Source organism: Callithrix jacchus, chromosome 17 (genome assembly GCF_049354715.1).
Source record: "Callithrix jacchus isolate 240 chromosome 17, calJac240_pri, whole genome shotgun sequence".
In the NCBI taxonomy this organism is placed as follows: Eukaryota; Metazoa; Chordata; class Mammalia; order Primates; family Cebidae; genus Callithrix; species Callithrix jacchus.
Genome location: NC_133518.1, coordinates 17,176,123 through 17,319,689, shown reverse-complemented (window position 1 = coordinate 17,319,689; position 143,567 = coordinate 17,176,123). Strand labels below are relative to the sequence as shown.

At 40.6% G+C, this 143,567-nt stretch overlaps 5 protein-coding genes and 2 non-coding genes across 27 annotated transcripts; 3 read left to right on the top strand and 4 right to left on the bottom strand.

Annotated features, from left to right (window-relative positions):
* Positions 1-32,021: 32,021 nt before the first annotated feature.
* TERC (telomerase RNA component) lies at positions 32,022-32,475 on the bottom strand. Its single transcript, NR_033817.1, is given in 1 exon segment — positions 32,022-32,475.
* Positions 32,476-35,118: 2,643 nt separating this feature from the next.
* On the bottom strand, positions 35,119-36,877 carry ACTRT3 (actin related protein T3). The gene is made up of 2 exons (XM_002759400.7): positions 36,648-36,877; positions 35,119-36,064 (listed from the first exon to the last, which is right to left on the bottom strand). Exons 1-2 carry the CDS (start codon positions 36,845-36,847, stop codon positions 35,146-35,148), a joined length of 1,119 nt encoding a protein of 372 aa, XP_002759446.2. The 5' UTR covers positions 36,848-36,877; the 3' UTR covers positions 35,119-35,145.
* A 1,980-nt stretch (positions 36,878-38,857) lies between these two features.
* On the top strand, positions 38,858-38,930 carry TRNAV-AAC (transfer RNA valine (anticodon AAC)). Its single transcript has one exon. It is a non-coding gene; the product is annotated as a tRNA-Val (tRNA).
* A 513-nt stretch (positions 38,931-39,443) lies between these two features.
* MYNN (myoneurin) lies at positions 39,444-78,962 on the top strand. 10 transcript variants are annotated; one of them, XR_008477506.2, is made up of 9 exons: positions 39,444-40,115; positions 40,954-41,250; positions 45,644-46,437; positions 47,156-47,315; positions 48,949-49,127; positions 49,948-50,031; positions 51,091-51,177; positions 52,865-53,177; positions 78,307-78,962. XR_008477506.2 is itself a non-coding variant. In XM_002759398.8 (8 exons), the coding sequence occupies exons 2-8, from the start codon at positions 40,985-40,987 to the stop codon at positions 53,125-53,127; spliced, it is 1,833 nt and encodes a 610-aa protein (XP_002759444.1). In that variant the 5' UTR covers positions 40,053-40,115; positions 40,954-40,984; the 3' UTR covers positions 53,128-55,431. The 10 variants fall into 10 exon arrangements, 3 of the variants coding, with proteins under 3 accessions (XP_008981740.1, XP_035134452.1, XP_002759444.1); XR_013528428.1 differs by lacking the exon at positions 78,307-78,962 and adding an exon at positions 56,222-60,187; XR_013528432.1 differs by lacking the exon at positions 78,307-78,962 and adding an exon at positions 50,210-50,338 and having other exon boundaries at positions 52,865-53,273.
* LRRC34 (leucine rich repeat containing 34) lies at positions 60,963-81,312 on the bottom strand. 8 transcript variants are annotated; one of them, XM_078353870.1, is made up of 12 exons: positions 80,870-81,312; positions 77,732-78,571; positions 76,960-77,077; positions 75,981-76,102; positions 75,810-75,874; positions 75,248-75,331; positions 72,816-72,944; positions 68,348-68,443; positions 64,226-64,380; positions 63,711-63,866; positions 62,996-63,122; positions 60,963-61,333 (listed from the first exon to the last, which is right to left on the bottom strand). In XM_078353870.1, the coding sequence occupies exons 3-12, from the start codon at positions 77,031-77,033 to the stop codon at positions 61,130-61,132; spliced, it is 1,212 nt and encodes a 403-aa protein (XP_078209996.1). In that variant the 5' UTR covers positions 77,034-77,077; positions 77,732-78,571; positions 80,870-81,312; the 3' UTR covers positions 60,963-61,129. The 8 variants fall into 8 exon arrangements, with proteins under 8 accessions (XP_078209996.1, XP_078209997.1, XP_078209993.1 ...); XM_078353871.1 differs by having other exon boundaries at positions 78,441-78,571; XM_078353867.1 differs by lacking the exons at positions 77,732-78,571; positions 80,870-81,312 and adding exons at positions 80,210-80,310; positions 80,699-80,843.
* Positions 80,892-143,220, top strand: LRRIQ4 (leucine rich repeats and IQ motif containing 4). Of its 4 annotated transcripts, XR_013528435.1 has the most exons (11): positions 80,892-81,324; positions 92,112-93,162; positions 94,917-95,090; positions 96,615-96,753; positions 99,394-99,590; positions 121,248-121,395; positions 122,119-122,265; positions 133,530-133,591; positions 139,559-139,741; positions 140,435-140,848; positions 141,129-143,220. XR_013528435.1 is itself a non-coding variant. In XM_078353865.1 (6 exons), the coding sequence occupies exons 2-6, from the start codon at positions 92,143-92,145 to the stop codon at positions 104,578-104,580; spliced, it is 1,683 nt and encodes a 560-aa protein (XP_078209991.1). In that variant the 5' UTR covers positions 80,892-81,156; positions 92,112-92,142; the 3' UTR covers positions 104,581-105,022. The 4 variants fall into 4 exon arrangements, 3 of the variants coding, with proteins under 3 accessions (XP_078209991.1, XP_017821184.4, XP_035134453.3); XM_078353865.1 differs by lacking the exons at positions 121,248-121,395; positions 122,119-122,265; positions 133,530-133,591; ... (1 more) ...; positions 140,435-140,848; positions 141,129-143,220 and adding an exon at positions 104,428-105,022 and having other exon boundaries at positions 80,892-81,156; XM_017965695.4 differs by lacking the exons at positions 121,248-121,395; positions 122,119-122,265; positions 133,530-133,591; ... (1 more) ...; positions 140,435-140,848; positions 141,129-143,220 and adding an exon at positions 104,428-105,021.
* Positions 106,046-135,608, bottom strand: LRRC31 (leucine rich repeat containing 31). 2 transcript variants are annotated; one of them, XM_054247155.2, is made up of 10 exons: positions 135,462-135,608; positions 133,295-133,525; positions 125,299-125,442; positions 124,661-124,828; positions 119,554-119,721; positions 119,200-119,367; positions 117,154-117,321; positions 114,066-114,233; positions 110,615-110,782; positions 106,046-107,638 (listed from the first exon to the last, which is right to left on the bottom strand). In XM_054247155.2, the coding sequence occupies exons 2-10, from the start codon at positions 133,467-133,469 to the stop codon at positions 107,307-107,309; spliced, it is 1,659 nt and encodes a 552-aa protein (XP_054103130.2). In that variant the 5' UTR covers positions 133,470-133,525; positions 135,462-135,608; the 3' UTR covers positions 106,046-107,306. The 2 variants fall into 2 exon arrangements, with proteins under 2 accessions (XP_054103130.2, XP_035134455.3); XM_035278564.3 differs by lacking the exon at positions 135,462-135,608 and having other exon boundaries at positions 133,295-133,894.
* Positions 143,221-143,567: the final 347 nt, after the last annotated feature.

Sequence of the window (143,567 nt, the reverse complement as noted above, 5' to 3'; positions counted from 1 at the left end):
TATTATTTGGTACTAAAAAGAAATTAGCTATCAAGCCATGAAAAAGAATGGAGAAAACTTAAATGCATATTACTCAGCGATAAAAGACAATGTGAAAAGGGTACACATGTATGATTCCAGATATACAACGTTTAGGAAAAGTCAAAACTATAGAGACAGGAAGAAAATCAGTGGTTGTCAGGGATTAGGGAGGGAGGAAGGGATAGATTGACAGAGCACAGAGAATCTTTAAGGGAATAACACTACTCTGTGTGATATTATAGCTGGTGGGCACATGTCATTATACATTTGGCCAAACCTGTAAAATGTGCAACACCAAGAATCCTAATGTAAACTATGGACTTTGGGTGATAATGATGTGTCAATGTAAGTTCATCAGTTGTAACAAATGTACCACTTTGGTGAAGAACATTCATAATGAGAGAGGCTATACTTATGTGGGGACAGAGAGTATGTGGGAAATCTCTGTACCTTTCTCTGAATTTCAGTGTAAACACAAAACTGCTCTAAAAATAATTAAGTCTATTAATCCACACTTCTATATATAAACATGTTCATTTACTGATAAATATTTATGCTGTCAAAGATGCATAAATAAATATTTATCAGTAAATAAACATGTTTATATATAGCAATGTGGATTAATAGACTTAATTATTTTTAAAGCAGTTTATTTACTGATAAACATGTTTATATACTGATAAACTGGTGAACAGATATTGACAAACACAAGAAATTGCCATATCCAAAGACATTAGATGTTCCCCCAGGTGTGTAGTTATCGTTAATTTGTTTTTTCATTTTTCATTTTTATGTGTACATAGTAGGTGTATATACTTATGAGGTACATAAGATATTTTAATAAAGGCATATAGTGTGTAATAATCATGTGAAGTAAATGGAATATTCATCACCTCAAGCATTTATCATTTCTTGGTGTTATAAACATTCCAAAGATACTCTTTTAGATATTTTTAAACAATAGAATATTATTGACTAAACTATCCTGTTGTGCTAGCAAATATTAGATCCCATTCATTCTATCTAACTATATTTCTGTACCCATTAACCATCACCATTTCTCCCTCCCCACTGTGCTTCCCAGCCTCTGGTAACATTCATTCTACTGTCTATGTCCATGAGTTCCATTGTTTTAATTTTTAGCTCCCACAAATGAGAACATGTGAAGGTTGTGTTACTGTATCTGGCTTATTTCACTTAACATAATGTCTTCCAGTTCCATCTATGTTGTTGCAAATGACAGAATTTCATTCCTTTTATATCTGAATAGTACTCCATTGCTTATATGTACCACATTTTGCTTATCCATTTGTCTGCTGATGGAGCCCTGGATTGCTTCTAAATATTGGCTATTGTGAATAGTGCTGCAATAAACATAGGAGTGCACATATCTCTTTGATATACTGATTTCTTTTCTTGGGGTTTATACCTAAAAGTGAGATTGCTGAATCATATGGTAGTTCTATTTTTAGTTTTTTGAGGAACCTCCATACGATTCTCTATAGTGGCTGTACAAATGCATGTTCCCATTTGAATACATACAGTGTTGAATACATACAGTGTACGAACATTCCCTTTTCTCTCTATCCTACCCAGCATTCGTTATTACTCTCTTTTGGAGAAGAATCATTTTAACTGAGTTGAGATTATATTTCATTGTAGTTTTTATTCACATTTCTCTGGTGATCAATGATATTGAGCATCTTTCCATATATCTGTTTGCCATATGTCTTCTTTTGAGAAATGTCTATTCCAATCTTTGGATTATTAGACTTTTTTTCCTGTTGAGTTGTTTGAGCTCTTTATATATTCTGGTTATTAATCCCTTGTCAAACGAAGAGTTTGCAAATATTTTCTCCCATTCTGTGGGTTGCTTCTTCACTTTGTTTATTGTTTCCTTTGTTATGCAGAGTTTTTAACTTGATGTGATCCCATTTGTCCATTTTTGCTTTGGTTACCTGTGCTTATAGGCTATTGCTCAAGAATTCTTTGCCCAGACCAATCTTTGCCCTGGAGATTTTCTCCAATGTTTTCTATTAGTAGTTTCATAGTTTGAGATTTGAGATTTAAGTCTTTCATGCAGTTTGATTTAATTTTTATATATGGCAAGAGATGGGGTATAGTTTTTTCTTAATACCATTTATTGAAGAGACTATCCTTTCCCCAATGTATGTTCTTGGCACCTTAATTGAAAATTAGTTCACTGTAGTTGTAAAGATTTATTTCTAAGTTCTCTATTTTGCTTTGCTAGTCTGTTTTTATACCAGTACCATGATGTTTTGGTTACTGTAGCTTTGTAGTATAATTTGAAGTCAGGTCATATGATTCCTCTGGTTTTGTTCTTTTTGCTTAGGATAGCTTTAGCTATTCTGGGTCTTTTGTGGTTCCATATAAATTTCAGAATTAGTTTTTCTATTTCTGTGAAGAAAGTCATTGTATTTTGATGGAGTTTACGTTGAATCTGTAGATTGCTTTGGGTAGTATGGACATTTTAACAATACCGATTCTATCAATACATTAACATGAAATATCTTTCCATGCTTTTGTGTCCTCTTTAGTTTCTTGCATAAATATTTTATAGTTTTCATTGCAGAGATCTTTCACTTCTTTGGATAAAGTTATTCCTAGGTATTTTGCTTATACCTATACATGGGATTAATTTTTTAATTTCTTTTGCAGTGTTTGCTTTTGGCATATGAAAATGCTACTGATTTTTGTATGTTGATTTTATCCCTTGCAAATTTGCTCAGTTTATCCATTCTATAGTTTTCTTGTGAAGTCTAGGTTTTTCCAAGTGTAAGCTCATATCATCTGCAAACAAGGATTATTTGATTTTTTTCCTTTCCAATTTGGATGTCCTTTATATCGTTCTCTTGTCTGATTGCTCTAGGTAGGACCTCCAATACTATGTTGAAAAACAGTGGTAAAACTGGGCATCCTTGTGTTGTTCCAGATCTTACAGAAAAGGCTTTCACCTTTCCCCTTTCAATATGACACTACCTATGGTTCTGTCATATATGGTTTTTATTATGCTGAGGTATGTTCCTCCCCAGGTTTTTTTGACACTTTTTATTATGAAGGGATGTTGAACTTTATTAAATGTTTTTTCAGCATCAACTGAAATGATCATATAATTTTTGTCCTTCATTCTGTTGATAGGGTATATCATGTTGAATAATTTATGTATGTCGAACCATCTTTGCGTCCCTGGGATAATCCTACTTGATCATGATAAATAATCTTTCTAATGTATTGTTAAATTCAGTTTGGTAGTATTTTGTTGAAGATTTTTGCATCAATGTTCATCAGGAATATTGGCCTGTAATTTTCTTGTTTTGATGTTTCTGGTTTTCGTATCAAGAAAATACTGGCCTCATAGGATACATTTGGAAGTATTCCCTTTTCCTCTATTTTTCAGAACAGTGTCAGTAGGATCACCATTAGTTCTTAAATAATTGATCAAATTCAGCAGTGAAGCCATTAGGTCCTGGGCTTTTCTTTGCTGGGAGATTGTTTATTATGGCTTTGATCTCATCTTTTGTTATTGGTCTATTGAGGTTTTGGATTTTTTCATAGTTCAATCTTGATAGGTTTTATGTGTCTAGGAATTTGTCTGTTTCTACTAGGGTTTCCAATTTACTGGCATATAGTTTCTCATAGTAGTCTCTAATGATGTTTTGAATTTCTCAATATCAATTGTGATGTCTTTTTTTTTATCTCTAATTGTATTTACTTGGGCCTTTTTATCTCTAACTAAAGGTTTGTTGATTTTGGTTTTTTTGTTTGTTTTGTTTTGTTTTTTTAAACATGGGCTTATCCTGTTGCCCAGACTGGAGTGCAGTGGTGCAATCATAGCTCACTGCAGGCTTGATTTCCAGGTTCGAACAATCCTCCCACCTTAGTCTCCGAAGTAGCTGAGACTACAAGTGTGCACCACTTTGCCTGGGTAATTTTTTTATTTTTAGTAGAAAGGTCTTGCTATGTTGCCCAGGCTGCTCTTAAACTCCTGGGCTCAAGCAATCCTCCCTTCTCAGCATACCAAAGGGCTGGTATTATAAGCATAAGCCACCACCTCTGGCCTTGTTTATGTTTTCAGTAAAACTGCTTTTTCTTTCATTGATCTTTTATATTTTTGTTTTTGCAAAATTTTTATTTCTATTCTGACCTTTATTATTTGCTCTCTTCTATTAATTTTGGGTTTAGTTTGCTCTTCCTTTGCTAGTTCTTTAAGATGCACCAATAGGTTGTTTATTTAAAGTTTTTCTACTTTTTTGATGTAGGCACTTATTGCTATAAATTTTTCTCTTACTACTGCTTTCACTGTATCCTATAGGTTTTGGTATGTTGTGTTTCCATTTTAATTTGCTTCAGTAATTTTTTTAATTTCCTTTTTGATTGTTTCATTGACCCAATAGTCATTTAGGAGCATATTGTTTAATCTCCATGGGCATCGTATTTTCCTAAGTTCCTTTTGTTACTAATTTCTAGTTTTATTCTGTTGTGGTCAGAGAAGATACTTCATATGATTTCAATTTTTTGGAAATTTTTAAGACTTGTTTTGTGACCTAATATAGAATCTATCCTTGAGAATAATCCATTTGCTGAGAAAAATAATGTGTATTCTGCAACCATTAGAAATGTTCTGTAAATATTTATTAGGTCCCTTTGGTCTATACTGAATATTAAGTCTAATATTTCTTTGTTGATTTTCTATCTGGATGATCTGTCCAATGCCGAAAGTGGGGTAGTGAAGTCTCCAATTATTGTTTTGGGGCTCATCTTTTTCTTTAGTTCTAATAATATTCATTTTATATAACTGAGTGCTCCAGTGTTGGCCGCATATATAATTGTTACATTTTCTTCCTGACTTGACCCCTTATCTTTATATAATGACCTTGCCTCTTTTTATGGTTTTTGTCTTGAATTCTATTTTAATTTATATAAGAAGAGGTAGTCTTGCTCTTTTTTGTTTCTATTTGCATGGAATCTTTTTTGTCTATCCCTTTATTTCCAGTCTATGTGTGTCTTTCTAGGTGATGTGTGTTTCTTGTAGGCAATAGATAGTTGAAGCTGTTTTTGTTTTGTTTTGTTTTGTTTTGTTTTCCATTCAGCCAGTCTACATTTTGATTGGAGAGTTTAGTCCATTTACATTAAGTGTTATTATTGATAAATAAGGACTTACTCCTGCCATTTTATAATTTGTTTTCTGGTCTTTTCTTCCTTTCTGTCTTCTTTTTTGTGAAAGTGATTTTCTCTGGTGGTATGTTTTAACGTCTTGCTTTATATTTTTTGGGTAATGTTATAGGTTGTTTTTAACCTGACATCTTATAACCCAATATTTTAAACTAATGACAACTTAACACTGACTGCATAAACAAACTTTCAAAAAAAGCAAAGAAAACTAATATAAAACCCTTTAACTTATACTTTAACTCCCCCTGCCCCCACTTTTTAACTTTTTTTGGTCTCTATACCTTATCATACTGTCTATGCCTTGAAAAGGTGTTGCTGTTATTATTTTTGATAGGTTTATCTTCTGATCTTCCTACTCAAGATATGAGTAAACACCAAAATTAAAGTGTTGTAATATTCTGTATGTGCACATGTACTTATAATTATCAGTGAGTTTTGCACCTTCAGATGATTTCTTCTTGCTCATAAATGTCCTTTTCTTTCACAACTCCCTTTATCATTTGTTGTAGTATGAGTCTGGTTTTAACAAAATCCCTCAGCTTTTGTATGTCTGGAAAAGTATGTATTTCTCCTTCATATTTAAGAGGTATTTTCACTGGATATAGTATTCTAGGATAAAAGTTTGTTTTTTCTTTTCCCCCTCAGAACTTTAAAGTCACTTATTTCCAACCTATAAGCTTTCCACTGAGAAATCTGCAGCCAGATATATTAGAGGCTGGGCACAATGGCTCACGCCCATAATCCCAGCACTTTGGGAGGCAGAGGTGGGTGGATCATGAGATCAGGAGTTTGAGGCCAACTTGGCCAATATAATGAAACTCCATCTCTATTAAAAATGCAAAACTTAGCCAGGCACAGTGGCACATGCCTATAGTCCCAAGACTGAACCACTGCACTCCAGCCTGGGTGACAGAGCAAGACTCTGTCTCAAAATAAAATATAAATAAATATCTCTTCATATTAAAAAAGTCTGAAGATAAAAGAAATATACCTCAACACAATAAAAGCTATATATATCAGACCTACTGATAGTATGATATCATATGGGGAAAATTGAAAGCCTTTCCCCTAAGATCTGGAACAAGACAAGGATGCCCATTGTCACCACTCTTCTTAAACATGTATTGGAAGTCCTAGCTAGAGCCGTCAGACAAGAGAAGGATATAAAGGGCATCAAATTGCAAAGAAAGAAGTCAAATCATCATTGTTTGTAGATGATATCATCTCATATTTGGAAAAACCTAAAGACTCCACAAGAAAACTATCAGAACTAATAACAAGTTCAGTCAGGTTGCATGATACAAATCAGCATACAAAAACCTATATACCAATAGTGAAAAATGTAAAAAGGATATTTTTAAAAGTAATTCCATTTACAGTAGCCACACATAAAATTAAATACTGAGGAATTTACTTAACCAAAAAAGTAAACAATCTCTACAACAGAAACTACAAAACACTGATGAAAGAAATTGAAGAGGACACCAAAAAAATGGAAAATATTCCATATCCATGGATTGGAAGAATCAATATTTTTAAAATGTCCATGCTACCCAAATTGACCTGCAGATTCAATGCAATTCCTATCAAAATACCAATGACATTCTTCACAGAAATAGAAAAAAAATTCAAAAATGTGTATGTAACCACAAAAGACCCACAATAGTCAAAGCTACCCTAAGTAAAAAGAATAAAACTGGAGGAATCACATTACCTGACTTCAAATTATACTACAAAGCTATAGTAACCAAAATAGCATGGTTCTGGCTTAAAACACACACACACACACACACACAGGCCAATGGAACAGAATAGAGAATGCAGAAACAAAGCCATACATCTGCAGTGAACTTATTTTCAACAAAGGTGCAAAGAACATACACTGGTGAAAAGGCAGTCTCTTTAATAAATGGTGCTGGGAAAACTGGATATCTATACACAGAAGAATGAAACTAGACTCCTATCTCTTGCCATATACAAATATCAAATCAAAATGAATTAAAGATTTAAATCTCAAACCTCAAATTATGAAACTATTACAAGGAAATATTGGAGAAAATCTCCAGGATAATGGTCTGGGCAAAAATCTCTTGAGCAATGCCCCATGAGCACAAGCAACCAAAGCAAAAATGGACAAACAGGATCAACTCAGGGTAAAATTCACAGAAAAGGAAACAATCAATAAAGTGAAGAGACAGCCCTCAGAATGGGAGAAAATATTTGCAAACTACCCATCTGATAAGAGATTAATAGAAAATTCTAATAATCTCATCCAAAAAATGGGCAGAAGAGTGGACTAGACATTTCTCAAAAGAAGACATATAAATGGCAAACAGGCATATGAAAAGGTGCTCAGCATCATTGATCTTCAGAGAAATGCAAATCAAAACTACAATGAGATACTGCTTTTCTCCAAAAGACAGCCAAGAACATACGCTGGGGAGAATGTGCAGAAAAGAGAATGCTGTACACTGTTAGTAAGAATGTAAATTAGTACAATTCCTATGGATAACAGTTTGAACATTCCTCAAAAAACTAAAAACTGAGCTACCATATGACCCAGCAATCCCACTGCAAGATATATACCCAAAAGAAAGGAAATCGGCATATGGAAGAGATATCTGCTCTGTCACATTTATTGCAGCACTGTTTCCAATAGCTAAGATTTGAAAGTAACCTAAGTGTCCATCAGCAGATCAATGGATAAAGAAAATGTGGTACATATATACAAAGGAGTACTATTCAGCCATAAAAAATAATGAGATCCAGTCATTTGTAACAACATGGATAGAACCAGAGATCACTATGCTAAGTAAAATAAGCCAGGCACAGAAAGACAAATATCATGTGTTCTCACTTATTTGTGGTATATAAAAATCAAAACAACTGAACTCATGAATATAAGTAGAAGGATGATTACCAGATGCTGAGAATGGTAGTGAGAAGGTGGCAGGGGCAGGGAAAGGTGGGGATAGTTAATGGGTACAAAAAAAATAGAAAGAATGAATAAGACCTACTATTTTGATTCTGCTGAGAGAGTGAAAAGAAAAATCAAAAAAGAAAAAGGGGACTACTATTTCATAGCACAGTAGAGTGACTATAATCAATAATAACTTAACTGTATACTTTAAAATAAAGACTGCAGTTGGATTATTTGTAACTCAAAGGATAAATGCTTGAAGGAATGAATACCCCATTCTCCATGACTTGCTTATTTCACATTGCATCTCTGTATCAGGACATCTCCTGTAACCCCTAAATATATATACCTACTATGTACCCACAAAAAAAAATTTTTTTAAGCTAGAAAAAATTAAAAATCAAAAAATAGGGAAATAGGTTTTATTTCTTATATACATGCTTGATACATATTCATAAAGGAACTGGGGTTACTTTTTTTCTTTTTGAGCCAGGATCTAGCTCTGTCACCCAAGTAGAAATGTAGTGGTATGATCTCAACTCACTGCAACCTCTGCGTCCCCAGCTCAAGCTATCCTTCCACCTCAGCTAGGACTACAGGTGTGCACTACCACTCAACTAATATTTTACACATTTTTTATAGAGATGGGTTTTGCCATGTTGCCCAGGCTAGTCTTGAACTCCTGAGATCAAGCCATCCACTAGCCTCAGCCTCCAAAAGTGCTGGGATTATAATAAGCGTAAGCCAACATGCTCACCCCTGAGATTACTTTTTAGACAATATTGAATTATCTCAATACCTTATCATTGGCTTAACCTTGTCACACAACCAGCATATCCCACAAACAACTGATTCTTGTTCACAATTCAAGAAACGATGTGCATTTAAGCAATGCTGTATTTACTAACTAAAAAAAAGTACATGAAATCAAGAGACTTCTGCCATTGAAGAAATGTAATAAACTGTGCTACAGAGAAAAGTTGGTGGCTGCCACTTTACTCTAGTGGTGAAGGGAACAGGATTTGGGAGTAAATTCACATAGACTGAATCCACTATATATGTGACCTTGGGTGAGCTACTTCACAGGGGACAGTTTCCTATCACACAATAGATTCCTCATGGTGTTGTTTAAATAATGCATATAAATTGTTTAGCACAGACATTTGTTTAAACTCAATGAAAGAGCTACTTTCATTTCGAACCTTCTGTTCTTTAAATGTTTCTCTTTACATTCAGGTAGATGTACATGCTTGCAGAAGAAAAACAATAAGAATACAAAATAGGTAGAAAAATGGAAAAATCAGTGGCCTCTGTGGAGCAATCTGTGGAAGCTGAAAAAGGCTTTTCTAGTAAGACATATCTCACCAAAGGGGCCCATGAACAGTTTAGCAGCTCTAATTAAAAATTCAGTTTATTCCTCAGGCGAACCCCCATAAACATGCAGATATTGTAGAAGGAGATTAACCCATTAACTAGTAATATTTAGCATGGCATATTAAACAAATCCTAGTTTAATAGCTAGTGGCAGAATTCGTCTTAGAGAACAGTCTCTGTTTGGTGACAAATAGAATCCTCATGTGCCAGGACTGATGTGGAAAGAAAGAGTCCCTGGGGTACAGCTAGAATAAGGCAGGAATAAGGCAGAGAGAGCAAAACTGTTCTGCATGAGAAAAGAACAAGGGCCAAGGTGTGTGGATCACCTGAGGTCAGGAGTTCAAGACCAGCCCAGCCAACATGGTGAAACTCCATCTCTACTAAAAATATAAAAATTAGCCAGGCGTGATGGCAGATGTCTGTAATCCCAGCTACTTGGGAGGCTGAGGCAGGAAAATGACTTGAATCAGGGAGGTGGAGGTTGCAGTGAGCTGAGATCGCACCACTACACTCCAGCCTGAGCAACAGAGTGAGACTCCCTCTCAAAAAAAGAAAAGAACAACGATTTTGGGGCTAGGAGCAGGAGCTAATCTGGGAAGAGGAGCAGATTGGAAGCAGAAGAAAGGAGGCTCTAGGCCCTCCTCCCAGGCCGAAGAAGACTGCAGCTTCCCACTGAGAGGACTGGCCAACAAGTTTTGAGAACAAAAATATCTCAAATTTTATTTTAAGTAGGGTTATGAAGCTGTACAAATAAAATAAATAAAATTGCTATAAAATAAATAAAATTATTATCAAATAATTATTAAATATTTACTTGTTAAATAAAATTATTTTTAATTAAATAATTTTATTTATTATATTTGTGCAGCTTTATGACCCCAAACCGCAGGTAAGATCCTACACATAGCCCTAAATTGTCAGGACTTCAGGCAGTGAAGGGATTTGGATAATGACCAGGAAGAAGACACATGCAGAAGTGCCAGAAGAAACAAAGAGTTGGCTAATTGCACAGTGAAGGAGACCTCCAGAAACAGAAAGGTAGAATCCAACTGCCGAAGTCCAGAGCACGAGCTCTTCCAAGAGTTCTAGGGTGAGGGCAAAAGGTGCAGGGAGGCAAAGGGATGCCTCCTTTCCCACCACATTTAGGATAAAGGGTTGAATCTGTCTAATGAAATCTCAAAGGATGAAGTGACCCAGCTACACGTTGGTTCCCCTAGCTCTCTTTCCTCCTTGCTCTCTAACAGCTACAGAAAAGCTAAAAGCAGGACACAGAAGACCTAACACCCAGGGCTGACAAAAGGGTAACACATGGATTAGAGGAGAAAGCCGGGAGGGATGACACAAAAAGGGCATCAAATGGAGACACCTTAACAGAAGACAGTTACTATTAATAGAGCCCGGGTATGGTGGCTCACACTTATAATCCTAGCACTTTAGGAGGTGAGGCAGGTGGATCATATGAGGTCAGGAGTTCAAGACCAGCCTGACCAACATGGTGAAACCCAATCTTTATTAAAAATACAAAAATTAGCCTGGTGTGGTAGCACCTCTCCTGAGGCAGGAGAACCACTTAAACCCAGGAGGGAGATATTGCAGTGAGCCGATATTGTGTCATCGGGCAATGGAGCGAGACTCTGACTCAAAAAATGTGTGTGTGTGTGTGTGTGTGTGTGTATGTGTAATGAAAATATATAATGAATATAGAAGGGCACCTGTGGCTTGAGCATGCCCTAAAGAGATTACGAATTAACATTTTAAATATTATTCACCTAAATTTAAATTTGGATATATGTTATGTGGGTAAGTAATCAAATACCAGATTGCCTGTGATAAATTACTTAGAGGTATTCAATGACAAACAATGAAAAAATATCAGGAATCTTTTTTTATGAAAATGGTACTTTTCCTCCAGCAGTCTGTTTAAAGGAGTTAAATGAAGACATGAAACGACCATATTAGCCTTAATTCTTCTCAGTTATTAATTGAACACCTTCTTGGAAACATGCAGATAAAAGTCCCACCTTTGAGAATTTGAGATAAGAGTCAATGGAAATGAAGAGAAATTAGCAAGATGTACCAGTTCACACTCACAACCATCATGCTCTGTTTATCCAAAAAGGCCTACAGATGCATAATATTAAATTAAACCTTTAATGTATTCTGATGTCAAGGGAACTTACAATCATAAGGCCTGTACTTAGTTTCACACTTGGGTCTTTGTACATAGTAGGGGCCAAAAAACAAGGTAAACAGCAAAAGGCTGTTGTGAAACAAGATAAATGAGAGTTACGTGTGTTATCAAGAAATTCAGGCTGTTTCCTATGATGAAAAATATATAGATATACATAGTCACTATATTCTTAAGAATTATGATTTGCTCTTTGGAGGACTGTTGAGGAGGAATGCTCTTTAAAGAACTACTGTAAGTAGTTCCTTAATGCTTCATTTACAGGCATATTAATATGATAAAAGAAATGATGAAAATTGGTTCTTTGCCTGAAGAAAGACTTGTTATAAATAGGAAAGCTGGCCAGGTGTCCAGCGATCCTAAAAACAGTTAAGCTTCCACTGTGAAATCCATCACCACACACGAAATAATGAGAGAAACACAAGCTCACTCCATGGAAAACATCCACCAAGAAATAGCCAAAATAATTCCCTTGATTTGACCATAAACCCATGAAAACTTCATGGAATGTGGTTACATTATTTATGCAGTACCTGCATTCAGTCAACCTTACATGCTGTAGTGTTCTTAAATAATGAGTCAGGCAGACAAACTTTCATGGGACTTGTTCTCTAATAGAAATTCAAGTATCAATGTAAATCTTCAGAATCCTGAGGAATTTTCTACCAAAATTTTCTACTGAAGCAGCCACCAACACAAACTGACCTAGAAATAGCTTATAGCTCATTCCTCCTTGACTCCTCAAAACATTTTTTTTTTTTTGAGATGGTATCTTGCTCTGTTGCCCAGGCTGGAGTTCAATGGTGCAACCTTGGCTCCCTGCAACCTCCGCCTGCTGGGTTCAAGCAATTCTCCTGCCTCAGCCTCCCGAGGAGCTGGGATTACAGGCATGCACCACCATGCCTGGCTAATGTTTGTATTTTCAGTAGAGATGAAATACATGTTGACCAAGCTGGTCTCCAACTCCTGACCTCAGGTGATCCACCCACCTCAGCCTCCCAAAGTGCTAGGATTACAGGCATGAGCTACCACTCCCAGCCAAAACATTTATTTTAAAAAATCTAACTACTTCAGTGTGCAAGGAGTGTTATAAAAGATTTAAAAAAAATTCTAACTACTTAAAGTGAATCACTTCTATCCTTTAATAAAAAAGGAATTTGGCCAGGCACAGTAGCTCTCACCTGTAATCCCAGCACTTTGGGAAGCTGAGGAGAGTGGATAACCTGAGGCCAGGATTTCAAGACCAGCTTGGACAACGTGGTGAAACGCCGTCTCTACTAAAATTACAAAAATTAGCCAGGTGTGGTGGCCCCCGGCTACTCAGGGGTGCTGAGACAGGAGAATTGTTTGAACCTGGGAGGGAAAGGTGACAGTGAGCCAAGATGGCACCACCGCACTCCCGCCTGGGCAACAAAGTGAGACTCTGTCTCAAAACAAAAAGGAATTCAAAAGGATTATAACCAGATTCTGAGATTCAGATTCTGAGAGGCTGATCATCAACTATAGGAACAAGAAAACAGTCATTTTTTAATAAAAAGTAGCCCAATATTAATGTATGTCATAAAAACCTTTGAAGTCTTAATTGGCGTGATGTCATGGAAAGTAAACCTAACTGATATAACCAGCAGATGTGATCCACTTTTTCTCTTCCATTGCATTTTGTTTCCAGTTTGATGTTTGGAAATGCAGTGGTAGCCTCTTGTCCTGCCTCCTAGCAGTTTTGTCTGCAAAGAGCTGTTTTCCCATCCACAGTCCTCCAAAGAGCAAACTGTCAATGGAACAATTCTGACAAATAAACGACCTGTTTCGAAATACAAAACCAAAAGCTACAGCCAATAAACAATCAACTTAGTACCAAATGTTATATATTAAAGGTATATGTCAATGAAGGATAACACTTGTCATACAAAAATAAAAGCTAGAGAGTTATAGATGATATGCCAATGTTCTCTCATCACAGTGCACAATATTATAATAATTAGGCTTTCAAAGGAATAGATGATGTTAGATGTGGAGGATAAGACTACATATTATCCCTTTTTAAATAAAAAAACTCGTTTATTGCTATATCACAAAAGTAAAGCTGTTTAACCGGTAGAGGAGCTATTTTGTTTACGCCTTCACCTGCAATGTTGGAAAATTTGGAAGCTGTGAAGCCATTACTTACCCAGCTTGAGTAATGCACTTCCTAAAGTGCATTTGAGGAGATCAACAGGAGGATCTGATCGAACAGAAACTTCTCCCAAAACCTAGTCTTCAGCCTTCCTCCACTCCTCCTTCGAGAAGGAAAGAACAAATATGAGCCTTGGGTACAAAACTGGCATTGTTTTATTTATTTCTTACTTTATTTCTTGATTTAGAAAATGTAAAAAGCTTACAAATTTCTAGGCAAAAAGCATACTTCAAAAAATCTAAGCAAAAAACCTTGATGGGTGTGTAACAACATCTGAGCATAAACTTTAACAGGACAAACTAAAACCTGTTAGCTTAACCTCTCTTGCTCCTGCCCCAGACTATCTACCCACAGGTTCTCTTTGTTCACCAGATCCAGCAGCCTTCTCTGGAACTGCTCGCCTGTCTACCCTGGAGTGAAAGGAGGCATAGTTTTCATCTGCTCACATACTTTTGTACTCCTTCAACCAAGATTTTAAAAGTAATATTGTACAAATATGCAAACTGTTTCTGACTTCAATTTACAATTTTAAATAGGCTGATTTCGCTTTACAGAGTGAGAGAAAAAAAAATCTAAGTCTGTAGTTATTCATGAGTGGGTTTTGTGCTACAGGTGAACAGATATTGCCATCTACTGTCGAGAAAAAATAAAATGGTTAAGCCAAAAGTTTTCAGCATTCTTGAGGTTTTGACAGATCATAAATTTAAAATGGAAAAAACAATGACTTTCTGAAAGTAGTCAGTTTCTTTTTAGTTATACCAGTTATCTGCATTCATAAAGTAATTTGAGAACTAAAGAGAATAAAAAGCATAATAAACCAGAAAACTTTCTTCCCTAAAATCAGAAAATTTGCTATAATTATTCTTAGTTTTGATTAAAGTTGAAAGCAAATTATGTTTTATTGGGTTCCATTTGGCCCACAATATTAGCTACTGCAATCGAGAAGAAATGTAAGTAATGTCTCTTTTTAATTACCTTAACATCATTTCAAAATTTACCTTACAAATCAGTAATTTTGTTTTATCATAAAAATCACTGGAAACACTCATGGCAGTCAGGTTTTGTTGTTGTTTTGCATTTTTTTTTTTTTTTTTTTGTATTTTGGGGGTTTTCTTGAGACCGAGTTTTGCTCTTGTTGCCCAGGCTGGAGTGCAATAGCACCATCTTGGCTCACTACAACCTCCGCCTCCTGGGTTCAAGTGATTCTTCTGCCTCAGCCTCCCAAATAGCTGGACTTACAGGTGCCTGCCACCACATCCGGCTAATTTTTTGTATTTTAGTAGAGACAGGGTTTCACCATGTTGGCTAGGCTGGTCTCGAACTCTTGACCTCAGGTGATCTACTCGCCCTGGCCTCCCAAAGTGCTGGGATTATAGGCATATGCTACTGGGCCCGGTCCAGTTTTTAACTTTATATTTAGCTATTAATATTCTTTTTAAAAATAGAGTAGCTACCATTTAACCTTATTTAGGCCTCTAGTAGTACATACTTAAGCTCAAATTTACAGAAAGCCCCTTTAGGGCAAAAAGCTACCATAGAAGCAATGCATCTGAGTCAGAGAACCCAGCCATGTTCAAACTCTCCTACTAGGAAAGGGAGACAGAGCTCTGAGCCTCAGATCAATCAATGTGAGGAATGACCTGTCTTTGTTCTGGTGGCTGGTGTTGAGCTGGAGAAAATGATTTGGTGGCCGAAATTCAGTTGTTTTTGCACATAAAAAAGTATTTTCCCCTCTAAAGAATATTTATTTAACTCTGTCAACAGCCAAGCACCACACCACGTCCTCTAACAGTTATCTCGTAGTCAAGAGACGCGGATGTGAAGCATAATGTGTGGATTGTGCAGAACAAGCTCCCAATGTGAATGTCTGTGAAAAAAAGGGAAAAAGACCTTTAATCTTTGCAGTGTGTTAGGCCAAGTATGAAAGCTGACTACACGCTACACACTTTGCAGAATGTGTCTGTGTGTGTATCTGTGTCTGTGTCAAGGAATTAATGTTTTTAAAATTGGTAACTGATTTTGCTATATTGACAGTTCTGGTTCCAACCATTATGACTTATTCTGCTGGCTTCATTAAGATATTGTCATCATAACTAAGACTGGTATAGCATTTACTGTTTACAAAATGCTCTCATGCATGTCACAATTTCCTTGTTTAACAAACATGTACTAAACACCAACCCTGTGCATGGTTCTTGCAAGCTTCAAGAATACTAAGCTAAAAGACAAAGTATTCCATCTTTCAAAAAGCTTCACAGTCTAGCGGAGGTGAGAGAGAAGCAAACCTCACAACTGGATTTTAAACCCAATGTTAAGGCCAGGCGAGATAGCTCACACCTGTAATTTCAGCACTTTGGGAGACTGAGGTGGGTGGTTCACAAGGTCAGGAGTTCGAGACCAGCCTGACCAACATGGTGAAACCCCGTCTCTACTAAAAATACAAAAATTAGCCAGGTGTGGTGGTGCTCCCCTGTAATCCCAGCTACTCAGGAGGCTGAGGCAAGAGAATCGCTTGAACCCGGGAGGCAGAGGTTGAAGTAAGCTGAGATGGTGCCACTGCGCTCCAGCCCGGACAACAGCAAGACTTCATCTCAAAAAAAAAAAAAAAAAAAAAAAAGGCCAGGTGCGGTGGCTCACACCTGTAATCCCAACACTTTGGGAGGCTGAGGTAGGTGGATCACGAGGTCAGGAGTTCAAGACCAGCCTGGCCAACATGGTGAAACCCATCTCTACTAAAAAATACAAAAAGTATCCAGGCGTGGTGGCAAGCACCTGTAATCCCAGCAACTTGGGAGGCTGAGGCAGGGAATTGCTTGAACCCGGGAGACAGAGGTTGCAGTGAGCCAAGATCGTGCCACTGCACTGCAGCCTGGATGACAGAGGGAAACCCTGTCTAAAAAAAAAAAAGAACATTAGTAGAGGCTAATGTACTGGTTAGGATGCTTTTGGCTGCAATAATAGTTAAACACAACTGAAAGAGCCTTACACAATAAAGAAATGGGTAATGTGGCCCAGTGAGATCATGCCTATAATCCCAGCACTTTGGGAGGCTGAGGCTGAAGGATTGTTTGAGCCCAGGAGTTCAAGAACAACCTAGGCAATATAGTGAGAACCCATCTCTACTAATAAAAAAATAACGATAGCCCCGCATGGTGGTGCCTGTAGTCCCAGCTACTGGGAAGGCAGAAGATCTTACGAGCCCAGGAATTTGACACTGTAGCGAGTTGTGACTGTGCCACTTTACTCCAGCCTGGGCAAGAGCGAGACCCTGTCTCAAACAAACAAAAAGAAATTTATAGGCCAGGTGTGGTCGCTCACACCTGTAATCCTAGCACTTTGGGAGGCCAAGGCGGGAGGATCGCCCGACCTCAGGAGTTCAAGATCAGCCTGGGAAACATGGTAAGACCTCACCTCTACTAAAAATACAAAATAGTAGCTGGGCGTGGTGGTCCATGCCTAGTCGCAGCTACTTGGGAGGCTGAGACAGGAGAATCGCTTGAACCTAGGAGGCAGAGGTTGCAGTGAGATCACACCACTGCACTCAAGTCTGGGTGACAGAACAAGATTCTGTCTGCAAGAAAGAAAGAAAAGAAATTTGTAATGTGACATAATAAAGTCTAAAGACAGGGAATTCCAGAGCAAGTCAAAACAATAGCATCAGAGCAAGTCAAGGACACCATCCATTCCATCTCCCTCTGTCATCCTCATACTTATCCCTGATGGCCACAATGTATTCTCAGAATATATCCAAGACATTTATTTGGGGAGGTTTAAGGATCAGAACATTTAAAAATTTATCTGGGTTAGTTAAGTGTTTTGGTTAGTTGAATTCTAACTGACTGAAATTCTTCTTTAGGTCATTCTTTGGTTTTGGTTGTTTTTTCTTTGAGACAGAGTCTCGCTCTGTTGCCCAGGTTGAAGTGCAGTGGCACTATCTCCATTGCAATCTGCCTCTCAGGTTCAAGCAATTCTCATGCCTCAGCCTCCCAAGTAGCTGGAATTACAGGCCTGTGCCACCACACCCAGTTAATTTTTGTATTTTTAATAGAGACAGGATTTTGCCATGTTGGCCAGGATAGTCTCGAACTCCTCCTCAACTCAGGTGATCTGCCCACCTCGGTCTCCCAAAGTGCTGGGAGCCACAGAGTCCAGCCTAGATCATTCTTTGTATTTCATATCTTGTCCAAGATTTCAACATCAGGATCAGCTCGCTTTCATGATTTTAGATGAATTTCCTTTATTCCCATTCTCAGAACATGAAGAGATGACTCTAAATATTTCTTTTGAGGAAGTAAGTGGTACACCTTAAATTTGCATAGCAGTATACTTTTACATAGTTTGCCTAATCTTATCTTTACAAATATTTCTGAGTTAGAGAGAGCAGACATTAATAGCCTAGTTTTAGAGATGAGGAAATAAAGGCTGAAGTTTAAGTGAATTGCCCAAGGTCACTGAGAAACTACATGGCAAAACTGGGATTTAAGCCCAGATATTCTCTCAATTCAGTGCACTTTCTACTTGTGGGGACAATAAATCAGATTTCTCTGGGCCCGTGCAAATTTTGCATATCAAATCACAGTCTCCCCATTACTTCACTCAAATATGTTGAAACAAGAGTTGGTTTTTAAATTAGAAAACACAAGCATTATAATTAAAACTGTGGGAGGGCTCCCAAAGGAGGAATCAGGTCAGATACTCAAGCTAATACTCTAATTTCAGTGCAATGGAAGAATGGCTGTGTCTTATCCCTTTCCACTCTATAACTGAAGAGTGAAAAGAGAGAAGTTTAATAAATAATATGGAGCTGGGGAGGTTGCAAGGGCAGAAGTAGCATTGCTTCAGGGAGTGCTAGATCTTGCTCACCCTCAATTTATCCTATATAAAATTCAGTAATACTAGCTAGAATACAGTGTTTTGTAGTAATAAGACAATCACTTAAAACAATCAATAAACTTAGTTTCAGTATTAGAAGAAAAAAGAAATCCTTGCACATGACCCAGGCTCTAACTTCAGAGAAAAAAGAAGCCATAAAATATAAACCCCCTTAACTTCCCACCATCAAATCCTTTTGCTCTTTTCTTTTCTATGGAAAATCCCTCTTCTGCTGACTGCCTTCCTAGAAACATTTCTCGAGTTCCAGTCATCAACCTTTTTTGCTCTTCAGACCCCTTCCTATTGTGCATAAACAGTGATATCCAAAACACCCTCCAACTCAGCTAACTCTCCTATTTCTCTCCACTCCTTCATAAACTAAAGAACTGTCTCTATCTGCCATCTCTCCATCAATTCCTACAACTCAGTTCTCAATCTACTGCATTCTGGCTTTTTGCCTCCTCAGTCCACCAAAACTACTCTTAGAAATAGACAGGATGACTATATCAAGTATTGTCCAAATCAGCATTTTTGAAAATACTAAATCCTCCTCCCCTACCCATTGTGCTATAGCATAACACCCTATTCATTTCCTGCACACCCTGGAATTCTGTACTTACTAGTTTACTTCTGTCTGTCTTCTAGTTTACTGCCAAACTTCGGGGATACTGAAGTTTAGTTGCGCTGGTACCTGGAAGACATTCCCGGCATGTGGCATAATGCTGACATGTAGCAAGAGCTCAATATACTTTTTTGGATGAATGACACATGAATAAGTAGATGAAAAAATAAATACCATGCAGAACACTTTTGGAAAATAGTGGTATAAATAGTATAAAATTGAGAATATTATGCTGGTACATCTTTGTGCTCTATTTAAAAAATCAGCAACTGAATCTCTGAGGTAAAGGTTGAACAACCCAAAAGGATCAGAGTTGCCACCAGGAAAAAAGGTAGTAAGAATGAGTGGAGAAAAGTCGAGAGAACTGGTAAGTTCAAACCATTTCCTCTCTTCTTCCCCTTTGATACTTGCTCTCTATATAACCCTATTTTAATTCCACACCTTGGACCAGCAAAGAAAATTACACTAATGAATAGGTCAAACGATCTTTCTTTTCTTTTTTTTTTTTGAGATGGAGTTTTACTCTCATTACCCAAGCTGGAGTACAGTGGCGCAATCTCGGCTCACTGCAACCTCTGCCTCCTGTGTTCAAGCGATTCTCCTGCATCAGCCTCCCGAGTAGCTGAGATTACAAGTATGTGCCACCACACCCGCTAATTTTGTGTCTGTGTGTTTTTAGTAGAGACAGGGTTTCATCAGTTATTCAGGCTGGTCTTGAACTCCCGACCTCAGGTGATCCACCTACCTCAGCCTCCCAAAGTGCTGTGATTACAGATGTGAGCCACTGCACCCAGCTCAATCTTTTTGGTTAAGGAACACTATTCTGTCTGACAGAGGGGTGAACTATGGATATGGAAGTCAAACACTCAGAAGGATCATCGACAGCAGTGCTATCTTTGCTATAGTCAGGTTGTTGCAATGAATACCAAAAAAATATTTATTCCATAACAGGAACGACACTTTGGACAGCTATCAAATCACATTTACTTATCTTTTTAACAGTCACTTTTTAAAGATTAACTTTAAGACAAATATTTAACTAGATAGATATTCTATCAGTTATACATCAGTCACATGAATCTCTCTGTAATAAGCAATCAAATAAGGCGAGAGCTACTACTAAGAAAAGGAAAAGTGGGAGTGGGAGATGGCGAAAGGTGAGAGACCTATTCGTTTTTATTATTGTTTATCTCATTATTGAAAAGCTACACATTGGACACATACACAAAAAAGAAAAAGTCTTTCACCTCTGAGAATAAATATTCCAAGCACACTCTGTGGTCCCAGTTTCCTTTTTTTTTTTTTTTTTTTTTGAGACAGAGTTTCTCTCTGTCACTCAAGCTAGCATGTAGTGGTGCAATCTTGCCTCACTGCAACCTCTACCTCTTGGGTTCCCAGCCTCCCAAGTAGCTGGGACTACATGCGTGCATCACCATACCTGGTTAATTTTTTTTGTATTTTTAGCAGAGACACGGTTTCACCATATTAGCCAGGCTGGTCTTGAACTCCTGACCTCAAGTAATCTACCCACCGCAGCATCCCGAAGTCCTGGGATTACAGTGTGAGTCACCACACCAGGCCCCCAGCTTTCTATTTTGGGGCCTACATCCCAGAATAGCACAGGGCTGTCAACAAGATTGGTTCTGCCCCAGAATGACAACCCCTATGCCTTTCCTATTTAATATTACAAATAATCACAAACCATGTCGATGGTATTTGTTAGTTACAAAATGTCTCTAATAGGAGAAAATTTACTTGCAAACATAGCATCTGAAAGCCGCATGTCCTGTCTTTACAATGCCATCTATCACAGTATGCAGGGAAGAGGGGTACAAAATGGGAGAAGAGCCGGTCCCAGAAGTCTCTGAGACATGTCTCCTGTGTTATAGAGAACATTTCCTTCTAGGACAGAAGCCACCCTAACCTCTATTCTAGGACAATGCCACAATACAATTATTTTGTAAGATAGCAATCATATCGCAGTCATGCCAATTTTTCTCCATCAGTTAAGGTAATTTTGAGTGAAGCAACAAAACCCCTGACTCTAACTGGCTAAAACAATCAAGGTGATTCATCAGCTCACGTATTTGAAAAATCCAAAGGCAGGGCAAGCTCGTGCATTTGAAAAGTCCAAAGGCAGAGCTCCGCCTCTCTTTCTCTGTTTCCCTTCTTTATGAGCTGACTCTGTGCTCAAACTGGCCTCCTTCTTAGTTGCAAGTGACTAATAGGGGCAACACTAGTTACTTTTTTCTTCTTTCCCATTAAAGGGGAGGAGACCCTTACTTCATTCAACCATGAAACTGAAGTTCAGCACTTTGTTCTGATGAAGCCATCCCTGAACCAATCATGTTGGCAAGAGAGAGGGGATTAGAATCACCCCTGGATACAAGCAAGAGTCAATCCATCCCACCTATAATGCATGGCTGCAACTGAATGCAGGAGGAGGGTGTGATGCAGGAGAGGCACGATCACATATGTATCCTGCCTCTGCATTGAAACCCTTGGCTCCCGTGACTTAATACTACACACACACACACACACACACACATGTCCCTCTGAGAAACAGACTCTGTGTTTTTAGCCACTATCTCTCTCCCTGCCATCTTTACCTCCTGCTTTGTCAAAATGTTTGGCAGGGAAAGTAAAGCAGGAAAGAAGATAAGGAAAAATAAGAGAAAATATTATGTGTCCTTCATTTTAGCAGTGGAAGGACTCTGGAAAGGACTGAACGATTCAATCTGCTTAGCTACTCAAGGTTTGCAGCTGCAGCCAGATTTACTCCTGTTGACAATCAGATATACATGGTGATCAAGATAAATTCTATTTGGGGAAATTCTAGAAGAGAAAGTAAAATAGGTAGATTGCCCAGAGGTACTACACAAGTCTGGACAATTCTCCTTCAAACCAAATACTACCCTTTGTGTTAGTCATGCACTTAGTGATTAAGGAACAATCTAAAAACATAAAAAATTTTGTGCATAATTATTCACAATACCAGTAAAGAAACTGAAAACAAGTTAAATATTCATCAGTAGGTGACGTGTTACATAGATTATAATACATCCATTAAATGGAACAGTAGGCAACAACAGTAAATAATGGTTCTAAAGTCCCTGTAATAACATGGAATAATATTTATTATTACTAAATTAAAAAGTAGAATTTGACATATAATTATCTGAAATGTATACATCAGGTATGATTATATAAAACATATATATAGAGATTGGAAAGAATGCATCAAATACTGACCTGAATTTTACTGAAATGTTTTCTATTCCTCACCTTTTTATGATATTGTCAAATTAATTTTGTAACTGAAAAACATTAGAAAGTACAATTTTTTTTTTTTTTTTGAGATAGAGTCTTTCTCTATTGCCCAGGCTGGAGTGCAGTGGCACAATCTCAGCTCACTGCAGCTTCCACCTCCCAAGCTCAAGTGATTCTCCTCAGCCTCCCTGAGTATCTGGGATTACAGATGTGCACCATCATGCCCAGCTAATTTTTTTGTATTTTTAGTAGAGATGGGGTTTTGCCATGTTGGCCAAGCTGGTCTTGAACTCCTGACCTCAGGTAATCCACCTGCCTCAGCCTCCCAAAGTGCTGGGATTACAGGCATGAGCCATTGCACCCAGCCTAGAAAGTACTATTAATAACAGATAACCACTTAGCATTTGCCTCTGTGCTGGTGAAATCAGTTAACAATTAGCTGGTTTGTTCTTTGCCCCAGCAGCACTCCATCATGCATTCAAGAAACAATTATTGAGCATCTGTTATGTACTAGGCACCTGGGAACCTATCAATGAGCTAAATGACCTGGGTTTTGCCCCTATCCTTATAGCCCAGTGAACAACACAGATAAGCAAATAATTTATTGCAAATTAGGAAAACATGTTATGAAGGTAATCAACAGAAGATCCTAAGAGGAGGGTAACCTGCTTTGAAAGGGGGTCAGAGAGGATTCTGAGGAGGTGGTATCTAAGTTGAGACTTGAAGAGGAGAAGGTGCCAGAAGCCACAAGTGCAATTTAAGCAGAGAACCTAGAGTGAGAAAGAGCTTGGGACAAAGGAGGCTGGTGTGGCTGAAGCACAGTGCAAGAGAATAGGGTGTATTCGTTTGTTTTCACACTGCTGGTAAAGACATACCTGAGACTGGGAAGAAAAAAAGTTTTAATTGGACTTACAGTTCCCCATGGCTGGGAAGACCTCAGAATCATGGTGGGAGGCGAAAGGCACTTCTTACATGACAGCGGCAGGAGAAAATGAGAGAACCAAAAGTGGAAAACCCTGATAAACACATCAGATCTCGTGAGACTTATTCACTATCAGAGAATAGCATGTGAAAGACTGCCATCAAGGTAACTGAATGATTCCGTTACCTCATGAGAATTCTGGGAGATACAATTCAAGTTGAGATCTGAATGGGGACATAGCCAAACTGTATCAGAGGGGTAAGCAGGGGGCCAGATTATGCAAAGCCTTCATAAGAATTTTGGATTTTATTCCAAGTGCAACATGAAGTCACTAAAGGGTTGTGTAGAGAAAAAACATGGGTCAGTTAGTCTTTTAATAAGATCACTCTAGTATGATTGTGAAGAATTAATTGGTAATGGGTGGGAGGCAAGATAAGAAGTAGAAAGACCTGTCAGGTCTTTGTAGATGATGATGAACTGGGCCAGGGCAGTGGCTCATGCCTATAATTCCAGCACTTTGGGAGGCCAAGGTGGGTGGAACACTTCAGGTCAGGAGTTCAACACCAGCCTGGCCAACATGATGAAACCCCATCTCTACTAAAAATACAAAAATTAGCTGGGCACGTGCTTGTAATCCCATCTCCTCGGGAGGCTGAGGCAGGAGAATCGCTTTAACCCAGGAGGCGGAGGTTGCAGTGAGCAGAGATCACACCATTGCACTCGAGCCTGAGCAACAGAGCAAGACTCTATCTCAAGGAAAAAAAGAAATGGTGAACTGGATTAAGGTAGTGGCAATGAATTATACTGGAAGATTTCAGTGTATGTTTTCAAAATAGACCAGAGAAGACCAGGTATGATGGCTCATGGCTGTAATACCAATATTTTGGGAAGGTAAAGTGGGAAGATCACTTGAGGCCAAGAGTTCAAGACCAGCCTGAGCAATATAGCAAGATCCCAACTCTCAAAAAAATTGTTTTAAAAATTGGTCTGGTGGTGCACATCTGCAGTCCCTGTACTTCTCACCTTTTTTGTGATACTGTCACATTAATTTTGTAACTGAAAAAATTAGCATTATTAATTACAGATTACTTAGCATTTGCCTCTGTGCTAACTCCTGGGCTCAAGTGACCCTCCCACATCAGCCTGAAGGCTGCAGTGAGCTATGTCACACTACTGCACTCCAGCCTGCGCAACAGACCAAGACCCAATCTCAAAAAAAAAAAAAAAAAGAAACAGGACATGTTGCAGTGCGGGGAGAATGAGACATCAACAATAGTGTCCAGATGACTGGTTTGAGCTACTGGGCATAGCAGTGGCATTGACAGAAATGGAGAAAGTGAGGAATGGCAGTAACCTTTACAGAAATGGGGAAAGTGAGGAAAAATAGATTCTGGGGGTAAAATGAAGAATTTAGTAAATTTAAATAACACAAGACTGCACCATATAATTTTCTTATATAATCTCTCTGTCCAGGAAGACCTTTAAGGATGAAGAATATATTTTTCACCTTTGAAGTCTCAACACCCTGAACAACAAAACAGGTTGCAGACTAGGCATTTAGTCTTCCTTAAATTAACATCACAACTTTGTAAGTATTTCATTCATTCCAGTGTAACAAGATTCTACTTATTGTGAAAAGCCATTTAAACAGTTTTCCTTACCAAGGAAAAGTTGATTGATGGTTAATTATTCTTTAACTTAAAGAGAATAAAAAAGTATGTAATTTCTTAAAATTATTTTTTGTTTAGTTTTCTGTAAAGTAAAATAGTTAAAAGCTTAAATATGTGTGTTTACATTCTTAGACCTGCTACTGACCTTCTTCAAGTGATTTTACCTCCCAGTGTTTCAGTTTCTCCATTTGCAAAAGGGAGATCATGGTGGTTGCCTTATCTCACAAGGATGTCATGAAAATAAGTCAGATAAATTGCTTTGCCCTCCTTGGAGAGGGCCTCTAGAAAGTAAGCATTATTAGATATGATGATGAATACCCACAACTTCAAAGATATTTTTAAATTGCGTCCCCCACCCCCCGCAAGTCTTTGAACATGTTAGGCCTATGAATAGCACTGGCTTAGGTGTTTATACATTTCTGGCAAGCTTTCACCTCTTGTTAAAGCAGTAAATGGTCTTTGAACAAATGTATTTCTCATTCTTCAATAACTATGCTTCTTTGTTTGTATACTTGAAAGATGATTATCATCTGGCATATGAGGTCAAGCTGAACTCCTCCGTGCCATTACAGTTCTAATGTAGCTTTGAGTTTTTCTTCCAAGGTTGAAAATAAGTCATATATTTTAGCAAACCACTAACATTTTTTAAAAAGACTGTGGAGGAATATAACTGTTTTCGCAACTGATATGTATAATGTTTTCCATTTTAGTTATAAAATACTCACTGACCATACAAAAAATTCAGTATTTGTATTTCTTCATTTTTGTATTTCTGTTTTCTTTAAATTGCCTTTACTTACCTATAATTATGCCTTTTAACACTTATAGAGACAGCCATATACACCCTTAAATATCACTAAAGTGAAAACCTAGAGCCCTAAAACAAAAAAAAAAAAGACAAACAAACATCATCTAGAGCAAGATTCTTACTGCAGGTGTGCATTAAGTTCACAACTGATGTTATTTTAAAAATTCACAAATCATTAGCACTTCCACTCTTCTCCACATATCTCTCAACTATATACCCAAGTCAAAACCACTTCCTTCTGAAGTAACTACAACATACTCATTAGAGCACCATAAAATAATTACTTGCAAAGTAAAGAGTAAGACATACTTCTCCTCTCATTAATAATACTAGTTGCTGTCATATGCGTTATTCATATATTCCCCCCACAACCACCCTTCAAGGTAAGTCTGAGTACATCCGCTTGACACGTGGAATCTAAAGGTGGGTGAATTATGCTAGACTCCCTCAGCTCGTTTAGAACAGGGTAAAAGTACAGGATCACAATAATACCCTTATTTTCATGTCTTCCTGTTTCCTTTTTATATCAAGGAAGAAATCAGAATTTGAGGCAATACAAATAACCCTATATACTTCAATACCTACCTAGGATGGGAGATTTAAACCAGAGTAAAGAAAAAATAATGGAGAAAATGGCCTCATTTCCACCAAGGGATGGTGGAACCCTCTTCACATCCCATAAGGACTGACAGAATGGACACTGAAAGACAGGCCCACCCCTCAGGCAGAACTACTGGAAGAAATGTCCTAAGCCCTAGACATGAAGGAGTAGCAATACTATTTTCAGAGTATCATTAAAATTTAATTTTGAAACTTCTCTTTAGTGATATTCCCAGAATCCTATAAAAGACACCAACAGTGTCAACTCCTCTCAAATACATTTATTTTGGGTAGGTCTTAAACTAGTAGGGTGGTCCAAACACTCACCCTTGCAGGGAAAGCATTCAGGAATGCTTAAATTTGCCTAGGCCAAAGGTCACAAATTAATAGCCTATAAAGGACCAGATTTTATTTCAAAAGGTTTTTTGATATGCCCAAATGCAATGACTTCAGCTAACAACCACCTAGGTTAGGAGGTCCCCAGGCCATCCTTACATCTGAGAGGCTGGCTACAAATCTGGGGGTTCCCACTACCCCTTCAAGTTTCATAATTAACTGAATGACTTACAGAACCCAAGAAAATGTTATTTTGGTTTTATTATAGCAAAAGGATTTTTATATTTATTATAATTATTATTAATTATAGCAAAATGATTCAGGTCAGAACTAGCCAAAGGGAGAGACCACATAAAGTGAGGTGTGGGAGGGTCCCAAAAAGAAGGTTCCATTGTCCCTCTCCTCATGTCCTCAGGGACACATTTTCCTCCCAGCACACTGAGTATTGCCAACCAGGGAAGTTCATCTGAACTTCGGTGTGTCCAGAGCTTTTATTGGGGCTTCATTACAGGCATGACTGGATGAATCACTAGTCATGTGGCTCAGTCTCTAGCCCTTCTCCCCTCTCAGGAGGTTGGGCTAATATCATGGGGCCCAAAGCCCTAACACTCTTATCACATGGCTGACCAACCCCCAATCAAGAGTCATAACATTAGCATCATCTATTAGGTCTAGTCCAAGGGGCCTACCATGAAAAGACACTCTTAACATTCTTGGTGAATTCCAAAGGCTTAGAGGCTACTTCCCAGGGTTCAGACAAATTCTTTATTGTACACTTATATAATATTTATTTCAATTCAGCTACCAACATTTTATAATGAGTGATATTGACGTAAAAATCTGAGTTTTTGTCTTTTCTGCAATATTGACAATTTTAGGCTCCATTTCCAAGCGATTGCTGCCTCCTTAAAAAGGGACATGCATTCTCCCCACTATCTCTGTAGTCTCTACTTTCTTATTCCTGGTGTGATTCACTTCCTTGTTTCCTTTCTGCCCACTGCAGACATTTAGATTCGCAAATCCTGGCCTAATTCTTGTGTATTTTTGCTGTTTTCACTTCCATCACACATTATTAAATGAACATCTTAAAAGAATGAACATCTAAGGAATGACAGTTGCCTTTTGTCATTTCACTCTTATCTTAAAACCACTCCTCCATTATAGTCTGAGAGGGGGGTGCATGTGTACACATGCTTGTGCCTATGCCGTCTATTTGTCTCGTAAGTCTTGAGCCAGACTGACATGGAACGTTTGACTGCAGAACCAGGACAAGAGCTGAATTAAATTAAAACTCAATGTCATCCTCAGAGTCAAAACCCATAACCAACCCTGGACCTTACAAAGGAAGTCCCTCATTCTGAAGGACAAAACTAAAAGCATGTTTCTCAATATTTTTAAAGCTCTATCTTCCTTCATAAGCATAAAATTCTCACATCCTTCTTTACGTGAAATGCAACCTAAGTAACCGAAAATAAAGCAAACAGGCCAGGTGCAGTGGCTTACACCTGTAATCCCAGCACTTTGGGAGGTCGAGGCAGGTGGATCACAAGGTCAGGAGTTCAAGACCAGCCTGGCCAAAGTAGTAAAACCCTGTCTCTACTAATACAGAAATTAGTCAGGCATAGTGACAGGCACCTGTAGTCCCAGCTACAAGGGAGGCTGAGGCAGGAGATTCCCTTGAACCTGAGAGGTGGAGATTGCCGTGAGCCCAGATAGTGCCACTGTACTTTAGCCTGGGCAACAAAGACTCCATCTTAAAATATATATATATCATTCACACATTTCATACACCCTTCCTCTCACTGCACCCGCACTTTGAGAATCACTGGTTTAAATATAAGAGGCATGAAACAAGCCCTAAGTACATCAGGAGCCATGTGGACACCTGCAGTCTCTCTCAGATACAGGTGTCAGACTGTGAAGTAAAATCAACCCTCAATAGTCATAACTTCTGTATTTGTAGACTCACCTATTCACTAAAATTGTTTATAATCTTAAAACCAATACTTGCAGTGCTTTCACAGTCATTTCATGGACATGTGCAGAGCCCTGAAAAGTTTTATTTCCCCAACACATAGGTGCCCAGTTCTGCCTTTGTAGTCAAAAAGGATACTATAAGCAAGTGTCCTATTTCTGGTCTCCTTATTGGAAAGTTTTCCTATTTTTGTGCTTTTAGTTGGTGATTTTGCTATTTAAAATGACCCCAATCATAGTGCTTAAGTGCTGTCTAGCATTCCTAAGCACCAGAAAGCTGTGATGTGCCTTACAGAAAAAAATACTTGTGTTAGATAAGCTTCATTCAGACTTAAGTGGTAGTGTTGCTGAATATGAGTTCAATGCTAATGAATCGATAACATATCTTAGGATGTCTTTAACAGAAACACACACGAAACAAGATTATGTATTGATTGGTTGACAAAGATGTTGTGACTTAACGTTCCCAGAAACCTAATCCTGTATTTCCTCTGGGAGCAATGGTTCAGTATTCACTAATTCAGTGTTCACAGAGACTTCACAGACTGTAACTACTGCAAATAACTAGAATCAGCTGTGCTTGTAAAATAGTGAAACACACACAGCACAAAATCACATCAAAGAATGTTGGGGTGGGAGGTGGACGTGGGGTGGAAACCAAGGTTACAACCTTGGTTGTTTTATTTTAAACCAGAAAGTGATGATGGAGTTAATGCTAGCCATCTGTCCCAGGCTAACCAACAAAACCTGAAGGTGCAACACAGTGAACAGAACACTGCACTAGAAGTTGCGAAGCCTAGCTTCTGGTCTCAACTCCACAAAAAATTAACTTAGGCACGTAAATAAAATCCCTCAGCAGCAGTTTCTTCATCTGCTAGAGTTACTCAAATCTGTGGCAATAAGAAGTCACTTTTGCCATAATTATTATGTACAAAAAGTTTTCACATAAATTATCTCACTGGATGACCTGTATGGCCTCTCTTTACTCCAGAATTATATAACTTAATCATTTTACCAAAAAGAAATAATATATCGAATGTTTATAATACTAAGAATTGTCCTTTGGACTGTTTATAATAGACATGTCAGAGGGAAGACGTCAAACATCAGCTAGAAACAACTACAGACTTATTTTTAAATTGAGCGTATTAAATCACTGTTTTCTTTTTAAAAATGAAAGAAAAACATTCCCAGTCTGTGGCCATTCTTGCCTCAAGGCCCTGCACCACCACGAATGTTGTAAATGTGGAGAAGCAAAAGTACCACTAGATGGAGTAAGAACAAAAGACATACATATCTCTGTAGTTCAAGGAATCCCTGCCCTCTTGAAAAAGGGATTTTAGGCCTGGCGCGGTGGTTAACGCCCCTAATTCCAGCCCTTTGGGAGGCGGAAGCAGGCGGATTAACTGAGGTCAGGAGTTTGAGACCAGCCTTGCCAACATGGTGAAACTCCATCTCTACTAAAAGTACAAACAAATTAACCGGGTATGGTGGTGTGTGCCTGCAATCCCAGCTACTAGGGAGGCTGAAAGAGAATCGCTTGAACCCGGGAGGAGGAGGCTGCAGTGAGCCAAGATGGAGCCACTGCACTCGACCTCTGGGCAAGAGAGAAGGACTCCGTCTCAAAAAAAAAGAAAGGTGGAAATTTTAGATCACCTTGAGCAAAATGAGGCTTAGTGAAGCTGAGCTACTTCCTCAAGACTCTAGTCAAAGTTCTTGGCAAAATCGTAACTAGAATTTCATTCCTTACTTTCCACAAAACCATGCTGACGCGAAAATACTTTTTCCTTAGAGAACATTACCAGCAACATTGGACTCTAGAATTTTTTGCACATTTCTTATTTCTAATAGTGATAAGAACAGTTATCTGCTAGACAACTCTGGAGCACCTACTTTAGGTAATAGGTTAAAGAGCTACAAACATACATGTTCATAAATTTACTGACATGATCTTGACTGACCCTTCCAATTATCAGGATACCAGCAGCTATCACACTAAAGGGTGTGCCTTTATATACACACCCCTGGCTGCTGTCTCTCTTAGCAACTATCCCCAGAAGAGGGGTCCTAAGGAATTGAAGGTATGGATTTGGGATGGAGTTACCTTGTCCTTGAGTGGGCAGAATGGCCCGTTTGTTTCTTCCAAACTAGTGGGCCATCAGTCTATTTTCTTAAAGAAAATCAGAGCCAAGAATCTTGTGGGAGACGGGGGCTGGGAGGTGGAACATATTCCTCTGTACATTTCTTTCCCATCTTTAATTATGCCTAGTGTTCCGTTAGTGGAACGCTAAGCTTGTGAGGGTTATTTATAACCTACTGCTCAAGGTCATTGCCAAGGTCTGATTTTTCAAAAAAAAAATTATTTTTTAACTTCAGGCATAAAGTGACGACCATTTCTTTTTCTCTGAGACAGTTTCGCTCTTGTTGCCCAGGCTGGAGTGCAATGGCGAGATCGTGGCTCACCGCAACCTCTGCGTCGCGGGTTCAAGCGATTCTCCTGCCTCTGCCTCCCGAGTAGCTGGGATTACAGGCATGCGTCACCACTCCCGGCTAATTATTGTATTTTTAGTAGAGACGGGGTTTCTCCATGTTAGGCTGGTCTCGAACTACCAACCTCGAGTGATCCGCCCGACTAGGCCTCCTAAAGTGCTGGGATTACAGACGTCAGCCACCGCGCCCGGACAGGAACACAACTTTCAATTTTCGTTTAGATTTTCTAATTAAATATTCACTGAATGTTTAACGAGCTCTCAAAAAAAAATCACTGCTCTCCCACACTCGATTGAGGAGACTGGTCCAGATCTCCTTTGGGAGAAGCAAAAACCTCAACAAAATGTGCAGAGCAGGAACTAAATTGTAATACAACCATAAAAGGCAACAAAAAGCAGAAGACAGGAGAAACTACGCAGGAACCGCTCCAGGTAACGCCGGCTCACTGCCCATTAATTTTGGTCAACTTTGGAGGTGCCTTCACGTCTCCTGCCAATTTGCAGCACACTGGCCCAGATTTCGGGGGTTTACTGCCGGAGAGGGGTGACAGATACGCACGATGGGCGTCCCCCAAGAGCGGGAAAGCGAACTGCATGTGTGAGCCGAGTTCTGGGTGCACGTCCCACAGCTCAGGGAAACGCGCCGTGCGTGGGAACTCGCTCCGTTCCTCTTCCTGCGGCCTGAAAGGCCTGAGCCTCACCCTCGCCCCCGAGACACCCGCGGCTGACAGAGCCCAACTCTTCGCGGCGGCAATGGGCGCCTCCGGAGAAGCCCCGGGCCGACCGCGGCCTCCAGGCGGGGTTCGGGGGCTAGGCAGGCTACCCGCCGCAGGTCCCCGGGAGGGGCGAACTGGCCAGCGGCTGACATTTTTTGTTTGCTCCAGAATGAACGGTGGAAGGCGGTAGGCCGAGGCTTTTCCGAACGCTGAAAGTCAGCGAGAAAAACAGCGCGCGGGGAGCAAAAGCACGGCGCCTACGCCCGTCTCAGTTAGGGTTAGAAAAAAAATGGCCACCACCCCTCCCAGGCCCACCCTCCGCAACCCGGCGCGCTGCCCGACGAGTCGGCTTATAAAGAGAGTGGTCGCCGACCGCGCGGATTGGCCAAGCTAACTCTCGCGGGAGGGGGGCGCGGGAAATTAAAGTTCCATTTCCGGCCATGAGGAAGGACGCCGCCCCTCCCCCACGTCGGAGAAAGGCTTTGAGTCTACTTCCTACCTTCCTTAAAGGCAAAAATAGGTAGAGGCTTCAGAGGGCCGTTTTTCTATTCTCTGCAGAGCAGACGTGGTTCACCTCGACTACGTCGAATTCATAGGAAGATTTTTTAGGGCCCAGACCACAGAACACCGATTCCCAGTTCTGATCATGATATTTTTTTGGACAACTTTGTGAAAATAGATTGTCAGGCAGCACTGACTAAAGCAGAACCTTGTCTCGGCTCAGTGGAATGGGTCCGAGTTCCTATCCTGTCCCTTCTCCTTAGAATGCCTTCTTCAGCCTCTCCTTGCGCAGAGGATGGCGTTTATCAAGTGTAACTACTACATTATTCATCTTAAGCACCGAATCTCCCTTTTATTAGGAAAGAAAGGCTTTTCAATTATTGACTTTGCTTTGCTTTAAGGTAGTGCTGTGTTGCGATGAGACAAAAAGGGGAATAGTCCACCATAAATTGTAGCAATTTTTTTTTTTTTTTTGAGACGTTGTCTCGCTCTGTCACCCAAGCCGGTATCTCGACTCACTGCAACCTCCGCCTCCCCGGTTCAAGCGATTATCCTGCCTCTGCCTTCTAAGTAGCTGGGATTACAAACGCCCGCCACCACGCCCGGCTAGGTTTTGTGTTTTCAGTAAAGACGGGGTTTCACCATGTTGCCCGGGCTGGTCTCGAACTCTAGGGCCCGCTTCGACCTCCCAAAGTGCTAGGATAACAGGCGTGAGCCACTGCGCCCCGCCGCGAATTTTTACAATGGCAGGTATAGTGCAGTTTTACATATTACTGACAGGATAATCTTAAAAGTTGTACTCGTGTTCAGTTGGGTAAACTCCGTGGAGTTGTCGCTATAGGTCCTCTATCTGAAAGAAAAGTAAAATCTCTCTCTCCCCTCCCCTCTTTCTTTCATAGCATCTGCCAGGTTGTAAAATTTTGCTTTTTTTTTTAGACGATGTCTTGCTCTTGTCACCCGGGCTGGAGTACCATAGCATGATTTCGGCTCACTGCAACCTCTGCCTCTTGGGTTCAAGCGATTCTCCTGCCTCAGCCTCCAGCTGGCTGGGATTACAGGCATGCACCACCACGCCCAGCTAATTTTTGTAGAGCCAAGGTTTCACCATGTTGGCCAGGCTGGTCTCGAACTGCTCACCTGCCTCGGCCTCCCAAAGTGCTGGGATTACAGGCGTGAGCCCCTGTGCCCGGCTAATTTTGTTTGTATTTTTAGTACAGATGGGGTTTCACCATCTTGACCAGGCTGGTCTTGAACTCCTGACCTCATGATCCACCCACCTCAGTGTCGGGATTACAGGCGTGAGCCACGATGCCCGGCCTTGGTTGTAAAGTTTTTTAAGGACAGAATCTGACTTCTGTAATCCCATCCACACTGATATTCTCCTTTCTGGAGGAGCTGTAACTTGCACAGGGGTGCTGGCAGGAGCCACCTTTGCTATATCCTTAACTAACTGCTTCTCTAAACCAGGGAAAGAGGTTGATCCCCCGGCAAGGACTGCACTTAGCACAGTACCTTACATAGAGCAGATGCTAAGTGCTTTGAGTTATGTGTCAACACTACCACCATTCTCTTAGCTTCCCACATTATTTCAGACCCCTTTTTTTCCCCTTCATATCTAATTAGCCACCAAATCTTGTCAGTTTTTGTAATTTCTTTTTTTTTAATTCCTATTGTTAATAATCTTGAGTACTAGATTTGCCACTTTATATCTGGACTAGTGACTTTCTAATTGATCACCGAATCTCCAGGGCCTTCCCCATTCAATTTATTCTCCAAACTATCACCACATTCATCATAACATAGTTTCCTTATGGCTCCTGCTTTTAATTTCTCCCCTTTAAGTATTGGATATTTAGCACTTAAAGCCTTTTAGTCCCTGGCCTTCGCTTGACCTGCTCTTGCTCTGCTCTTCACTTAACAAAATCAGTCTAAGCTGGGTGTGGGAGTGCACACCTGTGGATTCAGCTACTTTGGAAGCTAAGGGTGGAGCCCAGAGTTGGAGGCTGCATAAGCTATGATTGCAGGACTATACTCCAGCCTCATCTTTAGCAACTTGTTCATTTTAGTATGCTCGCCTGGATATCTGCTTTCCATCCCAATGCCACCCCTTCCATGATGGCATACCTCTGCTATGGAGTCTCTTTCCTCACCACAGCAACCTTCTTTCCCTAAACTTCAATAGCTTAAATCTTATCACTCATTTGGCACATAGCATATTGTACCACAAATTGCCCTCTTCCAAAGGAAATATAAGCTCACCAACGTCAACTTATAGAAGAAGCACCATAGAAAACATTATTTTAACTTGGTTCTACTCAATAGACATCTGTTCTTGAGCTTTACCATTATTATCCCCCCCACCCATTATAGAAATACAACAGAAATATTGGCATCCCAATAATTGAGGTATTTTCTATTCTCCAAGAAACATATAATATCCAAAGTTTTCTGTCACATATACTCAAAACATTTTCTTCTAACCAATTTATTTGTATTTCAGAAGCATCTCTGGTGTACTATGTTGGGTCCAACTTCTTTAAATTCTGCAGCAGTGATCCACATGTCCTGAAAGGCAGACAAGGATGCAAGAATAGAACCTCCCATCCACACTGATATTCTCCTTTCTGGAGGAGCTGTAACTTGCACAGGGGTGTTGGCAGGAGCCACCTTTGCTATATCGTTAACTAACCGCTTCTCTAAACCAGGGAAAGAGGTTGATCCCCCGGCAAGGATAATATTGGAAAAGAAGGAATTCCTCAGGCCTATGTCACATTTCATTATGCTGCTGAAACACATCTTATCAATGCCAGGGGCCTCAAGATTCATATGATACGGAGAGAAGAGGGCCTCTGGACAAGAAAAGAGTTGGTCATGGAGCCGGAAGACCTTCCCATCAGGTAGCTGGTAAACTTTTTCTAGACAATCAGGTTTCTTGGCCATTTCTTCTTCATAGTTCGTTGCCACATAACAAAAGGTCTCCTTGATGTCTTCAACAATCTTTCTGTCTGAAGCACTAAGCAACAAGATACCATGGTTCTTCATTAGCACCGTGAGGTAGTTAGTGAGGTCAAGGCCAGCCAGATCCAGCTGCTGCACACCATGAGGCAGACAGTAACCCTCAAAGATGGGCACACTCTGGGTAATCCCAGCTCCTGAATTCAGCACAAGGCCAGTGGTGAAGCCAGCAGCAAAGAGAGCTAGCACAGCCTGGATGGACATATAGAAGGCAGGAACACCCAGATGCTCAAAAAACACCTCTGTGATCTGTTGCCGGTTGGCCAGTGGGTTCCGGGCTGGCTCAGTAATCAAGACTGGACCATCACATGGCTTCAGCTTCAGGTTATCATCATAGATATGCTTCCACATGATCTCCATGTCCTCCCATGAAGTAATGAGACCTCGCTCCACTGGGTAACTGTAGGGAGAGCAATAAGATCAATTATTTTTCTAGTTTCTATTGTCTTCGACCCTCAGTTAATCACCACGTTTATTACCAATATCCCTTTATGGGCAATAACTTCTACAGCCTCTCACAGAAGGTAAATGTCAGCAAAAATTAGCACAGCTACCTACCTCTGCAATTTTTGTTGCTTTCCATTTTCTCTCTCCTTTGGAAGTTTGTGACTCTTAAGAAATTGGGGGTAGGGAGCGGGAGGGAAAAGAAAAAAAGAAATTGGGAAATTTCCACATTATAGTATAGTTTATGTCAATTGACGAGAATAACCCAAGTGACAAAAGGAGCCACGAGTTAAGTAATATTCTTCAATGAACTAGTTCGATAACTTTGTAGTTTGAATACATTTGTATGGCCACAGAGAGCAAAATGTTCCATTTTTCAGTGTGTGGTAGCCTCAGAGATTTGTGGCCTGCGCGTCTGTAGTAACTCCAGCGGGCTGGGACTGACCTGCTCCCGGCTTCCTTATCCTTTCTGTCCCCATAGCGCACATCCTTTGGGCTCCTTCCCAGCCCCCCGCCAGCCTGCTGGGAGGAGGAGGTACCTGATGGACAGCGAACTTCTCCAGGCCTGGGCTTGGTCGCCCACGCAGAGTTCTAGCCCGCCCTGAGACGCTGGGCTCTGGCCCTTGGCGCTGCCGATAATGTTCGGGTAGATAAACTGGGGCTCCCGGGACCCAGCCAGGCCCGCCTTGATCACTCCTGAGCCGTTGTCGATCACCACCGGTAGCTGGTAGCAGTTCATGCCGCCGCTGTCGCCGCCGGCTCCTGTCTCAGGGCGGCTCTGGCTACCGGCTCTGCAGGGACTGGAACGCCGCGTCACAAAGGCTCCCGGCACCGCCCGGAGAGGCCTGAGTCGGGGGGGCGCAGCCGGAGGGTCGGAAAGGCTCCAGGCGCTTGGGATAGTTGGACGCACTGTGCGCCTCACGGCACCGCCCGGTATTGCTTCTCGCAAGAACCGGGCCACCCCAACCCCGGGAATCCCGGAATCCCAGTAGCAGGAAAACCAGATTTTCTCATCAAAAGATTCAACTCCGACACTCACAAATGCATTTCTCAAATACTCAGAAGAGCTGGACGGACGCGGTGGCTCATGCCTGTAATCCCAGCACTTTGGGAGACTGAGGCGGGCAGATCACGAGGTCAGGAGATCGAGACCATCTTGGTCTCGGTGAAACCACGTCTCTACTAAAATATAAAATATTAGCCAGCGCGCGCGCCTCTAGTTCCAGCAACTCGGGAGGCTGAGGCAGGAAAATTGCTTGAACCGGGAAGGCAGAGGTTGCAGTGAGCGGAGATCGCGCCACTGCTGAGACAGAGAGAGAGAATGTCTCAAAAAAAAAAAAAAAAAAAAAAAACCAGAAGAGCTATAAAAGCAGTTTTATTTTCCAAAGCCACTGAATTCTGGTTAACAGGTGGCGGTTCTGGGGAGTTCTACATCAAAAACGATGAGTTCGTGTCCCTTGTAGGGCCATGAATGAACCTGGAGACCATCATTCTCAGCAAACTGACACAAGAACAGAAAATGAAATACCGCATGTTCCCACTCATAGGCGGGTGTTGAACAATGAGAACACATGGACACAGGGAGGGGAGCACTACACACTGGGGTCTGTTGGGAGGAATAGGGGAGGGACAGCGGGGGGTGGGGAGTTGGGGAGAGACAGCGTGGGGAGAAATGCCAGATATAGGTGAAGGGGAGGAAGGCAGCAAATCACACTGACAAGTGTGGATCTATGCGACTATCTTGCGTGTTCTTCACATGTACCCCAAAACCTAAAATGCAATTAAAAAAAAACTAGGGGAGAATGAGACTTAAGCGGGGAAAATTGTCGCAGGAAGGGCGGCAGTGTTGTGGCTTCTGAAACATTAAGCTTCTAAAATGGGCTGGGGGGACATGTTGGAATTTAAATTATTTTTAAGTACTTTTATTATTGTTTCTGTACCCTGGGCAATGCTTTGTTGTGTTTCTAGTGGTTTCCAAGCAAAATATACTCAATTAAAATAGTAGTTCCTCTCTTTAAAAAATAATATTTTCGGACTATATACTTCTGGTGTAATCTGCAAGCCTCATTCCCTAGTCTTGATTTTTAGCCTGAAGGACGTGCCTGCCTTTTTGCAGGAAAAGTGAAGTTTCTCAGGTCATATTAAATTCAAGTTTGGAAAAATTTAAAAGTAGATTGCATGTCAGGAAACGCATCGTGGTGTCTGATTCTGCATACTCTGTAAAGCATTTAGAAGCATGCAGTCAACTTAGTACCTCAGCTTGGTCTTCGAAAGCAAAAGTTGGAAATTCAAAACTAATTTTACACGTCCTTCCACCAGAAGCTGAAGGATGGCTTTTTCGCGGCCAAGAGCAGCACCGGGGCGGGAACTTGCGGCTCCGCGCGTGGCTGGCCCTCCTCGGTCTCCGAGAGCCCCCTGCTTCGCCCTGAACTCTGAGCAGCTCGACGTGCGAAAAGGATGTGTAATAAAACGCTTCTTTCCCGGGAGAAAAAAAAAAAAATGCACCCAAAAGAAGGGAAACTCGGTAGTGCCTGGTTTCTACCTTGGTACCCAGGCGCTTTGAAAGAAAGTGCATGCAAATTCAAACTTCTGAAATAATTTCAGCACTGTTAAATTGGGTTTAGGTTATTTCACTTTCTGGTTTTTTTCTTTAAATAAATTACTCCCCCTCAATTTGGTCTTAATAGCTTGACAATTGGGATATGACACATACATATCAAGGTCTTTACAAAACCTTTTTCACAGCGAGGTTTCCGTAGTGTAGTGGTTATCACGTTCGCCTAACACGCGAAAGGTCCCCGGTTCGAAACCGGGCGGAAACACAGCTGTGCTTTTTTTTTTTTTTTTTCCTCCCCCCTTTAAGTAAAGTGTGACCTTAATATACGCGGGTTTTTAAAAAAACATGCTCTTGACAGCAATTTGAGAGTTTGAACTGTACATACTTATTTTATTCGTTCACCACGTTTTTATGGAAGACTTGCCACGTGGAAGGCGTGCCATTGATAGCAATTTGAGAGTTTCAACTGTACATTTTTATGTTACTTTATTCGTTCACCAAATGTTTTCATGGAAGACTTGCCACGTGGAAGACGTGCCCTGGGTTTTAAAAAATGAATTCGACTCACCAGCTAATACTGAAAAAATAATGTACAGCCTAGGAGAGACGAACGTGTAAAAGTGGCCAGTCCCGTCGCCTCCGGAGCACTTTTGTATTGTCACTTGGTTTTTCATCTTAAGTCGATGTAAATAATCGAATTAAAAGTATTCTAGTCCAGACGCAGGAAAACCTTTTCCGGTATAAAGCCCACCTTCCTCTAATGTTGCGCATGCCCACTGTGCTCAGCTGCTCCGTTTTCGAGCATCCTAGACTTCTGTCACCAGGTAAGGACACCCTAGAAGCTGAGCTACAGTTGGCTGGGGCACCCAAAAACCTGGGGGTGTCAAGAGTTTACAGGTACGTAAGCGGGAAAGGGGTACCGAGTCTCAGCTAAAAAATCCCCATGGCTGAGATCCGAGTACACATGCAGCAGTTTCCACCGGTGCGGCCCGAGGAAGGGGAGGATGATGGGAGAAGACGAGCAACTACAAGCCCCCGCACGCAGTGCGCAGCTGGCTTCTGGAAAGAGGCCCGCGATGCAGTGCTGCCCGGCCTCGGCGCAGAGCCCCGGCCAAGCGCCAGACGCTGACTGCTCGCACCAGAATGCTCGCGATGAGAAGACAGGCGGAGTGCTGCGAGCTAGCGAGCCTTCAGCTCTCGTATCCATGACGCCTGCTGCTTCGGGGGCCCCCTGGCCTGCTGGGGAGTGGGTCTCCGTGGGCCATCCTATCCCGCCCTGGCCGGCGCCAGACCCCCACGGCCCCGGAGCCTCCCGCGCTGCCACGGCATGACAGAGCCGGACGTGACGCTACCGTGGAAGGAAGGGAGGGGCGGAGCGTGGCGCGGTGACGTCCTCCCAAGATGGCGGAGAGAGAGTGAAGAAATTGTGTTCCCCCTTGGGTTGCTATCGGTGAGTTCCTACTTCACCCCCAGGCCCCTAGCCCCGCTCTCTCCAGAACACTGGCCATTGGAGGGCACGCTCCTTGGAGTTCCGGCATGGGTCGGGGCGAAAGTGGGAGGCTTGAGCTCGGCAGCCGTGGCGGTGGCCTGGGCCAACCTCTGTTGTGGGAATTCGCGGGAGTGGGAGCTGGGCAGAGGGCAGGGCGGCAGAAGCCGAGGAGGGACTGGCTTTGGTTGTCGCTCTCGGAAGCCGCCTCGCGTGGAGAGAGAGAGAGAGGAGAGGAGGTATGGCCTCCTCCGCGCGAATGATAGAACCTTTGACAGCAAGCCTTGGCCGGGTGCATTCCCCGCTCCCTGGGCAGCCTCCTCGCGTTTTGGAGAAACTGCACTGGGGAAGCTACAGGTTTCGATGATTTGAGAGCAATTTTTTTAAAACTCGAACTGTTCTCCCCCTGTCAGCCCCAAGAGATCATGTCTTAGTGGTTTTAAAAATTTTTTTGTAATACAAGTATGTCTACTGAGCTTGAAAATCTGAGGGTTCAACTGATGTAAAAGCGTCAGGTCTTGCGGTGCTTTTTTCAGGTGATAGACGTGTTTCCATTCACCGTCATTTACTGATATGTCTAAACGATTGTGTTAGTTGGTCGAGGTAAACAAAGATATGCAGCAGTAAACAAAAAACTGCTGCATTCATCCCTTCATTCTTAACCATATATGTTTGATAAAGGTTTTCAAGGGGGGCTAGAATTGTTAAAGTTACGTCTTCTGTCCCTTCCCTCACCAATTGCTTGGGTGAATGTTGACGAAAACCTACGGTTACTGATTTACTATTTCTGTTTGTCTTTTAGATCAAGGGTAAAATTCCATTCTGATATCAAAATGCAGTATTCGCACCACTGTGAGCACCTTTTAGAGAGACTGAACAAACAGCGGGAAGCAGGTTTTCTTTGCGACTGCACCATAGTGATTGGAGAATTCCAGTTTAAAGCTCATAGGAATGTGCTGGCCTCCTTTAGTGAGTATTTTGGTGCGATCTACAGAAGCACTTCTGAGAACAATGTCTTTCTTGATCAAAGTCAGGTGAAGGCTGATGGATTTCAGAAACTGTTGGAATTTATATACACAGGAACTTTAAATCTTGACAGGTAAAGTACACATTTTATTTTAAGTTATAAAAGCTAGTCAGTACTCTTCACAGCTAAAGTAGATTTGTATTTTTTCCATTCATTCTCTGAACTCAAATTCTTCAACTATTTATGCACACAATGTTTGTTTTTATAAAGAAATCAGTATCACTGATTTGGGATAAGCAAGCAATGTTTCATAAGCACAGAAAGCACAGATATTAAACAGTATGATTTCTACTGAAACAAAGCCTATGATTTCACTTATATAAACTTGAACATCAAACACAATGAATTTTTTTTTCTTTTTTCCTTTGATACATGCTCACTCTCACCCAGGCTGGAGTGCAGTGGCGCCGTCTTGGCTCGCAGCAACCTCCTCCTCCCAGATTCAAGCGATTCTCCCACCTTAGCCTCCCGAGTACCTGGGACTACAGGCGTAGACCACTGCACCTGCAAATTTTTTTATTTTTAGTAGAGGCAGGGTTTCCCCATGTTGGCCAGGCAGCAAACACAGTAAACTCTAAGTAACTTCCAGTTTCCCATTGCTTTTTGGTCCTTAAATTCCTCTGGTCTTCTCTCTCTCTCATTCTCCATCCCTTATGTCTTAAGGTACTTGAGTGGGGTGTAGATGGGGAAGGAAGAACCTCTGTGCTCATATAACAGTGCTGCCATTACCAACCATAAATATCTTCCTGATCTTGATTCTGGAAAATAACTTATTTGGAAAATGAATGGCAGTGACTCCTGTTATCTCTATTAACCTACCAGTACTAATACTGAAGTAAGGTCAGAGATGCTAGAATGCTTCTCTAAGATGCTTACAGCTGTCACTGCATTAACAAGTAGGTTTTGAGGAATCGATAATGCATGCACTGTGTCTCCCCTGTATAATGAGCCATACAATTAGATTAATATCAATACATTTACTGATTGTAGGGGAAGAGTTGGAGGAGATAAAAGCAGAGAAACTGATTAATCTTCTGCCATAGGAAGATTATAGGCTTTGGAATTAGTTCTTGCCTGTCAGTCACTATGTCTCCTTGAGCATGATGCAGTCTCTCTGGGCTCTAGTTTCTCTATATGTAAAAATGAGATGGTAATAAACTACTTTGAGGCTAAACAAGGTTTTACTTGATCCTTATTCACTTCTGGTGAACATTAATTTCTTTCTTTTTCTCTTCTTTACCCTCCCCTCCCCGTTTAATTCCACATTTCTCAGAGAAAAATTAGAAAAATAAATAAATAAAAAACAAAATAAGAAACACCTGAAAGTCTGCTACCCACTGATGACCCCTGTTAACCTTTTGATATATATTAATTCATTCTTTTCCAGATCTCTGTAGAGATGTGCATGTATGCATTAAGCAAAATTCTTCCCTCCCTTTTATATTGCAACTTGTCATGGAAATATACTTACTTAAAAATCTAGAATCAGGATGCTCATTAATCCTTTTGACAAGGAAACATTCTTGTGTAAGAAGTATCCAGTATGGGGAGGGGGGAGAGAGAAAAGTAAACTTTCATGCTATTTTGGAATTATTTTTAAATTTTGGTATAATGAAATCTTCAAGTGAGTTCTGTATAAGTTGATTAAAGGAAAAGAACAGTGTGAATTTTGGCTGGTCTTCAATTTAGTGGCTTCCCTGTCTCGATTAGGCCAAAAAAAAAATCTTAAATTGATTTGAATACATGGTAGAGTGCTTTTCTTTGAGACTTCATGGAAAGAACCAATGTGAAGAACAGCCAGGTGTTTTGTTCAGTCTCTTTTGGAACATATCTTTCCTGGGGAGCTGGGGAGCTAATTCTTTGAGTTCAGCTAGAAATGTAAGAGAGGATTTATACCAAAATAGAAAGGCTTATAACTTAGTGATTAAGAAAACAGGTAGAATAATAGAATTAAGTTGTCTCAGGGGCCAGATTACCTTGGTCAAATCTTGGTTCTAACATTCTGTGCTTTTGGACAAGTTAATTTATTTCTTTGGACCTCTAATTATTCATTTGTTTGTAAAATGAGGATTTATAATAGATTTCATAGGCACGTTCTGAAGATTAAATGAACTAATCTTATAAAACATTTAGGCATATACCTGGCAATATGTAATTAAACGACCTTCAGTGACTCTTCACAAGATGAAAGATAAAAGCAAGTTCGGAAGCACTGTTATCTATAATACTTGTAAATGAAAACAAATCTGTTACTCAGGTAAACAAGTGGTGATCGGACTCTTAACTGTGACTTAGATTGCAGCCATCTCCGAAATAGTTTGTATGAATTACTATTTCAGTATTGAACAGTTTTAAGTAGCGCCTTGCTATAATTCTTTTTTTTGAGACAGAGTCTCGAGCTGTCACCCAGGCTGGAATGCAATAGCATCTTGGCTTACTGCAACCTCTACCTCCCCGGTTTAAGCGATTCTCCTGCCTCAGCCTCCTGAGTAGCTGGGATTACAGGCAGTCGCCATTATGCCCAGCTAATTTTTGATAGAGACAGATGGGATTTTCACCATGTTGGCCAGGCTGGTCTTGAACTCCTGACTTCAGGTGATCCTCCAGCCTCAGCCTCCCAAGTGCTGGATTGCAGGCATGAGCCACCACACCCGGCCTTGAACAATTAATGTATGACTTCCTGCTGTCTTATACTGGTCTTCAAGGCTACTTGACCTTGTTACCTGTTTGGTGGTTCATTTTATGGAGCACCAAACGTAATTAGAGACCAAAAGATCTTTGTTAGTGGCCCAGCCCAAAAGACAATTTTTAAAAAGCCACTGTGATGCTAAGTTAAATAAGGTAAAACATACATGTGTCACTTGAGGCAAAGCAAGTTTAATTAGAAGATGATGAGAACATAGGTAGAGATTTGTACATACTGTAGGATACTTCTAGAGATCTTAGAGGTCCATGACACTAGTTATTTTTAATTTTATTTCAAATGTTAGTCCTTTTTAAACAAATAGTATCACCAACACTGTATTTATATTGTTAGCTATGATTAAAACCCTTTTCTGGCTTATACTTAAAACAAAGAGGTAAAGAGATCATCTTCCTAAAGAAACCATGTTTAGGGAAAAAACTCAAGTAGGAAGATTATTTGAGGGTAAGGGGTGTGTGTGTGTGTGTGTGTGTGTATGTTTGTGTATATGTTTGTGTGTTTCCATCTAACATAGTCATATTTTTAGTGTTAATACCAACTCAGCTCTAATTTTACAGCTGAGAAAGTTGAACCCCCCAAAATACTGACTTACCTTAATTAAGTCAGCTAGTAATGCCAGAGCCAGTGCTAGATTAATCAAACAACCTTTTACCACATTGTGAACTTCTGAAGGGCAGAGACTATTTATTTCTTAATATCTTGGTACCATACATGGTAAATGCTGAGTAAACATTTGACTAGAATATTGAAAAAGGTGACTTAAGTCTTTGTAACTCTCCTCTCACAAACACTCCAGCAAATTTGGGTTGAGTATCACCAAAAAATGTGGGAGGGTTGCTAGAGAGTTTAACATTCTAAAACCTTATTCCTCTTAGTGGCTTCCTCTGGGCAACACTGGCATCACCAGGGAGTGTATTAAAAAATGCAGGCTGGGCCAGTGGCTCACACTTGTAATCCTAGCACTTTGGTAGCCCAAGATGGGAGGATCACATGAGGCCAGGAATTCGAGTCCAGCCTGGGCAGCATGGTGAAACCTTGCCTCTACAAAAAAATTTAAATAGCCAGGAGTGGTGGCACATGCCTATAGTCCTACCTACTTGGGAAGCTGAAGCAGGACAATCACTTGAGCCCAGGAGTTTAAGGCTGCAGTGAGCTGTCATTATGCCAGTGTACTCCCACTTGCGCAACAGAGGAATACCCCATCTCAAAACAAAACAAAAAAAGAATTGCAGAATCTCAGGCCCCATCACAAACCTGCTAAATTTGAATCTACATTTAACAAGATTCCTGGGTGATTCACATCCACAATGAAGTTTGGGAAACATAATTAAGGTCCCTCACAGGGAAGCAGGAGAAAATAGTAGGAAGCAACTGTCATTAGACTTTTCCTCTTGCCAATCCAAAAAAGTTGGTTGCTATCTGAAGAGGCCTCCGGATGAATGGGAGGAGGTAGTGAGGTGCCAACAGCTATTTTTGTGTTCTAGGTTTTTTAAAAACCAGAAAATTTAACATTTAATTTTTCTGCAGTTCATTGACAGCTGTGAATAGCCATTATCTATCTCTTGAAGTTCTGTAAAATTGGAGATTTTTACCTAAACATTATTCTGAATGAATTTATAAATATATTTTTCTCCTAATTATACGTCTTTTTCAGCATTCTTCTTCATTGGGTCTTTAAAATACATTGAAGTATATATGCAGCTCTGTTTCAAAAGTTTTTCTTTGATCAGAATATTGTCATGTAGCCTTGTTTCCTTACAGTTGGAATGTTAAAGAAATTCATCAGGCTGCTGACTATCTCAAAGTGGAAGAGGTGGTCACTAAATGCAAAATAAAGATGGAAGATTTTGCTTTTATTGCTAATCCTTCTTCTACAGAGATATCTAGTATTACTGGAAACATTGAATTGAATCAACAGACTTGTCTTCTTACTCTGCGAGATTATAATAATCGAGAGAAATCAGAAGTATCTACAGATTTGGTTCAGGCAAATCCTAAACAAGGGGCATTAGCAAAAAAGTCATCTCAAACAAAAAAGAAGAAGAAGCCTTTCAACTCCCCAAAAACAGGGCAGAATAAAACAGTGCAATATCCCAGTGATATTTTAGAGAATGCATCTGTTGAACTATTCCTAGATGCAAATAAACTGTCCACACCTGTAGGAGAACAAGTTGCACAAATAAATGATAATTCAGAACTTGAGTTGACATCAGTTGTGGAAAATACTTTTCCAGCACAAGATATTGTGCAAACTGTTACAGTGAAACGGAAACGTGGAAAATCACAGCCGAACTGTGCTCTGAAAGAACACTCTATGTCTAATATAGCCAGTGTCAGGAGTCCTTATGAGGTGGAGAACTCCGGGGAAGAGCTGGATCAGAGGTATTCCAAGACCAAACCAATGTGTAACACTTGTGGGAAAGTGTTTTCAGAAGCCAGCAGCTTGAGAAGGCACATGAGAATACATAAAGGAGTCAAACCTTATGTCTGCCACTTATGTGGAAAGGCATTTACCCAGTGTAACCAGCTGAAAACCCATGTAAGAACTCATACAGGTGAGACGGGTGTGTGGGGAGATATAACTATTTTTATACTGTGACTAAAATAGTATATTTTTCTAAAGAGTACTTAGCACACACGACTTGTGACCAAAATTTGGTATATTTTTCTATTCATCAAAGTATTTAACAGTGTTAAACTATTGAAAATTTATCTGTAATTGTAACCAAGTGTTTAATGGCTGTTTAAGTCCTAATGCATCAGCTGTTCATACCATTTTCCCTCAAAATAAGCATGTTCATTCTAGCTTAGCAAATATTTAACAGAGACAAAGACATTAAAACTGATAAAGAGAAAATGTAATTACAAATCAGGCCAATTTTCAGATATTGCTAACTTCTCATTACACACTTAGACTTTGTTGACCTTTGAACATGTTCATTAGAATTACACATACAGTGTTTCCTCAGCTTCTACAGGTACCTTTATTTTGCATGTCCTCTGGTGGCAAAGTATGAGCACACATTGGCACTTTTAGATTCGTACTTTTTAAAATGCTGTATGTACTTCTCTCATGGTGATTTCAGAAACACTAATTTCTTCTAATTCTACTGGTGTTTTCAGTGGTCTATAAAGATATTTTATTTGTTTTCAGTTCTAGCAGTAACATTTTCTGAATACCAAAGCTAGTATTGTTGATGAAATCTTGTATGTCTTATGAAACTGAAACACTATTTTCTTCTAAATATAAATTTTATTTACTTATTGCTTTAGGTGAGAAGCCATACAAATGTGAATTGTGTGATAAAGGATTTGCTCAGAAATGTCAGCTAGTCTTCCATAGTCGCATGCATCATGGTGAAGAAAAACCCTATAAATGTGATGTATGCAACTTACAGTTTGCAACTTCTAGCAACCTCAAGATTCATGCAAGGTAAAAAACCAGATGAGTTCTTTGATCTTTTAGTCTTTTAATCACCATAGGCTTTTGAATAGACTATTATATTAGAATTCAGGACAGTAGAATTCTAATTGTAGTTCCACCAAATGGTGTTAACACCTTCAAGGAATCACAAGGAAGCCATGGTAGCTGATAGGAAATAAGCAGGCTGGGGGAAGCTACTAGGAAATAAGGTCAGTCTGGTCCAGAAATAAGATCAGAATTGTCCTCAGTGCAATTTAAGAAGATCATTCAGGCTGCTGTTGGATTATAAGAGTGGAATCAGGGTAAACAGGAATCTATAGATAAAACTCAAGCAAGGGTGATGGTAGTTCAGACCAGGGTGGTAGCAGTGAAGGAAATAAGTAGTAGTAGATTCTGGATATATTTTAAAGTTAGAAATAACAGAATTTGCAGACAGATTGTATATGAGGTCTGAAAGAGAGTCAAAGATTATTCTGGTAACCCCTGTAAAGATGGAGTTGCCATTAACTGAGATGGAGAAGGTTTGTGGGTAGAACAGCTTAAGTGGAAGTGTGGAATTTAGGAGTACAGTTCTGAGCATGTTAAATTTGAGATGACTTACACTTCTGAATAGAGATGTGCCATAGATAATTGGTTATCTAAGCCTGCAGTTCAGGGGACTGGTTTGAGCTGAAGTTACCAGCATCAGCATATGACAGTATTTAAAGCTACAATCCTGGATAAGGTCACTAAGAGAGTGAATGTGGACAGAAGAAATCAGAAGATGGTCCTGAGGCATTCAGATTTTACTAGTTCTGGGAGATGGTGTGAGAACCAGCAGAGGTAACTAGGAAGGAGCAGCCAATAGAGGGAAGCCATGAAAGTGGGCTGCCCTGGAATCCCAGGTGAAGGAAGTTATTCCAGGTGGGCGTGATCAAATGATCAACTGTAAAATTCTGTGATAGGGAGATGAAGACTGAAAATTGACGTGGATTTAGTGAAGTGGGAAGTCAGCTGTGCTCTTAACAAAAGCATCATTAATAGAGTCTAGTAGAGAAGAAATGGTAGAATACTTGGAGTCTCAAGGTTTTGGCAAAGGGGAGCAGAGAATGAAGAAGCAAGTAAGGTCAAAGGTCTTTGTTTTTATTAATATGGGAGACAGCAGTATATTTGTATACCATAATCCAATGGAGTGAGAAACATGGATGATGTAGGATTGGAGAAATTGCAGAAGTCATATTATTAAGTAGGTTCTTAGGTATACAAATTGGAATTGATGAATTCAGATGAACTGTCATCCTCATGTTATATGAATTTTTCTCAGTGAAAGCAGGGATGTCAGCTGAGAGTGACAATGGGCGAAGAGAGGCTGATGGTTTGAGGAGAGTTTTGATGAGTCAAAGAGTGACCAGACTCATGAAAATAATTGCCTGCAGTATTAGGATCCCACTGACAACCTTATAAAGACCATGGAAAAACTTTTTGAATTGATCTCAAAACTAATGTTTTGATATTTACACTGAAACAACTACTGATTTTAAATACATCATCTTGGCTTGTTAAGGTGACATGAAATAAAATGTGTAAAAAACTTTATGGAATCTTGCTATATAGATTGACCTCCAAATTGTTTTACTTAAACTTTATATTTATTTACTAATAGGAAGCATAGTGGAGAGAAGCCATATGTCTGTGATAGGTGTGGACAGAGATTTGCCCAAGCCAGCACACTGACCTATCATGTCCGTAGGCATACTGGAGAAAAGCCTTACGTGTGTGATACCTGTGGGAAGGCATTTGCTGTCTCTAGTTCTCTTATCACTCATTCTCGGAAACATACAGGTAAGTTTGACAGGGAGAGACTGCCTAAAATAAAGTTACAAATAAAAGAATTTGGGCCTTTACCAAAAGTAGATTGGAAACTTTATAGTTAGATATCTCTCTATACTTCTGTAAGCTATGTTTATGATTTTCACATATCTGTTAAATATAAAGGCTGACTTACTTTCTAGAGTAATGCAAGGTGGGTGAAATAAATTATGTAACTTACACATTAAAATCAGTGAGATAATTTTGATAATATATAAACTTGCAATGAGATGCATTTTGTGACTTTAAAAAATCTTTTCAGCTTCCTAAAGGGTCATCTCCTATAGTTAGGGTTGGGGAGTGGGCTTGGGTTGAACATTGATTTTTTTTAAACTTCTTAGGACCTTTCCTACACAGATATTCTGAGATTTGCAAATTAAATAATTCAGACGCAAAATAGCAGTTTGGAAGCAAACTGTGTTTTTAGGGGACACTTTTTAAAAGACTTCCCTACTTGCTTTTATTCTCCTTTATTAATATAGTTGATGGCAAGAATAGAAATGTGGGTTTATGAATTTACATGTTCTTAATCACATAAGAATCAAATTCCTTGCCCAGATCATCTCTACTAGAAGGGATATTTGCAGGAATAAAGTTTTAATATATGAAAACTTATGAACAGTATAAAGTAATTACTAATATTCATTTACTTGGATCACTGAAAATACCTCTAAAGTATAATATGGAGAGGTTTTAAATAATATTTCAGAAAAGCTTACTTTAGGTTATTTGTAATTGATAAATATTATATTGGTATAGTACACCACTTCGCTATCTTTTATTTTCCATCTAGGTGAAAAACCATACATATGTGGTATTTGTGGGAAAAGTTTTATTTCCTCAGGAGAGCTCAACAAACACTTTCGATCCCATACAGGTCTGTGTTTAGGGAGAATGTATTACTTTTTGTTCTCTCTTAATTTCTTTTTATGTAAATCTTTACTTTTAAGCCATTATGGACTATATGGTATCTAGTCATACTATACCTATAGCAATATTTTATATTTATCTCTGTATAAATATCAACTTATTTGCTTATCTTGTTTTTTTTTTAGTTGTTTGGAGTATGAATTAAATTTGTTAAAGAATTGTGTTGATTTTCCAAGAAATATGCCAGATAATCAATAGTTTTTAAATGATTTGGATTAAATTGCACAGATATACCAAGAAATGAAAAGGAATAGGTAATACCAATATAACATCAGATTTTCTTATTAAACAGTGTTTAGTATGCAAGTTTTAGAAACAAATTTTAATTTTGACATGTTTATTGTAAAACTAGTTTGTAAATTGTATGAAGAAAATATTGAATGTAAAAAATTTTAAAACAAAGGAAAATGCCACTTTGAAAGAGTTCTGACATTTTGTTTTTAAAAAATTCCTCCTCATAATTCCTGCCTAGAATAGTATGAGTACTTAATTGAGGTTTAGTTAAGTTTTTGGTGACTTTATATTCTCATGCGCTTTAGTTTACACCATGAAGAACTGAACAGTTCTTATTTCCAAAGAAGTATAATATTGTAGCATGTTGTCAGTACGTTTAAGTACTTTCTAATAAGTACCTGAGAGCAGAAACAATGATTATTACACATACTTTCCCACAACTATATCTCTTAGCCAGTGTCTGGCATATAATCGACACTCACTAAATATTTCATAGAAGTGCAAAAATAGGTTTTTGTTTATTTGTTTTAGTTTGAGAGTAAATTTCTTTTCATGAAAATGTTCCCTTTCTCTGAGATACAGATGTTTTGTATAAAGGAGCGACTAGGTTGTGTAGAATCTTTTGTTTCACTATATTATAACCAGGTGATTGATAATTTGAAACCAAATTTAAACACTATAATTTTGCCTTGTGTTCATAAACATTGATATTTTTGTCTTAGCTAGCAGCTTTTAAAATATTGACGTTTAAACTTTTTAATTTGTTTTTCAGGAGAAAGACCATTTATCTGCGAATTATGTGGAAATTCTTACACTGATATTAAAAATTTAAAGAAGCACAAAACAAAAGTCCATTCTGGTAAATGCTTTTGTGTGTGTGTGTGTATGTGTTTTAATATAATTTGGTGCTCATATTGGTGCTCTTCCTTAAAATGTTGAGATGTACGCAGTTTAAATTAGATGTCTATTTTGAAAAGTAGACATCTACATGGAGGAGAGTAGCTTTTTTTGCAGAAACATTCAACTGTAGGTTTCTTTTCATATTGAGCCTCTTATTAAAAAAATACTTGAAACATTTCCTCCTTTTAAAACCTGACTTATTAACAGTCCAAAGCATGAAGGAACATATAAGTAAGCTATCTGTCACTGTTCCTTATACTGGAGTCTGGATAACTCAGGGTTTACTATGGTTATTATGGAAAAAAGGGGGTGTTATCAACACTGATCCAGAAATGTTTAAGAGGAAACAGGGAAACAGGTAGCCCTACACTGTTATAATATATCAAAATGGAAAGCCAGACCCCAAGGTTTGAGTCTGTTGGTTAAAATGAATCCTTGAAAAAGTTTCCCTGTGCTTACCGTTTTATTCTGTCATTATTAGAAATGACACTAGGTCCCTCTCATTGGTAAAGATGATAGTAAGTCTCTTAAATATAAACATCATAACTATTAAGTTAAAAACATCTGAAAACTGTAGTAAGTCATTAATTTAACCACTTGTTAAATTTCTACAAAGTATATATAACTGTTTAGGGAATATGAACTTGAACAAGGCATAGTTCTGGTACTCAAAAAGCTTACAGCCTTGTGTTTGAGACCAGAAACCTAAATAAATAATTACAAGGGAAAATGTAGGACATAATCAACACAAAAGTACTAAAGGAGATACTAAGTTTTTCTGAGGTAAGTACTAGAAAAAGCTTAATTTTAGGGAACTTGAAGGTTGGAGAAGAGTTCAAAGATGGAGATGGGAAGAGAGAATTCATTCCAAGCAGAGAACATTGTAAAGAGTCACTGGGACAAGAAGGAAACCTTGGCTGGTTGAAAATGAAGATTAGCTTGGGAAGAATACAAGATAATTACAGTTTTAGGAAAGCAAATATGCAGTTTTGTCTACCTAACAAGGACAGTGAAACTGAAATTATGTTGATACTTTAGAGTAACAGGAGCATGTTAAAGCCATTTGAAAATTTGAAGGCAAAAGTACATCTTTTGTCAATGTGCTATTTGCTCCCTTGAGTAGAGCAGAATTTCTCACCTGAAAATATATGAAAGTACCAGACACATTCTGAACTCGCAGAATAATATAAACTACTCATTAAAAGCATTCAGTGAACAAATAGAGTATTTCTTATCACTATTCAGTACTTTCAGGGAGTTAAACGGTATAACTTGATGTTTACTCTCAAAGAATTTCCAGTCTAGTTGAGGATTCAAGGTATACCTGAGTAGAATGGCAATAAGAGACGCCACAAGGCAGCATGTGAAAATTGACAAATGTGTGGTAAAATAGATAAAACAGCTCACCCTGTTTCACTCTTAATCAAGTCCATTTTTTTTAATGGAGTTAGTGCTTGAACTTAACCTTGAGGCCCAGATTGAATTTACATAGATGATGAGGAGGGCATATCTACAAAAAAGAAACTGCTTGAGTAAACGTATGGAGGTTGGAATGTAATTTCTAGGAATGGTAAGTACATTAGTCTACCTCGGGGGTTTAGTTTTGTTTTTGAAGATAATGTAAATTTTTTTCCCTTCCATTATAGGTGCAGATAAAACTCTAGACTCCAGTGTAGAGGATCATACTTTGAGTGAACAAGATTCCATACAAAAGAGTCCTTTATCAGAAACTATGGATGTGAAACCTTCTGACATGACTTTACCATTAGCTCTTCCACTTGGGACTGAGGACCATCACATGCTTCTGCCTGTCACAGATACTCAGTCTCCTACATCAGATACATTGTTGAGGTCAACTGTGAATGGATATTCAGAACCACAGTTGATTTTTTTACAACAGTTATACTGAATGAGAGGAATATGGAATTGCTAAGATGTCATTGATAGCAAACATCTCTGGTAAGGTGCATATATTCATATTAAATTCCCATTCATTTGAGTTGTGACCATTATTTTTCATTCCCTGAAGTAAAAGCACCTGATGCTGCATCACAACTGCAGTGTTTGTTTTTATTTTTGGCTTTTATGTCTATACATACAGCTTTTTAAGGAATGAATTATGTAGCACTATTTTGGGTGGATGAGTTATTTTTCGTTTAAAGCTGTCTTAATTCCATTTTTATTTTGCATTTTAGAATTGCCTTTCATTTACTACATCAGCTAGTTAATGTGATTCAGTTTTGACATGTGGGATTTAAAAATTTTGCCGCCCTCAGAATTTAAGCAAAATCCATGATAGTATCAGCCCAAGAATGTGTTGTTATTTGTAAGCCCCACAGAACAATACATAAACTATAGAGAAAAAATAAAATTTCATATTTCTGCTCATGAAAATTTAGTTACTAAGAATTATGCTATTTCTCTATTAATATATTCTGTTAGAGATAACTTTTCTAATTAAACAAAAACATGTTTCTCAAAATCTAGAAAATTGCATATAAATTTTTGTTCATTTAGGACTCAGTATTTGGAGAAAACCAATGGTCAGTACTTTTGGTTTGAGTTATTTAAGATTATATTTTCAAAATGAACTTTAAATAGATAATTGGTGTTTTTATCTCAGCAAAGACAGTTTCAAAATTTGATTGAGTTTGTTTTATTCAGTTTCTAGAATATTGGAGATGAAAATATACTGAGTTTTCAAATATTTTGGCAAGCCTCTCTTATGCCTGTTAGGCACTTTTTAAAAGAAATACTAAATTCCAAAAAGAATTTTCTAGATATAAACTTAATGCATACTAGAAATCACTTGACTTCTAAATTTGGTACATTTTATTGGGTAAAGAGTTAACAAATTAACTTCAATTATAAGTAAACATTTTGAGTTAACAGAATTAAATATTTTATATTTGAGTTTTCTATAAGTTTTGGGTTTGTTAATTTTATAAATTAAACCACAACTTTTGGTAGTTGTTGTAGTTTCACAATGGTCCATTTCCTTCAAAATGAATATAAAAAATTCCTTATTATCCCGATATTTGCACCACTCATCCCTGTACCACTTTTCTCACATATTAATTTATTTCACTGCTTGATCTTTGGACATGAAATTATCAGTTTCACAAAGTCAGTTTTTATAGTGCTGATCAAATACTATGGTGACATTCTTCCTTTTTTTTTCCCCCCTATAAGGCTGTTTCTCTATGTGAGATGACATCATTTCTTATTTCTGCTATGGTGTGGCTTATTTGTTTTCTGCTTTTAAACCACACCTGTTGTACAGTTAGTATGTTTTTTATTGGTATTGGGTTTTTTGGTTTTTTTTTTTTGAGAGGGAGTTTTGCTCTTATTACCCAGGCTGGAGTGCAATGGCGCAATCTTGGCTCATGGCAACCTCCGCCTCCTGGGTTCAGGCAGTTCTCCTGCCTCAGCCTCCTGAGTAGCTGGGATTACAGGCATGTGCCACCATGCCCAGCTAATTTATTGGTATTTTTAGTAGAGACGGGGTTTCACCATGTTGAGCAGGATGGTCTCGGTCTCTTGACCTTGTGATCCACCTGCCTCGGCCTCCCAGAGTGCTGGGATTACAGGCGTGAGCCACTGCACCCATCCTGGTATTGATTTCTTTAATTCATTAATTTTCTTTATTTGGGACCCAAGTCATAGGAACCAATTAGAGGACATAATAAAAGCATTTAATGCTTGTCGTCTGTTGCGATCTTCACTATTTCAGAGCACACACCCCATTTTTTTTTTTTTTTTTTTTGAGATGGAGTCTTGCTCTTTCGCCAGGCTGGAGTACAGTGGTGCAATCTCAGCTCACTGCAACCTCTGCCTCCTGGGTTCAAGCGATTCTCCTGCCTAAGCCTCCTGGATAGCTGGGATTACAGGTACACACCACCACATCCAGCTAATTTTTGTATTTTTAGTAGAGATGGGGTTTCACCATGTTGAGCAGGATGGTCTCTATCTCCTGACCTCGTGATCCACCTGCCTCAGCCTCCCAAAGTGCTGGGATTACAGGTGTGAACCACCACATCCAGCCCACACACCATATTTTCATAATAAATTGCCACCGGTGGGACTGACCTAATTGAATAGAGTTTGACTGACCTAATTGAATAGTAGATTATTCATCTAAGAAATCTAACTATCCATGTGTATTAAGTTAAAATACTGGATTTAAATAAAATTTATAAAGCATTAGAATGTTCATCTGATGTCTTCTGGATTACATTTGATAGGAATTTATTGGAATGTGAAGAAATTAAAGAAAATTAAAAGACTCAGCCTCTTTAGGAAGTTTGCTAAAATGGAGAGGTTGTGTTTAATTCATATCTTCATTAATCCAAGCATCTAATGAACAGAAAACTGCTGCAGTAATGTCATGATTCTCTAAGGGCAATAGTTGCCAAATTTCCTCTAGTATAATTAGCATTTTGCCTTTGCATAGATTGGCCTTCAAATTTATTATTTTTAGTATTATTTGATATAATTGAAAGGCTAACATTGAGCTTTTCTTGATCACATCTGCTTCTTAGCTAAAGTAATTTTATTTAAATTGACATGGCTTGAGTTGTCATCATCTTCTGCTCTTCCAGAATGACGTGTAAAGAAAATTCGAAGACAGTATCCCTTCTTTGCCATTCTTCTCGTAATGCTGTGCTATTATTTATCATAATATGCATATATTTAGTTGTATCTGGTATCATTCTAACACTCATAATTACCATTTTAGTTAAGTCCAACTTTATTATATTTGTTACAGTGCAGTGTTTTGGGAAAGGTCTATTAGTAATTATTTCAATATTACAGATGTTTTTGAAAGTCTTTAGAAGCTGAAGATCTTATTGAGAAACTATTTTCTAAATGAATTTTGTTTTATATTTGTATCAGACATGCCTATTGTATTGTTAGATTTTAGACTATTTTAAAGGAAACCGTAGATTATATAAATTTTTTTGCTGTTTTTAAATGGTATTGTTTTATGTTTAATTTCACAGGATGATTTTGATAGACAAATTTTAGAAGATCTTTTTTCAAAGGTAATGGTTCTATTAGTTCCATTGCAATGGTAGCTTATCATTTCTGTGTTTCAGTCCTACAGAAATTGTGCAAGTGAGTAGTTGAAATAATGTACATGTACTAGTTTTTTCTTAAGTATCCTAAATAGTTCTAACATTTAATGCATATCAGAAACATGTTTAAGAAATAGCAATATCCAGGCCCATTCCACCTTTTATATCTACTGAACCAGACAGATCTTAGGGCATATATATGCTGGAAAAGCCCCACAGGTGATTTTAATGTATACCAAACATGTGAACTATCGTTTTTTTCTTTTTTCTTTTTCAAGACAGAGTCTCACTCTGTTGCCCAGGCTGGAGTGCACTGACATGATTTCAGCTCACCACAACCTCTACCTCTTGGGTTCAAGAAATTCTCCTGTCTTAGCCTCCCAAGTAGCTGGGACTACAGGCATGCACCACCACACCTGACTAATTTTTTGTATTTTTGGTAGTGATGGGGTTCACTATATTGACCAGGCTGGTTCTCAACCTCCTGACCTCAGGTGATCTCTCCGCCTCGGCCTCCCAGAGCGCTGGGATTACAGGCATGAGCCACCATGTCCAGCCTTAAACATTTCTTGGTGTTTTACCTTTGGGAAGCAGTTTAAAATTATGTTCTTGAATATAATTTTCAGTATTTTACCTGGAAATGTTGAGTACCTAGAACTTGATTAGAAATACCATCAGGTAACATTATTTAAATTCTACATTTTTACTCATTTATGGACAATATTGATATGTAGTTAACTAGAGCATTAATTTTTTGCGATAGTAATATAGTCTTCTCTTCTGTCCTCTGCAACCCCTGCCTCTATTCATTCAAAAGAGGTTTGCTGTACAGAGGCTTCTTGGCTTAACAAGTTTATCGTAAGTCAAGGAGTATACTGAATATAAATTAGTTTTGCACATTGTAAAGTCAAGAAATCATAAGTCGGGGACCATCTGTATTTAAGAAATTAGATCATTACCATGTTAAAGACAGTATTTAATTTCAAGAAAAATTTACTAAAACACCAGGATGTGAACATCCACATATTTGGATAACAATATCTGGCCAGTGTTTCAAGTGCTGGGAAAAAATTCAAATCAGAATACATAAAGCTGCAAAGATAAAAAAGAGAAACTACCCTTAAGTTTACAGTCAAATGGAAATCCCAAGCATGAATATAACTAACAATAAGAAGAGCCAGAATGTTGAGTGTTTTAGTAGGGAAAGGCAAGAAAGGAAATGCTGAGCAGTCAATAGGAGTAGAATGGACAGAGAAATGGTCATTGCTTACCTGGATAGGCAAACAAGAGGAGATGGCTGATGGGACGAATTTGCACATAGCTGATGAAGAGTGAACTAGGCAGAATGGAGAGAAAGCATTAAGTACAGAAGAGATGGAAGTCAGAGGCGTGTCCAGTACTATACATATGCCATGCCATCTTGAAATAGTTTCTCTACCCATACTCTGCTGAAGGAGTGAGATTAGATAGCCAGGTTTGTAACCCATGTTCTCACATGCCAACCACAGTTGTGTGCTGGAGGGCAGGGATTAGACAGCCACATTTCTAACACATGATTCCATACTTGTGACCACAGCAACAAGACATTTTACCAGGGAAAAACAATTCATAGGCCAGACTGAGCTGGTCAGATTCTTTCTCAAAAATTTGAGCAATGACGTTCTGAGACAATCAGGTAATGATATACCTGAAATGAAAAGATCATTTAGAACTGGCCTAGAAGTCAGTGAAGCAACCTGAAGTCTAAAGGAAATGATGAATAAGCAGAGAAAGCTGATCTATAGAATAAAGCTAGGGAATGAAACAGGTTTGCAGAGCCAAGAGACTGCCCTAAAGAGATTCAAAGAGGCCTTAGTTTCTGTCTTTGCAATCCCACTGATGTGACAGAGCCATGATCATTTTCTGCACCTGGATGCCAGTGATTGTGGTTGTTGTATCCTTATGTTAAATCTCCTTTTTTTTTAAACAGGCTGAGTCACTTTATTTTCCTTGTAAGCAGGCAGCACCAAATTGAACACCTAAGCTTCCATCTTGGTGACTGAGAAGATGGTGATGCCATTGACATCAAGATAAGTCTTGAGCACATTTAGAGAAGGGAAGCAATTTTCATGTACCGAATTTGATTGGTGGTGAGATATGTATGAAAAGTCTGGTAGTGGTTGGAAATGGGGCCTGAACTAGGAGAATTTAAAGCTAGAGATACAGACCTTGCAGCTAATAATTTATAGAAATGATAAGGCATCTCCTATACCTGGGAGATGGTATAGGAGAAAAAAAGATGAGGACAGAATTTCGGGGAAAATTCATTTAAAGGATGAGCAAAGATGGAAAAGGAGATGGGAAGTTGCAGAAAGGAAGAAAACCAAGGTGGCACAAATTTTGGGAGACAAAAGTGCCTTTGTAGCAGTCACACGGTACAGAGAATTAGGATGTATATCTGAGACAACATTGGGTTGGATAATTAGAGTACAGTGATCCTTTGGAAGGCAGATGTAGTATAACAGTGGGAGCAGAACCAGACAGATATGGTTGAAGTAGATATTAAGACATGATGAATGAATAATACTATAGAAAAGTTTGAAAAGGAGAACTTAAGGCAGATGATCATTATTTTCTCAAATATCTGAAAAGCATAAACTACTTTTATTTTTGCTTTCAAATTTGAAACATTGTAAAATGATGAGCATAAAATGATCTGCAGCAGTGTAAGGTGAAGTAGTCTTTGAGCTAGGTCTTAAAGGATGATTGCTAAGAGGAAAATGAAATGTATAACACATACAATATGGTTGCAGATTTGCTCTTTATAATTTAGATGTGCAGAGGAAATGAGAGTTTTCCTATGGAACTTATATGTCCTTCCTCTTGAGCCCATACACAGTGGTAAGTCTGGAAAAAATTAACATTTGGTCTTAGCCAGTTTAAAATCTAGTCTGATTTAAAGGGAATAGAATTCATAATATCTTAAGGGATTTTAAGGTAATGCTTAATCTTTTGGAGAAATGCTGTTTTATTCCTGTCCTTTGTCTCTAAAATAGTGTCCAGACTTATCTTACAAGACAGTGGCATCAGGATAGATGGAATCTTTATTGAGCTCTTCCATTCTCTGGACATTATACTGACCTCTGTTATAGCAGGAAGCAGCTTATAAAATAAGTAACCAAGTCTCTCCTAGTCTGATGAGAGCCCAGTTGTACTTGGTTGAACTGACTTCATCTCAGTTCTCTTGGATTTGAAAAACTGTCTGAGGCTCTATCACCTGCAACTCTGCCTCAAGCAGCAGTGTAGGTCAGGTGACAGGTTTACCACATGCACCCCACTGTGGGCTCAAGGTAAGCCTACTTGCTTCCCCTTCAGCCATCTTCTGAATCTCTCTTTAGGGGAATATGGGAACTTGTGGGTCCCTTCCATAGCACACAGGAAGAGATAGTAGCCTGGGAAAGCAAACTCTTTCCAGAATCTGGTAGACTCCTTACTACCCAGCATGTGAAGAATACTACAAAGCAATAAAAAATGAACAATCTATTGCTACATTAAACAACATAAATGAATCATACTAATATAATGTTGAACAAAAGAAGCCAGACAGAAAAAAAGTGTATACTGTATGCTTCCATTTATATAAAGGTCAAGAACAGGCAAAACTACTCTGTGGTGTTAGAAGTCAGGATAGTGATTGTCTATGAAAGGAGGGTGGGAGGAGCTGACAGCACTGACTTGTTGGGAAAGAGGTATGTATATGTTTGTATATATTAGCCTGTATTTATGAAATTGTTATTAACATCTGTCTGTAACACCTAAATAGGTAGAATACTTTTTCAACTTCTGAACTTTAAAACCTTTGAAAGCCACTGGTAATTTGCTACTACCAATAAAACCTTTTTATTAATACTACTTAATAACTTTCAGTTAGATACCTATAACGAACTTCACTTGTATGCTACTTCACTGCTTGTTTATATTTTCAGTGTAAAAATAATTTTAGTCTAGTTCCTTGGCCTATTTCTCCAGGGTTAGAACTTTAGTCTCTATTATAAAGTGTCTTTTTAAAAAAATTACTGCCGGGCACAGTGGATCACAAGGTCAAGAGATCGAGACCATCCTGGTCAACATGGTGAAACCCCGTCTCTACTAAAAAAAAACAAAAAATTAGCTGGGCATGGTGGCGCATGCCTGTAATCCCAGCTACTCAGGAGGCTGAGGCAGGAGAACTGCCTGGAGGAGAACCCAAGCAGGAGAATTGCCTGGAGGAGAGCCCAGGAGGCGGAGGTTGCGGTGAGCCAAGATCGCGCCATTGCACTCCAGCCTGGGTAACGAGCGAAACTCTGTCTCAAAAAAAAAAAAAAATTACTGTACTCTGGCCAGGTGTGGTAGCTCACACCTGTAGTCCCAGCACTTTGGGAGGCTGAGGCAGGTGGATCATGAGAGCAGGAGATCAAGACCATCCTGGCCAACATGGTGAAATCCCATACCTACTAAGAATGCAAAAATTAGCTGGGCATGGTGGTATATACCTGCAGTCCCAGCTACTTGAGAGGCTGAGGCAGAATTGCTTGAACCAGGGAAGCAGGTTGCACTGAGCTGAGATTGTGCCACTGCACTCCAGCCTGGGCGATATAGCAAGACTCTGTCTTAAAAAAAAAAAAAAAAAAAAATTAACCATACTCAGTTTTTCACAGTGGACAGCTATACAAAATTTAATACAGCCATTATGTTTTACACATTTGAGAAAAGTAACTTGTTTTAATTTATGAAAGAAAACCAATAGGGTCTAGAATATTAATCTCTGTGGAAGTACTAAGACAAAAGTATGAAAATTATTTTAGAGCTTCTTTATCATGGCTGTTGACCTACTGGAACAAGAGCAAAACCTGAATTAGATGAGTGGTCATAACATTCTCCATAAGTTGATGTCCAATAATAATGCTTTTTAAGGCCATTGGAGACTTCTGCAAGATATACGTGTCCATCTACCACAAATGGCTCCACGTCTGTATTGTCTGGTTTTAGACGACCCATTTGAATTAAATGCAAATACGCCTAGGATTTTTAAGAAAAGAAAAACTATATCATTAAGAAAACATGAATTCAATTTACAGTCCTAAAAGAAACTTAAATATTTAAATTAGCCATGCTAATTTGTAGTTTAAAACAAAATATTCTCAATTACATTGCTGAATTTTAATATTTTCCAGGTATTGTAGGAAGATTTTTATTCATTTAATTACACACAATGAAATTATAATGTTGCAAAACTTACATCTAAGTTTTAATGTATTACACATGTTTTTGTCATTTTGTATTCCTAGAGTTAATTTTCTATACTACCAGTTTTGTGGACCAAAGTTCCTATAGTCAAAATTTTCAAGTCCCTCTATGTTCTTAAATTGTAATAGGTAGAGGGGCTGGGTAGGAGAGCTATTGTATACATTCCCAAAAATCTGCTGATAGCTAGTTACCCATTCCTTAGAAAAATAAAGGGAATCCCAGATTTGGACATAGAATTATATAGAGTTCATGATCCCCCTGAATCTAATCTGCAGATTTAGGCTAAGAGAGACAATTCTATAGTATTAGATGCTGGCCTATTAATTATTTCTCCATTGTAGAATTTCCTCTATACATTTTTTTGTTTTGTTTTTTGTTTTTTTCTTTTTTGAGACAGAGTCTCACTCTTGTCACCCGGGCTGGAGTTCAATGGCACTGTCTCAGCTCACTGCAACCTCTGCCTCCCGGGTTCAAGCAATTCTCCTGCCTCAGCCTCCCAAGTAGCTGGAACTACAGGTGCATACCACCACATCCAGCTAATTTTTGTATTTTTAGTAGATGAGATTTCATCATGTTGGCCAAGATAGTCTCGATCTCTTGACCTCGTGATCTGCCCACCTCAGCCTCCCAAAGTGCTAGGATTAGAGGCATGAGCCATAATCCTTAGTATCTATTAACAGAGTCATACAAACATGTTGAACTGTCAGTAAGGCTGCCATTATAGAGAAAGGTGGAAATTTAGACATTAAAATATTTAAAAGTCAAATTTCCTTTCTGCTTTAGCTTGTCATTCATCATTAGTTCCAGTTCCAAACTCAATTTATTCAGCTCTGGTGTGTAGAATCTAAAGGATTATGGATGTTTTTCTAAAATTAAGGGTTGGTTTTTTTTTGGGGGGGGGTGTGACAATACTGTATGTTTTATTACTCTTTTTAGTGGTGGAATTTTGGTTAGTCCTTTTGCAAATTTTGAGAATTGTAACATCTGCTTTTCCCCATATTCTTTCCAAATGAAAACTGTTACCGTGATTTCTGTTTTGGAAGTATTATCAAAGGCTGTCTGTATTTATGTGAGCAATATGCCAAATATTTTGATAGCTTGTACTATATCTCTCCAGTTCCATATTTTGGTAAAATTGTTAGGAAGCAGATCAGAAATTTTGCTACATCAAATCAATAATTATGATTTTTTTTAACCTTTGAGGAATTAGAACTGTGTCATTCAGTGATGTGTAATACTAATATATGGTATTTAATATCTTTTGTTATTTCAGCCACCAAACTCTCTAGTATCTAATTTTTAGGACTTAGGTTAATTATCAAAACTGCAGTGTCTCACTGTGTAACCATTTCTCAGGCACCTGTAAATACTATCTGATGTTAGAGAGATGATCCCAGAAAAAGCCTTCAGTGAAGGAAAAAACTTAAAACTTACTACACACGTAGCCTCATCAAATTTGTTTCCCCAAATGTAGATATGAGAGAATGTGAGATTTGTTTTCATTGATTGTGAAAGTGCAACAAGTCCTTCTCCCTCTATGTTGTTGCTGACTACTGACAACCTGAAACCAATAGTTCCACAAAGAAAGAATGCAAAAATTAGCAACAGCATTTATTACAAACATTTTCTTGTGTAGTCTTAGCATTATTCTTCAGCATATTTTAATGTAGTGGTAAAAATATTGACCATTTAATTCCTAAAATCCAAGAAACTTAGTTTTCTAATTAGATCCTTCAGGTACCTGGTAGAGGTACTACATTTTGAAAGTCTTTTGTTTTATATTATTAAGTAAATGTTTGGGTGGATAGCAGATATATTTTTCTGGATAAATCCATCCAAGTATTTTATTCTTTAGTTCATTCTTATTTTTAAAAGTCTGATCATATTGTATTCTTCTGATTTTTCTATAAGAATTGAGGATAAATAACAAGCAATACAAATTTTCTCATTAATTTGAAGGAACTGTTAATAGAATCAGTCTAATTGTAAAAAACATTACGTTTGAAAAATTGAAATGTTTACTGTAATTTAATACTATGTCAGTTTAGAAGCTCAGTTTTCATATTTCATGATAATCTTAAAGGATTTGAGGTTAGAATTTAAGAATTTGCTCTTCTGTTATTTTGATTAAATATAAAACCATACTAACGCTTTAAGACTCCTGTTGTGTGAAGTAAGAGCTTCACTGAGATAGTTTGCACCTGCATTTTCTATTCTGTTAAAGGAAAGATCTATTACTTCCAGGGTAGTGTTGCTTTTCAGTACATCAGCCACATACACCATTCCATCATGAGTTATTTTATTGCTGGGAAAGAAAAAATAGTTATATTTGAAAATATGAAATAGTGTTTTTATTCATAGTGATAAGATGCTTGAAAACTTTCTGTTTTAGTAAAGGTTTATTTTAGTCACTTGATTTCCAAGAAAGTTAACAAAAATTCACCTTTCATTCTTGTTTACACAACTAAATTGCTCATTCATGTTACAAAAAATAACAGTATAACGTAAATAAATATTAAGGCTTAGGACAAAAGGTTGACAAATGATTGCAGTTTCTAATCACTGGAAATAATGTCTTATAGAGTATCCCAAGTATCATGAATATTTATATAAATTAGTCCCAGGATTTAACTTTGAATTATTAATGTGTAAATTATCACTTACCAGCTGACATCAAGGTAGCGCAGGCTACTGTTCAGATACAGTGCATCACATAACTGTTGTATACCACTGTTTTTCATATCATGCTTACACATGTGTAGTGCAACAAGACAGTGATTTTCTTTTAACATGCGGCCTACATGGACTGTGGACTCTTCCTAAAAATGGATAAAGTCTTATTTCTAAAAAATAATTTTGAAGTAGTACATGCTTATTTCAAACATATGCTGTTATTTAAATTAGCTTTTAAAAAAGGTTATATAGGTTAAAACTGCATTTGTTTGGTCTATTTTAAAAATATCTTTGCCACAAATGATATCTTCTATCTTCTCAGAAATAGGTAGCAGGCACTTGTAAAATATAGTGACTAAGTGATATAAAAGAGGCAGGTTAATTTGTTTTTTTTAAAAAAACAATATTCAGTCATTTCAAAAGGAAAAAGAAAACAATTGGTCCCATCATGTATAGAGCATGTAATCCATCTTTCAAGTCTCTAAACATTTTTTGTACCTTCCATATATTCTTGAATTTAATTCTTGATCTCTACTCTTGATGGTTTTCAGACAAAATACAAAGACATTTCCCAATCTTGGTTTTATATTAAGAATACACTCATTAATCCTGTGATATATCTGATTCTTCCCTTTTATAATCATCTCAAATTCCTAAGAGGTTTTACTCTTGTTTTCTGATCATCAGAAGACTGTTTTTTAAAGTTCCATAATCTAGCCACTTCTAGGCAAAAGATACGTAACATCAATGAAGATTTGAATACCAGGCATTTTAAGTTTTTAACAAAATCAGAGCATATTTTCAAATGAATGGCCCAAAGTGTTTTGTGATATGTGCTCCTACATGACTGCTGTATAATGTAATAAGTTTTTTAGTCACTGGAAATGCTGATGATGAACACAGATAATTATATATATGTTCTTGCTATATATAAAACTACTTTGAAAAAAAGCTTTAAATGAAACCACTTAGCAATAGCAGAAAGTACATGAGCTTTATAAAAATCAAGTCTGTCAGATACCAGCTTTACATTTTACTGGCTGTACGGCTTTGGGCAAATATTTTCATCTTGCTGAGTCTGTTTCCGTTTTAGTAAAGTAGTTGAAATTATGCTTCCCTCACACATAAAAGTTAACAAAAAGTATCTAGCACAAAATAAGTGTTTCATAAGCTGACTACAAAGCATTTATTATTGTTCAATATTCTATAATTCTGTATTTGCTGAAATTGCTTTGACACTAAAAAGATATAACCAAAGGAATGCTATATATAGGATGGCTCTACCTAGTGCCAGGCTCAGAGGACAAACCCAGTATGTTTTTGTGTTTGGGCCTTGATTGCAGTTTTAGGCTGCAAAGCTTGAAAGCTGGACTATCCTAACTAAAGGAGGAACTCTTATCAGAAATAGTAAAGGGTTTTAGTCCCATTCACTGAGTTTGTGACTTGATTTGTCTAGAGTGGTATCTGGAATCAGTATTTTTCAAGCTCCCCAGATAATGCCAATGAGCATTAAAGGTGAAGTCCTATATCTTAACAGCTGTTTGTTATCCCATTCTTCCATGGTAATAAAAGAGTAATACTTTTGTTGTTGTTGTTGAGACAGAGTTTTGCTGGAGTGCAATGGCGTGATCTCGACTCGCTGCAACCTCCACCCCCAGGGTTCAAGCAATTCTCCTGCCTCAGCCTCCTGAGTAGCTGGGATTACAGGTTCCTGCCACCACTCCCGTCTAATTTCTGTATTTTTAGTAGAGACAGGGTTTCACCATGTTGGTCTGGCTGGTCTCGAACTCCCGACCTCAGGTGATCCACCCGCCTCAGCCTCCCAAAATGCTGGGATTACAGGCATGAGCCACAGCACCCAGCCAAACCAGTAATACCCTTAAAGGGAATAGATCTGCAGGTTTATATTGGAACAGCAAAGTAGGAAAGCACAAGAGAATTATCCTCTGCAACCATTTAAGAGCAGAATAGTACCCTTGGGGATAGAGAAGGTAGTGGCTGTCCTGGAGAACAAAACAGGCTAGAGCCTAGCTGGCTGTCAGAAGCACCAGACTGAGAGCAACAAGGGTCCTTTTAATAATAAGCATCCTCAGGTGGATTTAGGAATGACACCACTCAACATATTTTAAAAAGAGATCATGCTTATAATGTGATCTCCTGTATGTAAATATATTTCCACAGAGATAAAATCAGAAATTTTTAATTTAGCCTTCAAATCTCCTGTCATGTCCTCAATCTGAGAACCTCCCTACCAAACTAAACCTCCCCTTTGATTTTGATTACCCTCCTTATGTCCCCATGGCACCCTGAGCATATCAGTCTCCAGACTTGTTGAGCTCCCTCCACCTAGGCAGAAAACTAATTGAAGACAAGTTCTATGTGATTTATTTGACTTTAATACCTCTAGCACCTAGCTAGCATTGTGTCTGGCATAAGGTTGCATTAAAATATTCATGGCGTGAATGAATCATGAGTGAAGCAATTCACTGCATGGCTACTTTGAGCTGTATTTTGCTAGTCTGTTAAGTATTTTTTTAAAAGGAATCTATTTGAAGATTCTGAGGATCTTGTTGAACAGATTAGATTTATGTACATGAAACATGATGTAAAACCACAAAAATTCTGGTACCAAAAAGTGCAGAGATAAAGGGAGAGAGCTATGTAGGAAAGAATGCAAAATACACTTCTGTATATGAGAATACTACTTTTAAAATACTGTTAATTCTCAGTTATTCATGCTAAGGAGGAACAGTGAGGTGGATAATTTTAAATTATCTAAAGTGCTTTGGTCATTTAAAAAATTCAAAGTTTGGTTGGGCATGATAGCTCATGCCTGTAATCCTAGCACTTTGGGAGATCAAGGCAGGCAGATAGCTTGAGCTCAGGAGTTCAAGACCAGCCTGGGCAACATGACAAAACCCTGTCTCTGCCAAAAATACAAAAAAATTACCTGGACATGATGGTGCATACCTGTGGTCCCAGCTACTCAGGAGACTGAGGTGGGAGGATCACTTGAGCCTAGGAAGCGGAGGCTGCCATGAGCCGAGATTATGCCACTGTACTCCAGCCTGGATAAGAGTGAGAGACCTCATCTCAAAACAAAAAAAAAGTTCAAAGTTCAAACATTCAATTTTATTTATTTATTTATTGAGATGGAGATGAAGTCTCACTCTGTTGCCTAGGCTGGAGTGCAGTGGTGTAATCTTAGCTCACTGCAACCTCTGCTTCCTGGATTCAAGCGATTTTCATGCCTTAGCCTCCAGAGTAGCTGGGATTACAGGCACCTGCCACCATGCCTAGCTAATTTTTGTATTTTTAGTAGAGACGGGGTTTTGCCGTGTTGTCCAGGTTGGTCTCAAGCTCCTGACCTTAGGTGATGCGCCTGCGTCAGCCTCCCAAAGTGCTGGGATTACAGGCATGAGCCAACATCCCCGGCCAACACTGAATTTTAAACACTGAACTTTATAAAGTGCTTTGACCGTTTACTTTTCCTAATAGATATGTTTTTGTTTATACCAATAATAAAGAGAGTTCTTATTTCCTAGCTGTTTACTAGTGATAGGAAAAGAAAGCCACCCAGAAGGATGTTGAGGAGCTAGAAGTCTTGAAAGTAGGAACCATATTTTTACTCATCTTTCTGTCTCCAGCAAGCAGCTTACCTATAGATAGGATCAAGTCCAGACTTTCCAGACTGCTTTTCACATACATTGGCTTTTATTACTCATGATATCAAAAGCGTAATGGCTCAGCCATACCAATGTAACAATAGAATAGTTCACACTGGGCTTGAAGTCTGGCTTTTAAAACCTTCACTATTTATGCTTTCATCTTAATTACTTTGACCCTCACAGGTTTACTCAGAACTTGAGTTTCAAGAGAAAAGATAACGTGTTTGCTGCTTAAATAAGTAATATCTAAAAGCATGTTTAGTTATAAAAGTCTTACCACGGATGGATATAATTTTCCTTTAAACATTTTTATAAATAGTTTATAAAGATATAGTAAGTACATCTCTAAAAATACAGTATATTCACGTACTTTGACATAAACTTGTAGTAGTACCTTAGTTTTATTCATGTTGTTATATTAACTCCTGTCGCTTTGAATACATACCTGTTCACCATACAGGATAGGTCGGTTTAGGTTTATTGCCTTAATTGCTTGGTTTCGAGTTAGTACTGTAGCAATTGCTATCACACTTTGCATCCCCTAAAAACAGGCAAATTTGTTAAGGAAGCTGACAAAGTATATAACAGTCTGTCTACATGAATATTTCAAGATCAGTTATCTGCATTCTCATAAAATTGTTTTTAAAATTAAGCATTCCTTGCACTTTGAATTACAGGTTGATCAAATTCAAAAATGAATTGTTACTGGAGTTTCCTAATGTTTCAGTATCCATTTCCTGAGTGTTTGCCTCTAGGTTTACTCCTACGCACTGAAGCACCTATATGGATCCCAGTTAGAGCTCATACTACTTACACAACACATAACTTTGTGCAAACATTCTTTTATATTCATACTAGGACCTTAAGTTTGTATGGTGAGAAGAGGTTACTAATCACATTTTTCACAGATCCCATAGGCCTCCCTTGCTCTATCTGACTGGAAGGGCTTAGTCCTCCCCCATATCCTTGATGGACACTACCATACACACCCAGTTAGTGTGCTGGAAATCATGGGCTTCCTCTCACTCTGCCATTCTTCTTATCTTCCCAGTTGATCAGTAAGTCTTACAGATTCTGCTGTCTCCAAAAGATGTCTCAAATTACTCTGTTCCTGTCCATCTCTGTGGCCACCACCCCAGTCCAAGTCCTCCTCACCTCTCACCTAGACTACTACAGTAACTAATTGGTCAGATGGCTTCCTCTTGCCACCCTTTAATTCTCCATAGAGAAACCAGTGATCTAAAACCACCCATCAGATTGTTACCCCTTAGAGCCTTTGCATGATTCCCATGATTCGCTTTTTTTTTTTTTTTTTTTTTTTTTTGAGACAGAGTTTTGCTCTTGTTATCCAGGCTGGAGTGCAATGGCGTGATCTCAGCTCACCGCGCCCTCCACCTCCTGGGTTCAAGCAATTCTGCCTCAGCCTCCCAAGTAGGTGGGACTACAGGCGTGCACCACCATGCCCAGCTAATTTTTTCTATTTTTAGTAGAGACGGGGTTTCACCTTGTTGACCAGGAAGGTCTCAATCTCTTGACCTCGTGATCCACCCGCCTCGGCCTCCCAAAGTGCTGGGATTATAGGCATGAGCCACCGCGCCTGGCCTGATTTGCTTTTATAATACAACACCCACTTCTTCTCCTTACCCATGACCCACACCCGACACAGCTTTGCCTTATCTGGCCCCCATAAGCCTCTCCACCTTGACTTTGAGGCACTCTTAACTTGGTCTGCTCAGCCATTCTGACTTCCCAGATCTTAAATATTGTCGGACTTGCTATTTCATTATTCATGTACCACCCTCGTGATTTTTGCCAAATCTGAGTATGCAAAATATTTACTTAACACTGTATTTGTTTTTATTCATTTTTTTGAGATCGGGTCTCACTCTGTCACCCAGGCTGGAGTGCGGTGGCACACTGAGGGCTTATTGCAGCTTTGACCTGCTACGCCCAAGTGATCTTCCCACCTCAGCCTCCCTATAAGCTGGCATGCACCACCATGCTTGACTAATTTTTGTATTTTTTGTAGAGATGGGGTTTTCTCATGTTACCAAGGCTGGTCTCAAACTCCTGGGCTCAGGCAGTGTGCCTGCCTTAGCCTCCCAAAGTGCTAGGATTACAGGCACGAGCCACCATGCCCAAACTTACTTGACACTATTTACTTAATACTTTCCCATTAAATCAACTCACTTTTTCACTTATGTTTATTTTAAAATAAAACTTTGTATCACTGCTAACTGGAAAATCATAATCCCTTGAAATAAACAGCATCTGTAAAAATAAACATATGAGTGGCCGGGTGCGGTGGCTCATGCCTATAATCCCAGCATTTTGGGAGGCTGAGGCGGGTGGATCACAAGGGCAAGAGATCGAGACCATCCTGGTCAACATGGTGAAACTGCATCTCTACTAAAAATAGAAAAATTAGCTGGGCGTGGTGGCACACACCTGTAGTCTCAGCTACTTGGGAGGCTGAGGCAAGAGAATTGCTTCAACCCAGGAGGCGGAGGTTGTGGTGAGCCAAGATTGTGCCATTGCACTGCAGCCTGGGTAACAACAGCGAAACTCCATCTCAAAAAAAAAAGAAGAAAAAAATAAACATGAGTATGAAAATTACCTCACTGCACCAGGAATGCTACCCATGCCACACTTAGCAAAGCACTTTTTTTTTTTTCTGCCAAATAAATGGCTGCATAAGGGAAGCACTGTCTTAATGTCTGTGCATGCTGGATGCTCTGCCTGGAAGGTTGTGACATGCACATTCTCCATGACAGTTTTTACTCGTCCTTCATAATTTGTAAATATTACCTCCTCAAGTCTTAGGCAGCCATCTGTAGTAGAATTACTTCTCCCCATTATCAGAGTACTGAGTCATCTTTGTGCCACTTTCGTCTATTTCTTTATTGGTGTTTTCCCAACTAAAATGTAAGTTTCATAAGGGCAGAGGCCATATGATTCACTATTGTATCCTTAGTGTCTAGCAGTGACTAGTAGGTGGAGACGATCAATACCAAATTAATGTCTTCCGTGAACCACACTGGCTGCGTCTACCACCTTAAAACAGTTAACTCGGCCAGGTATGGTGGCTCACGCCTGTAATCCCAGCACTTTGGGAGGCTGAGGTGGGCTGATCATGAGGTCAAGAGCTCAAGACCATCATCAAGACATGGTGAAATCCTGTCTCTACTAAAGATACAAAAATTAGCTAGGCATGGTAGCGCACGCCTGTAGTCTCAGCTACTCAGGAGGCTGAGGCAGGGGAATTGCTTGAACCCAGGAGGTGGAGGCTGTAGTGAGCCAAATTAGATTGTGCCATTGCAGTCTAGCTAAGGCGACAGTGGGAGACTCAAAAAAAAAAAGTTAACCCTGGCCTGGCACAGGCACAGTGGTTCATGCCTGTAATCCCAGCACTTGGGAGGCCAAGGCAAGTGGATCACCTGAGGTCAAATGTTCTAGACCAGCCTAGCCAACCTCATGAAACCCCATCTCTACCAAAAATACAAAAAAAAAAAAAAAAATAGCCAGGTGTGGTGGCAGGCACCTGTAATTCCAGCTACTCGGGAGGCTGAGGGAGGAGAATGAATCCAGGAGGCAGAGGTTACAGTGAGCTGAGATTACACCACTACACTCCAGCCTGGGTGACAAGAGTGAGACTCCAAAAAAAAAAAAGTTAATCCTTCAGACCTTCAGAATCTATTACCCCAGAGAGCCTCCTGGCCCATCTTATTTTCATGTCACATTGATTGTGCATTAATCTGAGGCTATACAACAGGTTCCCAAGAGTAGGCCTGAAGATACGAAAGCATGTCAGAGAAAGTGAAGCCTGGAGTTTGAAGACACGCAAAAAACACAAATTTCTCGTTATCAGGCCAGGTGAAGGCTCAAAGCAACTTTCATCTTTTTTTTAACTTTTAGAGACAGTCTTACCATTTTGCCCATGCTGGAGGACACTGGCTGTTCACAGGCATGATCATAGTGCAGTGTAACCTCAAACTCCTGGGCTCAAGAGATCCTCCTACCTCAGCCTCCGAAATAGCTGGAACTACAGGTACATGTCATGTCACCCAGCTTCAGAGCAGCTTTTAGCATCATCATTTTAAGTTTTTATGCTACAATATAAATAACTACTAAAAAGTACTATTCTTTTCTTTTGAGGCAGAGTCTCACTCTGTCGCCCAGGCTGGAGTGAGGTGGCATGATCTCAGCTCACTGCAGCCTCCACCTCCCAGTTCAAGCAATTCTCCTGCCTCAGCCTCCTGAGCAACTGGTATTACAGGCTCCTGCCACGAAGCCTGGCTAATTTTTATATTTTTAGTAGAGATGGGGTTTCACCATGTTGGCCAGGCTGGTCTCAAACTCCTGACCTCAGGTGATCCACTTGCCTGGGCCTCCCAAAGTGCTGGGATTACAGGAGGCAGCCACTGCACCCAGCCTAAAGAGTATTTTTGAAAGTAAAAAATACATATATTGTATGAATAAAGAAATATTTGTTAAAGTGAACATGATCTTTTTCTAAAAATTCCATACAGTTTAAGATGACCTATATAGATGGAAGTTTAGGAATATTTTTATTTCTAAACTTTTTTGTGTTATTATTTACTATAGTCCAATTTTATTAATTGTGCTATTATGTCTAATTTTTAAAATTTAAAACATTTAATTTTTTAAATTAGACAGTACAATTAATAATCTAATTTAAATTAGTATAATAGTACAATTAAAATCAGACTATTGTACTATTATGTCTAATAGTACAGTTATGTTTAATAGTACAATTAATAAAATTGAACTATAGTAAATAGTCTTCTCTGATATTAGACATAACAAGCAAAATTAATCATTCATAAGACTCTCATTTCACTGGTCTCTAAGACCCATTATCTGGATGATATTCTCATAACCAGTTTACTCACAAGATCACAGTCACCAAGATCTAATTTCTCTAAGGATGAATTAATTTGCAGCATTGCAGCAAAAAACATTCCACCTGTATTTTCAATTTTGTTTCCAGTCATTCTTAGGTATTTCAGAGTCTGATTCTTCTGAAAAGGAAAAGAATCAAAACTTACTTAATTTTTAATCCGCAAAATTCTATAAATTAAATGAATTAGGAGACTGCATTACTATTTGCAGACTCCAATTTTCATGGAGATAGAACAGGAGATATTCCTTAAAGGTAACACTGAATCTCCCATAATAGATAAAGATCTAGTTTAATAGTTCAGTACAAAGAATGCCCAAGAAACATGCCTATGCAATAACCAGTAAATAAAGCATATTTCAACAAACTTTCCTTTCACTGGAAAAATCTGTAAATTTATCTTAAGAAAATAATAGCACTTCACTTTTAAAATCGAGGTGAAATTCACATAACAAAACTGACCATTTTTAAGTATACAGTTCAGTAGCATTTAATACATTCACAACATTGTACAGTTATCACCTGTAGCTAGTTCCAAAACATTTGCATCATCCCTGAAGCTGGTCCTATACCATTAACCAGTCACTCCCCATTCCTCCTATATCACTTTTAAAGCAATATAATTTGATAAATATTTCACAAAGAAAATTACAGACATTTCATCATCCTAATGAGTAAATATTAGGACATATAATAGTGTAAATAATTATCTGTAAATTCAAACCCCTCTGTGATCAGGAGAAAATGATGTCCTCTCACCACTTCTATTTAACATTGTGCTGGAGGTTCTAGCCAGGGCAATTAGCCAAGAAAAACAAAGAAAAACCATACAAATTGGAAATGAAGTAAAACTGTAGGTGACACCATCTTGCTTAGGGAAAATTCTAAGGATTCAACCAAAAATACCTGTTAGAAGTAATACATGAGTTCAGCAACAAAGCAAGACATAAGATAAATATACAAAAATCAGCTGTATTTTCATATGCTAACAATAAACAAAATGAAATTAAGTACAATTCCGCTTACAATGGCATCAAAAAAAATGGAACAAATTTAACAAGTGTAAGACTTGCACACTGAAAACTACAGAGCATTGTAGAAAGAAATGAAAGGCCTTAAATAATTAAACATCTCATGTTCAAGGCTTGGAAAACTTAAGATGGCAGTACTCCCCAAGGTGATCGACAGATTTAATGTAATTCCTATTAAAATCCCAGCTGCTTTCCAGGCGCGGCTCACACCTGTAATCTCAGCACTTTGGGAGGCCAAGGTGGGCGGATCACCTGAGGTTCAGAGTTTGAGACCAGCCTGACCAAGGCGAAGAAACCCCATCTCTACTAAAAATACAAAATTAGCCAGGCATGGTAGCACATTCCTGTAATCTCAGCTACTGGGGAGGCTGAGGCAGGAAAATCACTTGAACACAGGAAACAGAGGTTGTGGTGAGCGGAGACTGTACCATTGCACTGCAGCCTGGGCAACAAGAATGAAACTGTCTCAAAATAAGATAAATCCCAGCTGCTTTTCTTGCAGAAATTGATTAACTGACCTAAAATTCATATGGAATGCAAGGGACACAGAAGAGCCAACACAATCCTGAAAAAAGAACAAGGACACACTTCTTGATTTCAAAACCTACCACAAAGCTATAGTAATCAAGATAATGTGGTAGTGGCATAAGGATAGACATATAGATTAAAAGAACAGAATTGAGAGTACAGAAATAAACTCCCATATTTATGATCAACTGATTTTTGGACAAAGCTGTCAAGACAGTTAAATGAGAGAAAGATAGTCTTAACAAATGGTGTTAGGACAAGTGGATATACACATGCAAAAGAATAAAATTGGAACTCATACCATATTCAAAAATTAAAATGGATCAAAGAATTAAATGAAAGAGCTAAAACTGTAAAACTTTTAAAAACATAAATCTTTAAAAAACATTAAGCCAATCACAAAAGGCCATATATTATATGATTCTGTTCAAATGAAATGTTCCTAAGAGGCAAATATTTAGAGAGATGAAGTAGGTTATGACTGCCAGGGCCTGGTGAGTGGCGGGGGTAGAAAAGATGGAGAGGGATTGCTAGTGAGTTTAGGGCTTTTCTTTTTGGGGTGATAAAAATGTTCTAAAAACAGAAATAGTGATTCTTACACAGCTCTGTGAATATATTAATACTTAAAAAAAACACGACCTGAAGACTTTAAAAGGGTTAACCTTACATATGTGAATGAAATCGTAGTAAAACTATGACTTCAAAAATGTTCATGTAATGTATACACTTTAATAAAGTATAATAAAAATATATATTCCTATAATATTAAAATAAGTTCACTTCAACATTGGACTCTGTTAGTTCCATGCTATCAGAAGTTGAAATTTCCAAATAAAACGTTAGTTTGAAATACATAAATGCTTACATGTAGTGCTTTAGCAATCAATTCTCCACCTTCAGGCCCAATATCATTAAACATAAGGTTTAAGTAAGTGAGATAAAGTTGTTTCTATAAGAGAAAAAAGCTATTACACATTATTATTGGAAATTGGTTAATTTTACATACATGTATATACATACACACATACAGTATATAAAGTATTTACCTCAAAAGAAAATCTTTATAACCAAGAAAAACTGTATCCTAGCAAAAACAACTACCATTAAGGGGAAGAAAACCATTCTCATGTAAACAAATATAATTACAATGTAAATGAAAGGAAAAACTATATTTAGTTTTGATCAGTCTGAAAGGTGGATATGGTTTATATATTTAATCATGGTGTACAAGTTTGCTGAAGGTAACTCAGGAGCTCTAGCTACCAGCTTCATTGAGACCAAATTCACAGTGGGTTTCCAGTGTATTTCAAGTACTCTAGCACAGAGTCGGGACCCTTGACATTGGGCAAAACTATTATTTTGTGTGTGTGTCATCAGACTGTTTTCACTGTAAACAAAACTAAGGACATTTTGTAGTAAAATAATACCTGAAGCAGTTTCGCAGCGTAGTATGCACCAACATCACTTATAAGGTTATATCCAACATCCAAACCTGAAGCACAGTTGAATAGAAGCTGATATTCCTTATAGTCCTTATAAGGAATGCTTAAAATCAGATCAATGAAAAGCGGGAGGTATTGATACTTATGGAAACATACCATTAATATACCGACAATTCTTTAAAATTCTGGAAAGAATCCAAAAATCTTGACCTGTAACTCTTTCTACTGGCACTAAGCGATTGTTACCAGCAATGTTTAATGTGATTCCTCCTTCTAGTCTGTTAAAATACAAAAAAAAAAAAAGATTTTGAAATAGAAACCCAGTAAAGAAGTAAAAATATGTTTCCTTCATGTGTCATATACAGATAACATTTACTGGAAGCAAGCATATAGTAAGTAGACTTCTAAGTATATATTTATACCAGGTAACTTAAAACTACTTAATATTCTGCAAAGTGCTTTAAAAGATACCATATAATTTCTCTCTCTCTCTCTCTCTCTCTCTCTCACACACACACACACAGTATCCCCACTTTATAGATAACATTAAAAGCTTCAATGATTTGCTTAGCTTCACCCAGCTCAGGCCGGGCACAGTGGCTCATCCCTGTAATCCGAGCACTTTGCGAGGCCAAGGCAGGCAAATCACCTGAGGTCAGGAGTTCAAGATCAGCCTGGCCAACATGGTGAAACCTTGTCTAATAAAAATACAAAAATTAGCTGGGCATGGTGGCAGGTGCCTATAATCCCAGCTACTCTGGAGGCTGAGGCAGGATAATTGCTAGAACCCAGGAAGTGGAGGTTGCAGTGAGCCAAGATCGCACCACTCTACTCCAGCCTGGGCAACAGAGTGAGACTCCATCTCAAAAAAAAAGATTCACCCAGCTCACAGGAGTTAAAGATCAGTCTGGAGCCCAAGCTTGGATACTCCTGCTCTAGTGTTCTCTTCTAACTACTATACCACCTTAAGACCTACTAACAGTGTTGCTCATCTACTTACTTACCTAAATCAAAAGATATGTCCATTTTACCAAGCATTTTCAAATGGCTATAAAATCACTCAATATTTTAAGATTTTCATACACATGAATATAAGCAAACACTATTGATGTAATCAAGTATTTGTCTTTCTTACCCCTTTTTAACTTCTTCATCCAGTTCTTGGAGTATATGCAATATAAAAGGATTAATTTTCTGGGATTTTTCCATACACAGATTAGAATACTGTTTCTGAAGACCAGATTCTGGAGATTCTGAAAAATAAATGCATCCTTCACACATAAACATTATTCCAGAAGCCTTTTGTTTAAAAAAAAAACATAAAAACTGTACTTCTTTCAAAGATATGAGTTGTGTGTGTGTGCAGTAGGAGTAGAGAAGAAAAGGAAACAAGGATAGAAAAATAGAAGAGAAATAAAACTAATGAATGCTAGAGAGAATTAAAATTCTGTTTGGAGAACTAGGGCCATGGAAGCACCCATGAGGCTTGGCAGACGCTAACTCAAGTGAGCACCCTAACTTGGAAGCGACATAAGCTCCATTATGTGCCAGGCCGGGTAGCTGAGGAAAATGACTTCTAAAGAAATTGTAGATTTTATCCAAAACCATGCAGCTAATAAGGACAGAGTGCAGAAGCAAACTGATTCCACTGTGTCCTATTGGATTTCCACTGTGTCCTATTGGATTGCAGTGACTCAAGGTTACTTTGTTTCTTTTTTTTTTTTTTTTCCACCTCAGCATCTCAGCATCCACCAGAGGAAAAGGTTTCTTAAACTAGCTTCAAATAAAAACAATTTTATCCAAGCACCTAACTCAAAAGGGATCTGAAAAATCACCTACTCCCACAGGCTTCGTGGGTACCCTCTACACCATCCCAAGTTTGAATATAACTCAGTTCTTCTTCGTACCAAATCAAGGCCTGGCTCACAGAAGCTCTTCTCCTACCCAGTCTTCCATTTCCTCTTTGTAAAGGCGCCTTTTCCCTAAGTTCTTAAGAAGATAGAAATAAAGCAAGAGTTGAGATCTGCTTTCTGTTGTACATGCAGCTTTCCTTATGGCCTTACTCTTTTCAATAATACCTTAAAAGCATCTTCTGCAAGGCCTACATCTTCTGGGGTGGAAGTTATACTGTTCCTTTTCTAAGAAGCACAGGCCACTATCTGTCTTTGTTTTCTGTACTTCTACCTTTTGTGGATGTCTTTTTAAAATTTGTGCACAGAGAGCTCATTGCTCAACCAGCCTAGCTTTTTAGGAGCTGGCTTTTCTTCTAAGTCTCTACATCTCAGAAATGTCCTTTACTGAGTGTCCTTTGCACTCTGAAGAATAGTTTGCTAAACACATCTGCAGAACAAGATTTAACATGAGGAGCATTATATTTCAGATGGCAAACAATTTTCTTATAGTTTATAATAACCTTTTTAAAATTGAATATACTTATTCCAAACAATTTGGAAATTTCTTTCTTTCTTTTTTTTTTAAATAGGGTCTCATTGTGTCATCCTGCCCAGGCTGGAGAGCAGAGGTGCAATCTTGGCTAACTGCAACCTGTCTCTCGGGTTCAAGCAATTCTGCCTCAACCTCCTGAGTACCTGGGACTAAAGGCAAACACCATCACACCTGGCTCTAAAGATGGGGTTTCACCATGTTGGCCAGGCTGCTCTTGAACTTCTGACCTCAAGTGATCAGCCTGCCTCAGCCTCCTAAAGTGCTGGGGTTACAGGTGAGCCACTGTGACTGGCCGGAGATTTCTAATATTTAAAAAAAAAAATACATGTTAATCTGCAGTCCCAAACTGCCAAAGAACAACCACAATTGAGGTCTAGGCATACATAATTCCTATAGTTTTTCTTTTATATACATATTTTTTAAACAATTGAAATATTTGGATATAATTTTATTTGCTGTTTTTTTTTCAATTAACGTTATATTGTAAACAGTTTTACCATGTCAGTATTCTCTGAAAATTTTGAATGTCAGCATAAATTTCTGTCATGTGGATAGATGTACATAATGAAAAACTTCACCTATGTTTTAGAAAGTGTTCATGTATTTAAATGATATTGTAGCACAATATTGCCTAAACTGTATTTTGTGGAATATTCATGTTTTACAGGATGATCAAAGGTGTTCCAAATAGAATAGTAACACCTTTTATTATCAAGTAATTTTGAGAGGTGCTGAAATAAACAAAACTGTACAGAGACACAATACTACTCAGGATATTTAAAACATGTTAACTGTCTTCAAACTGTTAAACTTTGAAAATAGGGAGGATACGAATGCCGCATTTCTGGCCGGGCACAAGTGGCTCACGCCTGTAATTCCAACCCTTTGGGAAGCCGAGGCAGGCGGATCACGTGAGGCCAGGAGTTCGAGACCGGCCTGGCCAACATGTTGAAACCCTATCTCTACCAAAAAATAGAAAAATTAGCCGGTGTGGTGGCCCGTGCCTGTAGTCCCAGCTACTGGGGAGGCTGAGGCGAAAGAACCGCTTGAACACGGGAGGTGGAGGTTGCAGTGAGTGGAGATGGTGCCACTGCACTCCAGCCTTGGCTACAGAGCAAGATGCCATCTCAAAAAGAAAAAGAAAAAAGTCTCACTTGGAATGCAATTTAGAAAATGCTGCTTTAGTGTCCGTCCCAGGAAACAAAGCAAGTAGATCACAAATAGAATTTGGAGCTATGCTCCCACTGGGTTTCTTTCTTCCCTACTCTCTTCCTTGGTATTAAAATAAAGATTGCCCTGTGACTCTCCAAGATTCAGCGCTGCCTGCAACACAACCAAGGCACAGAAATGTGTCAGACTACAATTCATTTCCAGGAAGGCATGAAGGAATCGACTACAAGCTAAATACAGCTCAACTAAGTTATGGGGATAATATTTAGCTAGCCATAGATTTACAGTTTTTAAAAGCTTCTGCAACTCTTCCTTTGATTTAAAATTCACCTATGTATTTTGCATGGCAAGATTTTATGGCACCAATTTATTTCCTATACTGTATTCATATTAGAAGGAAAATAGTTTTCAAATTGCAAAGCAAAAACTAGGAAATAACCCAGCTACGCAGGAAAATGTCAAGAATCTAACCCAAATTTCATTTTTTCATCCATGCCTCTGGCAGCACGTTTTGCAATTTCCAGAGAAAGGCAGTTCCCTCCAAAACATGCTTTTCTATACTTAGCCAAGCACTGAGAAATCCAAGCGATGAGCACGAGTCAGACTTGGCCGCCCTATCCAGATTCCGCAGTGTGTACATTTGAATGAGTTGTTATCCTAGCTTAAATTTCCTCCCATGCTAAAGGCAGAGCCCGACACTGCCCACCTCCTGGGTGCAGTGAGTATTATTAAGCCAGCCTCCGGAAACAGTTCCGTATCCACAAACATACCTTAAAACAAGCATACGAAACGGAAATGGCGGGTAGCGGGTGGGCGTTCAGGGTGAGCTTAACTTGCTAACGATCACTCCTGGGCGCAGAAATATTTAAAACTGAGGTGGTAGAGAGGCGCAAAGTCAGAACGGTATCAAGACCCTCATGTCCACCTGTGACCTGCTCTCTGGGACTTTCACAAAAAGGGGGCTGAGAAGAGCGCCCCCGAGACACACTCTTCCGGAGACCCTGAGAGCATAGGGACGGACAGCTTCATCCGCACAACCTGTCGCGCAAAGGGCGGCCCCTCGCGGCGGCTGGGGACTCCTCTACCGCCCTCTTTTCAGGGCGCCCCAAACCTCTGGCCACAGCTGGGATTCCCAGAGGCACCCTCCCGCCGAGTTGCCTTGGGTGGCAGCCTGCTGGGAGGACTCTGGCCTGCGAACCCCGCGCCCCTCATGCGTTTCGTCTGGGCCAAGCCGCGCAGACGGGCTCCCTACTTCTTACCGCGCTGGCCCAGCAGGGCCGCGCCCGGAAAACGAGCCTGAATGGTGGCCCGAGCCGGGGCCGGGGCAGAGGAACTGGCCGGCGCACTGGCGGTCTCCCGGGGGCTCCCCATGCTCCTTTTACCACAGGCCGCGGCGGCTGCGCTACCATGGCGACCGCGCGCGCACTTACAGCCCGTCTGCAGCAGTGAGGTGATACGAGCCCCGGCGCCGGGCCAGCGCTGAGTCCCGCCAGCTGTGCCTGCCCGGGCCCTGAGGCCTGACTGCTGTGGAGGTCCTCTGTCACCCTGCCCTGGTTAAACGCAGCCCGAGGGAGGGCGTCCTGGCTCCTTTGCAGGGAGGAGTTCCCGAGGTTTGAGGGGCTCCGCTGTGAGCTAGGAACTGGGGCGACAAAGAAGATTATGACAAAGCCTCCTCCTGCAAAGTGTGCACCGGCCTGCGGGGCCAGCGCAGAAGCAGGTAGTAGCATCAGCACCTGATAAAGACGTAGGGCTTTGGGAACATAAAGGGTGTTGTGCTCCCAAAGGGCGGGGCCCCCAGAGGGGCTTCTTGAAATAGGTGAAGTCCGGATGGTTCGAGGAGGCTGCCAGAGGGCAGAAGAGCTTGGTGCGTTCTGGGCATGCGCAGGTACTTAACGTATCCAGATCAGTTGAAGAGAGCGGGGAAGCGTGCAGGGCCAGATCCACCTGTGTTACCCATAGCCCAGGGGTTCCATCTAGATCCTGCTGCTCCTGGCACAGAATGCCAATCACTGAAACAATGAGAATTACCAGGGAAGAAGGCTTTAATCTGGTGCTGCAGCCGAGGAGATGGGAGATCAGTCTCAAACCTATCCCCGCCAACCAACTAGAATCAGGGATTTACACAGCAAGAAAGAAATGTAACTACATGCAGGAAATCAGGAATTAGGGAGGGGTAGGGAAGAGGAGTTGGTCAACAGCAATCAGGTGGTCGCTTAGGCAATCATGATGGGTGAGGGGTCTGGTGTCTCACTGTCCTGATGTGATGATCTGGTAAGTTTCATTTCCTTGACAGTGAAATGGGAAAAGTTTCTTTCTCCCCCTTACAGGGTGTGCGATGGTGAGGCAGGAAAATAGGATCTGGAGGAAGGAACATAAAATCGATTTACAAGTCGGCTATAACAGGAAATATCCTCTCCATAGGGCATACATATAAATGACTTTGTAACTTTACTTCATCCTCTCCATTTGCATAGGGCGTACTGAAAGTAACCAATGGAAGCCTCTAGGGGGTCTTTACACTTCCAGAAATTCTGTAACGGGGCGTTTGTGTCCCTATGATTTGGCCTGTTCCCACACTGTGGAGTGTACTTTCATTTTCACTAAATCCCTTCATTCCTGCCTTGCTTTGTTTGTGAGTTTTGTCCAATTCTTTGTTCAAGACATCAAGAACCTGGACACCTTCTACAGGTAACAATGGGGGTGTGGCTTGCTTCTTCGGTGCCCCTCTGCTCAAACCTCTAGGGGGAGCATGCAGACAGGCAGGTTGTGGGGCACTTGGGCTCCGAACCCATGGCAGAGTCTAGGGGATGAATGCTTACAGCTCCTGAAGCCCCAATGGGCGTGTGTCACAGGGTGCTCTTTTATTTTGCAGTCTATAGGGGTCTTGTGTTAATCAGCTCAATTAGATGTGTGCTCAACGTCCAGCCACCTGTGTGCTCATCTGCCGAGGTGTTCCTCTCGACATCCAGCCGTTTGTTTCTGTGCCTGCTAGGGTCTTAGGGTGTTTGGTTGGCTGGTTGGTGGGTTGGTTGGTTTTTTGAGACAGAGTCTCGCTCTGTCGTCTAGGTTGGAGTGCGGTGGCGGGATCTTGGCTCACTGCAAACTCCACCTCTGGGCTTCAAGCAATTCTCCAGCCTCGGCCTCCCGAGTAGCTGGGATTACAGGCGCCTGCCATCACTCCCAGCTAATTTTTGTATTTTAAGTAGAGACGGGGTTTCACCCTGTTGGCCAGGCTTGTCTCAAACTTCTAACCTCAAGTGATCCGCCCGCCTCAGCCTCCCAAAGTGCTCGGATTGGGATTACAATGAATCCATTTTGATTTGATTTTCGTATGTACCTAGAGATAGGGGCCTGGTTTCATCTGCATATGGATATCCAGTTTTCCCAGCACCATTATTGAAGAAACTATCTTTTCCCCAATGTATGTTACTGGTACCTTTGTCAAAAACGACTTCACTGTAGATGTACGGATTTATTTATGGTTTATCTATTCTGTTCCATTGGTCTATGTATCTGATTTTATGACAGTACTATGCTATTTTGATTACTTTAGCTCTGCAATATAATTTGAATTTAGGTAATGTGATTCCTCCAGTTTTGTTCTTTTTGCTCAGGATAACTTTGGCTATTCTGGGTGTTTTGTGGTCCCATACAAATTTTCAGATTATTTTTTCTATTTCTGTGATGAAGGTCTTTGGTATTTTGATAGGAATTGCAATAATCTGTAAACTCCTTTGGGTAAAATGGACATTATAACAGTAATTATAATTCTAATCCAGGAACATAAAATATCTTTCCTTTTTGTGTGTGTGTCCTCTTTAATTTCTTACATCAATGTTTTATAGTTTTCATTGTATAGATATTTCACTTCTTTGGTTGATTTTTATTCCTAGGGATTTTATTTTTAGCTACTATAATTGGGATTATTTTCTTGATTACTTTTTCTGATTGTTTGCTGTTAACAAATATATAACAAATTTATAAATGCTATTGATTTTTGTATGTTGATTTTGTATCCTGCAACTTTACTGAATTTGTTTATTCCTTCTGATAATTTTTTTTGGTGGAGTATTTAGGATTTTCCAAATATAAGATCATATTATCTGCAAACAAGGATAATCTGAGTACTTCTTTTTCAATTTGGATGCCCTTTATATCTTTTCTCTTGTCTAATTGCTCTAGCTAAGACTTCTAGCACTACATTGAATAACAGTGGTGAAAGTGGGAATTCTTGTGTTGTTCCAGATCTCAGGGAAAAGGCTTTCTGGTTTTCCCCATTCAGTATGATACTATCTATGGACCTATCATATATGGCTTTTATTGTGTTGAGGTATCTTCCATCTACTTCCAGTTTGTTGAGGGTCTTTATCATGAAGGGATGTTGAATTTTATCACATGCTTTTTTAGCATCAATTAAAATGATCATATGGTTTTTGTCCTTCATTCTGTTGATTGATAGCATGTATCACATTGATTGATTTGTGCATGTTGAACTATCTTTGCATTCTGAGATGAATGCCACTTGGTCATGATGAATGACTTTTTAAAATGTGTTGTTTAATCCAGTTCGCTAGTATTTTGCTGAGGATTTTTGCATCAAGGTTCATCAGGGACATTGCCCTATAGTTTTCTCACTGTTTTTTTTTTTTTTTAATTATACTTTAAGTTCTGGGGTACATGTGCAGAGCATGCAGGTTTGTTACATAGGTATACATGTGCCATGGCGGTTTGCTGCACCCATCGGCCTGTTATCTATATTAGGTATTTCTCCTAACACTGTCCCTCCCCTACTCTGCCACCCGCCGACAGGCCCTGTATGTGATGTTCCCCTCCCTGTGTCCATGTGTTCTCATTGTTCAACTCCCACTTATGAGTGAGAACATTCGGTGTGTGGCTTTCTGTTCTTGTGTTAGATGGCTGAGAATGATGGTTCCCAGCTTCATTTATGTCCCTGCAAAGGACATGAACTCATCATTTTTTCACTGCATAGTATTCCATGGTGTATGTGTGCCACATTTTCTTTATCCAGTCTATCCTTGATGGGCATTTGGGTTGGTTCCAAGTCTTTTCTATTGTGAACAGTGCCACAATAAATATACGTGTGCATGTGTCTTTGTAATAGAATGATTTATAATCCTTTGGGTATATACCCAGTAATAGGATTGCTGGGTCAAATGGCATTTCTAGTTCTAGATCCTTGAGGAATCACCACACTGTCTTCCACAATGGTTGAACTAATTTACACTCCCACCAACAGTGTAAATGCATTCCTATTTCTCCACATCCTCTCCAGCATCTGTTGTTTCCTGACTTTTTAATGATCGCCATTCTGACTGGCATGAGATAGTATGTCATTGTGGATTTGATTTGCGTTTCTCTAATGACCAGTGATGATAAGCTTTTTTTCATCTGTTTATTGGCCACATAAATGTCTTCTTTTGAGAAATGTCTGTTCATATCCTTCACCCACTTTTTGATGGGGTTGTTTGGTTTTCTGTTGTAAATATGTATAAGTTCTTTGTCTATTCTGGATATCAGCCCTTTGTCAAATGGATAGATTGCCAAAATTTTTGGAATTTTCAGCCTTGTTGTGCTGCTTTCTTCCCATCTTTGTGGATTTATCTACCTCTGGTGCCTGTTCCTTCCTCTGGAAGCTTCGTCCCAGAGGGGCACCTGCCAGATGCCAGCCAGAGCTCTGCTATATGAGGTGTCTGTTCCACAAGGAGGTGTCTCCCAGTCAGGATACACAGGAGCCAGGGACCCATCTGAGGAGGTGGTTTGTCTCTTATCAGAGCTGAAACACTGCTGGAAGGTCCACTGTTCTCTTCAGAGCTGTCAGGCAGGGATGTTTAAGTCTGCTGAAACTGTACCCACAACTGCCTCTTCCCCCAGGTGCTGTGTCCCAGGGAGATGGGCGTTTTATCTTTAAGTCTCTGACTGGGGCCAATACCTTTTTTTCAGAGATGCCCTGCCCAGAGAGTAGAGGCAGTCTGGCCTCATCAGAGTTGCTGAGCTGCAGTGGTCTCTGCCCAGTTTGAACTTCCCAGCCACTTTGTTTACACTGTGAGAGTAAAATCACCTACTCAAGCAATGGTGGATGCCCCTCCCACACCAAGCTTGAATATCCCAGCTCAAGCTCAGACTTCTGTGATAGCAGCGAGAATTTCAAGCCAGAGGATCTTAGTTTGCTGGGCTCCCTGGGGGTGGGTACCACCGAGCCAGACCACTTGGATCCCTGGCTTCAGCCCCCTTTCCAGGGGAGTGATTGGTTCTGTCTTACTGGTATTCCAGGCGCCCCAGTGGCCTGGGGTGTGGAAAAAAGGCTCCTGTGGCTAGCTTGGTATCTGCCCAAATTGGCCACCAGGTTTTGTGCTTGAAACCCAGGACCCTGGTGGTGTAGGCACCAAAGGGAATCTCCCGGTCTGCAGCTTGTGAAGAATGTGAGAAAAGTGCAGTATCTGGGCCGGAGTGCACAGTATGGTTCCCACTGGCTTCCCTTGGCTAGGAGAGGGCATTCCCCAACCCCTTGCGCTTCCCTGGTAAGTCAACACCCTACCCTGCTTCAGGTTGCCCTCCCTGGGCTACACGCATTAACCAGTCCCATTGAGATGAACCAGGTACCTCAGCTGGAAATTCAGAATCACCTGCTTTCTGCATTGATCTCACTGGGAGCTGCAGACTGGAGCTGTTCCTATTCAGCCATCTTCTTTATTCCCGGTTTTCTCTTTTTTGGTGTGTCTTTGTCTGGTTTTGGTATCAGGGTAACACTGGCCTCATAGAATGAGTTTGAAAATAGTTTTTCCTCCTCTATTCTTCAGAATAGCTTGAGTAGGATTCGTATCAGTTCTTTAAATATTTGATAAAATTCAGCATTGAAGCCATCAGGTCCCAGGCTTTTCTTTATGAGGAGACTTTATTTTTATTATGACCTTGATCTTGTTACTTGTTATTGGTCTATTGAGGATTCAGATTTCTTCATGGTTCAATCTTGGTAGATGGTATATATCTAGGAATTTATTCATTTCTTCTAGGTTTTCCAGTGTATTAGCATATACTTGATCTTTTGAATTTCTGCTGTATCAGTTGTAATGTCTCCTTTTTCATCTCGGATTTTATTTATTGGATCTTCTCTCTTTTTTTAAATCTGGCCAGAAGTTTCTTGATGTTGTTCATCTTTTTTAAAAACACAACTTTTCATTTCATTTTGTTAATTTTTTGCATTCTTTTTTTTTTTTGCATCTATTTTATTGCTTTTTATTTTAATTTTACTTATTTCTGCTATAATTTTTATTTCTTTTATTCTACTTTTTCTCTTTTCTCTCTCTCCCCCCCCACTTTTTTTTTTTTATTAGATGGAGTCTCACTCTGTCACCCAGGCTGGAGTGCAGTTGCATGATCTTGGTTCACTGCAACCTCCACCTCCCGGGTTCAAGCTGGAATTACAGGCATACACCACCATGCCCAGCTAATTTTTGTATTTTTAGTAGAGATGAGGTTTTACCATGTTGGCTAGGCTGGTCTTAAACTCCTGACCTCGTTGATCCACCTGCCTTGGCCTCCCAAAGTGCTGGAATTACAGGCATGAGCTACTGCGCCCAGCCTACATTTTTTTTTCTTTTCTTTTCTCTCTCTCTCTTTTTTTTTTTTTTTTTTGAGACAGCGTTTTGCTCTGTCACCCAGGCTGGAGTACAGTGGCATGATCTTGGCTCACTACAACCTCTGCCTCCTGGGTTCAAGCGATTCTCCTGCCTCTGCCTCCTGAGTAGCTGGGATTAGCCACCATGCCTGGCTAATTTTTGTATTTTTAGTAGAGATGGGATTTCACCATGTTGGCCAAGCTGGTCTTGAACTCCTGAACTCGGGTGATCCACTTGCCTTAGCCTTCCAAAGTGCTGGGATTGCAGGCATGGGCCACCACTCCCAGCCTTCTACTGACTTTGAGGTTGGATTTACTCTTACTTTTCTAGTTCTTTAAGATGCATCATTATATTGTTTATTTGAAGTTTTCCTGCTTTTTTTGATGTAGGCACTTATTGCTATAAACATTTCTCTTAGTTCTGCTTTCACTGTATCCCATAGGTTTTGGTATGTGGTGTTTCCATTTTAATTTGTTTCAAGAAATTTTTTAATTTTCTTAATTTTTTCATTGACCCAGGCCATTCAGGAGCATGTTGTTTAATTTCCACGTGTTTGTATGATTTCCAGATTTCCTCTTGTTATTGCTTTCTAGTTTTATTCCATTGTGTTAACAGAAGATACTTAATATGATTTCGATGTTTTTGAAATTTTTAAGACTTGTTTTGTGACTGAACATATAGTCTACCCTTTAGAAGATCCATGTGCTGAGGAAAAGAATGTGTATTCTGCAGATGTTAGATGAAATGTTCCGTAAATATCTAGGTCCATTTGGTCTATAGTGCAGATTAAGTCCAAATGCCTCTGTTGATTTTCTGTCTTGATCTGTCGGATGCTGAAAGTGAGGTGTTGAAATCAATAGCAGTTATTGTACTGGAGTCTATCTCTAACTGTAGTAATATTTGCTTTATATAACTAGGTGCTCCAGTGTTGGGTGCATGTATATTTATAATTGTTATATCCTCTTGCTGAATGAACCCCTTTATCATTATATAATGAACTTTTTATCTCTTTTTATAGTTTTTGTCTTGAAATCTATTTTGTCTGATATATATATAGCTCCTCCTCCTCTTTTTGGTTTTCCATTGCATGGAGTATCTTTTCGCATTTCTTTATTTTCAGTATGTGTGTCTCTTTATAGGTGAAATGTATTTCCTGTAGGCCACAGATTGATCCTTGGGTCTTGTTTTTTAAAATCCATTTAGCACCTCAAGTGCAATTCCTCAGAGCCCAGCACAGCATCAAGATTTGCCCAGGAATTGCAGTCCTTGTGACCTGGACTGTCTTTCAAGTTTATTTAGAACCCCAGAGCACTTTATCCCACAGTGGTGGGGCTAGCCAGAACTCAGGTTCCACCCACTGGCATGGATGATTCCCCTCCAGCTAGGGCTGGTCTAAATGCACCCTCTGTGAGCACCACCTAAATTCTACCCCATGTTGTTTTCCACTGTGACAGGCAGCACTGCGTTCCATTGCAAAGTCCCACAATGACTTTCCTCTCCCTCCCCGAAGCACACATAGCCTCTCTCTGTGCCACATAGCTGCTGCTGGGGCATGGAGGAGGGATGGTTCTGACAATCCAAGACTGTCTTTCCTACCCTCTTCACTGCCTCTTTCTGTGCTATAATGTTAAAACCGGGTACTGTGATTGCACACTTGATTTTTGGTTCTTATGAAGGTGCTTTCTTGTGCGAATAGGTGTTCAATTTGGGTGTTCCTGTTGGAGGGAATGATTGCTAGAGGGTTCTAATCAGCCCTCTTGCTCTGCCTCCAGGAATTTTTTTTAACAAGATCTATTTGTACGGAATTATCTCAGCTATGACTCCCTGTGTTTCTTCTGGTATAGGGAAGGCATGTTTCACATGGGAGTTTTTATCTCCTGTTTTCAAGGAGGGAAAGGGAAGATGAGAATATGCTTCTTGCATCTGCCATTTTTCAAGTGTCTTTAGCTTAAAGTAATCCTCATACCAAAGTGGCATATTTTGGGGTGGCATATTCTGCTACTCTTTATTACCACTACATGAACGTCCAGTCTGAGGTCAGTTAAGGCTACTTTTAGTTCGTTTGTGATTAATTGGTTGTTAGAGGGAAAAGATCTGCTGAGTGAAGTTTTAAGCAAAATCTTGAAATTCTTTAACTAGAAATGGGTTTTTATGCTAGCAGAGAGAGTCACACACTCTATCAACCTCAGGAACCTAGTCTTACCTATCTACTTTGTGCATAGTCAGACTTGGAAAAAAAAGTACCAACACTCACTGTAAATTTGCAGGGCTGATCAGTTTCCTAAATGATTTTCTCAGGCGTTGGAGTTACACAAAGAAAAGCTCATTGTTAAACTATCCAAATCTTGGCCCCTGCAGATGAAGATGTAACAATTATGTCATTTAGAAACCACCCCACCATAATATTGGATTGTAATAAGTTAATTTGATCACATTTAGGTAGCAATCCCTAGGGAAAAAATGGCCACTAAAGATCCAAGCTTCCCCATTCTCATTTACTGTGGCTGAATTATTGGCAAAGCTATTGCAAATCTGGGCTTTACAATCTCCTTTTATTAAATCCACAAATGAACGTGAAATATGGGTGGATATATAGCTTTCAGAGGGCTGTGAAGTTGATGGGATATATGATTAAGCTGAGATAACATACACATGCAATCAGATATTCTAAGCAGGTCTTGTTGGAGAAAGATGAATGTTAGGATAAATAAGTTCTTTCATGTGTTTGGAAGCTCAGGCTTAATTAATTCTAATTGTGGTGGCTAATCCACATAAATTTCCCCCAGGTGTCTTTGTTGTAACGCTGCAAAATAAAATCAAGTGTAAAATCTCATGCCCAGAAGAATAATTTTAATAAATGCCAGGTTTTCAGTAAACAAGTGATGTTAAAAATCTAGGTGAGATTGTGTCCAATGCTCCTACTCCCGCTTCCTACCATGTGCTGAGAAGAGCCCTTTTAGTTATATAATTTCTTTATCTGTAAAACAGGGCTAATAATGATGCCTCCTACATAGGATTATTGTGAAGATTAAATAGGTTATTTTAAGTAAAGCCTGGAGTATGTAATCAGTGTTCTAGGTGTTCCCTGTTTTTATTTGTTCTATCACCTCAGTCTAGATACTGTGGAGAATTTTCAGAAATATGCAAGTAGGAAACTGGAGATTTTGTCTTATAGGACTGAACAGTATTAGATAAATTTAATCTGCCTGATAACTAAATGACAAAAACATTAGAGACAGCTAGTTTTAAACATAATCAATATTACATCTTTCCTTTTCTTTAAATAATACTGCCTTGGAGCTGGTTTTGAGACCAGGCATAAAGCAACAAGCACCTGAACCACGCTGTGTTTTGAGGAACAGCAGTATTATGTATGGGGCTAGAAATGCATCCTCCTCATCTAGGCTTCTGCGAGGGATGAGAGGCCCAGATACTCCAGCAGGACTGCCTTCATCCTAAAAAGAAGTTCAAAGACGCTACAGCCAGCCTTGCCACAACCATGTCATGTTCTTCTCTGCCTTCCCCCATAGACTGTGTGTGTGTGTGTGTGTGTGTGTGTGTGTGTGTGTATGTACTAAAGACTTACTATTCTGAAATACAACATTCACATCTTGCATTTATAAGCTCTATAAGCCTAGTAGTGTGTGTCTGCTAATTTTGTTTTCATTAAAGAAATTAGCTCCTTTGCATTTTCATATACATTTTAGAATCAGCTTGTCAACTTCTACCAAAAAAAAAAAAAATTGCTAAAATTTTGATCAAGATTGCATAAAAACTATAGATCCAATTGGGGGAATATTTATATCTTAACATTATTGAGCATTCTAATCCAGGGACATGATTTATCTATTTATCAAAGACTTTCATTTCTTTCTGAGTTGGGCTTTAGTTCATTTCAACTGCAGTTTCAAATGTCTTGCTTAGACAAGAGTTAAGATCCTTCCAGCCAGGCTTAGGTATAGGCCAGGAAACCACAGGACCTCTCTCTGTTTTCTAGTCCAGCCTACAGTTTTCCCTATGGCCACTTACCCAAAGTCTAATGGGGAGAACTAATTAGTGGGGAACACTGACTTTGCATTTGGGGCTACTCCAGATTCCAATCCACTATGCCAACCCACACATGGCTGTTAAAAGTTTGGCTGGTTTCTCCTTGTCCCAGAAGTTCATTTGCCTGTGCCTATTAAAGGCTCTTTCTCTGCCTGACAGTCCTCAAACTTGTAAATGATATGAGGCATGAGTGGGTCTGCTCACTGGTCTCTAGTTATTTAGGAAAGGCTGGTGCATATCTAGAAGATGCTTTTTTTGTTTGTTTTTGTTTTGTTTTTTAGCTTTCTTCGTATCTTTGACTCTCTGGTGGCTTTAGGGAAAAATACTATATTTTAAAATATGAGGTTTTTTCCCTAGCATTTTCTCAGAGTTATGGTAAAAGCAAGGATCTTTTGCAGCCTTCTACATCCTACTGGAAACATTCAGAATAGGCATTTTTTTAAACTGAAATTAGGCTGGGTGCGGTGGCTCCCACCTATAATCGGAGCACTTTGGGAGGCCGAGGCAGGTGGATCTGAGGTCAGAAGTTTTAAACCAGCCTGGCTTACATGGTGAAACCCCATCTCTACTAAAAATACAAAACAAAAATTAGCTGGATGTGGTGATGGGTGCCTGCAATCCCAGCTACTCAGGAGGCTGAAGCAAGAGAATCCCTTGAACTCGGGAGCCAGAGGTTGTAGTAAGCAGAGATTGAACCATTGCACTCCAGCCTGGGCAACAATTGCAAAACTCTGTCTCAAAAATAAATAAAATAAATAAATCTGAAATTAATCTCTTTTTTTCATGTGAGTCTATGCGTTAGGGGAAGGAGTTTACACTTTAATTCTTCTCTTAACATGAAATGCAAAAACCTAAATTTTATGTTCTGTCATAATTTCAAGCACTAAGTTTAAATAACTAGGTTTTAATTTTATTTTTCTTAAGGATAGCAAGTCTGGTGGCAGGTAAATTCTGATTTTTTTTTTTCATCCTTTTCACAATATGTCAGATTTTGAACATTTGAACGTTTCTTCACAATCATGTCAAAAGACGTAAAATCAGTAGAATGTTCACCTAAAATTCCTCAGAGAAATGATCCACAGCATGTCAATGATAGAAGATTTTTCATTGATGCCTCTAATCAGAGCTTGACTGCCATTCCGTTGGAGATCTTCACATTCACAGAAGTAGAAGAAGTGCATTTGGAGAATAATCAGATTGAAGAAATTCCCCAGGAGATTCAGTGTTTAAAGAAAATAAGGGTCCTTTACCTGGACAAGAACAACTTGAGGAGCCTGTGCCCGGCTCTGGGGCTGCTGAGCAGCCTGGAGAGCCTGGACCTGAGCTACAACCCCATCTTCTCCTCCTCCCTTCTCGTCGTCAGCTTCCTCCGCGCCCTGCGTGAGCTCCGGCTCTACCAGACCGACCTGAAGGAGATTCCCGTCACCATTTGTAAAAACCTCCACCACCTGGAGCTGCTCGGACTGACGGGGAACCACCTGAAATGTCTGCCCAAGGAAATAGTGAATCAGACCAAGCTGAGGGAGATCTACCTGAAGCGAAACCAACTTGAAGTTTTCCCCCAGGAGCTCTGCGTTCTCTACAACCTGGAGATCATTGACCTGGACGAGAACAAAATCGGTGCCATCCCAGAAGAGATCGGGCACCTGACGCAGCTGCAGAAGTTCTTCTTGGCTTCTAACAACCTCCCCGTTCTGCCGGCGTCCCTGTGCCAATGTAGCCAATTGTCAGTGCTCGATTTATCCCATAACCTTCTCCACTCCATCCCGAACAGCCTCGCCGAGCTCAGGGAAATGACGGAAATCGGGCTGAGTGGGAACCGCCTGGAGAAGGTGCCGCACCTCATCTGCAGATGGACCTCGCTGCACCTGCTCTACCTGAGAAACACCGGCCTGCGCAGGCTGCGGGGCTCCTTCAGGCGCCTGGTCAACCTGCGCTGCCTGGACCTCAGCCAGAACCATCTGGACCACTGCCCACCACAGATCTGTGTGCTGAAGAACCTGGAAGTCCTGGCACTGGATGACAATAAAATAGGGAAGGTACAGATTCCTTTTCTGGCTGTCACTATGCTGGATCACTTGAGGTCAGGAATTTGAGAACAGCCTGACCAACATGGTGAATCCCCGTCCCCATTAAAAATACAAAACTTAGCTGGGCATGGTGGCGCGTGCCTGTAGTCTCAGCTACTCGGGAGGCTGAGGCAGGAGAATGGCATGAACCGGGGAGGCAGAGATTGCAGTGAGCCAAGATCGTGCCACTCACTGCACTCCAGCCTGGGCAACAGAGTGACACTCCGTGAGACTCCGTCTAAAAAAAAAAAAGAATAGAAAAGAAAATTAAAAAAAAAAAAATGAGATTTTTCCCATGTGGTTCCTATGGGCCAGAAAGAAACCATAGATGGACATAACGGTGAGGCCGATTTTGGCTGCACTAAAGAAGGAAATCTGATGGTTAGAAGCCATAGAATGTAATGAGCTTTGGTGTTTAGATAACAACTGGATGGTTTGCTATGGAATGTATGCAACCACTGTATTAGAGGGTTGGAAGAGAGAACCTTCCTTAGGCCTTGCAGTCCTGAAAGTCTGGCACTCTGTGAATGCCGACCCAGTTCCCACATAGGGTTTACAAGCCTGGGTATTCACTGGAAAGCAGAACACGACAGGATAGGGTCATAACAGTGTTCACTGAACACCGATTAGAAGTGGTGTGATTATGTGTTTGCTTCCAACTGAGATTTCAACTGAAGTTTCAAAATTATTAAAGCCTTTTAGAGTGAAGAGTCACATCACTAAATTAGTCCTAATCACTGAATTTATTATGAATGCTATGAATGCAAGATTACACATTATTTTAGTATTTTTTTTAATAGTGTCAAGCAGTTGCCACACTACAGTTCATAAATGGCCAGAACGTTGGCTAAAAATTGCTCTAATTTATTTATTTTACTTTTATTTATTTATTTATTTTTGAGATGAAGTTTTACTCTTGTTGCCCAGGTTGGAGTACAATGGTGCGATCTTGGCTCACGGCAACCTCTGCCTCCCGGGTTCAAGCAATTCACCTTCCTCAGCCTCCCGAGTAGCTGAGATCACAGGCATGCACCACTGTGCCCAGCTAATTTTTTTGTATTTTTAGATAGACAGTGTCTCTCCATGTTGGTCAGCCTGGTCTCGAACTCTCGAACTCCGGTGATCTGCCTGCCTCAGCCTCCCAAAGTCCAAAGTGCTGGGATTATAGGCATGAGCCACCACACCCGCCTTTTTTTTTTTTTTTTTTTTTTTTTTGGTTCAGATAGATTCTGGCTTTGTCACCCAGGCTGGAGGGCAGTGGCGCAATCTCGACTCACTGCAACCTCTGCCTCCCGCATTCCAGAGATTGTCCTGCCTCTCCTCCCTCAGCTGGGATTACAGGCACCTCCTATCACACCCAGCTAATTATTGTATTTTTTAGTAGAAACGGGGTTTCACCATGTTGACCATGCTGGTCTTGAACTCCTGACCTCAGGTGATCCATCTGATTGGTCTCCCAAAGTGTTGGGATTAAAGGCATGAGCACTGTACCCGGCAAGGAAAAAATTGCTCTAGTTTAAAGTAGTGCATAAAAGTGAAGAGCAGACACTTTAGATCTACAAGTATAAGTACTATAATGCAGATATATACACAATTTTCCATCATAGGAGAGGCTAACTTACTCCACTTGTTTAGCAGTCTGCCTCAAAACCAAAAGCCCAGTTTATTTCCTGACAGTTAAAAATAATCTTGACCTGAAACTTATCTTTCCGGAATACTTCCAGTTACCTTCAGAATTGAGCTCACTTTCAAAACTGAAGATACTTGGACTAACAGGAAATGAGTTCCTTTCCTTTCCAGAGGAAGTCCTTTCTTTAGAGTCTTTAGAGAAATTATACATTGGGCAAGACCAGGGATCCAAACTTACCTATGTGCCGGAACACATTGGGAAACTGCAGGTAAGCCTCCCCCGATGAGCTCGCTAAGAAGCCACTGCCACTGTCCCTTAAATTGACTGAAACTGAGAAAATATGAGGTCCCACAGGCTGGAGGTAGAATCATCCATACTAGATTTCCAGCTTCAAACAAGTGATGTTTTTACATTTTGAGGTTTCCACTGTCTGTGAACAAAACTTCAACATTTTATTGTAATACTTCTTTCCACTGTGTGACTTGCTGTGTTTCATTTATAGAAATTGGGTCATACCTCTTTCCATTTAATTTCCACTTTTTGTAAGTAGCCCCCTGAAAACTGGATTATTTTGAAGTTAAAGAAATATCATACAAATGACATGCCTGGGAGCCTGCATTCTGGTGCTCGGGATTCCCTGTAAGGGGAAGTGTGACCTCTCTCCCTGCTGGAAAAAAAGGAAATCATGTTGCACCAGCTTCCTAGATCTACAGGGCTGTGAATACTGCAAAGCAACAGGATAACCTCATGCAAAGTAGCCATACTAGGGTGTCTTCATATATTCATCCTTTAAAGAGCTGTTGTTTTTTTTCATGTTCCTGTTGCTGCACTTTTTTTTTTTTTTTTTGAAATGAAGTTTCGTTCTTGTTGCCCAGGAGTGCAATAGCACAATCTCGGCTCACTGCAACCTCCACCTCCTGGGTTCAAGTGATTCTCTTGCCTCAGCCCTTCCAAGTATCAGGGATTATAGGTGCCCACCACCCAACTCAGCTAATTTTATATTTTAAGTAGAGACAGGTTTTCACCATATTGGTCAGGTTGGTCTCGAACTCCTGATCTCAGGTGATCCACCCACCTTGGCCTCCCAAAGTGCTGGGATTACAGGCATCAGCCACTGCTCTCAGCCTGCCGCACTCTTAATGATGATAAAGTAGGCGTGGGCCACCACATAACCCCCAGTCATGCAATGGCATGTACAGCATAGGTAGTTCTCACCATGACACATGGTCTCTATTCCTATTTCTCCAGTCCTTTGCCCTGTGTTCATAGAATACCTTTCATCATCTTGTCCTTTGTAAATGTCATGTCACAATCTTAGGGTGAAGTGCAAACATTAGATTTTTGCCCAGTGAAGTTGAAAATAGTTATTTCAAATACACTCAAACCCATTCCCTATGCATTTTGGCTACTTTCACTGATGCAATGTTGGGTTGATATTTGAGGCAGTTATTCTGTAGCAACTGCCACAGACAATTAGCTATTAAAAAGGAGTTAATGATAAATGGAGTTAAATTATTCAAATTATTTTTTTCATAAAGTCCTAATGAAATAAACAAGCACTAGATGTCTGTAGTCTCTTCTCCCTGCATAAATGGAAACCACGTTTAATGGATTTACTCAAAAATAACTTTATGTCTTGATGATGGTCCTTTAAATATGTTTTTTTTCTTTATCCCAGTGTGTAAGTTACCCATTGAAAGAAAAAAAAAAATGCATGGGCACCCACAGGTGTTCTGGCTATTATAATTAACTTATCAAGGCATATTATTATGGTATACTCATGTTTTTTCAGAGTCTCAAGGAGCTATATATAGAGAACAATCGTCTGGAGTACCTGCCCATGTCCCTGGGGTCAATTCCTAACCTAGAAGTTCTTGATTGCCGGCACAATTCGCTTAAACAACTTCCAGATGCCATTTGCCAAGCACAAGGTGAGGGAACTTAGTAGATCCATAGCCTGGTAGAGTTTGCGGCCAGCATTTCCCACAGCGAATGGCTTCCTTGCTTTTCTAAAGACCAATCTCAGTGTTTAGAGAATTGGGTCTATCCCTGAAGGCACATCATTTTGAAGTCTCAGGATATAAGGATAAAAAGGATTCTAAAAAAATAAAAAATAAAAAAGAGTCTATCCCACCACTTCTTTGCAGGGCTCACTTAGTGGCATGGGGGAGGCCAGGTGTCCTGATTAATATAGCTAAATCTTGCAAAGGCAGTTAAGTTGTTTATTGGAATGGAAAAGTCAATAGCAAGTGCTAAGAAAATTTGCATTCACCCATATGTCCATTACACTACCAACAATAATTTACTGCACACTTACTATACGCCAGAATTTGGAGCTGGAGTCCTGCAGTAAATTTCATCTAGGACACTGAGCTACTTGAATAAAGGAAAAAGTATTGGCCCAGAGTGGTGAAATCAGCAGGGAACTTTTGGAGCTACATGATTGACCTGGAAAATTATATATGATTCCTATTTACACTCCCAAACATTTTCCAGTAGACCAAGCCATTTTTTGTCTGTACATTCATCCATCTGATTAATGCTTTCGCTGAGCACCCACTGGGACCAGATTTTAAATGTTTTTTTCTGAATTTCCTAGGCTTATGCACTTTCTCAAACTATGGCTATTCTTTAATGAGAAAAGGATGAAGGAATGCCTTGGCTTCTCACAAGACATTCAAAAATTGGGGGCTGGGCTGGGCATGGTGGCTCACACCTGCAATCTCAGCACTTTGGGAGGTCAGGAGTTCAAGACCAGCCTGACCAACATGGCAAAACCCTATCTTTACTAAATATACAAAAATTAGCTGAGTGTGATGACACTGTGCCTGTAATCCCAGGTACTTGGGAAGCTGAGGTAGGAGAATTGCTTCAATCTGGGAGGTGGAGGTTGCAGTGAGACGAGATCGCGCCACTGCACTCCAGCGTGGGCAACAGAGTGAGACTCCGTCTCAAAAAACAAAACAAAACAAAACGGGGGGCAAGGGGTTATATGCAGTACTCTTTAGTAATGCTCCTCACCATAAATTGTTACCCTGGAGGAGTGAAATATTCTCAAATATTTTCAGTGTTTACTATTTTTCTGTCTCTAATATTTATTGACTGGCTTCAACAACTTTAAATTGTTAAAAAGAAGTTGTAAAAAAAATAACTTGGTCTGCCTTATTTAATTGGAAGCCTTTTATTAGATGGCACAGCAAAAGACAAAGTGGACTAAAGAAGGCACTTTGATATGATCTTTTCTGAAATGTACATAATTTTATGTTCTTTAAACATTCAGTCTCATGACCACATTTTTTATATTTATCTTCTCTTTCGGTGAACCACATATAGAGAAGTGACCGAGTTTATATTTATAAGTCATTTATCACTGAGTAGTATTTAAACATAATTTTTCTCTTCTCCCTCCTTACTACTGGGTACTACCAAACTTTTCATCCCTGTCTGTTTGATTGGTAAAATGCTGCATTTTGGTGTTAAATGTACATTTCTCCTATGGAGTGATTTTAAGCATTTTTCATGCTTATTAAGCATTTTTATTTCTCTTTCAGTGAACTATTTAAAGATAGTCCGTTATGCTAAAAAACCAGTTTCAGAGCATTCTATATAATATGATAATATTTTGCTTTATGATGTTTTATATGCATATACCTATAGGCCTAGAGATTTTCTGTAATGACTCACAGGAATCCAATAACAGGGGTTCCTTGTGACAATTAAACTGTGAGAAGGTTGGTGGGAAAGGGATGGAGCGGGAGAATTATTTTCATCTTTTGCCGCTTTTGCAGACAAATGTTGCTATTTAAATTAAGTTATATATATTATTTTTATATCAAAGAGTAATTTTTTTCAAAAACTTACTTTGCTTGTCAACTTGAGAGTAGCAAGGGAATGACTATGTGAACCAGGTGCCTCACATTCCACAGTCTTTAGGGATCAGGCAGGTAACACTAATGTGCCAAAGCTTGTAGCAATCACAGGGAGTAGTGAGGCCTATGGGAAACGGCATGAAGAGTCCATTTTTCCAATACTTGGCCAGATGCGGTGGCTCACACCTGTAATCCTGGCACTTTGGGAGGCCCAGGTGGGTGGATCACTTGAGGCCAGGAGTTCAAGACCAGCCTGGACAACATGGTAAAACCTATTTCTACTAAAAATACAAAAATTAGGTTGTAGTGAGCCCAGATCATGCCATTGTACTCCAGCCTGAGTGTCAAAGTGAGACTCTGTCTCAAACAACAAAAACCCCTCAATACTCTGCTGACCTTAGGAACCGCAGGGTCTGAATGATTTTTGCCAATGGGCTGTCAGTTTCAGCTAAAAACTTTGCTCTAAACAAACAAACAAAACATTTGGAATATCTGGAGACTGAATTCTGTTCTCTTCATTAAGAGAAGGAGCAAACATAGAGATAGAACTTTTATTAGATGGTATAAAAATTTTGTGTATCCTCCCTCTCGTTCATTTTGCAAATGCAGAATTGGATCCCTCACATATGTGGGCAGGATTAGGTGACAAGTTAATATTGTTTGTTCTTAAGATTGATCCACCATTTAAATAAATCTTTTCAGCTTTGAAAGAATTACTGCTGGAGGACAACTTGCTCACCCATCTTCCAGAGAATTTGGATTCCCTAGTGAATATTAAGGTCCTGACACTGATGGACAATCCCATGAAAGAACCCCCAAAAGAAGTGTGTGCTGAAGGCAATGAGGCCATATGGAAATACCTCAAGGAAAAAAGAAAAAGGAATATCATGGCAACAAAGGTAACATCAGCCCAGATTCTTGATAACAGTTTTTTTAGAGGGAGCCTAATGTTAAACACATTGCAGATTATCCTATGGAGCAAGTCTTTGCACATCTACACCCTTGTCCTGCTTCTGAAAAGAGAAGTTACTTAGCTACTTTATGTCCCCAGAGCTAAGTAAGAAAGTTTTTAAATGTCAGCCCTAGTATTTTTGTCTTTACGTTCCTTATTTCTTTGTTCAATAAGAAGCCAACAAAGGCAAAGGAAACCAAAACTTCAAAATTTCAAATCAATCTCAAATTCTTAGGACTATTTCATTGGAATGAAAAAAGCCTGTATTAACAAAACAAGTACAATAAGGTTGACAAATTAGAAGTGAAAGTATGTATAGACAAGAGGCTGAGCCCAGGGTTCTGAGCTGCCCCAACTAGGATCGAAGGGCTGAGATCCTTGAAATTCTGCTCTAGCCCATTGAGCCCATGGAGATATAGGACACCCCAGACGGGTCTGGAATGTGTCCACTTCAACCAGTGTTCTTTATTCTCCAACTGGTCCAAGTTCCCATCACTTCACACCCGGATGACTACATAAGCCCCCTGATTAGTGTCCCTGCTTCCATGCTGGCTCCTCTCCAACATACCTTCTCCTCAGTAATTGATTGATGCTGTTAAAACATGGGCTAGAGCTCACCACTCCACTGAAATTGGCAATCTTTCATTTCACCCAGAGTGAGAGTCAAGTCTTTGGTCTGTAAAACCCTCTCTCAATAGCCCTCAACCCTATCAGACCTAATGTTCTCCCTTTTATGATCAATCGTTTGTGATACCTCTTTTATTCCAAAGCAAATTCAGAGATAATAAAAATCTACAAAAGCACATAATTTTAATCGAAATAATGCCTGAGTTGTAATTTATATAAAAATAGATATTTCAGGCCAGGCGTGGTGGCTCACGTCCATCTGTAATCCAGTACTTTGGGAGGCCAAGGTGGGTGGATCACTTGAGGTCAGGAGTTCGAGATCAGCCTGACCAACATGGTGAAACCCCCAGCTGGGCAAGGTAGTGCATGCCTATAATCCCAGCTACTCTGGAGTAGTGATTCCTGAAGCAGGAGAATCACTTAAACCCAGGAGGCGGAGCTTACAGTGAGCCATGATCATGCCACTGCACTCCAGCCTGAGCGACAGAATAAGACTCTGTCTCAAAAAAAAAAAATTATTTCAATGTGTATATGCTCAGGATGGATTAAACTTGAAAGAATAAAAGTTGTGGTTTTTAATCGAATATTTCCTAAAAGCATTTTTTTTTTTTTTTTTTTTGAGACAGAGTCTTGCTCTGTCACTAGGCTGGAGTGCAGTGGCACGATCTCCCAGCCTCCCAAGTAGTGGGACTACAGGCGCTCACCACCATGCCCAGCTAATTTTTGTATTTTTGGTAGAGACGGGGTTTGTTTTCACCATATTGGCTCACTCTCTTGACCTCGTGATCCACCTGCCTCAGCCTCCCAAAGTGCTGGGTTTACAGGCGTGAGCCACTGTGCCTAGCCCACTAAAAGCATTTTGAAAAATCCCGCACCCTTTTGTACATTCTTAAAATGATATTTAACATTATTGGCACAAGTCTGAATCATTGCAAAGGATGTAATTTCCAGTGAATTTTAAATGTTGACATTTTAAAATAGAGCTGTTAGATCAATATTTTAAGTGTATCCAGTGGAGCTGAATATCATTAGGAATTGTCAACACCAATTTACAAATACTCAACTAAGTAATTTTATAGGCAGAATTTTTATATCAGATTTCTTTTCTTCTTGAACATGCATGTCCATTCTACTTTCCCCTCAGAATTGATGCTAAAGTTATATAGATATACATATAAATCTTTTATAGATTGTTCTTTTGTACTTTTAGGCAATAGAAATATTTATATAAATTAAATTTTAAACTTTAAAAATGTATATACAACTATTAGTAGTTTAACATCACCTAAAACAACATAAAACTTCTTTTTTTTTTTTTTGAGACGGAGTTTCGCTCTTGTTACCCAGGCTGGAGTGCAATGGCGCGATCTCGGCTCACCTCAACCTCCACTTCCTGGGTTCAAGCAATTCTCCCGCCTCAGCCTCCCGAGTAGCTGGGATTACAGGCACGCACCACCATGCCCAGCTAATTTTTTGATTTTTAATAGAGACTGGGTTTCACCATGTTGACCAGGATGGTCTCGATCTCTTGACTCGTGATCCACCCACCTAGGCCTCCCAAAGTGCTGGGATTACAGGCTTGAACCACCACACCTGGCCTAAAATTTCTTACAAATTTTAATAATTATTAGTATTTTTTAGAACAGTATGAGGAGTTTTTTTAATGTAGTTTATATATTCATGTATAAATGTTGCTGATTATTAGAATAAGTCAGGGTTTATTACAGGTTCTACTCCTGTTTTTCATTTTACAGATGAAAGCCTTAAGAAACCTTGTTCATGTAGATGGGTTAATGAGAATGGAAGAAGCTTTTTTTGCCTGTAATGTTTTCTTTTAAATAACAATGCTTTCACGCATCTCTGAACTTAATCCAGATTTATATCCCCCAAGTCAATAGCAAGTCTTAGCTGACATGTCAACTAGTCTTACCTTATTTTTCTTGAAGGTAGAATTAGAAACCACCTGTCTTGCAAAAGGATTGGTTAACCAGTCCTCAGAGTCAATCATTTTCTCATCAACGCTTGTACTTGAATTGTGTGTGTGTGTGTGTGTGTGTGTGTGTGTGTGTGTGTGTATCCTAAAGATTTTTGGTGTCCAGGGCAATGCACCATAGTAAGATTCAGGTGTTCAGGTGGGTGCAAGGCATACCCTCCCTTTGTGGAGCACCAGAGGGGCAAGTGGGATGGTGGATCCACAGTTATGTTCTTGGGATGATTTTAGGAAGGGATACATACATACAGCTCAGGAAATGAGCTGTCTTCAACTTATCCATGCCTGCACACAATTGGAAAGGCTTCGTAGACCAGGGTACAGGCCACACGTTGAAGACTGCTTAACCTTAAGACCACAAAAAGCTCCATAAATTTCCAAAATGCCTCTAGAGAGCAGTGCTATTCCCTGGATCCTGGTTGGTCTGCAGTTTTCACTCCCAGTTTCAACTCATCTTTCCCACTCTCACTGGGCTTCAGTCACAAGCAGATCCCTGGTGTTCTTCCAAGGACCAAGTGTGCTCTGGCTCAGGGCCTTAACACTGGTTCTTCCCTGTGCCCAGAGATGCTTCCCCCAGCTATGGGCAAGATTCTGGCCCTCACTTCATTCCATCTCTGCTTGGATGGCCTCTTATCAGAGAACCCTTCCTTGATCCACTTTATATGAAACAGCATAGCCCCATCCACCTCTTTCATTTGTTCATTCATTCAACAAACATTTATTGAGCTTCTACTATGACCAGACACTGTTCTAAGCATAGAGATATTATCAGTGAACAAAACAAATATTTATGTTCTCACAGCACTTAAAATCTAGTAGGAGGGAAATAAAAGCATGAAATATAAAATGTAAAATTAAATATTATGTTAAAGAGTGCTACTGTTAAATTAAAAAAAAAATCAGCCTAAGGGGAACTGAAATTGCCTGTAGTGTGTGGAGGTAGGGAAGTAATTGATTTAAATAAGATTGTCAGAGTAGGCCTCATTGAAAAGATGACAGTCTTAGCTTAGGCTACCACAATAAAATACCATAGAATAGGTAGTTTAAACAACAGAAATGTATTTTCTCACAGTTCTAGAGGCTGGAAGCCTGAGGTCAGAGTATCAGCATGATTGGATTCTGGTGAAGGCTCTCTTCCTGGCTTGCAGAAGCTCCCTTCTCCCTGTGTCTTCATACAGCAGAGAGGGAGAGTGAGAGAGATATTTCACTAGAGAGTGATAGCTCTCTGATGTCTCTCCTTATAAGGCCACTAATCGCATCATGAGGGTACCGCCCTCATGACGTCATCTAAATCTAATTAACTCCCCATAGCCCCTTCTCCAAATTCTATCACACTGGGGATTATGGCTTCAACATGTGAATCTGGGGCAATACAGTTTAGTCCATAGCAATGACAATTGAGCAAACCCTTGAAGCAGTGGAGCCATCTGAATACTGAGAAGAGTTCCAGGCAAAGGAAGCAGCGAATGTACAGGCTCTGAGTTAGAATTGTGCCTGTGTGTCTGAGCAGGGAGGAAGCCCGCATGGCTGGAGCGGAGTGAGCCAGGGAAAGAGGAGTTAAGAGGTTGGGGGTTCAGGTTTGGGGAGGCAGATTAGAGAGGGCCTTGTAAGCCATATAAGGACTTTGGCTTTTATTCTGAGAGAAATGGGGAGCCACTGGATGAGTCTACTCCTAGAGGAGGGGTGCTGCTGGGCAGGTAGGAGGGGATGGGATCCAGGGAACAAGTGAGGGCTGGCTTTGGGCAGGAGCACAGACAGCCCAGTAAGGAGCCGGAAGGCAGGGAAGAGCACTCAGAGCCCCGCACCATGCACGGTCGCTCTCTGCAGCACTCATCACCGTCTGTCAAATTAAACATTCATGTGTTTATTTCTTACTGTCTCTTCTCTCACTGAAATGTCAGCTCCATAAAGTTGAGGCAGTTATTTCACAGCTGTTGCCCAAAAGTCTAGAACTTTTCAGGACCTGGCACATAAAAGCAATAAATGCTTTTTTAAAAATTTGTCTGAATGCCTGGCCGGTTGAGAAAAATAGAAAATAAAATTTAGAGTTCTAATCACATCCCGTTGTCTACATCTTCAAGACCACCTATCAGAAAAGAGAGATTTAACAATCTCCTGTTCATCATGATACCAGCCGATGCTGAATTTGGGTTTATCTTGTTTTCAGATTCAGGCGTGGTGGCGTGGAACAATGGTACGGAAAGGATTTGGGAAATTCAGTGAACTAATAAAAGCACGAAAGAAAGGAAAGGCATCTCCAAAAGATAAGAAAGGAAAGAGGAATGTAAAAGGAATACCAGGAAAGAAAAATAAGAAATAATCTTAAAAATTGATAAATTGGGGTAATGAACCTTGATGGAATAAGAAAGCAAAATATCTAGCAATTAGATGCCTACTACATTAAAATTATTCATAAAATTATGTTTATGTGTAAAAATAAATGGTTTTAAAAAATTATTTTTATACAGATGGGGTTTCACTATGTTGGTCAGGCTGGTCTTGAACTCACGACCTCAGGTGATTCTCCCGCCTTGGCATCCAAAGTTCTTGGATTACAGGCGTGAGCCACCACACCTGGCCAAATAAATGATTTTTACTTTGACTGAAATGTTTATGGATAAAATGATATGACACCTTGAAATTGCTTCCAAATAATATGGGATGGGGAGGGGAAAGTGGGTAGGAATACAAGTGAAACAAGATTGGCCATACACTGATAACTATAGAATAAGGTGATGAGTACACGAGGGTTCATTATACTATTTTCCTATGTTTATTTATTTGTTTTTTTTTTTTTTTTTTTTTTTTTGAGACAGAGTTTCGCTGTTTTTACCCAGACTGGAGTGCAGTGGCATGATCTCGGCTCACCGCAACCTCCACCTTCTGGGTTCAAGCAATTCTCCTGCCTCAGCCTCCTGAGCAGCTGGGATTACAGGCACGCGCCACCATGCCCAGCCAATTTTTTGTATTTTTAGTAGAGACGGGGTTTCACCTTGTTGACCAGGATGGTCTTGATCTCTTGACCTCGTGATCCACCCGCCTCAGCCTCCCAAAATGCTGGGATTACAGGCATGAGCCACCGCGCCAGCCCTATTTTTTATTTCTTTTAAGACAGGATCTCACTCTTGCCCAGGCTGGAGTGCAGTGGTGCACTCTTGGGTCACTGCAACTTCCACTTCCCAGGTTCCAGCAATTCTAGTGCCTCAGCCTCCCGAGTAGCTAGAACTACAGGCGCACGCCACCACGCCTGGCTAATTTTTATATTTTTTGGTAGAGATGGGGTTTCACCATGTTAGCCAGGCTGGTCTCGGACTCCTGACCTCAACTGACCTGCCCACCTTGGCCTCACAAAGTGCTGGGATTACAGGCATAAGCCACCATACCCATCCTGCCTACTTTTGAAACTTTTGTGAAATAATTATAGATTCACAGGAAGTTCTAAAGAAATGCTTAGGTAGGTCCATGCCTTGCTCAGCCTCCCTCAATGCTGACCTCTTGCATAACTGTAATAACAAAACCAGAAATCTGACATTGGTACAATCAACAGTGCACTCATTTGTGTATATGTGTGTGTTTGTATAATCCTATGCAATTTTGTCACATAGAGCTTTGTGTAACCACCATCACAATCAAGACACAGAATTGCTCCATTGTCACAAGCTTCCCTGGTGCTATTCTTCTGTAGCCATACCTACTGCCTCCTCCTCTCCCAATTCCTAACCTGTTCTCCATCTCCATCATTTTGTCATTTCGGGAACGTCACATAAATGGAAATGCACAGTATGTAACTCAGATTGGCTTTTTTATTCAGCATAATCCACTTGAAGTCTATCCAAACGGTGGCATGCATCAGTGGTTTGTTCCTTTCTGTTGCTGAGGAGTACTGCATAGTCCCACAGTTTGTGTAACCTTTTACTCATCGTTTCCAGTTTTTTTGCTATTATTAACAAAGCTGTCAGGGAACATTCATGCATAGGTTTTGCATCTGCATAGATACTCATGGAGATCATGGGAACACCCAGGGAATTCATGGTATTCTTTTTTATCATGCAGCCCAAAATATTCCCTTTTATAGCATTCAAAACTTCCTCATCCTGCACACTTTTTAATTTGGAGTAGTGTTGATTTTAAATTTGCGTGTCTTTCAGGCAGTGATTACAATACTAATTATTAGTGTAGTAAGAAGAAAGCAAAACATAATTTGAGCAGGGCATGTCAGAATAGAAATGTGTAGACAAACATCTCTGCCATGCAATGATGTTCATGCTCTAGCAAAAGAAAATCAAAAATTTCAAAAATAGTTTAGAGCAGCACAGAAAGTGTCATTAATGAACTAAAGAAGTTTGATGAGGCAAATTCCATTTCAAAGAAATGCCTAAAGGCAATATGTAAACAATTTGTCTTTTTAAACTTTAAAGGTTTTCATTTATTCTAACAAGACCTATTTTTCATACTGAGTTTTAAATTGTTAACTACTTTTTACTAAGGTTTATATGTCATTGACTATCATTACTGTCCATGGTTTATATCTGAAATAAAATGCACCAGAACATAAAATAACAGACCACAGAAGGGGACGCTTTCAGATGAAACCTACATAGACCACATTATGATACATATAATAATAGTAATGATACACGAAACTATTAGCTAGTGCCTTTCATGTTAGAATTACACATACACATACATACACCCTTATATTTAGAACACTTAACTTGTAGGAAAAGAGAAGGCAAAACATTTCTGGTAAAGAGAAAAACAGTTGCACTACCAGAATCTAAACACTTTTTGCAAGGCTTCTAAACAGTAAAGGAACTAATTATATATCCAAAACAAATCTAGTGAAAAATGCCATTTTTGTATCGTAAGACAGAGAATAATGGCATGTTCACATTAGATATTATATACATACATTTACGAAGTTCTATAATAGAAGTCCCATTAAACGGCTCAGAAGTTGATGTTCGGTTGATGACACTGGAATTCATTCATGTTCTTTTCCTTTGGAGAATGATTTGTAGCTTAGTAGGACAATGGGAAATCAGCTTACTGAAACCCACCATGGTCAAAGTGAATGCTTCTTTTTCTGTCTTGGGCAAACCATTCTAGTTCCTCCTCCTGTGAAGCTGGGAGAATCCATCGTTTCATTCCTATCTCAGTGATCTGAGGAAGTTTGGTCACAGCGCATAACAAATGTCTAAACCATTGTCCACAATCTCGAAAATTTGATGGTCGAAGGCTAATATCCAGCTCGATTAGCTCTTTGAGGAACCGCACCTTTTGGCAGAACATGGTCCACCCTGCATCACAGACGCTGTCATTATAGCTCAGGTCCAGCTTTCGCAGTTTGGCCAGATGACCTGTCTGTATAACCGATGCTGGAAACGAAAATCATTCTAAATGCTAAAATGCAAGAATACTGTCAGCCATGGCTATTCCCATTTCCCATAACACTATCTCCGGACAAGGAATGACACGATTCGTAATTAGTAATGATTTGTTATTAGCCGCTTCATTCAGGACATCTGAAATTAGTAACAGATTTCCTGTCTGTACATCCCATGTACAAGCTTTTTTATTTCTTTTTCCAAATCCCAACCCAATAATTTTTTTTTTTGTCAAGCTCTCTGCGCCACTGGAGTCCCAGTTCTTCCTACAGACTTTCTCTAATTAAATGTAAAGGGTAGTGGCTCATTAGCTTTAACTAAGGACCATTTGTAAATAATCTTCTTGCTGCTTATACTGTTTAATTGTTCATTCAGTCATTCTTCATTCAGCAATTATTTCACTGAGCAACTTTCCATGTGCAGAACATACCTGGATAATTTCCAGTTTGCCTTAGAGACCCCCAATACACAAGACAGTTTTCCCTTTGAATAGAACATATCAGTACTACCTACAATGGCACTTAAAAATGATAACTAATGTATGATCTGAGCTATTTGATCAGAAAATAATTAAGTTAATGCTGAAATAAAGACTTCTGTAAGAGAAGGCAGGAGAGCCAACCAAGGCAAACGGGACATGCTTCCCTTTTCAGCCAAACCCAGGAGTGGATGGATGCATGCGTGGCTGAGCTCTCGAACTCACTGTGAAAGTGTTGGCGTTGGAGCGTTCTCCTTGGTCTGAAAGCCATGCCATGTGAGGAAGGACTGAAAGACCAGGGCACGTTCGGTCCTAGAGGGAGAACATTTGAGGGAGACCTGGCTGTTGCCCAACACTGTAGGGCTGACATGAGTAAGAAGGAGCTGACCGTTTCAGCTGACTGACAGACACACTGACTGAAAGACACCAGAAGACAGACTGGGGCCCAGTGGGAGGGCTTCCTCCTGCTAAGTCGCTCCATAATGCTGGGGCAAACTTGAAACAGTTCAGGCAGAATTGTGGTGGTCATTAGTAGAGAGCCTGTGAAAAGGATTTCTCTCCGATTATTGATGAGGAGGTTGGATCAAGGAGACTTCCAAGATCCCTTGCAACTCTGAGATTCTATACAACTCACCTGATCTCTGCATCCATTCCTGGGTTTGGCTGAAGACGGACGCATGTACCATTTCTTCTTTTCTTTTCCAGAAAGATTGTGTAAAATTAGTATTATTTCTTCCTTAATTGTGTCACAGAATTCACCATTGAAGCCATCTAAATTTGGAATTTTCTTTGTGGGAAAGAGCCCTCGCCTCTACTAAAAATACAAAAATTAGCCGGGCGTGGTGGTGTGCACCTGTAATCCCAGCTACTCAAGAGGTTGAAGCAGGAGAATTGCTTGAACCTGGAACGCAGAGGTTGTAGGGAGCTGACATAGAGCCACTGTACTCTAGTCTGGGTGACACAGAGAGACTCCTTCTAAATAAATAAATTAAATAAACAAAATGCAGACATGCACACACCTCATGAATACAACAACCCTCACCCATCCACATACCCTCTTTCCACCAACGGAATTGTGTACAGGCCACTTCTTTTTTTAAAAAAAAAAAAAAAGCTAAATTTTATGTTTTAAAATAGATATTACATGCCCATCGAATAATATTCCAAGGTTATACAGTGAAACTAAACTATATAAATTTTATTCAGATTTAACCACTTTTCTGCGCCTATTCTTTTTCTTTTCCAGTTTCCGATCCAGAAATGCCACATTTCATTTATATGTATGTTCTTTTGTTTGGTTGGTTTTTCCTGAGACAGGGTCTTGCTCGGTCACCCAGGCTGGAGTGCAGTGGGGCAATCATAACTCACTGCGGTCTTGAATTCCTGGACAGGCCACTTCTACAGACAAACTTCAGGGCTTTCTCAGAGGAAAGTGTAATACTGGCGTATTTCTTAACTATTTAATATGTAAAACTATATTACTATTTTTCATAGCTTCTGTTTCTTAAAATATGCCAGTGATGAAGTGTTCGAGTGTGGTGCCTCCAACCATAAGTCCTATGGTTATTACAGCATAATTCTTGCATAATACATAATTTTTAGGCCCATGTGTCGTGTCATAGCAAAACTGACTGGTATATACACTGAGAACACAGATACAACTACCTGGAGTGAGCATTCTCTTCTGGCCCTTCACTTGGAGTCGTGCTCATTGCTTTGGAATTCTGGCAGCTGATGGCTGAATAGTGATTGAGGCGAGAGGACAAGGCTAGCTGGGAGACAAAGACAGTACTTTCTGAATCATTGTTTTATAATGGGAGTGGACACACCAAATGATTTTAGGGAATATTTGGAATATTTTCACTGGAATCCCACAGTGCAAAAGTTATTTCTTATTCAATTATCTTTTCATCTCTCTAGACTGACGTGGAAAAAGTATCAGATCAGTACTACAGTATACCTTTAACCTCTGTCATCTTTTTCTAATAGAGAGAAGGAGCCTCTAATCAAAGACATCAGCAGTCTAATATCTATAGGAAATGATAGCTGTATTTCATTTATGATACAGCTATCATATATGATAGCGATAATCAGTTTCCTCCTTAAATAAAAGCATTTAAATTGGAGTCAATTTAAAGGAAAAGTTAAGTAGTAGTATAGGAACCATGTCGATGGGGTGAAATGTAGATAACTGAAGTGGGAACACTCATGGACCGGGAGGTGTGGAACGGAGCTGTATGCCTTTCAGGAACCTCCCCACCTATCTATATCCATATCCTTTTATGAAACATCCTCCACTGCCATGTGGTTTTAGAATTGCCTTTGCTCATTCTAATTAGACCTCTCAGCAGATATTGGGGAGAAGGGAATCCGCATAGAGGGCTTCACCCTAGGTCTCATGCCTCCCCAACCTCCCCACTCCATGCTTTGCAGGGATGGTACCCTCTGTTCTGTGTACCGAGACCGCTTGGGAACAAGTAGATACACACCCAGGAGAGCCACGTCCTCTGTCACCAGGGAACAGCTGCTCAGCCTCAGCACTTGAAGAGACATGGAAAGCTTTAGTGTTTCCAGAAGCAGCTTCAAGTTGCCACCAACACACTTGTTCCAAGAAAGGTTGAATACTTCTAGAGCAGAGAGATGAACGGAGGCTTCAGCTAAAAGTGATAATAATAAGAACAGCAGTAATTTAGGTTTTCTTAGAGATCGTAAGCTTTGGATTAGAAGAAACTGGTCTAGGCCAACATATTAGTATCACTGCAGTTGAGACAGTTGTAAAGACCATTTTCTGCTGCCTTAAATTCATGGCATCAATGTATGTTGTCTGTTTTTATTTAAAGAAATATTGGAAACTTTAGCAAACAAAAACTTGATAAATTGGAATTCACTGTCCAACTGGGGTTTCTTTCCTTCACTGCACATGTTGGAAGGAGAGAAACGCAAAGTGCTTGGACAGCTAGTAGAGATTTCCAGAATGTGTCCTGGTTGGTACATGTTCCACTGCACAGTCACTGCTGAGATTCAGATGGGCCACCCCTCCCTAAGGGTCTGAAATACCAAAATGTATTTGTGTTTCTTCACAGCAATTATTGCAGGCAAGGAAGGCAACTAATGTATTTTGGAAAGATTTTTAAAGAAAAGTAAAAGATTTTCTGCTTAATTCTCAGTTGCCCCCCAAAGTTAAAATTAACTGGAATATCTTATTCCCAAATTAATTGTACTTTAAATTATTCTGTCTTCTTTCTAGAGAATAATGTGTTCAAGGGAAAATATATATTCTTTTATAATAGCTAGTAAGAATTATCCCTTACTCATAGTACAGAGATCTACATTAAGGAGAAATGGAACCTTTTCTTTTAAAAGTGATGTAGGGAAATATATATTTATTTAATTTACTTAATTCAAATTGAATGGTAGATTTATGTCAGATGATATAATTTAGTGTAATACCTAGTTGATCATGATTCATTGATTGTGCAGCTAGAATTAGAAAGACCTGTGCCTTCTAATGGCCATTAATTCCTTAAAAAAAAATTTTCCCAGCCTTGGCAACATGGTAAAACTCCGTCTCTACCAAAAGTGCAAAAATTAGCCAGGTGTGGTGGCATGTTCCTATAGACCCAGCTACTGGAGAGGCTGAGATGGCATGTCCACTTGAGCCCAGGAGGTCAAGGCTACAGTGAGCCATGATAGTGCCACTGGCACTGCAGCCTGGGCAGCAGAGCAAGACCCTCCCAAAGTACCAGGATTACAGGTGTAACCCACTGCATCTGGCCCAAGTTCAGAGTTCTTTACTAGGGGTCAGTCATCTAGGTACAGAGCCTCTGCCCAGCATATTCCAAAATTCCATGCTCACAAAAGAACAGCTCCCATTCAACAGAAACCATGTTGTTCGTGCAAAGAGATTAGGCACAGTAAACTACCCTTGTCAACTAGGAAATGGTATGAACACCCTCAAATTCCAAGTTTGGGGATATCAGCCAAGGGCCAGCCTTTCTGGTTGACTGCAGGCCTTTCCAGGGATAGCAGTGTCAACCCTGCTATGTTAACTCTTTTTTGCACCCATACACATGACTGCAGTTGTAGGATTTGGGTGCTTCCTGGATAATGCTGAAAATGGAGTCCTTCTCTCTCACCCTCTCACAAGTCTTTTTTATCAGTTGGCACTTCCTTAAAAATGAATTGTACTGTCAACCAGACAAGGGCTATTATTAATGAAATAAATGCATTCAATTAATACAAATGAGTAGCTATTTATTATTATATATTAATGAAAATGAATGCATACTATTTACCCCAGATTTCAAGAACTCTATATTTAGGGTATTTTTTTTTTTTTTTTTTTTTTTTTTTTTTTTAAAGACAGGGTTTCACCATGTTGGCCAGGCTGGTCTCAAACTCCTGACCTCAGGGGATCCACCCAGCTTGGCCCCCCAAAGTGTTGGGATTACAGGCGTGAGCCACCATGCGTGGCCTTATTTAGGGCATTCTTGCCCTTTTTTTTCAGCCTGAGTATTTTGTTCGGCCCATTTTTTTTTGTTCAGTTCCTGTAGACTTTGTCCTCACCATGCCCTGCTCCCAGGGCTCCCTCAGCATCGTGCATCTCATTATCCACATGTGTGGATGGGGAAAAGTCCCAGGATATGTAGCCTTCAGCCCTGCTGTTTTAGGATCCATGGACCCACCTGTAGACAGTCTATATGTATGCTTGAAGGGGTGCCTGTGAGCTTCCTAAAACTGATGACAGTTATTCTCTGGGGAAGAGTATGGTACATTTTCTGGTTCTAAAACATCTGGAATGAGACTGCCTGAAATCAAATCCTGGCTCTGGCTCTTATGACCTTGGGTTAGCTCATGTACTTAACATCTCTGTGTTTCAGTTTCCTTGTCTGCAAAATATAAAGTGGAACAATGGTGCATGCCTTATACAGTTGTAAGAAATAAATTGGGTAATGCATGTAAAGCTGTTGGCACACAGGATATGCTCAATAAATGTCAGTTGTTACATTCTACCCATTTGGTGACAAGTGCAGTGTCACCAAGTAAAGGGAGACATTTTGAAACAAAGAGTTGGTAGCACTTTCCCAAATCCATCACCCAGGGAACCAGCAGTTTGTACACACAGTGCCAGGGTCCTCAACGCCACCCCCCTTTACTTGCTGACACTGCAGTTGTCACCAAATGGGCAGAACTTTCAGATTCAGTAGGTCTCTGATGTAGGTTGGGACATATCTGTGACCTTAGGCATACCCAGATTCCAGAGAGTGCACATAAATCCTGTGCGGAGTGACTGCTTGGCAGTCAGCTAGCCTCATACTCTAGTAAATGCCTCACTTTCCCATCAGATCCCCAGCAATCCCAACTCATACTGACACCTCTGCAAAATTACAAGTTACCATGGATCTGGACGACCCAGGTTGGTTTTACACATTTTAAATTTTAAATGTTAAATCTGCACATACCATGGGCAGGCGTGGTGGCTCACACCTACAACCCTAGCACTGTGGGAGGCCCAGGAGGGTGGATCACTTAAAGTCAGGAATTTGAGACCCGACTGGACAACATGGTGAAACCCCATCTCTACTAAAAATACAAAAATTAGCCAGGCATGGTGACATGCACCTGTAATCCCAGCTACTGGGGAGGCTGAGGCAGGAGAATCATTTAAACCTGGGAAGCAGAGGTTGCAGTGACCCAAGATCACACCACTGCACTCCAACTTGAGTGACAGTGTCTCAAAACACAACGACAAAAACACTGCCTGTACCAGAATCATTTTTGTGGACTTTCAAAAGGTCATTTTTAAGAAGGTATGTCCTGAAAAGAAGACAGATTAGTACTTCACAATTTTGGCTGAGCCTCGGAATGAAACGCAGAGAAAAAGAGGTCTCCTTCTCACATTATTGTGTGGTTCCTGCAGGGATCTGGTAAATCTCTTACCAAGAGCTGTAAAAGTCTCACTCTCCAAAGCACAGTTGTTGATGACTAATGACTTCAATGCTGGTAAAAATCGGAGCCTGCTGAGTAAGTTTTCAGAAGAACTGCCCATCTTTTTATTGGCTGACAAATCCAATTCTTGAAGATTTGAGAGTAGAGGAATGACCTGGGCTGTTAAAAATATCGACAGTGACATGTTTTAGGCACCATCTCACAGAGAGTCTTCTAGGTGTTTTGTTCCCACAGTCTGTCTAATCTGTCAGTCAATACGGCTCTCCCGAAGCCCTCCCTCCCTTACACATCCCAATCCAGCCATCTTCCCAGCATGCTGTGTGGGCTTTCCAACTTCCAAGCTCCTTTCCAGGCTAGAAGAGCAAAGGCTGTGGAGATGAGAACTAGATCTTGGATCTGCTGCTAAAGAAGTGTGTGATTTTGGAAAGTTCATGAACCTCTCTGAACCTCAGCCTTCTCTAATTCACATGGTCATTGGGAAGGTAAAATGACTTGGTGAAGATCAAGTGCCTGGCGCATACTAACTGCTCAATTAATGTTTGAAATTATAATTCTTTTCTCAGAATGTAAGTACCAGTAAGGCAGTGAAAACAAGCAATCGGCACAGACACCTGTCGGTAACAGCACTCTAGTAAATGGTCCTGAGGGGCTCGGTAGGAGTTACCCCTTGTTCGCAGTCTTTTGGCTACTTTTCCTGCCTTTGTCCCAGCTCTTACCAAGGCAGAAAATGCAGTATGCTGGATCTCTACAAGGCTGGCTTACCTCCTCAAAGCTTTGCAGGCCCACCCACACCAAAGTAACCCCTTGGTCACTATCACAGCACCCACCATTATCTGATATTTGCTTGTTGATAGATTTGTTTTCTATCTTCCCTCACTCGCTACAGGCAAGCTCTGTGTGTATAGGAACTACCTCACTCCAAGAATGGGGAACTATTGGAACATCAGAGGTACAAATGTCGGTGGGAGGAGGAAGAGAGGTTAGGGGAGAGAAAGGGGAAAGGCAGGGAAGGCAGGTGGGCACTTGTCAAGTCAACAGGTGTAACTGTTTCTCCCTCTTCTAACCCCCTCAGCACTCTGTATTTCACCATGGAGTTTGGATATGTATTGGTTTATTCCTACCCCTGCTATACCGAAGCTCCTTGACGGCTGGGATTTTCCACAGCCCCTGGCACAGTGCCCCACACCATTAGAGGATTCATCATGTAGCTATTGCTTAAAGGATCTGTACTTCCATTTCTTTGGAGCAATTTACAATGATCGGATAAAAGAATGTTCAATTATTTAACATCATAAAGTATAAAGCAGGATGTATTTTCTTTTCCATCTTTTCAAAATTAAGCAGAAGGAGAACGATGCAATTCATTACAGTTATTGAATAATTCTTAGTTTCCCAGGGTCTTTCACCCGTATCGGTGGCTGTGAACCTAAGACCTAGGTAAGGGAAGCTTAGTCCTCTGTTATACCAGTGGGAACAACTGAGGTCCTCCAGCACTGAATAACAAAATGAGATGTGGTATTCATGTTATTTAATTGTACCAAAGGAATCTGGTGGACCGATAACTCATGAATGTCTTCCTAGGTGTGAAGCTCAGGCTATGATAAGTAAAGGGGATGGTAAGAACCCATAATGCTCCATGCAGAGCTCAAAAAGGGATTATTTTGTCACTTTAAAATCTTCATGAAAGCCTTGAACTCTTCTCATTTTCCCAAATTGAGAGATAAGAGTCTGAGAGATAATTTAGCAGGTTTAAAAAGATAGACGTTAGACCTAGAAACCTATTTTGCTGTCTTCCTCCCCAAATTGTATTATAAACAACCAAAAACGTATTTTGATTCTCACTGTGACCTCATTCATTCATTCACACATTCAACATGCATTTACTTGGTGCCACCACATGTGGGTGCCTGTGCTTCAGCAGTGGGGAGATGCTAAACGAGACACCTCTAGCCTGAAATTGCCCATGACCTGGAGAGAGAGCATGGGCCCAAGGCCAGAGCAGGCCTGGCATGTCTGAGAATCGGCAAGGGCAGTGACCGGGGTGGAGTCAGTGAATGAAGTCAGAGTGAGAGAGGACAGGGAGACTCTCGTAATAATCTAAACATGAGACAACCACGGCCTGAACCAGGGTAGTAGAGGTCTAGATGATGAGCCATGGTCTGATTCTGGATGTATACTGAAGGCTTACTGTGGCCACAGATGGGATAAAACCCTTAATCTCAAGGCTATGCTTGCTCTGTTTGTTATGGGAAATTGCGTTTCTTTATTACATGTTGTAATTACAGAACTGTGTTTGCAGTAGGAAAATAAGGGTAGCTGCCTAAAGCTATAACGTGTAGCCATCATGCACGAGCCCGCTGACTCTTTTTCTGTAACTTTGCTTGTATCTGAGTGGCTTGACATCACTTGTTTTTCAGAGAGCCTCAATATGCTTTGTGTTGGCATTTGGTTACAGATATGTAACCTGTTAATAATCAACTTTGTGACACTAAGAGATTTCTTTCTTTTTTTATTTTTTGAGACAGAGTCTCACTCTGTCACCCAGGCTGGAGTGCAGTGGCGCAATTTTGGCTCACTGCAACTTCCACCTCCTGGGTTCAAACGATTCTCCTGCCTCAGCCTCCCGAGTAGCTGGGATTACAGGCACGGGCCACCACACCCAGCTAATATTTGAATTTTTAGTAGAGATGGGGTTTCACTATGTTGTTCAGGCTGGTCTCAAACTCTAGACCTCGTGATCCACCCACCTCGGACTCCCAAAGTGCTGGGATTACTGGCGTGAACCACCACGCCCGGCTGAAATTTATTTCTAAACAGCAACATAAATTCAAAATTTTCCCTAAGTGCCAAATCTATCATTTGCAGACATGGATATGAGGGGGAATTGAGATTCACTAACATTCACTGAGCATTTAATACATGCCAAATACTATGTTGGGGCATTTAGAGAACTTTTATGAAGTGATCTTTCAAATCACTATATAAAAAGTAAATTTAAGTGTACATATTAAAATTTCCAAGTTTCCAAACATAGGCCAAGATTCCAAAAGTCTATCTTTGCTGTGCAGTATATACTTACTCAGTGACATCACGTCATCTGCTGTTAGTGAGCACTGGTGAAGATCTAGGACTTCCAGATGCTTTAGCATGACCACCTGAGCCAGCGAGTCTTCAAAACCTCCACCTAGATCCTTATTGCAGGAAAGATCTAATTTCCTCAGCTCACCCAAGTACCTAAAAGCAGCATCTATAAAGAAAGTCAGAATCCCATTCTGATAGCTGAACACAGGCATACCTACAGTCCCAGCTGCTTGGGAGGTCAAGGCGGGAGGATTTCTTGAGCCCAGAAATTTGAGACCAGCCTGGGCAGCAAAGTGAGATCCCATCTCTCTTTTTTTTCTTTTTCTTTTTTTTTTTTTTTTTTGAGACAAATCTTGCACTGTTACCTGGGCTGGAGTGCAGTGGCACAATCTTGGCTCACTGTAACCTCCACCTCCTGGGTTCAAGCAATTCTTCTGCCTCAGCCTCCTAAGTAGCTGGGATTACAAGTGCCCACCACCACACCTGGCTAATTTTTCATATTTTTAGTAGAGACAGGGGTTTCACTATGTTGGCCAGACTGGTCTCGAACTCCTGACCTTGTGATCTGCCCGCCTCGGCCTCCCAATGTGCTGGTATTACAAGTATGAGCCACTGCGCCCAGCCTCCCATCTCTTAAAAAAAGAAAAACCCCTGCCGGGCACAGTGGCTCACACCTGTAATCTCACTACTTTGGGAAGTGGAGATGGGCAAATCATGAGGTCAAGAGATGGAGACCATCTGGCCAACATGGTGAAAGCCTGTCTCTACTAAAAATATAAAAATTAGCCTGGCGGGTGGCACACACCTGTGATCCCAGCTACTCTGGAGGCTGAGGCTGGAGAATCACTTGAACCGGGAGGCGGAGATTGCAGTGAGCCGAGATCTCGCCATAGCACTCCAGCCTGATGACAAAGCGAGACTCTGTCTCAATAGAAAAAAGAAAAAGAAAGAAAAAATAAAAAAAGGAAAGAAAAGAAAAACCCCATTCTGACATATTGCAAGGTGGTAAGAAGGTATGGAGCAGGAGAGGGGCAGTGGTGCAGTAAGGGAGGCTGAGGGAGCACACTGTGTTCACAAAAGACCAAAGGACGAATAAGCGTAGACTTCCTACCCTCTAACCTTCTGTGGACCTGACCATGATTTCACACCCACACTCCCTAAGATCTGCATAGATTGCCAAGAATTTTGACATGAATCCTGCAACTACACTTGAGCATCCTTTATTATTACACTTGAGCATTGGAGTTTACATAGATTTTCAGACTTAATCAAGCTGCCAGTGAATATTACAGGCTCTGTAAGTTGAAGGGAAAAACAGTGTCATTTCCTATTCTCTGTTAATATGGATACTGTCTACAGGGGAGTAAGTTTTAACTGCAGACACCATCAGAGCCATTCTTCTCAGTACCAATTCCTTCCTACGACTGAGCATATAATGCTGACACTTTCAAAAGAGAAAACCTAGTCGTTCTAGCAGCAAAGAATTTTTCCCAGTGTTTATCTCAACCTAAAATAGACTGTCCTTTTCAGAGTCAGTCATATTAAAAGCTTATTTTTATAATCATGAAAGCATATGTTCTCTGTAAAATATTTAGAAAATAAATAAAATATAATGGAGATTTTTTTTTTTTTTTTTGAGATGGAGTCTCTTCTGTCATCCATATTGGCTCACTGCAACCTCTGCCTCCTGAGAGCAAGCAATTTCTCAGCCTCCCAAGTAGCTGGGATTACAGGCTCACGTGCCAGCATGCCCAGCTAATTTTTATATTTTTAGTAGATACAGGGTTTCACCATGTTGGCCAGGCTGGTCTCAAACTCCTGATCTCAGATGATTCCCCTGCCTCCGCCTCCCAAAGTGCTGGGATACAGGCATGAACCACAACACCCAGCCTAAAGGGGATTTCAGTTACCCATAACCTTATTCCCTAACACAATCACTGTTTATATTTTGCTATATTTCCTAGTAACTTTTCAATATGTATATTTACATGTATATCATATATATTTGTACATGTAATCTTAAATTCAGCCGTTGTTAACTCACCCAATATTTTGACACTCGTTTGTGACAATCCACATGAATGTAACTTCAGTACTTTCAGATTTGAGGTACTTTTTAATCCCTGAGCAATACTGTTTAGACTGCCACCAATGTCTCTATTCACGGAAAGATCAAGTACTTCAAGGCTTTGCAGCATCGGCAGCACTTGACCTAAAAGGCAAGAAATCCAAATAAGAAGGACATGTAGGGAGGGGAGTGGAGTTTCAGGTCTCCTGGGGATATAATGAGCCTCTCTTTAAATTCAGGGTAAGACAAAACACAGCAAACTTAGATTTCCAACCTATCCAATGGGCATCTTTGCTTTTTTTTCTGGGATAGACTCCAAATTCGGCTTACCCAGAAATGCGCCATCTTCTGACGTGAGGGCACAATCCACAAGCTCCAGGATTTGTATCTTGCTCCCTTTTTGGAACTTCTGAAGGATCAGAGGCAAATTCCCTCCCACTTTACTGTTCCAAGACAAATTTAGCTCCTCAAGTTCAGGAATCATCTCAAGTGCTTCTCCTGTTAGCAAAAGGGCCGGAAAATTCTCTTGGTCACTAGTCAGAAAAGCAGGAAATTCATTTCAGAATCAGCACAACCGTTCTTTTTTTCTTTTTTTTTTTTTTTTTTTTTGAGACGGAGTTTCGCTCTTTTTACCCAGGCTGGAGTGCAGTGGTGCGAGCTCGGCTCACCACAACCTCCGCCTCCTGGGTTCAAGCAATTTTGCTGCCTCAGACTCCCGAGTAGCTGGGACTACAGGCACGCGCCACCATGCCCAGCTAATTTTTGTATTTTTAGTAGAGATGGGGTTTCACCATATTGACCAGGAATGGTCTCCATCTCTTGCTCTCATAATCCACCCACCTCGGCCTCCCAAAGTGCTGGGATTATAGGCGTGAGCCACCGTGCCCGGCCACAACCGTTCTTAATGGAGTGTGGAAACTGAGCCAGGTAGTGCCTTGTTTGGCACCGAGGAACAGAGAGAAGGAAAGAACCCAGTTCCTTCATAGCAGGGCGCACTTCTCTACATTTACGGGCATAGTCATTCTAGTCCCTTCAAAATTCTAAAGCCATGCCTATAAGCCAAAAAATTGTTGTAGAAAAATCCATCTACTGCTAGGGTGGTTTTAGGAAGCTGCTTTTGTGGCGGTTCATCTGCTTTCCCTTAGCCACCCCTTCTGGGATCAGCATTCCTAAGAAGTTTGACCAAAGTTAGAAGCGAGGCAGGCCGGGCGCGTTGGCTCACGCCTGTAATCCCAGCACTTTGAGGGGCCGAGGCAGGCGGATCATGAGGTCAGCAGATCGAGACTATCCTGGCCATGGTGAAACCCTGTCTCTACTAAAATACCAAAAATTAGCCAGGCGTGGTGGCGCGTGCCTGTAGTCCCAGCTACTCAGGTGGCTGAGGCAGGTGAATCACTTGAATCTGGGAGATGGAGGTTGCAGTGAGCCGAGATCATGTCACTGCACTCCAGCCTGCTAAAAGAGCAAGACTCCCTCTCAAATAAAATTTAAAAAAAAAAAAAGGTGAGGCAAAGCAGGTAACCGGCCACCACAGAGGTAAAGGTCTCTCAACAATATCACATGCAAATATTTCTATATAATTAGAAGAAGAATATCACATGCAGCTGGGTGCAGTGGCTCACGGCTATAATCCTAGCACTTTGGGAGGTCAAGGCGGGTGGATCACAAGGTCAGGAGTTCAAGACCGGGCTAACCAACATGGTGAAACCCTATCTCTACTAAAAATACAAAAATTAGCCAGGTGTGGTGGCACGCACCTGTTATCCCAGCTACTCAGGAGGCTGAGGCAGGAGAATCACTTGAACCTGGGAGGTGCACCACTGCACTCCAGCCTGGGCAACAGAGCAAGACTTTGTCTCAAAATATATATATCTATCATATGCAACTGAACTGAACACTACAGAGAGAAACATAATAGAGCATCAGGCACTAGCAACTTATAACAGCCACGCTGCCTTAGTGGGTAGAGGAGGGCACAGTGAAAGAGGGATGAAAACTAACATTTCTGAAACCATTTCACACAGGAAAGCTCCCAGGGCTACAGAGTGGAGGCTGGGAGAGAACAGGAGACATGACCAGACAGATCCACCTTTAGGAATGATTTTTCACTGCCTTGGGGGTAGAACATATACATGGAAAATGTACTTTCTCAATGTGCAAACAAGCATTCTGGTAAGTTCCCTGTATCTAGAAGCCTCTTTTACTACCTGCCCCGGGTTTGAACTTCTCCCATTGGTGTTTTTGTTTTTTGTGTTTTGAGATGGAGTCTAGCTCTGTCCCCAGGCTGGAGTGCAGTGGCATGGTCTCTGCTCACCGCAACGTCTGCCTCCTGGGTTCAAGGGATTCTCCTGCCTCAGCCTCCCAAGTAGCTGGGACTACAGGCACACACCACCACGCCCAGCTAATTTTTGTATTTTTGGTAGAGATGGGGTTTTACCATGTTGGCCTGGATGATCTCGATCTCTTGACCTCATGATCTGCTGTCCTCAGCCTCCCAAAGTGCTGGGATTACAGCCACGAGCCACCATGCCCAGCCACTTCTACCACTGTTCATTCATTCCATGGATTAAGTTTTAGGAGTCTAGCAAGCCCATGCTAAAATGCATATTCTTGAGGAGTTATGGTATCTTAAGCCAGCAATAAACAGGTATCATATTGTGTGCTATTGCCAGTCTACTGGGGTGATTTTCTATAGCCCTGAGGTATCCCCCAGGATCTTGGAGAAGGAGCTCATGATTGATTAGTTATATCTGCAGTGGTCATGGTACTGAAGTGCCATGCATTTGCCACCTTGTACTAAACAATTATAATGGGTGTAACAGTTTTGAAATGCCTTCTGATTTATGTTCTCTTATCAAGAAACCATTTATTTTCCCTATACCCATCTGCATTAAGGCTGAGTGAAGAAGACAGAGTATGGATGATAAGTAAGACCCTCCTGATGAGAGAGGATGCAGAAATCCTTCCAGAGAAGAAATGACTCTGGGAGAGGGAAAACGGCACAAATATCAGAACAATAGTGCAGACTCTTTCCTGGACCAGGTAAGTCTGGAACAGGCCCCAGGGCAGAAATTCCATTTTCTTATTTTCTAAGGATGGAGGATCAGGAAAAAGATCAGGTTAATTATAGAAAATAAAAAAGTTGTCTTTTCACACCTGGGTAATGGTATGTTAAAATTGTGAGTCTGCTACACAATAATCAGTTACTTACTGTGGGGCTAAATTGATCATGTAAACCTACAGAAAGGTGGAGAAAGAAGGACTATCAGTTATTGAGCACCTATTATGCGCCAGGCATGTAGTACGTACTTTACAGAAATTGTTTAATCCTCGCAACAATATTTTGAGAGGGAGGTTGTCCCTATTTCAGATATAAGAAAACTGAGGCTCAGAAAAGTTAATTTCATGTTCACGTTCACAAAACTAGTTAAAAGTGGCACTAGGGGCTGGGTGTGGTGGCTCACGCCTGCACTTTGGGAGGCCAAGTTGGCCAGATCACTTGAAGTCAGGAGTTTGAAACCAGTCTGGCCAACATGGCAAAACCCTGTCTTTACTAAAATACAAGGATTAGCCGGGTATGCTGGTAGACACCTGTAATCCCAGCTACTTGGGAGGCTGAGGCAGAATTGCTTGAACCGGGGAGGTGGAGGTTGCAGTGAGCCGAGATCGCACCACTGCACTCCAGCCTGGGCGACAAGAATAAAATGCCGTCTCAAAAAAAAGGGTGGCGACCACTAGGATTCGAAGTAGGATCTGGCCAACCTGAGATGGATAATGTGTCTCTTCAGCTACAGGAAGCGTGGGCCAGGGGACGTCAGCTGCCCCATTTCCAGGGAAGGACTGACAAGCGGAGATAATTGGCATAAAATGTGGTGTTGTTACAGAAATCTTTAAAGAGATGTAAAGGATTAAAATAAGTCGTGAAAATAAGGAACTTCGGCTCTAAAGAAGAATAAAAAATATCAAAGACATCTAATAAACCAGCAAGCATGTCAGAACATCAGTTGGATAAACAGAATGACTTTGTACAAATGTAATCCTATGTTGCGTATATAAACTAACTTAATGGAGCTTCCAGTTCTAGTTAAACTATTAACTTAAAAATCTTGTTTTGTTTAATTTTTCAAATGGGGGTGGGAAAATCGAAGGAGAAGTATTATTTTGGAATTGTAAAGAACTTAATTTGTGTCTACTGTAACTCCTTTATTTTACACATGTAGGAACTGAGACCCAGTGTGAGCACGTTTTACAATAACCTCCATGAGGCCCGGTGCGGTGGCTCACACCTGTAATCCCAGCACTTTGCGAGGCCAAGGCGGGCAGATCAGCTGAGGTCAGGAGTTCAAGACCAGCCTGGCCAACATGGTGAAACTCTGTCTCTACTAAAAATACAAAAATTAGCTGGGTATAGTGGCACACGCCTGTAATCCCAGCTACTTGGGAGGCTGAGGCAGAAGACTTGCTTGAACTCAGGAGGCGGAGGTTGTAGTGAGCCAAGACTGTGCCACTGCACTCCAGCCTGGGCAACAGAGTGAGACTCGGGATCAAAAATATAACGGTAAAAATAAATAAATAAATAAAATCCGTGAAAGCAGGGACCTGGTCAGCCTTGTTCTTTTCGCTACAGAGCTCAGTACAGACTTAGACACAGGTTTACATAGCTTTTTAGCAGTTACGCACGTGCATTGTGTCATGTATAGTGCCCTTGACCAGAATCACCAATGGAGTAGGCAACAGAGATTGTTTACCCTTGAGGATTCAGCTTGCAAAGGTGCATTGAATGAATCCATCGCTGTTGTTGTTTTTTTTTTTTTTTTTGAGACAACAGAGTCTCACTCTGTCACCTGGGCTGGAGTACAGTGGCCTGATCCCAGCTCACTGCAACCTCCACATTTCAGCTTCAAGCGATTCTCCTGCCTCAGCCTCCTGAGTAGCGGGGACTACAGACGCCCAACACCATAACCCAGCTAATTTTTTGTATTTTCGTAGAAACAGGGTTTCGCATGTTGCCCAGGCTGGTCTCAAACTCCTGAGCTCAGGCAATCTGCCTGCCTCGGCCTCCCAAAGTGCTAGGATTACAGGCATGAGCCACTGTGCCCAGCAGAATTAATCTTTTAAGAAACTCATTTATCGTCCAGGCGCGGTGGCTCACGCCTGTAATCCCTGCACTTTGGGAGGCCAAGGTGGGCAGATCATGAGGTCAGGAGTTCGAGATCAGCCTGGCCAACATGATGAAACCCCGTCTCTACTAAAAATACAAAAATGAGCTGGGCGCAGTAATCCCAGCTATTCAGGAGGCTGAGGCAGGGAATCGCTTGACCGGGGTGGAGGAGGTTGCAGTGAGCTCAGACAGCACCACTGCATTCCAGCCTGGGCAACAGAGCCAGACCCTGTCTCAAAAAATAAATAAAATAAAAAAGAAATGCATTCATCATACCCAGTGCTCGAACGTCATCAGTGTTAAGTCTGCAGCTACCCAGCCTCAGGATTCTTAATTTGCTGACCAGATGCATTTGCTGAGTGATGGAATGGAGATTTCCACCTACAAAATCATTCCAGGAGATATCCAGTTCTTCCAAGTCCGGGAGAAAAGGCAGCAAGGCAACTAGAAGTGAACAGAAGAAAATACAGATATGGGTATGTGACTTGTGATCTGTAGTAAATAAAATGCAATGCCTACGTGCACAGGACATAGTTTTGTACTGTAAGGGAATGGACGGGGGTGAGCATGCTGACTTTTGGCAAAGCAGGGAGCCTGTACAACTGGAGAAATTGTAATGTTACATTTTCTATTTCTTGAGATGTTTTCTATTTCTACCAAACAACTGCAGTCTGAAAATGCAGGGTGTGTCACTAAGATTTCATACCGTCTCTCTTCCTAAACTCAGCTCAAGTCTTCACAACTTAAGGAAGGATCAATTAACTTGTTGTTGTTTTTTTTAAATGCTACTCCTGCAATTCTCTGGGACCACTCAGCAGACTGGGGGTTACCAGGTGGTTGCCGAGCCTGTTTTATCTGCTCATCTCAGCGGGAAGACCCCGTCTTCCCGTGTGCAAGGTCTATGGCAAACAAACCCATTTCTTCCATGTCTGCCGTTGTTAATCCGCAGCTATTCAGATCCAGACACTTGTCGACAGCCTTTTTGCCCAGCTTCTGCAGGAACTGCTCATTTTCCTCCATACTGGATCTCAGTTCCATTCCTGAATTGAGAGGCTTAGCTGTGTGATAAGCATAAAAAAGAATTTGCCGTTGATGGATGTATGAAAGACGCCTAGTGAGCACAATCAGACAAGTGAAAAAACCGCACAACTCTGAACTGGCGTGTTAGAAAAACCTCAATGCAGAGGCAGAGCCATCTACTGGGGACAAAGCTTGACTAGCCGCTGTTCCTGCCACCAGGTGCCCAGACACTGCTTCAAGGAGCAAGGAACTCAGTGGCTTTTCTATCATGACCTGACCTGTGCTTCTCAGCATGAAGACAGACAGAGCTGCATTCCTGGGTGAGAAGCAAACCTCCCAGCCCAGCTTTTGAGATCCTTGCTTACTTGAAGGGCACACATAGCCTTTGGTGGATGCAACTGCTAGGGAGGAAGCAGAGATACTTGCCTCCTAAAACTAAGCAGGTAAAGAGGGTAAAACACCAAAATCACCATCAATGAGCTTCAAATGGCTCCACAGAGTGGAATTCTTGCCGGTCAGTTCCTAGACCACTCAATTGGCAAACACAAATCCAGAGAAAGTAGGCCTTGGAGAGCTTTTGCTCTTTCTCAACTCCTACCAGAAAGTGCATTTGGAAAGCCTTGTTTGTCCTTCTTGTCACTGTGGCCCCCTCACCAGCTTCCTCTGTATAACACTATAATAACATGATAGCACTATAATAATAAAAGCTATCATTGTATTAAGCACCTACTATGTACTCATTCTTCACCTACTTGCAGATGCCATCATGTTTTTCTTTCTTTTCTTTCTTTTTTTTTTTTTTTTTGTTTGAGATGGATTCTCGTTCTGTCACCCAGGTTGGAGTGCAGTGGCACAGTCTCGGCTCACTGCAACCTCTGCCTCCCAGGTTCCCGTTATTCTCCTGTCTCAGCCTCCCAAGGAGCTGGAACTACAGGCACCCGCCACCACACATGGCTAATTTTTGTGTTTTTAGTAGAGACGGGGTTTCCATGTTGGCCAGGCTGGTCTCGAACTCCTACCTCAGGTGATCCATCTTCCTTGGACTCCCAAAGTGCTGGGATTACAGGCATGAACCACCATGCCTGGCCAGGTGCCAGCATTTAAGACATACTTGAAATACATCATACTTTTGTAAGGAAAAATGAATATACATGCACTCGCAGTGATTTGAAAGCAGTTGTGTAAGTGATATATACAACTTTAAACATATAGCTATGTATATTGAAATCCAATAAAAAACCGTAAGTTCTGGAATATGCAGTAATATTTTATTAACCCTGACAAAAGGTATAAGACCACATAGCTAAGAAGAAATACATTGGTACCAGTGAAAATTTAAAGATAGTAGGATTGCAGTAGTAATACATTTAGACCAAATGATTAGCAGGATAATAAAAACTACACCTCTAATCCACAGCAGTCTTTTGGCTTCCTGTTTGTTCTAAGAAAACCATAGATAAGATACTCATCTTTGTTGGAATGATTGGTGTTATTACCACATTTCACCAGTAGGAGGCAGCAGTATCCACCATTTAACCTTTCTTTTTTTTTTTTTTTTTTTTTAAGACGAAGTTTCACTCTTGTTACCCAGGCTGGAGTGCAATGGTGCAATCTCGGCTCACCGCAACCTCTGCCTCCTGGGTTCAGGCAATTCTCCTGCCTCAGCTTCCCACGTAGCTGGGATTACAGACACGCGCCACCATGCCCAGCTAATTTTTTGTATTTTTAGTAGAGACGGGGTTTCACCTTGTTGACCAGGATGGTCTCGATCTCTTGACCTCGTGATCCACCCGCCTCGGCCCCCAAAGTGCTGGGATTACAGGCTTGAGCCACCGCGCCCGGCTAACCTTTCCACTCTCCCATTTTTACGGCACATTGGACACAAGGTATTTAATTTTGGGTAGAGTTGCCAGATGTAGGATGCTCAGTTAAATTTAAGTTTCATTGTTGTTGTTGTTGTTTTTGAGATGAAGTCTCAGGCTCACTCAGTCGTCCAGGCTAGAGTGTAATGGTGAGTTCTCGGCTCACTGCAACTTCTGCCTCTTAGGTTCAAGCGATTCCCCTGCCTCCGCCTCCCAAGTAACTCAGATTACAGGCGCCCGCCACCAGGTCTGGCTTATTTATTTATTTTATTTTATTTTATTTTAAGTAGAGATGGGATTCACCACGTTGGCTGGGCTGGTCTTGAACTCCTGAACTCAGGTGATCTGCCCGCCTCGGCCTCCCAAAGTGCTGGGATTATAGGCATGAGCCATGGTGCTCAGCCTTAAATTTCAAATCAACAAGGGATCATTTTATAGTATGTCTCAACTACTGCATGTATTTTCTCTGGCAACCCTAATTTTGGGTCGAGCAGAGCAGAATTGTGGATGGGAGACAAGGAGGGATACTGCCGTTTAGGTGCCAGCAAAGTACAAGACATTTTGTCTAAGGGAGTCACAAACAATTTCATAGATTTGGACACTTTGAGAAATGATTAATTAGGAAGAAGCAGAGCCTGAATTTGAACCTGGAAGAGTTTGTTCCAAAGCCCATGGTGTGTGTGTTTTATTTTTGTATCTAAAAAGATTTCTCTGCACTGCATCTTATTGGTGTCTCTCTTTGCTTTTACGCTTTTTACCTCAACCTACGATCACGTTCAAATTCCAGCCCCGCCAAACCCACTCTTCTGTTTTCTCCAGACACTGCTCTGTCAAGCATTTCCCTTACTGTTAAATGTTTGGAAAGAGTGGTTTGCACTTGCAGGCCCAGCTCCTTCCCTCTACTGTCTGGTTGCTACACTCCTCTGTCCAAATAGTTTCTCAAAGGTCACCAACAATAACCTACAAACTGATAGACTCGGAAATCTCTTCTCAGTCCACATCCCACTGGGCGCTCTGTCATATTTGACGGAACTGACAAGTACGCAGCACAGTCAGAAGACCTGGTTCAAACCACCCGTCTATCTGAGGAACAAGTCACTTAACCTCTCTGAGCCTTGGTTTACTCACCTATGAAATGCCTGGTTCATTTCTCAAGAGCATCATGATTTAAACTTACTGAAACCTCCCAGGGACATGGGAATCTACAGGGCCTTTTACCTGAGAGGTACTTGGTAAATATTTGTTGAATGAGCAAATAATTGAATGAATAAATATTGGTTTTATAGTTCCTCAATTACCAAAATAAGTCATCATGATAAATCTTTATCAAAACATCTAAATATAAATGTGAGTACTAACTTATGAGACCCCTGGACATTTCACAGACCACATATTTCAATATTTTTTAATCTATGAAACCCCACCAGACGTGGTGGCTCATGCCTGTAATCTCAGCACGTTGGGAGGCTGAGGCAGCCAGGTCACCTGAGGTCAGGAGTTCGAAACCAGACTGGCCAACATGGCAAAACCCCATCTCAAACCCTGTCTCCATTAAAAATACAAAAATTACCTGGGCATGCTGGTGTGCACCTGTAATCCCAGCTACTCAGGAGGATGAAGCAGGAAAATCGCTTGAACTTGAGAGGTAGAGGTTGCAGTGAGCTGACATTGTGCCACTGCACTCCAGCCTGGTGACAGAGCAAGACTCCATTTAAAAAAAAAAATTTATGAAACCAAATTAGCCAAGCATAGTGGTGGACACCTGCAATCCCAGTTACTAGGGAGGCTGAGGCATGAGGATCTCTTGAACCAGGAGGCAGAGGTTGCAGTGAGCTAAGATTGCACCACTGCACTCCAGCCTGGCAATAGAGTGACTCTGTCTCAAAAAAAAAAAAAAAAATCTATAAAACCTTCTCTTCACAGGATACCTTATGTCACAGCTCAGTATGTAGAGCTGGTGAGTCGGCTGCTGCAGCTAGCCTGGAGTGGGGTGGGAGGCACGGGGCGTGGGGGTGCAATAGTAACCACACAGGAGCAGCTCTGTGGAGATTCGGGTCTTTTTCTAGCTGGGTTAGCTCGGAACAAAGCTCTTGGCTCTTAGTGCCTTCTCACCAAGTTCCTTTCCAACTGGAACCTGTCAAGGTTTGTCAACCAAAACACCTGATACTCATTAAACATTATTACACATTGGTAATGGGTGGTACTGTACTAGGAACCAAGATAACAAGTTCCTGTTTTCAAAGAGCTGCCTGTCTAGTGAGAGAGACAGCAAGGAAGCCACAGTTGCCATGTAGATGAGAAGTGGAGGCGTGCAGTGTATGGTTGCACACTTCAGTGACAATAAGTCAGTCATAGAGAATATACAGAGAATATAGACATTCTCTTCAAGGCAAGAGACTCAGGGAAGGATTTTAAGCAGGTGAGAGACACCATTGTATCTGTGGTTTAGAAAGAGCACTATGGGCCGGGCACGGTGGCTCACACCTGTAATCCCAGCACTTTGGGAGGCCGAGGCGGGTGGATCATGATGTCAAGAGATCGAGACCATCCTGGCCAACATGGTGAAACCCCGTCTCTACTAAAAATACAAAAATTAGCTAGGCGTGGTGGCACACACCGGTAGTCCCAGCTACTTGGGATACTGAGGCAGGAGAATCACTTGAACCCGGGAGGTGGAGGTTGCATTGAGTCGAGATCACACCACTGCACTCCAGCCTGGTGACAGAGCAGGACTTTGTCTTAAAAAAAAAAAGACAGACAAAAAGTTAGCTGGGCACGGTGGCGCGTGCCTGTAATCCCAGCTACTCAGGAGGCTGAGGCAGGAGAATTGCCTGAACCCAGGGGGCGGAGGTTGCGGTGAGCCGAGATTGCGCCATTGCACTCCAACCTGGGTAACAAGAGCGAAACTCCGTCTCAAAAAAAAAAAAAAAAAAAAAGACAGAAAGAAATAGAAGGAGCACTATGGCAGTGTGGAGGACAGACTGGCAAGAGAGCAAGACTAGAAGCAGAGAAACCAGTTGGAATGCTATTGCTGTGGTCCAGACAAGAGACAATGAGAGCTAGACAGCAGCAATGGAGAGGAAGAACCAGGTGGGACAGCTATGTGGGGACAGAATGAATATGCATTTAGGAGCCACTGAATTTTGGAAGAAATCGAAATGAAGAACCAGGCAGCTTGGGCGGCCAGCGTTGCACTGCAGGGAGGGCCGAGGCTTGTTAGTTTAATGACGATTACATTCATTCGTTAACCTTTTTCCCGATGCTCTAAATCACGCTCTAGAACAAAAATGAACACTTTTCTGATAGAGATGGTCTTCTTTTAAAGACTTTGATTTCCTATTTATAAAAACATACTTAAAATACATTTAATTTACTTACCACTAAAACTATATTATTTTTGGCATTTAATGGCAAACAATCTGATGGGAGGGAGGTCAGGTATAAATGAAATAAAATTGGCCAGGCGCAGTAGCTCACGTGTGTAATCCCAGCACTTTGGGAGGCCAAGGCAGGCAGATCACATGAGCTCAGGAGTTCAAGATCAGCCTGGCCCACAAGGTGAAACCCCGCCTCTACTAAAAATACAAAAAATTACCCAGGCGTGGTGGCACACGCCTGTAGTTACACCTTCTTGGGAGGCTGAGGCAGGGGAATTGCTTGAACCTGGGAGGCAGAAGTTGCAGTGAACTGGGATTGCACCACTGAACTCCAGCCAGGCGACAGAGCAAAACTCTGTGTCTCAGAAAAAAAAAAAAAAAAAGAAAGAAAATCAGCCATGGATTGACTTTTTTTAAGGGTCTTGCTCTGTCACCCAGCATGGAGTCCAGTGGTGCAATCATGGCTCATGACAGCTTCAACCTCCAAGATTCAAGCGATTCTCCTACCTCAGCCTCCAGAATAGCTGGGACCACAGGCATACACCATCGTGTCCAGCTAATTATTTAAACTATTTTCTAGAGATGGGGTCTAGCTGTGCTTTCCAGGCTGGTCTTGAACTCCTGGTCTTAAGTGATCCTCCTGCCTCAGCCTCCCAAAGTATTGGGATTACAGGCGTGAGCCACTATGCCTGACTGATAATCACTAAAGGTAGGCGACCATGGGCATTCTTTGTTCTATTTTTGCATATGCTTAAAATGTTTTAAAAATGCTTTTAACCTGACACATAATATATTGATGACATTGCACATAACACATTACTTTAGACAGGGATTGGACATCATTTATTCTCCTAACCCTTGAATTTGCAATTCCTGTTCTGGAAATTTGTACTTTAAAAATAGCTAAAATACAGTAAAACAGTGAATGGAAAAGAAGGAAAGCCAAAGGCACTCACTGAAGGGCAAACAAGGAACTCACTGAGTAATTAAGACACATGGACGTAATGGAATGTTATGCAACCATGAAAATTACACATCTGAGCATCATGCAGCAATGTGGGAATTGAGCAATATAATAATATGTTCCAGAAGTAGGATCACCGCTCCATACACTCAGGAGGGATCTGTAAGCTATTACAACTGTGCAAAAGACGCCAATCTGGCCCCAGCGACCTCTCTGACTTGTCTTCCACTACCCACTTCCTCTCCATGTCTCCCATCCTGCTTCAGTACCCCGGACTTCCTGGCTTTCTCTCATTCTAGGCTCCGTCCTATCTGGGGCCTTTGCATGTGCAGTCCCTTTGCCTGAAGCGATTTCCACAAATACCTAAGTGGCTGGCTTTATTCATTCATTCATTCATTCATTCCACAAAGCTGATTTTATTCAGATTGCTGCTCAAATATCTCCAAATTGAAGACTTCTTTCCTCCACCCCATCTCCATCCCATCATTCTTTGTCTCCTTAGCCTGCATTATTTTTCTTCATATCACTTACCACCACCTGAAGTTATATCTGCATTTGGGTTTTTTCATGGCTGTATTTCTAACACTTAGAGCAGGGGTTACCACATAGTAAACACTCAATAAATATCTGTTGACTGCTGACTGACAGAACATAAATGCATACACATGAAGAAAAGACTGAAAAGAATCTTAAAGAACGATTATTTGTGTTATAATGAAAGGAAATTAGGTATTTTCCCTGAACCTTTCTGTAGTGTTACATTGCTTTCAGTCATTTAAAAGTGAAATTATGAATCATTTAAAGCATTTAAGCAACATAATAAATGCTTAGCACAGAAACTCAGAGTCAGAATCTTTAGTCTCAAAAGTCTTAAAGTCTTTAACCCAAAGATCACATTAGAGGAAAACTCTGAAAAATAAAGAAATACAGAGGCTGGGAAGGGTGTGTGTGTGTTCTGGGGGAGGTGGGGATGGTTAATGGGTGCAGAAAGAATAGTTAGAATATATAAGACCTACTGTTTGATAGCTCAACAGGGTGACTGCATTTATTCTTTGCATTACAAACAATCCAATTATGCTCTTTTAGTTATTTTTAACTGTGCAAATATTCTACATTTAAAAGTAACTAAAAGAGGCTGGGTGTGGTGGCTCACACCTTAATCCCAGCACTTTTGGAGGCTAAAGCGGGAGGATCATCTGAGGTCAGGAGTTCGAGACCAGCCTGGCCAACACGGTGAAACCCCATCTCTACTAAAAATACAAACATTAGCTGGGTGTGGTGGTGCACGCCTGTAATCCCAGCTACCTGGGAGGCGGAGCCAGGAGAATCACTTGAATCCGGGAAGCAGAGGTTGCAGTGAGCTGGGACACTCATAGCAACTCATTGCACTCCTGCCTAGGCAACAAGAGTGAAATCTGTCTCAAAATAAATAAATAAATAAAAACAACTAAAAGTATAATTGAATTGTTTGTAACACAAAAGATAAATGCTTGAGGGGATGGATACCTCGTTCTCCACAATGTGATTACTATGCATTGCATGACTGTATTGAAACAGCTCATGTACCCCATAAACATAGGTACTGACTATGCACCCAGAAAAATTAAAAATAAAAATGTTTTAAATCTGAAAGTAAAAACAAAACAAAACAAATACAACAGCAAAACACCAGCAGCCAGCAGCTTACCGGTGTCTGAGGTGGCTGTCTTCTGTATCCAGTCACCCGGTTGGGAATCGGTTATTTGAAGGTCATTTTTCTCTTCTCTGCTTTCGGCTTTGGAATCCCTGAGAAATTTGTTGACAAATGAAGTCTGGGACTTTGTTTCTCCTTCTGAGGAACTGTTCTTCCTTGTTTGACTCATGGTGAAATTGATGGCAGTATTTTCCAATAAGACATCTTCCTGTTGTTTTCTGTTTTCTAGGATTTCGAAGAAGAAAATAAGATTCTGTCAAGCCTGTGTTCAATCAAAATATCCTCCCCTACGTGAGTGCCCCCCCCCGTCCCTCCACCTTTCTCTATCTTTTTTTTTTTTGAGACAGAGTCTCACGCTGTCGCCAGGCACCAGGCTGGAGTGCAGTGGAGCAATCTCGGCTCACCGCAACCTCCGCCTCCCAAGTTCAAGCAATTCTCCTGCCTCAGCCTCCCGAGTAGCTGGGACTACAGGTGCGCACCACCACACCCAGCTAATTTTTGTACTTTCAGTAGAGACGGGGTTTCACCACGTTGGCCAGGATGGTCTCCATCTCTTGACCTCATGATCCGCCCGCCTCGGCCTCCCAAAGTGCTGGGATTATAGGCGTGAGCCACCGCGCCTGGCCCTCTATCTGTTTTTTATTGCTGGTAATGTTTAACATAAAAATAAGAATGATGTAACCCAAGATCCGGGAACCAACAGATGGTAACAGATACACATCCAGAGCCATATGAGTTTTTAACTTTGCCCCATTTCATTGTGAGAGATAAACCATTAAACATGACTTTGGCAAGTGCATCCAGTGTGTCAACACATCTTAGATTACAGCTGTCAATTAGAGTTACTTGAAAACTTAGCCTGCCTTTAAAAGGGGCTAGCCATTTGCAAAGCTGTCCCCAGAGGAGTTTGCACCTTCGAGTGACCCCCACCCCTTCCTTTGCACACCGGCTCCTTTTTCTCTTTGCATTTTCATACTTTCTCTTCCCCTAACCCTGCACCAGCACCCCACTGAAACATGTTGGCAGTAAAGAATTCATTCATTCTATAAATAATTTTAAAGAATCTACTGTGGGCCAGTTATGTTCTAAATGCAAAAGACTCAATGATGAATAAGACACAGCTCTTGTCTTTGATGGGATCTTAACCTGGTGGGAAGATGGACCTGTATGCCATTGATTGACAGGGACAAGAGCCAAGAGATGGGGGTGGTCAAGGAACCCCCAGGTAAACTAAGCATGCCTTGGAAAACAGACTTGGAACAGTGAGTGACATTGCCTGGGTTTGGGGAACTGAGAGTTAGCTTTTTAAGAGAGGGAAGAGCATCCCAGGCGGAAGAAAAGAGCAAGCTCAGAAGCTCCCAGGCAGGAAGGGCTGGAGGAGCATAGCGTTGGAGGTGGAAATGTGGGTCGGGGGGTGTGGAGGTTACAGATGAGGTCTGGTACGATTTGAAGCCAAAAAGGACTTATAAAGGTCAATCTATTAGAGATTTGCTTATACTTTATGGGAGGGTTAGTGATTTAAACTAAAGGAATACATAGAGGTCTTTGGGTTTGGTTTGGTTTTGTTTTAAGGTAGAGATGGGTTTTCACCATACTGGCCAAGCTGGTCTCAAATGTCTGGCCTCAAGTGATCCACTCACCTCGATCACCTCGACCTCCCAAAGTGTTGGGAATAAAGGTGTGAACGACTGAGCCCAATCGAGGTATTCTTGAAATTACAGCGTTCATGGTTTCCCCTCTACAAAATAGCTTTTTCTGTAATATTATGTTCCACAACGGTCCAAGAAACATTTTACACAGGGAATCCTAAAACTTGACCTTACAGAGCACACCTCCACTCCTGAAGGATGGAATGTTCCGTGCATGTGGAGCACTGCTTTGGAAGTCATAGCTGGGCATTCCATGTTTCTTTTAAAATTTTCCTTCCATGTTAGAGCAGGGCCCAGCCCTAGTTTATCCAGGAGCAGACAGCAGTGGAACTAGAATTGCCCCATGCCATGGCAGCACAGCTGACTAGTCTTGGGGGTTGGGTGGAAAAGAAGAAGGAAAGAGGGGCTAAGTCATAAATCCAAACCGGCAGCCCTGGCTGCCCCACCCTGATTCCACCATCACCCCAGGTCTTTCTCAGTTCCCTGCTCTTCTGGCCCCACCCAAGACTTACCTCCATGGTCATTTTCGGCCCATTTCACCGTTTGGAGATTTAGACAGGGCTATTCTCTGGGGAGCAAGCTCAGTAAATGGTTTTACTTTTTTATCCTCCCTGCAAATGCACTGACTCCAACTCCCCAAGTCCTGAGAAGACATTGCTGGAGGGTGCTCCAGGATGTGGTAATTTACCTAGGTGAAACCCCACCCAGCTTCTGAGGCCCAGCTGGTTCTCTGTGAGATTAGTGCACTAGGAACAGGGAAGCCAGGAAGGCAAGAAACACAGGAACCAAGGAACAGAAGAGGATGCAAAGAAGAGGCGAGGAACCCAGAGCTTTGGGAGGCTGAGGTGGGCAGATCACAAGGTCAGGAGATCGAGACCATCCTGGCCAACATAGTGAAACCCTGTCTCTACTAAAATAAAAAATTAGCCAGGCATGGTGGTGCGCGCCTGGCTACTCAGGAGGCTGAGGCAGGGGAATCGCTTGAACCCGGGAGGCAAAGGTTGTAGTGAGTCAAGATCAAGCCACTGCACTCCAGCCTGGGCGACAGAGCAAGAGAAGACAGAACGAGAGAGAGAGAGAGAAAGAGAGAGAGAAAAGGAAGGAAGGAGGGAAGAGAAGGAAAGAGAGAAAGAGAAGGAAAGAAGGAAAAAGAATGAGAAAGAAAGAAGGAAAGCAAGCAAGCAAGCAACCAGGAGGCTAACGAGGAAACAAGAAAGGACCATGCCCGAGGAGGGAAGACTTTTGAATTAAAAAGGGGGAAGCATCTGCACATTTCTTCATATATATAGTTAGGTACTAGGTTACCATGCACGTATTTAAAAGAGGAATAATTTTTTCTTCAGAATATATCTGGGAAATTCCTATTCATGTAAAAACTTTAATAAGCCTTCAGGCTTCCCATACCAATTCAAGCTTTAAAACCTTAGCTTCAATAAACCTTCCACTTCCTCCTTATCCCTGCACTGGACTTTATAAAGGTAATCCCTGGAAAAGGAATTTGGGAAAATTTGCAGATCACAACACAACCACCACACTACAGCAGCTAAAAACTAAGGGCTTGTTCATTCACCCAGAACAAAAAACATTCACTTAGGAGCTCTTAGGAGGCCAGGCGCGGTGGCTCCTGTAATCCCAGCACTTTGGGAGGCCGAGGTGGGCAGATCACCTGAGGTTAGGAGTTTCAGACCAACCTGACCAACATGGAGAAAGGCCGTCTCTACTAAAAATACAAAATTAGCCGGGCATGGTGGCGGACACCTGTAATCCCAGCTACTCAGGAGGCTGAGGCAGGAGAATCACTTGAACCCAGTAGGCGGAGGTTGAGGTGAGCTAAGATCCCGCCACTGCACTCCAGCCTGGGCAACAAGAGCAAACCTCTGTCTCAGAAAAAAAAAAAGCCCTTAGGAAAAAGAAATAACTGATATTTAAATTCAACTCCTCAGTATCAATTGAGCAGATATTTTCCATATTTACTGTTCTTAATAGGTAAGGTTGTTTGCCATGAAGCCCCGAGTAATACATGTTTGACATGTCATTTCTCTTGCATGTAAGCGGTTTTTATTTACTTTTGCAAAAGAAAGGAATACTTTTCCTTTCTTTTCAATCCTTAGGTTTGGGTTTAATACAATTAAACATTTTTTGAGAAATGCTTTTAAAGATCTTTCTTTCTTTTTTTTTTTTTTTCCTTTTTTTGAGATGGAATTTTGCTCTGTTGCCCAGGCTAGAATTCAGTAGCGAAATCTCAGCCCACTGCAACCTCTGCCTCCCGGGTCCAAGCGATTCTGTGACTCGGCCTCTCCTAAATAGCTGGGATTACAGGCGCCCACCACCACACCTGGCTAATTTTTGTATTTTTAATAGCAATGGGGTTTCACCATGTTAGCCAGGCTGGTCTCAAACTCCTGACCTCAGGTGGTCTGCCCGCCTCGGCCTCCCAAAGTGCTGGGATTATAGGTGTGAGCCACCACACCCAACCAGTCTTTCATTTTTTGATGTAATATTTCATATTTTCAATGTTGAATCATTCAATGTTGAGTGAATCATATATTCAATGTTGTTTGGCAAAGGGAGATGCATTTGTCTTTCTCCGCAGACTTACTTCATTAAAAAAGAAAGAAAATTCTGTTGCATGTTACAACACGAATGAATCTTGAGGACATTATGCAAAGTAATACAAGCCAGTCACAATAAGATAAATACTGTATGATACCTCTTCTATGAGGTATCTCAAGTAGTCAAATTCATGGAAACAGTAAGAATTGTGGTTGCCAGGGCTGGGGGGAGGGGAAGTAGGGAGTCATTTGATGGGTATAGAGTTCTAGTTTTGCAAGATGAAAATGTTCATCTTTGGCCGGGCGCGGTGGCTCATGCCTATAATCCCAGCACTTTAGGAGGCCGAGGCAGGTGGATCACGAGGTCAAGAGATCGAGACCATCCTGGTCAACATGGTGAAACCCCGTCTCTACTAAAAATACAAAAACTTAGCTGGGCATGGTGGCGCGTGCCTGTAATCCCAGCTACTCAGGAGGCTGAGGCAGGAGAATTGCCTGAACCCAGGAGGTGGAGGTTGCGGTGAGCCGAGATCGCACCATTGCACTCCAGCCTGGGTAACAAGAGCGAAACTCCGTCTCAAAAAAAAAGAAAATGTTCATCTTTGCACAACTTTGTGAATCTGTTGTACAACAGTGTGAATATATTTAACACTACTGAACTGTATACTTAAAAATGGTTAAGATGGTTAATTTTGTGTTGTGTGCTTTTTACCGCAATTACAATATTTTTAAGTGTATTTTTAAAAAGTGATTGAGGCTGGGCGCAGTGGCTCACTACGCCTGTAATCCCAGCACCTTGGGAGGGCAAGGCTGGCAGATCTCCCGAGCTCAGGAGTTCAAGATCACCCTAGGTAACATGATAAACTCCATCTCTACTAAAATACAAAAAAAAAATAATAATAATAACTGGGCATAGTGGTGCACTAGGTCCCAGCTACTAGGGTGACTGAGGCATGAGAATCTCTTGAGCCCAGGAGGTGGAGGTTGCAGTGAGCCAAGATCCCGCCACTGCATGCCAGCTTGGGCTACAGAGTAAGACTCCACCTCAAAAAAAAAAAAAAAAAAAGTGATTCAATGGACTAGAACTCCAAATATAAAGTTTTAAGACTACCTTAATCAATTTCTACTTTTATTTTCTTTCTTATATATCCACAAGTGTGACATGATTTTAGAAAATCCATGCCTAACTAATTCATCTATATATATATATGTATTTTTAATGGAGTCTCGCTCTGTTGCAAGGCTGGAGTGCAATGGTGTGATCTCAGCTCACTGCAACATGCGCCTCATGGATTCAAGCAATTCTCCTGCCTCAGCCTCCTGAGTAGCTGGGACTACACATGCATGCCACCATACTCAGCTAATTTTTATATTTTTAGTAGAGATGGGGTTTCACCATGTTGGCCAGGATGGTCTTGATCTCTTGACCTGGTGATCCACCCACCTCGGGCTCCCAACTAAATAGATTTTTAAGAAGCATAAAATTAAAATCCTAGGAAACTGAAAAAAGAAAGCTTCAGTCACTTAGTTCTAAGGCATTCTGGTGGCATGCAGTATGTCTGATGAGCTTAGTTCAGCCTTATTCAGAACTCTTGTCTTAAACAGGCATTATTGTAGATATATTCTAGTACTTTGGTTAATACTGCTGTTCTTAGTTAATTTAAGCAGAAAAGGAATTTATTAAAAGAATGATGTGGAAGTTCTACTAAAAGGATGGCAGAGGTAAATATGTGTTTACCTCCACTTCTCTGGAAACCCCACTTAATTAACAGGAGATTTTTTTTTTTAATTGTAAATCTGTAAGGATAAGGAGAACTAGATGTCAACACAACTTTGAAAACTAGCGAGCAAGAGGATGAGTTTAACTGACTTTAAAGTTAAGTGCCTGCTTGGATTGAGAGAACAAACTTTTCAAATGTCAGAATCCCAAAAAATCTCAGTAATTGACAGCACAAGGTAACTCTGAAGTTAGGAGAGGGGTGGGTAGGGCTGCACACAGGATGATTCGCGAAACATTTGTAAGAGGTTAAATTGTTAAATTCCATTTCTCGCTCCAGGTAGCCTCTACCCCATCACAGGATACGCAGATTTAGTCCCTCTGTTACATGTGAACCATGGTCTGCTGTGGCTCTCCGTCATTTGCCTTAAAATAGAGTTGCTCCTGGAGCTTTGCAGAATGGGCGTGCCTCACCATCAGTCACACACTTATGAACATCTGTGACCTGTAATGCCTTTACCAGGTATTAATAGGTGCAAAGAAATAGAACTCAAGGCCCTTGTCCTCAAGGAACTAACTCCCCAGCTGGGGAAACAAGATGTTAATTTCTTAAATATTACTTAAATTCATGGCTATATATTTTCAAACACAGTATCAATTTAAATACAGCGTCAGGCGATCTAAGAATTTCAGAAGTGAGAAAGCTTCACACAGCCCGTTACAGAGTCAGGGTCTACGGGGATGTGGGAGGCAAGCTGGCTTAAGGGTGGCAGGACTTGGGTTTTGGAAGCTGGATGGCCCTGCTGAGCCTGGGAGATCAGGGAGGAACAAGAGCACAACACGGATCGTGGAGCGAGAGCATCTGCCATGAGCAGCTGGGAGGAGGATGCCACAGAGCAGCAGGGGAGAGATGCTGAGAGCAGAGCACTCACCCAGCAGCCGCCTTCCCTTTGTCTTCGTCAGGTCATCTCACTTCTGACTTCGGGCTTTCCCCAGGTCATAACATAACCAGGCAGCTTAAATTCAAAATGCATTTTAAAACTTTTTTTTCCTTTCTCTTGGGTGTTAGTATATAACCTTGAAGCAAACTGCAGAAGCCTTTCCCCTTAGCCTTAAAATTGATTCCACTTCCGTCCCTTTCTCACCATATATACTCGGTTCACATTTATCTGACTGTGTGCCAGTATCTAATTGTGTTCTTTCTTGGAAATTCCAGGGGCTCATCTCAAGAAGGACAGACAGACCAAGGCGCTGGAGACCCAGGTATAAAGTTCCAGAGATGACGTCAAGGTGGCTAGTCAAAAACACAGCCATTGTTGAGATGAGGCCAGCCCGAGATCCAGTTGGACTGGGACCCAAGACAGCCACCAGAACCAGACGCCAGCCCGAGATCCAGTTGGACTGGGACCCAAGACAGCCACCAGAACCAGACGCCAGCCCGAGATCCAGTTGGACTGGGACCCAAGACAGCCACCAGAACCAGACGCACGGACACGGCACTCGGCACCACTGTTGCATGCCTTCCTTACCAAGTTTTCCTGTTTGAAACCCCTGCCTCCCCGCCCAACACCACAAAATTGAAGTGGTTGTTTTGGACGGGAATCCAGCCACTTCCCCTTTACTAATCTTGGTTAGTAAAATTCACTTTCTTTCTACCAGACCTTACCCCCCACCTTTTTTTTTTTTTGAGACAAGGTCTCCCTCTGTCACCCAGGCTGGAGTGTATGTAGTAGCATGATCTCAGCCCACTGCAACCAACCTCCACCTTTCTGGCTCAAGTAATGCTCTCGCCTCAGCCTCCCAAGTAACTGAGACTACTGACATGTGCCACCACACCCAGCTAATTTTTGTTGTTGTTATTTTTCTGTTTTTGTTTTGTTTTATTTTGTTTTGTTTTGTCTTTGAGACAGAGTCTCACACTGTCGCCCAGGCTGGAATGCAATGGCACGATCTCGGCTCACTGCAACCTCTGCCTCCTGGATTCAAGCGTTTCTCCTGCCTCAGCCTCCCAAGAAGCTTGGATTACAGGTGCCCACTACCATGCCCAGCTAATTTTTTGTATTTTTAGTAGAGACAGTTTCACTATGTTGGCCAGGCTGGCCTTGAACTCTTGTCCTCATGATTTACCTGCTTCAGCCTCACAAAGTGCTGGGATTACAGGTGTGAGCCACTGCACCCTGCCTAATTTTTGTATTTTTTGTAGAGATGAGATTTTGCTATGTTGCCCAGGCTGGTCTTGAACTCCTGAGCTCAAATCTTCTGCTCACCTTGGCCTCCCAGAGCACTGGGATTACAGGCGTGAGCCACTGCGACTGGCCTACCAGACCTTACTGTTGTTCACTGGACTGCAATCAGGGAGCATCTGAACCTACATTCCATTACAGTAACACTACCAGGGATTCCAGAGATTCTACGTCTTCCAGAAGTCCAGCATTTGGATTAATATTAGAATCCTACTGCATGCCAGCTGTCTTTCATGTCCCTTCTCACATTCTCAAAGCCCACCTTTTGCTCTGCGGTATACGGGATGAGATGACCAGCTGAAACAACCAGCTTTGCTCAGGTGTAAGCCACCAGCAGGCTCCGCTGAACCCAGGACGGCTCCTCCCTGCCGGAGCTGGTCTGCTGCCACCCGGAGGGAAGCTCAAGGGAGCTGCCCAAACATTTGACTCTGAGTGCAGGCCCGGAAGTGCCAGGCAGTTAGCATCCCTAGGCCAGACCTTGACCAATGGGAGACTTGGGGGTTGTGCAGCAGATACATGCTCCCCTCTTCTGTACTTTGGGCTGACAATTGTGAGGGCTTTTTACACATTTTCTCATGGGACCCCCAAAGAACATGAACCACCACTGCCCATTAGGAGTGACCCCCTTTCTAACACATTTCCTGAGCTGGCTTTTCCTCCTGTTTCATTCTTCCCTGTCCCCAAATAAACAAGTCTTCAAGCCCAAATGAAGACATTTTCTCCCCAAAGAAAACTGTTTAAACTTTTTCTTTTGAGACGGAGTTTCACTCTTGTTACCCAGGCTGGAGTGCAATGGCGCGATCTCGGCTCACCGCAACCTCCGCCTCCTGGGTTCAGGCAATTCTCCTGCCTCAGCCTCCTGAGTAGCTGGGATTACAGGCACATGCCACCATGCCCAGCTAATTTTTTGTATTTTTAGTAGAGACGGGGTTTCACCATGTTGACCAGGATGGTCTCGATCTCTTGACCTTGTGATCCACCCGCCTCGGCCTCCCAAAGTGCCAGGATTACAGGCTTGAGCCACCGCGCCCCGCCTTCTTTTCTTTTACTTTCTTCATTAAAGCACTTACCCTTTGTTTCAGGGTTAATTATTGAGTGAAGAAAAGGCTAATTCTAGTTCTGTACACATTAGTCACATATATCTTCTGCACTAAATTAATGGGATGAAATTAATCATGATTGAATGGAAACAGAAGAAATACAGAATAACTCGTGGAGTGTGAGAAAGGAGAGATTTTGCTCTGGTTTTTAATACATTTTATTTTTTCCGCACTGGGAAAATACGCAGTTAACCACAAGAACCAATGCGCAATCAAAACCTACTGAGTTTTTTGTTTCTTAACCAGGATTTATGTAATTTGTATATTAAATGAAGCTAGAATTTTCTGGCAGTGCGGCCACCACCAACTCCCAAATTCTGGCTAGAAGCGTATCATTTACACACAATAGTGAGTTTCTGCTACTTAATTACATTAAATTAATGCAGTGGTTTTGAGCTTGAGGGAAGACCGTGTTCTGCCCGGAAAGGCCTTTAATGACTGTGTTTGACCAGGAAAACAGTGGAAACTGTGTTGCCATTCAAGAAAAAATGTGGTCAGGGGCGGTATCATTTATTACTAAAGCAGTTCTAAGTGTTTGATTTAGTGGGTTGATTTTCAGAGCAGTCTGTGTCTTAATAAAGATTTTTTAAATCTAGTATTGATACATTCTTTAAGGCTTGGGAAACAAATACTAATTAAACATACAATGATCCTTGTCATCTTTGGCATATATCCATTTTTTTCAGCTTAACATTTTTGAGGCTTTAGCTACTTCATCTGGTAAATATTTTATAAACTATCTGGGAAAGTTGTTGACTGTCTTTCAGTGGTACTTGTTTAAAACAGGATAGATTTTCAGCTGAATGTGTGACTTCAGTGTGGTCCTTAAGACAGAGGATAAATGTATCTCTCAGAGAAGAAAGGCTGGCAGGCAAAGACACTTTCACTGAGGTCCTGGAATGGAAAACAATTTTCATAACAATACTAATATGTTACTTGCCTTATTTATTCTGATTCAATCATCACTTTATGGTGGAGTCTTCCAGAGGCTACATGACATGTGATG

Bases quoted from the DNA above. Each gene is read 5' to 3' on its own strand.
- ACTRT3 (XM_002759400.7), bottom strand. From the start codon at position 36,847: ATGAACTGCTACCAGCTACCGGTGGTGATCGACAACGGCTCAGGAGTG. The intron at 36,065-36,647 runs GTACCTCCTCCT...CTCTCCCTACAG, and splicing joins AGAAGTTCGCTGTCCATCAG to TTACCCAGTGGAGCGAGGTC.
- MYNN (XM_002759398.8), top strand. From the start codon at position 40,985: ATGCAGTATTCGCACCACTGTGAGCACCTTTTAGAGAGACTGAACAAA. The intron at 49,128-49,947 runs GTAAGTTTGACA...TTTTCCATCTAG, and splicing joins TCATTCTCGGAAACATACAG to GTGAAAAACCATACATATGT. The intron at 50,032-51,090 runs GTCTGTGTTTAG...TTTGTTTTTCAG, and splicing joins ACACTTTCGATCCCATACAG to GAGAAAGACCATTTATCTGC.
- LRRC34 (XM_002807651.6), bottom strand. From the start codon at position 80,810: ATGGGGAGCCCCCGGGAGACCGCCAGTGCGCCGGCCAGTTCCTCTGCC. The intron at 72,945-75,247 runs GTAAGCATTTAT...TTTCCTTTTCAG, and splicing joins TGATTGCTAAAGCACTACAT to AAGAATCAGACTCTGAAATA. The intron at 63,123-63,710 runs GTTAGTATGGTT...TATTGGTTTCAG, and splicing joins CACAACAGGAGTCTTAAAGC to GTTGTCAGTAGTCAGCAACA.
- LRRIQ4 (XM_078353865.1), top strand. From the start codon at position 92,143: ATGTCAAAAGACGTAAAATCAGTAGAATGTTCACCTAAAATTCCTCAG. The intron at 93,163-94,916 runs GTACAGATTCCT...GAATACTTCCAG, and splicing joins ATGACAATAAAATAGGGAAG to TTACCTTCAGAATTGAGCTC. The intron at 95,091-96,614 runs GTAAGCCTCCCC...ATGTTTTTTCAG, and splicing joins AACACATTGGGAAACTGCAG to AGTCTCAAGGAGCTATATAT.
- LRRC31 (XM_054247155.2), bottom strand. From the start codon at position 133,469: ATGAGTCAAACAAGGAAGAACAGTTCCTCAGAAGGAGAAACAAAGTCC. The intron at 119,722-124,660 runs GTATGATGAATG...TTTTGCTAACAG, and splicing joins TGATGACGTTCGAGCACTGG to GAGAAGCACTTGAGATGATT. The intron at 119,368-119,553 runs GTAAGCCGAATT...CTTGCCTTTTAG, and splicing joins AGAAGATGGCGCATTTCTGG to GTCAAGTGCTGCCGATGCTG.